The 111,745-nt window shown below is 33.4% G+C and overlaps 9 protein-coding genes across 16 annotated transcripts; 5 read left to right on the forward strand and 4 right to left on the reverse strand.

The window, feature by feature from the left end:
* Positions 1-11,029: 11,029 nt before the first annotated feature.
* On the forward strand, positions 11,030-13,944 carry LOC137830519 (ATP synthase subunit d, mitochondrial). The gene is made up of 5 exons (XM_068637925.1): positions 11,030-11,286; positions 11,728-11,809; positions 13,208-13,272; positions 13,405-13,491; positions 13,564-13,944. Exons 1-5 carry the CDS (start codon positions 11,116-11,118, stop codon positions 13,663-13,665), a joined length of 507 nt encoding a protein of 168 aa, XP_068494026.1. The 5' UTR covers positions 11,030-11,115; the 3' UTR covers positions 13,666-13,944.
* Positions 13,945-18,031: 4,087 nt separating this feature from the next.
* LOC137827962 (uncharacterized) lies at positions 18,032-23,992 on the reverse strand. Its single transcript, XM_068634348.1, has 7 exons — positions 22,441-23,992; positions 20,701-21,118; positions 20,061-20,205; positions 19,841-19,956; positions 19,601-19,679; positions 18,772-19,005; positions 18,032-18,595 (listed from the first exon to the last, which is right to left on the reverse strand). Exons 1-7 carry the CDS (start codon positions 23,561-23,563, stop codon positions 18,272-18,274), a joined length of 2,439 nt encoding a protein of 812 aa, XP_068490449.1. The 5' UTR covers positions 23,564-23,992; the 3' UTR covers positions 18,032-18,271.
* A 2,095-nt stretch (positions 23,993-26,087) lies between these two features.
* On the reverse strand, positions 26,088-29,761 carry LOC137828400 (protein IQ-DOMAIN 3). 5 transcript variants are annotated; one of them, XM_068634959.1, is made up of 6 exons: positions 29,487-29,761; positions 28,765-28,845; positions 28,340-28,675; positions 27,908-28,138; positions 27,492-27,614; positions 26,088-27,261 (listed from the first exon to the last, which is right to left on the reverse strand). In XM_068634959.1, the coding sequence occupies exons 2-6, from the start codon at positions 28,828-28,830 to the stop codon at positions 26,536-26,538; spliced, it is 1,482 nt and encodes a 493-aa protein (XP_068491060.1). In that variant the 5' UTR covers positions 28,831-28,845; positions 29,487-29,761; the 3' UTR covers positions 26,088-26,535. The 5 variants fall into 5 exon arrangements, with proteins under 5 accessions (XP_068491060.1, XP_068491059.1, XP_068491061.1 ...); XM_068634958.1 differs by having other exon boundaries at positions 29,442-29,577; XM_068634960.1 differs by having other exon boundaries at positions 29,418-29,490.
* A 4,619-nt stretch (positions 29,762-34,380) lies between these two features.
* LOC137828153 (uncharacterized) lies at positions 34,381-35,381 on the reverse strand. Its single transcript, XM_068634605.1, has one exon. It carries the CDS (start codon positions 35,278-35,280, stop codon positions 34,585-34,587), a length of 696 nt encoding a protein of 231 aa, XP_068490706.1. The 5' UTR covers positions 35,281-35,381; the 3' UTR covers positions 34,381-34,584.
* Positions 35,382-46,424: 11,043 nt separating this feature from the next.
* Positions 46,425-47,528, reverse strand: LOC137829013 (uncharacterized). The gene is made up of 2 exons (XM_068635809.1): positions 47,145-47,528; positions 46,425-46,988 (listed from the first exon to the last, which is right to left on the reverse strand). Exons 1-2 carry the CDS (start codon positions 47,526-47,528, stop codon positions 46,425-46,427), a joined length of 948 nt encoding a protein of 315 aa, XP_068491910.1.
* Positions 47,529-53,747: 6,219 nt separating this feature from the next.
* On the forward strand, positions 53,748-56,358 carry LOC137829652 (elongation factor 1-alpha-like). Its single transcript, XM_068636504.1, has 3 exons — positions 53,748-53,818; positions 54,064-54,537; positions 55,284-56,358. Exons 2-3 carry the CDS (start codon positions 54,076-54,078, stop codon positions 56,166-56,168), a joined length of 1,347 nt encoding a protein of 448 aa, XP_068492605.1. The 5' UTR covers positions 53,748-53,818; positions 54,064-54,075; the 3' UTR covers positions 56,169-56,358.
* A 702-nt stretch (positions 56,359-57,060) lies between these two features.
* On the forward strand, positions 57,061-72,385 carry LOC137827781 (uncharacterized). Of its 2 annotated transcripts, none has more exons than XM_068634098.1 (13): positions 57,061-57,302; positions 57,903-58,118; positions 58,190-58,345; positions 59,275-59,363; positions 60,470-60,575; positions 61,075-61,142; positions 67,287-67,364; positions 68,191-68,255; positions 70,118-70,184; positions 70,282-70,464; positions 71,195-71,251; positions 71,372-71,467; positions 72,034-72,385. In XM_068634098.1, the coding sequence occupies exons 2-13, from the start codon at positions 57,908-57,910 to the stop codon at positions 72,166-72,168; spliced, it is 1,311 nt and encodes a 436-aa protein (XP_068490199.1). In that variant the 5' UTR covers positions 57,061-57,302; positions 57,903-57,907; the 3' UTR covers positions 72,169-72,385. The 2 variants fall into 2 exon arrangements, with proteins under 2 accessions (XP_068490199.1, XP_068490200.1); XM_068634099.1 differs by having other exon boundaries at positions 57,092-57,526.
* A 1,190-nt stretch (positions 72,386-73,575) lies between these two features.
* Positions 73,576-77,514, forward strand: LOC137828235 (uncharacterized). The gene is made up of 5 exons (XM_068634717.1): positions 73,576-74,177; positions 74,315-74,456; positions 76,292-76,377; positions 76,505-76,667; positions 77,188-77,514. Exons 1-4 carry the CDS (start codon positions 73,914-73,916, stop codon positions 76,655-76,657), a joined length of 645 nt encoding a protein of 214 aa, XP_068490818.1. The 5' UTR covers positions 73,576-73,913; the 3' UTR covers positions 76,658-76,667; positions 77,188-77,514.
* Positions 77,515-85,207: 7,693 nt separating this feature from the next.
* On the forward strand, positions 85,208-88,188 carry LOC137829751 (uncharacterized). 3 transcript variants are annotated; one of them, XM_068636649.1, is made up of 4 exons: positions 85,208-85,520; positions 86,353-86,492; positions 86,885-87,163; positions 87,443-88,188. In XM_068636649.1, exons 2-4 carry the CDS (start codon positions 86,376-86,378, stop codon positions 88,058-88,060), a joined length of 1,014 nt encoding a protein of 337 aa, XP_068492750.1. In that variant the 5' UTR covers positions 85,208-85,520; positions 86,353-86,375; the 3' UTR covers positions 88,061-88,188. The 3 variants fall into 3 exon arrangements, with proteins under 3 accessions (XP_068492750.1, XP_068492752.1, XP_068492751.1); XM_068636651.1 differs by lacking the exon at positions 85,208-85,520 and adding an exon at positions 85,554-85,634; XM_068636650.1 differs by lacking the exon at positions 85,208-85,520 and adding an exon at positions 85,574-85,729.
* The last annotated feature ends 23,557 nt before the right edge of the window (positions 88,189-111,745 follow it).

A 111,745-nucleotide genomic window follows, 5' to 3' on the forward strand; every position in this document is an offset into this window, starting at 1 on the left:
ATTTTTTCTTTTTCCTTTTCTTAATTCAAAAATAAAATGAGCTTTTCGTGTCACACCAACCGTGGACAATGTGAAAGTGCCTTTTCTACCTATCTAATAACGTCCAATCTACACTCTTTCTCCTTATTTATTTATTTATTTATTATAATATATATTATAAAAGGACAAATTAACTTCCATTGCCACTGTTAATTAAAAATAGAAATTCTAATTCTAATTAGAGTATAATACTAATAGAATTTAAGGATTATGCATAATAAATTCGGTTTTATAAAAATGAATTAGAATTAAATTACATCAATACACGAAATGTACTACTACATTGTCTTAGAGATCTCACATTAATATAAGTGGAAAATACCCACCTAGTAAAACAAATTATAATACTTATCCAAACTAATATTTTTTAATTAATTACATATTATGTTAAAACTTTAATTTTGATACCCAAGACACCTTAATTATTAAAGCAATGACAATATTTTAAGGTATTTTGTTTTAAGTTAATATTTTAGGTTTAAGTATATGAAGTAACACGTTGGTCTAAATAATCCAATTAATTAATGAATTAGATGTTCAATGATGTATGAAAATAATACGTGCATATATGTTGAAGATTTATAAGATTAAAGGATCAAGCATTTTTGGTTCAATGGTGTCTCCTTAACCAATGTTAGGCTTAGTATGTAACTTTTTTATGCGTTTCGCTTTAAACTTATCATGTTTATTTGGTTTTTCTTGTATTAGGGTACTCTTTGTATCTTTTTATTAATTTTATGATTTTTTACTGATTAAAAAAAGATAATAGGTGCATAATGGCAAATAAAACATCTAAAGTGTTCAATATAAAGTCTGGACTCAACTCTTTCTTATATTAATTTAAGTTTCAAAATCTTTATATCTTTAACATCTTCTTTTGAATTTGAAGCATAGGTAAATTTTACACAACAATGCTGAATTAAATGAAAAATTGTTTATTTTTCGTTATATGAGTGTTGAATACTAATTTGAACATTTTCAATAGTTAATCTTATTAAGATTTTCAAAGTATAACAATATGTTTATTTTGTAATGTTAACTTAGCCTCACCAATATTGAATGTTGGGGATGATCAATGTAATTTTCCTTTTGTAAAAGCAAGATGCAAAAATTCACCAAATTATTATAATGCATTTGTTTAGTAAATGACTCAGAGTGATATTATTTGGTATGGTAGAATTTTAATGAAATGCTTACAAAATTGAGTAATTAGTGGTTTGGGAAAAAAATCTGTGAGAATGAAAAACGATTTATTGCGGGACACGTAGCGTAAAATTTCGTATTACTTTAATTTTTCTGTTATTTATCTTCTGTATTTTCTCTTTGCTATTTTTATTACTTTTATATTTTTTACTACAAAATATAAAAGTAACAGGAGAGAGAGTGAACAGTAATTTTTTTAAAAAAATTTGGAGAGCTTAAAAATGATTTGGTAGATGGAACATTTCAATGATTCCGTTAAGTTAAAACCGCGTTATTTTTAATCTTTTATTTTCATCCTAAACCTTTCATGATTTTTCTCGTTGCCCAAAAAAACGCGTTTGGAATCTCATTGCGTCGTTGTATCTCACCTTCTGTCATCTCACGTGCAATACTCATTCATCCATCACTTCTCAAAAATCAAATACTTACACTCCGTTTGGACTGAGAACAGATTTGTGAGGATAGGAGAGAGAGATTTGTAGAGGATGTTTGAAAGAGAGTAATTTAATAGTTGGGAAGAAATTTATAAATTTTTTAAAATATATAAAATGTAAGTTTACTTATTTATTTTTATTATTAAAAAATATTTAAATAATGAGTTATGATATATATATATATTTTTAGGGTTGAAGTACTATTAAATATTTTCTTTTTAAATTTCAATTACACAACTCCAACCACTTAAGATCTAACTTGAAAAAACAAGAGAAAATATAAATACAATTTTTTTAAAATTAAAAAAAAACAACAAAAAAGAAACACACAAAAACACAGTAAGAGAATAGATTCTATATGCATTCAAATGCAAGGAGCATCGATTCTCCATGGCAGCAAAGAGAGCAAAATCGATTGTGGGTGTTTTACAAAGCCATAAGAATCGATTGTCTTGAGTTATGCTTGAACCAAAATTGATTTCAAGGTTAAAGTTAACTAGGTATTTGTGTAAAATTGTTATATCTACATGGATGTCACCTCTCATCTTTACAAATCTGAGAGGAATGAAAAATTTTCCATCTCGCTCGTTCGTTTGTACACTCGCCTCTGAAAACCTTGATGCAAACAGAAAAAGGCGTCTTCTCGTCCATCCACACATCAGGTGCATGACTAGAAACAAACACTTCGTTAAGGTCAATTTTGATAAGTTTTTTAATAAAAAAATTAAAATTCATTTTTTGTAATTCAATTAATTTATAAAAAATTATATAGGTTTTAAAATTATAACAATTTTCTATAAAGTTTATGAAGAAATTGAGTCATGTATTATAATCTCTTGTTTACATTTTACGCCAAAAAGGAATATATTGTTTTGACACCCATGTGCCAATTGAGGGTACTCCCATCTCATCACATTTCCACCAAACAAAGTGATATTGAAATTGAAAGCTCCATATAGTCAAACCCTAAAAATATTCATGCACATTTCACCATTATCACTTATTTTCTATTTACTACCTAGGTACATTCATTGTATTCATTACTGTTCTAAATAAAATAAATAAATTGAAAACTAATTTAAGAAGTGAAGAAAGTATGTTGAAGAAAGAATAACACGAAGAAAGATAAGAAAAGTAGGTTAGAGGAATCCACTTTTATTATATAATTGAAGGGATAATGAAATGAAAGATATAAAGTCAATTATTGATTATATAAATTCTCCATGTAAAGAAAAAAAAAGTGTATATATATATATAGAAAATTAAAATGACGTATCAACGTGTCATATACGAACATAGTGAGATCTAAATTGCTATTAGGTCATCTCCACAACATCTTTTTTACTTCTGTACTAATTAAGATTTCAGATACACGAGAATGAAGAGAGACTTTTTTATAAGCATTGGTTACTTAACTAGCCATGGTGCTTGTATTTATATAAGAATAAAAATTATTTATTTATTTATAGTTTAAAATATAAAATAAATGCTGTATAATATTTTTTTTATTAAATGTTATAAAATTTTCCATTGAAAATGGCCTTCTCTAGATGTCTAGGACGGAGTCAAGTAATGGGGATGAGTTTCTTACTTTTAATTCAAATTCTTTTAAATTGACCATAAACCCAATAAACTAGGTCAAATGTTAATATTCTCATTAATTAATTGAAGTCATATGTCATCTTTAGGAATTTCATGATTTTTATTATTCCTAAACTTAAAAAAAAAATGCTAGGAGCTAGGAAAGGAAATAATCAACTTTATTTCTGTCCCGTTATATAAAAAAAAATAATTAAGTTTATTTACATAAATATTATAAATCGAATTTATTTAGTAAACTTATTTATTGACTAATACAATTAAGAGTGTATATTAACACTCCAATATAGCATATTACATTAATAATATGATATACCAAATATAGAGGGAACACCTTTTTAGTGGGTATGTCGTACTTGCTTTCTTTTTTCCAAATTTGATTTTTTTATAAAATATTTTCTTAAAAATAATGAAAAGTTAGTTTGAAAAAAACATTAAGCAATATATAAGATGCTTTTTTAACTTAAATATATTTTTAGTTTTTTAAATATAAAATTAATACATTTTAATTAGATCCAAAAAATAAAAAATCATTAAATAGTAACTAAATTTGGAGACAAAAAATAATTAATTATTATATTAATTAAATTAAATACTAATTTAAAGACTAAAAATTGTTTGATATATAATGTGGCACTAAAAAAAATCATGAAATAGAAACCAATTTGTAGAAACCAAAATAATTAGTTGCAATAGTAACTAAATTAGAGACCATTTTAGAAACTAAAAAGAAATTTGGTTTCTAAATTAGTTTCTATTATTTTCTATTACTGTTAAATAGTTTCTAAATTGGTATCTAATTAGCAACCAAGGTTTTTGCTACCAAATTTAAAAACTAAATAATTGGTAGTTAAAACCTTAGTTGATAATTAGATACCAATTTAAAAACTATTTAACAATAATAGAAAATAGTAGAAACTAATTTAAAAACCAATTTTTTTTTTAGTTTCTAAAAATGGTCTCTATTTTAGTTCCTATTGTAACTAATTATTTTTGTCTCTAAAAATTGGTTTCTATTTCATGATTTTCTTGTATTGTGGTTTTTATTATTAATAAAATATTATAAAATGGTTTCTAAATTGGTATCTAAATTAGCTACCAAAGTTTTAGCTATTAATATTTTAGATTCTAAATTAGTCTTTAAAAGACTAATAGAGATTAATTTATAACATAAGTAATTAGTGGTTAAAACCTTGGTAGTTAATAATTATATACTAATTTAGAAACTGTTTTATAAATTTGTATTAATAATAGAAATAATGGTAGATACCAATAATTTTTTAGTTTATAAAATGGTCTCTAATCTAGTCGATATAGTGATGAATTATTTTGGTCTCTAAAATTAGTTTTTATTTAATGATTTTCTTACAGTGTAGGTGAAACATTTGTCTTAACTAATCTGGAAAAATTAGGTTTATGATTTTTCACATTTTTCGTGAAGAAAATGCATGAGCCAACAAGCCTCCTAACTTAGGGTTTATTGATAGAGAACAACTTCATTGGTATAATAGGCTTCCATACCACTTTTGTTAGATTTTTTTATATTTGAGTTTTAGTCTAGTTTCCTCATATTTGTTTGTATTTTTTTTAATAATATTATTTTTCACGTGATAACAAATGATTGTTGTTACTGAAGTTATGAGATGTGAAGTTTCATAATGATATCTAATACGAGAATTTTCATAATTTTTTTTTTACATATTTTAATTTTTTGTTAAAGGGGCATGTATTTAAATAAATTGTTGTGTAAGTAAGTTGTAATATGTTAATATAAATGAAATATTAAATGGCAATGAAAGAGAAAAGTAAAAGCATTATTGTTTTGAAATAATGAAACTGAGAAGAGATATTTATCGGAGGAGAGACTAAGACCAAAGAAACCAGACAGACCGCTACCCCTACTCCGGTGACCTCCTTCTGGAGAAACGCTGTTACCTAAATTGTTTTCTTCCAAAACTTACTATAACTCCAAATTTTAGATCATATAATTCAAAGTCAAGATATAGACATTAATTAGTTCAACTACAGTGTATGTATGCTATTCATATTGGTATTCTACCCTAATTACGCTGTTTCTTATACTTTTCAAAAACTGGACTCAACCAGTCATCGCACTCCTACGCCACCACAACTTAATTTTGTTAGTTCTTTCCTTTTCTTCTTATTGTAGTTTCACTTACTTCCACTTCCCATGGCTCATTCAAGTACTTTTTCTATCCACTAATTGTTTCCTTTCACTACGTTCGACTTTGTTCCTATATCATATTTGTTTTACAACATTTTAAGGGTTTTTTAATCCAATTAGGATAATCTTATAAGTTGATTATTAAAATAGATAACATTCTAAAAGATTATCAAAATAAATAATCAGATTTTAATTAATATTAAAGTCGTTAAATCTAATTACATTAAAATTGTGTTATTTTATCACGATTTCAGTTTAAATATGTTGAAATTGAATCACTCTCACATAATTTTAATAAAAATATTTTAACATATTGGGTCAATTTTGTATAATTTATCCATTTCAATAATTTTTTAAAATTTTATTAATTTTGATAATTAATCTATAAAATTATCCCATTTTTATATAAAAAAAAGTCATTAAAATAAGATTATTTTTCAACATATTAAAATTAAGTTGTTTTAAAACATATTATTTAAATCACATTTCAGAAAATCAATAAAATTGAATCACTGTTCTGCATACTCGGAAGTTTTTTTTTGAAAAAAGTAAATAATTACAATATTATAAGAAAAACTATTCAAAACTCGTATTTTACTATATAATTTTATGTATAATGTATCATTTGTCACCATGTCGTCATTTTAGAAGTTAGAAAAATATAAATACGCTGATATGTAAATCACAAACACAATATATATATATATATATATATATATATATTAATAATTATCTTGATGACACATTAAATAACTTTTGTAGAAACTTTTATACTCTGTTAAACTCTACTAAAACTACTATCACAATGGATAATTGAATCCCACGTCTAGTTTTATTCACTTTTTAGCTTCACTTTTGTCATTAAACTTTTTAATAATGATTTATTGATAAGAATGGTATGTTTTCATTTCTTTTTATTGTTATTTAAAGTCATGCATCATACCATTTTTATGCATAAAGAATGTGTGTCCCTATGGATGATGAATGGGTTATGTGCAAAACTTGTGGCAATGAGAATGCGTGAGAATGAAAGAGTTTGTCGTGGGTTGTCATGTTAGTGTGTTGCAGTGCATGAACATGAAGAAGAGTGGATCATACTTAAAGAAGAGTGCATGAAAAGAGAAATATGCTTTATGGGTTAAAGATAGAGTCATCAAATAATCTTCTTTTCAATAACTTCCTATTTTTTCTATATCAATCTATAATTCTTAGTTATTGAGGTTGATTATATTAATCTTAACAAATAAATATTACCCTTTGTTTTACTTATCAAACAAATAAAAATGATAAAAAAAATCTATTTAAACTTGTGTTAGGCTTAATTGTCATTACTTTGGCTGAATTAATTTTAATTACACATTTACAATTAAATGATCACGATGAGTTCACAATTTTTTTACATGTACAGGAATTAAATACATATACACGATGTTCAAATAATTGAATTAAATCATTATCTTAATTTTATATATTATTGGCAATAATATATATCTGTACATATAGTATTTCTTATAAGATTAATTAATTTTTTAGAGCCTTACCTATTCGTGTCAATAATTTTTCTATAAAAAGGTAAAAAATAATTAATTTTCATTCTATCATTTAATATAAATTTTTATGTGATAAAATATTAAATTTTATAATAACTACTTAAAATTTTTTCTACAACTCATATCGATACTGTAAACGTTTTTACCTAAAATGTATACACCAAAATTAAATTATTATTCTTATGGAGCAATGAAACGTATAAAGTAAAAAAGATATTGCTATTTTAAAGTGGATTAAATTTATGAAATATTTATGTAAATAACAGTGAGTAATTCGAATCTTGAATTTCATATATTTTTTTAATTTAAAATATAAAATCAAATATATTATATTCTTAATCTTTATATTTTTTTCCAACACTCATGATAGTGTTACCCGGACAAGATAAATTTACACGTAAAAATTTAATCTTATCTTCCTAAAAAAGAACCAAAGCTTTTTCTTCTATTTTCGTCATTATGAATGACTTGCATAAAAAAAACAACTCTATGTTTATATATATATATAATTATAGTAATTCTCAAATCTGTTAAAAAAGTATGATATATTGTTATTTTAAAACTTGAAACTATAAGAGTTTTATTCTTAAAAATATGGAATTGAAAGAAAACATTATATATAAATTATCATTAATCTCTATTTAACGATATCAAAATATTAGATGTATCAGCATAATATATATATATATATATATATATATATTTATTTATTTATTTATTTATTTATTGTAAAATTGAAATCAAAGTCTCAAGTATAGTCAACATGGTCGCTCCGAGCATACATTTCCTAAGTAGAATTAATGAACCAAGATGATATGTTTTTCTAGACATTCCATATCTCGAATAATCGTACATTAACATGCGTTTATGAAGATAATTGCAGTTAATGATGATTAATTAGGTTCCTGTCCCAACTGCATGGTATAGAATAAAGTATATATTCATATATTTCAGTGGATGAACTAATCAGAATACATATATATATATATAGCATATTGTGAGACCCCACTAGTATTGTTAATTAAACCTATATTATTAGTGTCGTACGATGATCATTTACGTAATCTATCTTGGTAATCTCTATTTTGTTGTTATAACTATTTCACATCTTCTTGTCCAAGTCCATACATTTACATACTAATTTGAGTATTTGTTGGTCCTGTGCTTCCCCCTTATCACGGCAGCATGAACCCCCATCGTCAAATCTACATTTATAGAAACTAAAAACATGAATTGACCACTCATCTTAGCAAAACTTGACCTGCAACAATGCTTATGCCGTTAATTAGCAGCCTTCATCATGACCTTCTCCTCTTACTTTCTTTCTCCATCTTTATCTCTAATTAACATCTATGCAAATTTGTGCGTGTGAAACACTTGAATTTGGGAGAAAGTTTAGTGTATTATTATTTATTTATTATTAAAACCGTTGGAGATCTCACATCGACTAGAGAGGAGGACAATTCATTATATATAAGTGGGTGCAAACCTCATCCTCATGAGCCAGTTTTATGGGATTGAGTTAGGCTTAAAGTCCACTTCGTAATATGGTATCAGAGTCATTTCAAGCATATCCTAGCGAGTGTTTGTGTTGGGCCTATCGTGCCACCCGCTAGATGAGGACAATTTATTGTATATAAGTGGGTGCAAACCTCACCCTCATGAGCTGGTTTTATGGGGTTGAGTTAGGCTTAAAGTCCACTTCGTAATAAAGACGTGAATGGTAAGTCGGGTGATTTGATAAATCCAACAATAACGATAGGTGACCTCATAAATCTAATAATAACTTTGATTTTATACTCATAAACTATGAGGCCCAGACACTTTTTTTAAATGGTGTATCCGTGTCGGACACACGTATCTGTGTCGACACTTATCGGTGAAGTGTTCAATTAAAAAAGTATTTGTTGGATTTTTTAAAATTCTAGCACGGTTCTAACACAATTTTAAAAGGTATAAATACAATAATTTTCTTAAAAACTCAAATTTATTGTATAAATTTTTATTATGATTATAAAAATAAGGAACAAATTCTTTTGAACCAGTCATGAAAAATATCTTCCAGCTCCCAAAAGAATCTGAAACATACATTTACACATAAATATTTATTTTCAATTTATACAATTCAAAATTATATAATATATAAATTTGTGTCCTTGTGTTCTACATTTTAGAGATTATACGTATCTCTGTGTCCGTATCCGTGTCATGTCAGTGTACGTATCCGTATCTGTACTACATAAATGAACTTTAAATTTAACTCAACTTCATAAAATCAGTTAACTTATAAGACGAGATTTACACCCACTTTTATGAAATGTATTAATCTTTTGATCGATGGAATCTCTAAAATTTATATATTAACTTTGGGATATATTAATATTGAGTTAAGGTGACATGGTATGACCAATGGTCTCAAGGCTCATGATTTCAGTTATATTATCTTTGTGTTAGTTATATCTCCACTACTTCTCATTGGTTATGTATATTTAGGAGCACTACTTGTCGTTGTCTACCCCGTCAAGAAAAGTATGACTAGTACCGTTGTTCAAGTTGGTAACTTACACATGGAGTCAAGAGTACATTAAAAGAATTAATAATTAATGTTATGTGAGTGGAGAATAAAAGTTAATGATATCCACGTAACATTTAATTGAATCTTCTTAATTTTTTTATTATAAATCCAATATTATGAATTTTTTATAACATCCCATTAGTTAAAACTGTAAATGAATAGTTTAGGAGTCCATGGCATAAGGCGACAAAAGCTCATAACTCGAAATAACCTTCTCAACGAACTCATATTTTGAATGAGCAATGTAGGGGTTATTGACTTTTTAAGGTGGGTGTGAGAAGACAGAGATAATAATTAAACCTTGTTGTTGTATTTGTTTTGTTATTGGTCGGAAGTAGGGCCTTGTAAAAGCAATAAAGAGAAAAAGAAGCAAAGGCAGAACTAGGCCCAATTGAGGGATACAAGAATGTAGAAGGAAAAGACACCCAAAATGCACATGCTTGCTTAAGTTGCTTTACAAAGAAAATCTAAAGGCAAATTCTTCCTTCACTTCAATATCTTCCCACTCACAACCATATTAATTATGAAAATTTAATTTTAATTTATTTTAAAAATTTAAATAACTTTAAATGAAACACAATCTCAAATATTTTCTAATGTAAAGATTTTATTTTTTTTAGTTTTGTACTATTTTTGTTTCTCGCTTTTTTTTTCCTTTCTGAGTTTGGATGTTTTCAAAAAAAATTGAAAAAAATAATAAAAAAAACACAATTAATACCAATAAAAATACCATAAAACTTACTTCAATTATTAACGTTTATCATCAGTTATTATAAACAAGATCACCACTTAAAAATAAAAAATAAGACTATATTTTTCACCATACTAAAAATTATTATTAAAATTTAAAGAATATAAAAGTACATATATAATATATGGAGGTAGAGAGAGAATTTGTCAAGAAACCACTCTCGCACGCCATTTGTCTGGATATGTTTTATTGCTTTATCATTGGTTTGGGCCTTTCAACACTTAGTCTGCTCCTACCTTCTTTTCACACCCTTCTTCGCTAATTTTACATTTTTATCCTTATCTTACATTACTGTCATGAATGTTTCACCTAGTTTGTGAACACTCACTGATTTTACTGCATGACAAATTAGGATTGAAAGTTCAATAGTAAATAAGGTTTAAAAATAATTTAATCAAAATAATTAGTTATTAAAAGGTTAAATTTAATACACCAGGAAAAAAGGGGAAAAAAAGGATAAGAAGTTCAGCTGCAACGCGGATTGATGCAACAAAGTGAAATCGAGGTTGAGTAGGTCATAAGACAGTAGAATAGGGGTTAATTTAGTCATTTTAAAAAGTTAAAAAAGAGGGAATGAACTTAGTAGTAAGTGGGTGAGAATAAGAGGACTGACAAGTTTATTTGGATGACATAATGGGCCGGCCCGATAGAACCCGGCCCATACGAGGAAGCCAGGTAATGAATGATAGGAGAAGGGTGTGAAAGGGAGCACAGAGCACAATAGCGAACAGAGGAATTGGAATCGCGTTTTTGGGAGAAGAGAACATCGCAGGGGAAAAATGAGCGGAACGGTGAAGAAAGTTACCGATGTGGCGTTCAAGGTGGGAAGGAACATTGATTGGGATGGAATGGCGAAGCTTCTCGTCTCCGACGAGGCTCGCAGGGAGTTCTCGAATCTCCGTCGCGCTTTCGACGAGGTTAACTCCCAACTCGAAACAAAGTTCAGTCAGGTGGCCTCTCTCTCCGATCTCTCTCTCTTTCGTTCTCTTTACATTATGCACTGGATTTAGGATGGGAATTTCCGTATTAATTCTTAAGATGTTAGATCGATTGGATAATTAGGGCTCATAATTGATTTGCAGCGTTTCTGTTTCATTTCTCTTTCTGTTTGTAATATAAACGCTTTTTAATCAGATAAGCAAATCCAGATACACATATACTGTGTCTTCCAAATAGTTGTAGAAATGGTTTTTGGATTATTTTTATAAACATTAAGGTCCCTGTTATGTGAATGTTTTGTCGAGCGCCTCTGCGTCATGTTTTGAACGAGTGTTATGCGATTCGAAGTGATCATGTGATTAATTAGTTAGATTCTTATTATAATTGTTGTTTTTTTGTTTTTTAAGTTATTATTTTCAGGCATTGCTAAGTTGTTTTTTTACATTCTGCAGGAACCTGAGCCCATCGACTGGGATTATTACAGGAAAGGCATTGGCACTCGTTTGGTGGACATGTACAAGGAGCATTACGAGAGTATGTTTATGAATTCCATAGCCAATGCTATTAATCTGTATATATTTAGATTTCTTAACGATACCAGTACCGGGTACTGTGCTTGACTAACTCTTTGTGGCGATGATAAATCATTTTGTAAATTTAGTTTTTTTGTCATGCACTTACTCTCCTCTACGAGCAAACACTCTAGAGTCTTGGTCAACCCCCATGAAACAGTTTTTACTTCTCCATTTCCTCCTTTGTGATATGTGCAAACCACTTTCGATCATGGGTTGAAAAAGTGTTCCTTGTTCTACTGATTTACATTTTGATTTGCAAGTCAGTGCATATTTTAAAAAATATTCTACTCACTACTCTTCTTACTCATCTTATTCAGTCTCTCTCTCTCTGTGTTTTTCAATTTATTTCTTAGTTGTAAAAGGAATGATTGTATAAGCTCATTATTTGATCAAATTTTCACGAGTAATATTGGATAGAAATTAGGAGAAATACAAATAGGTAGTTGAGTAGTCATCCTCCGCACTTCCATAACATTGTTTTGTTTACCAATTTCTTCATGTTGTAATATACTTCCCCTTGCGTGTTAAAACCTATATTCTAATGATACATAGAATCTAGTGTTCATAGTTTAGTATACAGATTATGGAACTGTTTATTTGTTTGTTAATTGATTGAATCCCAATTTTTAAGAGGAAAAGCGTAAGAAAAAATCTGGTACCCAGCTGTCACAATATTTTACTTTTGGAAAATAGATGCAGTTTGATTTTTATATGAAATCTCAGATCAATTTCTAATTCTAGTAGCCACAATTCAAAACACGCATAAGCCTTGCCCTGTAGATTCCTTATATTGTAGAATGAGTCATGCATTTGATTTTTTTTAATTGAAATATTACTGAATTTCTCTATATACAAGGAGTCTATCAGGTGAGAGTGTTTGAGAGATGAATGTACTTGTTCTAGAGTCCATTTCGACTAAAGATAAGATCAAATTATAATATATAGGTCCATCAAAATCACTCAGAGTCTATTCTAATCAAGCTTGTTAGACGGATCGGGTTCCTCCTTAGTCCCACGTTTGAGATGTCTGGTCCTTGGTATCAAGTGGTATATTGAAGAGCTTACGCCGAATAGATAAAATCAAATCATAGAATATAAGTTGGTGCAAACATTATCTTATAAATTGATTGATTCTGGTGCAAACATCATTTTATAAACCGATTTTGTGAGGTTGAGTTAGGTTTAAATTTTCCTTTATTAAGAGTAATCATGGCTATTCTACCTTGCATTTTATGGTCTAAATCAATTTGATATGCCCCCATATATGCGTGAGTACAACCAATATGTCATTTTATAAATTTACTGTTTTTCCTACCATCAATTCAACATTTAATGTTGTGTGATGCCCTATTTGCAGGCATTGAGGTCCCCAAGTTTGTTGACACAGTAACCCCTCAGTATAAGGCTAAATTTGACTCCCTGGTAAGAACTTAGTCAAATCGATGGTTATTATTTTGTTTAAAGCTCTTACGTCCCACAAAACTCTTTTACTCGTACATTACAATTAAAATTATAATTGTCCTAATTTTTTATGTTTGCATTGTTTGGCTGCAGTTGATTGAGCTTAAAGAAGCAGAAGAGAAATCTTTGCTGGAGTCTGAACGTTTGGAGAAGGAAGTTGCTGAAGTACAAGAGTTGAAGGTAATAGATATCGCCTCATAGATTTTACAGTTTTATACTATTTAAAAAAAATCTCACTCTTTTTTTTCACAGAAAAAGCTTAGTACCATGACGGCAGATGAGTACTTCGAAAAGCATCCTGAGCTTAAGAAGAAGTTTGATGATGAGATCAGGAATGATAACTGGGGCTATTGATTATCAATTAGCAAAACGTCAGAAGTTGATGTTTTCCTTGCTGGTTTAATAAAAACAACTTCATTGATTTCTTTGTAACTCGGTTCTCTTTTTCTGTTAAAAGTTTTTATATACAGTGTCGAATTTTTTGTGGTACTGTAGTTAATCACTTAATATTTCACCTCAAAGTGCAGCTGGGGTTGTCCAAAGAAACTGATGTCTTGTATCCGTTCGGAGACAATGTCAAGAAAATGCGGTTTTGCTATTGTCTTAATAAATTATGTCTGGCCGTTGAAGTAATATTCTGATTTTTGTTAAAAGTTTGATGGCTGCATCAAATCAAGCAAGACACTACAACTAGCTGTTCTATAGACTGACAGATTCGGTCGGGTTAAAATGTTATACGGGGTTTGTAATAAAATGGCATAGTTTGGTAATGGTGACAAGTCGATAATCTTACCTAATGACTAGCAGAATATAGTTTGTTCTCTTATGATTTAAAACGATACTGATCATTGATTGTGAAAAAAAGAGAGAAAACATTCGCCCCAAATTAAATTTTAAAAGTAACTCTAGGTCTTTATGATTACAAATTAGATGTTGTTAAAATTAGTTTATATTTTTTTTTTCCGGTTTTTAAATGCTGGGTATCTCAATGCGGGCTCACCCGTTCTATATAGGCCTGTTCTATGTTTGATTCGCAAAATACATGTTCTCAAAATACATGTTCTATGTTTGATTCCCAAAATACATTTTAGGTTGGGTTGGTTTGTGTAATAAATGTGGGTTAATTTTTTTTATCCTGCTCTTTTTGCGGGTCTATGAGTCCGTCCTCCATGTACAGTTTTTATTATAGAAATTGTTAGTAAAAAATTGAGGACATGGTAGTATATTCTTCCTCCATAACTATTTCAGAATATCTCTATGTTTTAAATGTATTCAAATACGGGGGAAAGAAATGATGGTTCAATTAGTTGAATCGTTCAGAGTGATGGTTCAACTAGTTCAATCGTTTAGTCCAATTTAAGTTTGTTTTTCTTATCAAAATCTTATGCAGACCAATTCGTCCCACCCGCTGTTACTCTACGCAGACTGTAGATTATGCAGGACAGACTTAAACAGATTAGCAAGTTGAATTACTGAGTCTGTCACACACTTTTTGTTAGAGGGCTGCGGGTTAGCCACACGATCCGTTTCGCATTGTCATTCTTAGCCAAAAGATAATGTTGAGTTTGTTTTTTTTTTAAGTTTCACCTTTTTATAATAATATCAAACTAATGTTATTATATCCTAATTTTCTTTTCACATGTTTATCTTTAAAACATTTGAAGTGCTTAATAAGTTCTGAATTTTATTTTAGAAGAAAATTCACGACACTTATTTCTACAACAAAACAAGTTTCTAAATAATAGCGTTGGAAAAAATACAACACTATTTGAATTGGTTAAAGTGAGTCTCACGTAACACAAAAAATTAATATTTAACAAAATTTAAAAACATAAAATTATTTTTAAATGTCAGAACATCATTGAATACTCATTGAATACAAAGGTGAAATATAAAGATAGAGAGAGTTATCATGAATGTTACGTTTCCTTTCTCTCTGGTAATATCACATATCAAATATGCTAAATTTTATAATAATTGTTCATCAAATAAGTGTTACCGATAACAACATAAGATTAAAACAATTATATAATATTACACAATTAATTAAAATAAAATAATTATTATTGATGACACAGGTGTTTAGAGTAAAAATATATATTCAACCAAAAGTAAAATGATAATGTGGATTGACCCGTTCCGCATAGACTCGTCCTAAATTGGGCTTGTAAAATACGGGTTGGATTGGTCCATCCCACATAAGAGTCAGTTGTGTACAGTGTTTATTTTAGAAGTTTAATAAAAATGCTTGTTATTGAAAAATTTAATATAAAGAAATTTAATCAAAATATTTTCCATTTTTTGCATTTGAAAAATTGAGGTATATTAGTATATTCCTCATCCCTCGCTACATATTGTTTTCTTCCTTCATTTCAAACTCACAAAAAGGAAGGGATGTTAATACATTTCTCATCCATTCCAATCAAAAAACAAAAATATTATTGATTTTTTTCTCTTTCTATATTTTGACATAAGTAATCCACAATTAATTTATTCTCAATTGTACTACCAAGTCCTCTGTTCTAAATTAAAATTAAAATTAATGGTTTAATCAATAAATTCATCGTACAAAGTAGATGGTCCTCATATAAAATAAAATATAATCCTACTCCTAAATAAACCAGGAGAAAGAAATGATGGTTCTTCAGTCAAATTTGAAAAAAAACGGTCTATTTCTCTTTTTATATTTTGAATGTATTCAAAAATAGGTGTTTGACATAACTACTCCACAATTAATTTATTGTTAACTATTGTACTACCAAAATCTTCTGCATCATATTCCAATAAAATTTTGTTTTAGGGGTGGGTTAGCGGATCAGCCCACTCCATCCCAATATTGATCCGCGCAGGCTGCGAGTTATACAAAGCAGGTTTAAACGGATCAGCGGGTTAAATTAGTGAGTCTTTCTGCCCCACATTGTCATCCTATGTCAAATATTTAAAGAAAAAATCTTAAAATTTAAGTTTTTTTTTATAAAAAAATTGTATTAATATTTTTCCAGCTCTCAAAAGATACTGTACTTTCTAATATGTAATAAAAAAAGCTCCACGTTCTTGACAGAACACGGGAGAATAAAATTCACAAAAAGAATAGGAAGAAAAATTCAGAGAAAAGAATAAAAAACAAACACAGTACATAAAAAAGAAACAAAAACAATTGTGCAATTTTGATTCTATAACATCAATTCATTAAACATACAAGGGAGGTGAATGGTAGTTTAAAATTTAGTTTTAGTATCATTTGAAAATTCTTAAAAAAATAGTAAAGGTAATTTGTTTTAAAAGAAAAAAAATTTTAAACAAAGCAATGATAAATGAGTATTAATTATTTTTAACATTTTATATCTCCTTTTTTATCTTATCACATTATCTATAATATTTATATATTTTTGTTTCTAACTCATTAGTATTTTGGTAGAAAAGATAGAATTAATATAGGGTGTCCGCCAAGAGAGAAGGACAACATAAATAATTTTAAAAAAATATATAGAATTTACTGTTTTTATTTTGACTATATTTCTTATTTATTCCCCGTTTATCCGAAGCATATTTGGACGAGTTTCCCTATAAGAACATTCTTATAGAGAAAAAAAAATAAGAAAAACAAAAACTTTAATTTGTCCATAAACTAGAAATATTAATTTTATGAAGAAAAAAAACTGGTTAGTCGTTAATTATTTCATGAATTAATTTGCAAGACTAAATGACTCTTTCTTCTTACACCTCCCATACCTTTTCTGCTACCCATACTAAATGTGAAAATACTGTTTTATCCTTTTTTTTTCACCCCATACATAATCTGGAAGGAAGTGTTCTTTAGATTTATAAAATCTGAATTTTTTTTTTATTTGAAATAAGCCTATAACCCATACATAATCCGGAAGTGTTCTTTAGATTTATAAAATCTGAAACTTTTTTTTTATTGGAACACTTCAGATTTATAAAATCTGAATTTTTTTTTTATTTGAAATAAACCTATAAATTATGTAATCCAGATCCAAAAAACATAAGCTGAATTTAGGGTTTAGGATCAATCACACATGAAAAAAAAATTTCCGGATTACATAATCCATAAGCTAATCTTATGTATAGAAAAGACTTTCAAATTATGTAATCCAAAAACTAATCATAAAAGGATTCCGGATTACATAATCCGAAAACTAATTTTGGATCTAGAAAAAGACTTCTGAATTATGTTATCCAGAATATTAAAAAAGGGTATTTTTTTAATACAAAAACTTATGGGGGTGGTAGAAGAAGGTATGGAGGTGCAGGAAGAAGGAGCCGACTAAATCAGAACAATTTTGTAGAGATAAGGGCCCAATATACGTTTGGACTTGTACTATAAAGCACACAACTTTCGGACTTCTTTCCTTTCCAGAGACTAAATTGGGTTATAAATATTTTCTCTTTCAAAAATAAAACTTGGGTATCTATACAAAATTTAAACAAAATTCATCAGTAATGTCTAAGTTTGAAATTCTTAGACTTTGCTTAACAGTTACTTGCATGAAGAACTAATCTCATAACCATGTCTAATAAAAAACAACTTTTTATTGTATAATCAGTCATGTGAGCTTAGGGTATGCACCAATTAAGCTCCAGTCTCAACGGCCAAATACAAGATTTTAGCCAAATCAAATATAAAATTGTGGTGACAACTGATCCAACTAAACAATAAAAAAATGAGAGCTGAAGAAAGATACAAAGAACTAATATCTGTACAATAGATGAAGAAATAAAATTGAACCTTTTTAGTTTGCAAATATACGAAGAATATACCTTTTGATTCTGCTGCTACAAAGGGAATCTTACAAAAGTAGAAAATGAACAAAGGAAACAAAATGTGTATTTGAGAGCGGCATCAATGACCTTATTCCATTGATTGCTGCAGTAAACTCAAAAATTCCACCAGACATTTGGTTGCTGAAACACAAAATCTCAGGTAACTCTCAAGATGTTACTCTGAACTGCCTGCCTTGCCCTCCTCATTTTTATTCATAGCCTTCTTTGCCAACTCATAACCTGCAAAGTTCATAGCACCTAAAGGTGCAATCCAAAAGAACCTGGGAACTGCTCCTTTGAACAAGCCAAGGGGTCCTTCATGTTTTAGTATAGAGAAGGCTATCAAGGTCATTGACACAGACCGGCCCTGCGCAGTCATCATTCTAGTTTTCATGACATCAAAGGGTGTTGTGACAACAGCTGCCAAACCACCAGATAGAGCTCCAACAGCAATTGTTTCCAGGGCACTAAGTTCCCGCTCTAGTAGACGTTCAACAACCTAAAATCAAATGCCAACAGCACCACACTCAGTAACCATTGTGTGGAAACAAAGGTGGATTCACTGGTGGCCAAGCAAATATAATATGGAAAGCCTACATGCAATTTACTTTTGAAAATACTATTGACGAACACAAGAACATTGACCAAGCATGCTGAATCATGGAAGTTACAAACCTTTTTAGATTCAGCATAAAGCCCCATTCCAGCGACATAAAATGGAACCTCACGGCACAGGGTAGCTCCGGTTCCACGAAAGAAGCCCCTAAGACCATCCTGCTCCCAAGTTGCAACGAAAGCCTGACCCACATTGTCAAAAAGACCAGCCTGTAACCTTTGCTTCAACACCTCACAGGGGATCCGCACAGCTGTTCCTAAAACTGTGCTACAGAATGATGCTACAGATTGTACCTGCAAAAGGGTTCGTACATGAAACATTTGAATTTAGTTAAGTGACAACAAACAGCCTACTTAACAACATAATGAACTTATTATCAACCCCCTAATATAAAATTTCACTTCTAAAGGCCAATTAAAGTGCACAGGACAAACCTTTTAAAGTACTAAAAAGAATTAAATAGAATTTGAAAAACATTGATCTATTAGGCGTGAACATCTCAGTTTAAAGCATTTGCCTCACTAACGACCCTTTTAATTAGACAATTAGCTTATTACAGAGTGACAGATTTTTCATGCTATATTTTATGGTAAGTTGGAAAGCAAGAAAATTTACCACATAACCATTTTAATTCACAAAGCAACAGCTTTTAAAGTACTAAAAAGAATTTGAAAAACATTGATCTATTAGGCATGAACATCTCAGTTTAAAGCATTTGCCTCACTAACGACCCTTTTTCATGCTTTATTTTATGGTAAGTTGGAAAGCAAGAAAAATTTACCACAGAACCATTTTAATTCACAAAGCAACAGCTTTAACTAATACAAGGAAGACATATTCAGCAGTAGCCCAGGCTATAAATAACATCATATAAGCTTTACAAATTACCTGGAGTTCTGGCAGTGTTGGAGCAAAATTTATCAACACCAATTTACTTGCTTCAAATATCCCAGTTCGCAAGCCATGGCTGCAAATTATCAAAGGTGGCATAAGCTTGGGAAAAAAATTACTCTTTGTTGTTAAAGGAAGGCCTTAATGAAGCATGAAACAACAATTTCTTTTCAGCTTATTTGTTTTAAAATAAAGGAAAATGAGAGGGAAGCATTGAAAAGAGATCAAATAAACAACCTTGAAAACTGTCCAAGAATTGCAGGGATTGAACCCCGGTATAAACCTCGCCTTCCAATCTCTGGCAGCTTAGAAATAATTTCGGCAAAGGACATGCTTGATGCTTGTACTCGAGTCTAATATACCAAACAAGACAACGATGAGACCTCTAAAAGGAGCCAAAACAATCAAATGGCTACGAGAGCAATATGGAATTGTTCATCAAAGTTCAAGAACATGCCTTAATTGTATCAACTGGATGCAGTAAGGCACAAGACAGGGCACAGGAAAGGCCACCTGCCAATGCAGATCTTAGAACACTTCCGGCACGAATTTCAACAGCTGGTGGGACAGCAACTACAGTTGCAGCTTCAAACCAAATACTCCTGGAAGTACGACCAAAAATAGTCATTAATATAGAGGATCAATTTTAATCATTGACTACTGGTAGTAGTTGAACATTGACCTAACACAGTCCTCCTATTTTACAAAATCCTGGGAGTGGGCATGAGACCATAGGCCTGACAATCAACAATGAATAACACAATGTTATTTGACCAGGTTAAAAGCCAAAGTTTCAGAAATACTTGACCAGGTTATTTTCCATGGTTTTGTTACCTCGGTTGCTTATAGTTCCCCTTTTTATTAAATTCTATTTTGAAAAATATCTTATTTTCCATTTTTCTCTATGTATTTATTTTTTCTATCATTAGAAAATATCCTCGTAAGCCAGGCATTTTAACAGTATAGTAATGGCACTTATCCACCCTCCTCCTACCTCCAGAAATATATAAAGAATTAGTGATGGACTTTATGTCTAATGCTTAGAATGGGGAAATATAAAAAAAAAAAAATCAATTAATTGATCATATTTCACTCACCTTGGATCCTCTTGAAGACGATCAGAGGGAAGCAGAAGCATGAAATTGCGGAAATGTCCATATGAAATAGATTCTTCTGTATCTGCCTTCAGAAATCGCATCATAGCAACAGCATTGTCTTCATTTGCAGGGAGTCCTGCGTTCTTTAGTGATTCCAATATTTCACTCTTCTTCAGTGTCCCTGACTTGCTTAGACAAAGAGTAGTATATGCACGAAGAATTGTTGGCTCCTTCTGTTCCATTAATGATAAGAACTGCTTCAAACCAAAAGACCTGGAAAACAGGTGACTTCTGGCACGGCTCATAAATTCTTTAGCATATCTTCGTGGCAGCTTTCGTTTTCTCATTGCTACTTCTAGATCTTCGATAGTTACTTGGCCATCACCATCTCTATCCAACTCCTCAAAGAACCTCCTCCCTATACGATAATGAAAGTAAAAAGTCAATTTTTTTCATTCCAGAAAATACCACAAAGAAATCAGCATACACAATAAATAAATAAAGTACCCAGTCTCTACATAGTCTAGTATCTGGTGATGTAACTACCCTATCTTCTCTATCTGTTAACCAACATAGTCTAGCACTGAGTCAAGGCCTGATACTATATGTAACGGTTTTTTAATTGGGACCATTAGCTTCCTCTATAGAAAAAAACTCATAACAATATATACTAATTGAAAAATAAATTAATAACAAAATAGATCTCAAGTTCTCTTTTTCTATGCCTAAGATCCTTTCTAACAATGAACAACAAATAAACAGGAAATCTTAACTAAATATTTCAAGCAAAGATGTCAGAAACAGATTAGCTGCATATCGTACAAAAAGGCTAAAATATCACAACTGATTGGATTCAGAGCCCTGTACCCATTTGTAATAAAGTTATTTATTGCATGAAATATATTCGTTGATTGTATAGTCGTACTTGATTTCTTATTGCAATTTTGATCATACAGAGATTTATTGCCGCAATTCCCAAACACTAGTCCAGAATAAAAAATGTTCCTGCTTGGTTGTGGTTTTAGCTTTTTGTTTTATAAAGTTGTTTTGTAATATAATGTTTAAAAACTGTTAAGGGGGTAAAACAAGGAATGAAAATGCTGATGATAAAATTTTTTAAACATTTTTTAAAATGTTCGCAAGGTCTTCTCTACTGACATTCACAGTATTGCTTGTCTCGTCTATGAATTTTAAGCCAACATTTCATCTATAGCATTCACATATTTCATTCCTATGGTTCCTAATCAGCCTAGTTAATCTTCACTCCTTCACATTTAAATCAAATCTATAAAAAACAAATTGATCTCAGATAATCAAAGCCCTGCATTTGAAAGCCATAAGCAGATTTATTAAACTAACTCACATTACTGTTTACTCAAATTATATTATACCCCTCAATGATATTACATCCCTACCATACCTCGGAAGAGATAGTATAAGCTAATTGGCTATACTTTACATGAATCAGAGAATTCATATCAGTTCCTTTAACAGTTAAAAATATACCTAACCTATACTCTCATCTTTGCTGAAACGGATTTCTCATATATTCTTCCCCTGTCTATGCATACCAGCATGTTCTATCCTATTCCTAAGTACCTGTATATGCTAATAAATGACTCCAAACGACTCCATGTTTTAACAATCGATAACTGCAATTATTAAGAAGATTTTGCTGGTATCTTATGCAAGCAAATTTGGAAAATAAAAAAAATCCACATCCCATGTAATATGACACACCTTCAGACTCTGTGTATCTAAAAAAATCTTGCACCGAGATTAGTTTCTTCTTATCAGGATGGTCTTTAGCAGTTTTTCCCAGTTGTGGTAGCAGTTCAGCCAATTCTGCCAATGAAACTGTGGAAAGTGTGGACTTTAGACGCTCCACATTTGAGAGAGGAATACTGAATATGTTGTTGGCAACCTTCTGTGGCGAATTTCCTCCGCTTTCATCCTTGTTTTCATTATTACCACTACCATTACCATTATTACTATTATTATTGCTTTTATCTCCCTCCCCGTTTGTCGAAGGGCTTTCTTCTCCACCTACGGTTGATGGCACACCACCCACTTTTGCAAACCTCAAATTCCCCAAGAAACCATTGACATATACTTTGTGCTCCTCCAAGAAACCTGTAAGAGCATTCACATTACCAAAATGAGGAAAAGAAGGTTGGGGCAGACAAGTTTTCGCAGAGTCAAGGTCATCTTTATTTTCTTGCACCCCATGATCAAGACTCTGAATAGTCTGAGATAACTGATCCAAGATAAAACCTATAACGCACTCAAGTGAAACATGCTTTCCATCATTCCTCTTAACACCCTTCTCCCAAACTACTCTACCAAACTGAACCCCCTTGGATTCATCCTGCTTCACCTCACATGATGAAACAGTGGGCTTCATGGAAGAACACAGCGTATCTTCATCGCACACTTTGTGGCATTTCTTCTTTCCAGATTTGAAAGGAAGTGGCAGAGACTGAAGGAACCCATTAACCAACAAAGACCAAGTCACAGCAAACTGCAAACAATTGGTGCAAGAAGGCCCATCTTCTTTACCAACTTGAGCTCTATTACTACCACCACCATTCCCTGAATTCTGTGAAAACATGCCCCAGAAAGCCTTCAAAGGAACCTTCATTGACAACCCCTTCTTCTTCTTCACATCGCAGATCTGAAATTCACTACCTTCCCTCAGTGGGGCAATCAAACAAACACCATTGACCTTGTTCTTTGGCCCTGCCAAACAATGCTCAAGATCCTTCGCCGCCTTCCGAAAACCCACTTCCAGTGGCGACAGCGATTCCTTAACAACCTGAACGGAATTGAAAAAAGACTCAACTGGGTCGCTCCCTGACACCATTTCTAATCAACCCTTTGAAAAAGTCGCAGCCTTTTTCTACCCCCTTATCAGAAAGAAAAACTCGAAAGTGCAAAAAATTAACAAAAACGAATCAAAATCAACAGAGAAATATCAAACTGTTACGAAAACGGGATTAAAACGGATAACCCAACCGAGCATATAGATTGAAAAGAATCCACTCTTAAGACGGGACCAGTAAACATTGCACATTTCGGTTCAAGATTAGACCCATTTTCATACAGAAAAGTAAGATGATGCGGTGAAGAAAGGAAAGAGTGAAAAGAATTGAAGGGTAGAATTTGGATAAGATTGACAAGAGACAAAGACCATCAAGCGGTGGTTTAGGACATAGTTTGCGCAAGAAACTGATATGGGTGGCAGAGGAAGAAGAGCATTAAGTTGCAAGAAGCACAATGAGAATCAAAGAACAGAAACTGAGAAGCTTTATTTACCTTTTTTTTGTTTTTTGTTTTTAAAAAAAATAAACATTTAATGCAAGAAAAATAGAAATAAATAAATGCATAATTTATGTGCACTTCTTGTTTATAAACAAGTCCTTTATTATTGTTATTATTATTATTATTTTCTGCAATGAAATCCATTCAGAATTATAAAATTTTGGAGTCTTCTTTTTTTATTTAATAAATATTATTTATAACTTTCAATAAATAGAAGAAAGTGTGTTTTCTTATATACATGGTATTCCTTATATTATTGTGGAGGTTTATGCAAAATGGGTTAGTAACATTTATTTTTTGTTGTTTGTGTATACAACACTCCATCAGCACTACTCTACTATAAATATTGTAGTTAAAATATTAAAAAAAAATCATATGAATAAAAGGGAATGTCTTATGGGCATGTATGACCTAATTAAATATTTATCCTTTCTTGAAAAAAAAAACAAGGAAACATCTCTGTTAAGGTTGTACTAACACCTGGGCTGAAAATTCAAAGGTTTTTTTTATTGTGTGTTTGGATAATGAATAATGAATGCTGATGAATGGATAATAGGTGACGCAAGGCCATGTAGGAGTGAGAATTAGGGACACCAATGAAGGGTTGTTACCCTTCTTGTGATTGACGATGGCATTGTGAGATATAACTTGTGTTTATGAAAAGAAATTTGAAGTGAAATGGTTCATCTCAAAGCTTGTTTTTTCATGGCAGAGTGAACAGTAATTGCAGGTGTTGAAAAAGTGGAAAACAACAAAGCAAAAGACACATACACACATACACAACAAAATTAAGCACAACTATTATATTTATTATTATTATTATAAATGATACGTTGTTGTGTTGAGAAAGTTTTTTAATGGTCAGGTTCATGCCAAGTGGTTTTGTCTTTGCCAATAGCCATCATCACACACTCAAGTTTTTATTGGACAATTGGAACATTTTTTAGGCTTTATCTCTTCTGCAGTTAACCACACATTATAACCCACCACAGTTTCTTTCAATGGTTGCATATACATGCCAATTTTCAAAATTCTAACAATTTAAAACACAAATAATGAAACTAATTGGGTTCAATGAAACTTCTTTTCCTTAAAATTTATTCTTTTGTGGCTCAAGATGGTTAGCAATCATCCTTTTTTTTCGTGGCTTGTGTATTGAAATATTATATTTATTTAGCCGAATATTGTTTATATAAATTGTTCATAAAACATTGAACCATTTCGAGAAAATCAAATCATCAACAATCATATAATTTTTTAAAAAATATGGGTGGAATTGAATCAATTTTTTTCTAAACATATTAATTAATCGTAGTTGAACTTGACAAGAGAAATGATATATTTTTGGTAATATTGAGCTTATATTTGTTTTACTTTTTAAGTGAATTTTAATTAAATATTTTTACTTTACTTAATTTTAAATATTAATTTAATATAAGAAAGTATTTTAACTTCAAATGCGTTGAAATGGGATTATTATAGTCAATTATTCTATCTATAAATATCTATTTTGAAACTTGAAATTTCATCACAATTTATTTTTAAAAAAGATTGAATAATTAGAAAAGAAAAGTATCTATAAATTATAATTGACATTGAGAAATGAAAGACTATAACAAAAATTAAAAGTAGTGAAAATGACTGATGGCATGGTGATGGAGAATATATGAAAATGCAATTTTGTTGAGAGAATTAATATTCTGAAAAGTTATGTCAAAAGGACCTTTAACCTAAAACCTGTAACCGCCATCACCGTTGGTTAGAAGTCCTGAAACCGCCATTACCAATCCAATGGGTTCAGACATCTTCTAACCACACACCCATTGTCAACGTGTAGTCTTCACACTATCTCATTATTTCACCATTAATTTCAATTCAAAATTTTAAATTTAGTTCATTCTTTACTTTTTCAGCTTAATAAAAATGTTATTATAAAAAAAAGTTCTATATTATCATTTTAGTGAGTTGTATGGTATTATTTTTTGTCAATTCAAAATAAATTCTCTTCTCAAAACATAACATGGAATGGAGAGTAGATATAGCATGATCCATCACAGCCAGAAGCATGGTCTAGAAAACAATTTCCCTTGAATAATTGAATAATTGATGAGTACTTTACAAAGGGGATAAATAATGTAGAACATGTTTACATAAAAAAGTATATATTGCGATAAAACTAGTGTGTGTGTGTGTATATATGTATATTGCCCCCAAAAGCAATAATCCTGTTACATATATAACATCAGAAATAGCACTACTACAGTGAGTTAAAGTAAAAGAAAAAGTTATCTGCATTGGTTATGCAGACAACTGTGGGGATCAAATGAATACTTGATCAGTCAAATTTGATTGCATTTCCTCCCATTGCACCAACAGCGTGGCTTGTGAAGAAAAGGTTGATATGATATGATATGATATGAAAGATATTGGTGCCAGCTTTTGTAATTTGACCATGTGATTAATCTTGGTTCATGTTTCTATTCTAAGTACACCAATGGCATGCATGATGCATCTCTACCTTCTCACTCTCATTTTCTCCTCAGGGATGGGAGCATTAGCAGCACTCTTGTTGGAAGACACAATTCCCGGCCTGGTTGAAACAGAATACCTGCTTGAACCAGATGGAGAAGCAGGGAAAGAGAGTCTCTTCTTCAGAGGAGCAGGAGCTGTTTTTTCGGGGGTTCCATTTCTTTGTGCAGCAAATGATGCACTTCTCCCTTTGGATGATGGCTTCGCCTTTGCAACCTTGGTGGGTGCTGTTGTGTGAGTTGGGAAAGCAGGTGAAGAGCAGTTGTGTGAATGGATCTCGTCATCATCTCCCATTGGTGACACTCCAATGCTGTGCCTGCGATGGGCTTTGCTGAACATGGATTTTGAATCACCATCACCACCCCATGAACCACCTGCCTTTGGCTTTGCTCCATTGGCTAGTGGGGCCCTTGAGGCTCTTCTTGGAGGGGAATCGTTGCTGCGAGGACGAGTTGGGTTTTGGTTTGCTGGGGAGGTTCTGACATCATTGTTCTGGTCACGGAGAGAATATAATTTTGTGATTTCACCAATTGACATGGTGGTTGTTGCACCACTCTTGGCAGATGCATGACCAATGTGGTAGGTAGTGTTTTGACCCTCCCATGGCCTAGTAGCCATCCATCGCTCTAGCCAGTTCCACCCCCAGTGGGGATTGTTTGGATCCATAAATGTAGCATTTGTTGCAGATTTTGAAGAGTTCCTCCATGTTTGCTGTTGGAGAGAGAGAAAGTGGTTATCCATAGGAGGAAATAGTTTATATTCTACTAGTCTAAACATACATTTTTAGCCTATTTTCTGGTTTTCATTTTGAACAAAATTCTACATTGATTTAATTGACCTGGTAACACAACTTGAACCAATTGACTAGTGTAGGGAAATCAAAATGGACTCCTTCGTGCATGGGGTTAGATAGTAGAATCTATAAGGCAGTCTCTTCTTACCTGATGTGTAGATGCATAAGCCATAGCCTTCTCTCTTCTCATAGCTGCTATTTGCCTGTTCAACAACTTTGCCTCAACTTCCTCCTTTGATTTCGAGCTATCATCCCATTTTTCTCCAATTTGCTGAAAAAGTATTTGCCTCTTTAGAACAAAAATTTAAGGGGTGGTAACCCATTAGCATGACAATAATTTGTTAAAAGTTTTGAAGGGGGTAATGAACAAAAAAGGGGAAACACTTAACAATTTGTCATAAGATAAATCAGAACACATACAAGAAGAAACACACACATTCACTAGTAATAAAACAGAAGCATTATTGCATAAGCCACATTCTCTGAGACAAAGATACATCTCAAGTGTATTTGCATAACTCATTGATGTCCTCCCTATAACATAACATACAAATTATTACTTACATTATTAGCTTGCATCCTGTCGAATTCCCTTTCACGTTTCTGCTGCAGTTGCCGGTTAAGAGCCTGATTCTCCTCAGACATTCTGACCTTCCTTGCACGAACCTGAGACTGCAACCGTGAAAGAGTTTGCATGCATTGCAAGGTAGTAGCTGCTTGCCTTTGAACAGATTGCCCCTGCACCAATGTTCTCAACCTCGCCAAACCTCTCAAGCCTCGCAAGGATCTTCTTGCCTGAAACCCACATAACATAGAACATTATTACACGTAAAAGTCTCTCACAGTTCAATGTTCTAGCAGCACAGATACAAATTCTCCCCATAACAAAGCAAACTGAATGATTTTTTAAATGACACGAACCTTCCATGTTATTGGTTATTTCATTTGTGTAAGCAATGTTTGTTCCAAATAAATAGGATTGATAAAATTCCATACCAAATATCCACGGTAGGCTGTTTGAATTGTGGTAGCAGCCTTTTCTTGATTAGCTTTTCCATTTTGACGAGGCGTGTTTGAGAGACGAGAAACATCTGCAGCAGCAGCAACAGCAGCTCCTGCAGCCACAGCCGTGGCCAAAACCAAAGAAAAGGCTTGGTTGTTCTGTTCATTCTCTGGCACACTTCTTGGTGTGGTTTCTTTTCTAGGTGGAAGTGAGGGAACAATAGCAATTGGTGCTCCTTCTAGATCATCGGGGTGATAAGCCCCAAAACATCCTAACTTTGACTTATGATGATGATGTGGTTGTTGTTGTTGATGATGAGGAGGATGTTTCTGTTTTTTATGAGCAAACAAAATTGTTTTGCATGAGAATGTTATCCAATTTCATGTCAGAGGTAATGTAACAGGGGCTATCCACATACCTGTTCCTTTTTCGAATCAGAAAAGAAAACTTTTTTCACTGAAGAAAACCACCCTTTCCTCCCCATGTGCAATTCCTTTATCTGGCAGAGAAATGGATTTTGAATTAATAACATAAAATGATCAAACTTCATTCAAAACACGAAAAAAATATAGGAAAAAAAGTTGTGAAGAAGTAAGTAAATTCAATGTTTCAATTTAATACATGTTGAATTCAGACTGAATTGTAAAAGAAGATAGAACTTCATTCTGAAAGCAAATTTTAACTGATGTATTATATAAAAGTCTTTCCAACCCAATTAATGAAAAGGACAAGAAACCGAAACATAATAGAAAAAAAAAACTGTTTTTCCTAACATAAAGCAATGAGTTTCTTTGGATTCATTTGTGCAATGGAATGATCAAACGAGGATGAAGCCAAAAGCATCATTCAATAAGCCATCAGAAGTTCAAAATCAAAGTCAAAAGCACCATTTGTGAACACCCGGTTTCATTGGAAACTAACAGAACAGAGAAATGAAACATACAAAATGGAGATTGGGGAGAACCCAGATAGCACAATTGAAAAACCATCAAAGCCATAACATAGAATGATTCAAAAAGGTACAAGAATAAGGATCGGAAGGGACAAAAATCACTATTAAGATGACAAAACCTAAATGTTCCACATTCCAAACACCTTAGCATAAGAATCACAAATCTCTCTGCAGATTAAGGTACATACATGCCCTGTGAAGAGGACGAAGGGACAAAAAGGAGGAAAAGGAGAAAACTTCAACGATGAATTGATCAATTACAGCAAGGATTGGGTGTCAGGATAAGTGGGGCCCTACACGGAATGAGAAATTCCTAATTTTAACGTTCATAATTATAAATAACAGCGTACCCAAACAAAAAAAACAACCAAAATCTATCTAACAAATAACGAACTCTCGCTGTCTTTTTTTTTTCAGTTTTTCACGGGCTTGGATTTTTGGTCTTACTTTTCCAAAGAGAAACATCAAGAAAATTCAACTCACATTCATTTTATATCTTCCTATTTTCCTGAATAATAAACAGTTACTTTTATGACCTATTAACCAATATCAGTAATCTGGTGGTCATATATTAAAATAATGAAAAAGATTTATTTTTTTCCTATGTGGTGAAAATGGTCAAATTTCTAGATTAAAGTGTACATATAAATTTCAAAAGAAACAGATTTTTATCGAAAATTATTCAAACATGGAACTAAATGAAAAGAAACAGTTGAAGAGTTTTGGATTTGGAGCCAAGTGTTCTCCAACCATATTAGTTCGTTTGGTCCACCTTTCATAGAGTATATTCCCAGTATCCTTGGACTGAGTTAAATGTTATTACTATATTACAGATACTGAGTTAAATATTATTATTATATTACAGATTAACCATGATACATTTATAATTTTTTTTCTTTTACATCTAATCTATAATTATTTTAATTATTTATCACATCATTTAATTATAAATTTATTTTTTATTATATATATTATTTTAAATTGTATACATGTATCTGGATTGTGTATAATTTTTCATTAACTCAATGCAATTTTTTTTCTTTATTTTATTACAACAATTATTTCCATGACATATTTTAAAAAATACGTTATGTTTTTAGTATTCAACTATCCACCGTTATAAAACAAATTTGAGCCATATATTTAAAAATAAAATAATCCCTATGTCTATCGTGTATATACATATCTTTCTTCTTTTATTTCTTTTCCATTGACTAATTTTTAAACATTTTATTTTTATATAACAGTCATTTTCAAAGTTCAAAATAATATTAATTATTTTTTATCATTTACTCCATTTTAATTAGTTTATATGTGTATTTCTTGATATATAGAAGTTAAAGGATTAAAATTAAATATTTAACAAATATTTATTATTATTACTATCGGGAACATAGGTACTTAGATGCCTATGTATCCGCATTTTTTTATTTTTATAATTTATATATAATTATATTTAATATTAAAATTAAATAAACGATATTATTCACTCACTTATATTATCAGTATAAATCTATAATTTATTTTAATAAATATGAATACAGGTAAGAAGATATATATATGGTAAATTTATTATTATTCAATTTAGTTTTATTTTAATTAAATATCAATTTTAATCAAATTAAATAAATTTTTATAATGCAAATTGTCACGAATAAAAATAAAACATAGTATGGAGCACTAATAATAAATATGGAGCTCATAACTGAAATGTCAAGTTGTATAATAATTTCTAATATGAAAGTTTTTATTTTAAAAAAAAACAAATATGAAATTGTAATTCCATGTTTTTTTGCATAACATATATATATATATATCCGTATTTTCTAATTTTATCATTCACTTATATGTATCTAAATTTTTAATATATATATTAATAAGGAAAATATTTAAATAAATATTTTTTTTGTGATAAATTTTTTATAAAACAATTATTTACGTCATAAAATTATTATCCAAAAGGTTAACAATACAACACACATAATGGCTAAAAAAATTGTTTTCGATGTATCACATATTTTTCATAAACATGTAAATAGGAACAAAATTACACACTTTTCCAATTTATTTATCAAAAGAGACAATTTTAAAATATATTAAAAAAATATTTGTTTTCAACTAAACCATTGAAAGAAAAAACTACTTATGCTTAATATTTTTAAAAAACAACACTAAAAATATAATAAAATTAAAAAAAAAACATAACATAACATTTTATAAGATTATTAGAGTATTTAAATGCAGTGTAATTAACTTAATATAGTATTATCTTTTATTTTGAATATGGAAAGCAATATTTTATATTCAATATTTTAGTAAAGGATGATTATAGTTTCAACACATTTTTGTTAGGATTCTCATTTTCACAATTAATAATATTATTATTTTATTAATAATTAAATGTAATATTTTATTATTTATGAGAGTTGTAAAAGTAAAAGTGAAAAAAAAAATAGATGCAAACAATTATCAGTGTATAGTATTTATTCTTATACATTTAGCACAAACATCATTCACCCTCTCCTTCAACATTACATTTTTAATTTTATTACTTTCATTCTCATTAGTAACATGAACCAAAGTTTCGGAATGAAGTTCCCTTGAATCAAAAGTCTGGTCTTCTCACCTCCTCCATTGTTTCCAATAGATAGATGCACACTCATCATCATCATCACGTGAATACAAAATAATATGAACGCACATTTCTCACTTCCCCATTATTTACTGTTTTTCTCCTATGCTTTTTTTTAAAATATATCCTTATAAACTGATTTTTATTAATTAAATTTATTTTCGAAATCATTTTAAATTACAAAATTTGTCAACATAATTCAAATAGATTTATAAGACTGTGGTTAAAAATCATGGTAATTGTAAAAAAAATAACTATATGGTTTAAAAAAACCTTTGGGTTTCACTTATCTCTTTTCCTTCTTATTATCTTTAATATTTTGTTTCCATTTGAATTGGAAGATGTTTTTGTGTACCATTCTCTCATATCACCGAGAGCTTCTGTTTTCCGTTGTGATTTTTGTCTCACAGCATGCTATTCATCATCAATTTAGGTCATCCATCGTACTCAATTTTCTAAGTAATTTTCCTTTTTCACAAAGCCTAGAAACTTGGTTTAAAATGAATAACACTTGAAGTTGTAATTATAATTTAAAATCAATGAAAAATAACTTAAATTATAGTCTTTCAGAATAACTTTTTGTATATACAAATGTGGAACTGATTTTGGTTTTGAGTACTTTTAAATATAAAAAAAAAACAAATTAAACTTACATACAATTACATCCGAATATATCTGTATATATAAATTTATCATAATTACATAAAAATATATATGTAATTTAGATACTAATTTTGAATTTGTATGTTATAGTTATCTATAACAGTTATACAAATTTATTGTGATATATACGTATTTGGGTTGTATGTATAATATCAACTTGTAGTCATGTAAAGATTTAAGATGATATAAAAATTGAAATGTTTAATGATAGTTAGAAAATTATAAAACAAATTGAATTTTTAAAATTTTATAGGATTAGTTGAATTACATAAAGTTATATAGTTTAAAATTTTATTAAAAATATGATTTTTTTTATTGATCTAAGTTTATTCTGGTAATTTTGCACTTGGTCTAAGATAGACATATCATCTTAACATCATGTTTTGATTGAATTTCTTGAATGTTTCTTTTAAATAGAAGTTGACCATGCTTTTTTACCGCATTCTTGATATTATTTTATTATTGATGTATGTTAGTACTACTTCCCAACACATGCTAATTTATCAACATCAATGTTTGTGGTTATTTTTTTCTTAGTGTGTGCAAGCTTTTTTTTCTACTTATTTAAATTCAAAATTTTACAGAAGTTAAAAATATTTTGTAGATGCCAATTTTTATAAAAAAAAATACATTTCTATAAAAATCAAGTACATAATTTAACTTATAAGAAAAATCAACTTTAAATGTTTGTAAATAAATTTATTTCAAAATTGCTTAATAACCTAGGCGTTGTTTGTTCAAATAGAAACTGGAGATTATCCAAATGAAAAAAACAAATTAAAAATTATAGTCAGATGCAAATTGAGTCCATCAAAACCTGTGAAATTCACTGTTGAAGATTAATGTTGGTTGCTTTTCTTTAGAAATGAAGAATTCTTTAAAAACTGTACTGTAAAATGTTTTAGTTTTATCTTTAACAAACTAATATTTTTTTTATAACGGAAAAAGTAATAAACAAAAAACATTTTTAATTGATGTAAACATATTTTCTATATAATCTACTAATCTCTCTTCACTTTTTTTTTCATCCAAAAAAAAAAAACTTTAACATTGCATTCTGACTGAGAGTTAAAAAAAAAATTGTTTTTTAATTTAAAATATTATTATATTATTATAAAGAGTTGTGAAACCTTGCATTATCGATTTGCGCGTGTTTTGACTTTTGAGTTAATGGTGTGAGACCAAAAGGAAAAATCATAAAAGTCTTCATGAAAAAAAAAAAAGACAAAGAATCTTCCTTCTTTTTTTCTTTCGGTGATGGCTAAAATCAAGGTTACCCACTAACACAATTAAATATCTTATTATTTTATTTCAAAACTTTTATTTATATTTATTATTTTTTATCTTTATAAAATATTTTACTAGAAATAATTATTGTACCGTGTTAATTGGACGGTGTCATGAGTTCACCTATAAAATAAATTTTCAACTTAAGTTGGATTTCAATAAATGTGACAGTTAACAATCCAACTCATACCATTGATTAACCTTATTATAAAGTTTAAGGTATAAGTTAGTTATGAAGAAAATTATGAAAATAAATTCAATAAAAGAGACCGTTAAACTCACTAATATAAATTATTCCATTCTTGTTTACTTTAAACAAGAATGTTAGTCATTATTATGTAACTTGATATCTCATTTATGCTGACACCTCAAATAATAACAATTAACTGTTATTATATATGAAAAAAATATTATTAAAAAAAAATACAAAAATATCTTTAAAAATCATATCATGCTATTGTTTAAGAAGTTATATGACAGTAAAAAAATATCTAGAAAAATTTATGAACTGCATCTTTGAGTTTAATTCATATGCACAAATATTCTTACACAAATAACACCATAAATAAAACTATATTTTGCCACACATTTCTATTTATATAATGAGAAAAAAATAAAATCTCATTAAATATATAATAATGGTATATGAATTAAACTCAAGAAGCAAGTGCATTTTGTAGAGGCGGGTGTGTGATGTTGAAAATTCACACCAAAGCAGCCTTTACGACGTCGTTTGCAAGCTTACTACTGCGACAACCTAAGACCATGGTGATTGACTTCAAAATCTTCCACATCCCCTTGCATCCTCTCTTCTTCCCCTTCACGGCGTCTTCTTCAGCCGCCGGAAACATCGCCGCCGGTCCCCTCCGGCTCTGTCTGTTTCTGATATCTTTCAGCTCCATCTCAGTAGTGCTAGACAACTTGGACATCCCAAACATAAACAAAAACCACCGAGACTTGGTGGTGCACCTCACCAGCGATACCTTCCCATCCGACGTGTAGTCACATGCAAAGCTCTTTGAACCGTTCGAACCGCGTTTTGCAATACCCTTTTGCACGTTCCTTCGTGCAGTGCTGTTGCATTCATCAACACGCGGAGGAATATCCTTGAAGGGAATGAGTTTGCCGCAGAAGATTATGTTCTCTGCGGCTGCACTGTTACTTGAAGAGGTGAATTCTTCACTGAAGAACTCGAACAGATTATCATCATCACCATCATCACCATCATCACCAAATCTTTTTCCATCTTCACCACCCCATGTATCTGACATATAGCCACTGTAAATAGGAAGGTCACAAAGAGAGAGGGTTTCTTCTTCCTCTTCATATGGGTCTACCTGCAGTAGGTTGCTTTCTTCATTCCCTACTTCTTGATCCGAGTGAAACTCTTTAACCGCCATCGATATTCTGTGTGAGAAAGAAACAAAAGGGAATATATGAACACAGAGAGAGTGAAGAATATTTTTGTTTGCTGCTTATAAGTGTCTTGATCTGTTCAATCTTCTGAATATATATGGAATAGTTTTAGAGAGGAGAGAGAGAAGCTAAAGGTAATGATGCAGACATAAAGTCGATATCATCTAGATGAAAAGAAATAAAAAAACAAAAATAAAAGGTACTCGAATTTAACAGATCATTGATTAACCATCTAGAAGAGCAGGCTAAAAAGAAGGTGCTATAATATTAATTATTATTATTATTATTATTCAGAGTGCTTCTAGATGAAACTGTACATATGCATGGAGATATAACAATTCTCGAAACCAGAACTTTGTTATTAGTTTAATGGAGGCTGCTTTAAGTTGTGTCCACATGTCTGAGTTAAGTTTGTGTTTGGCTACTTGTGTGTGGAAGTCAATACCAAGGTCCCAGATGCACTTAATTTATGTGTGTTTGGCACTGTTCATGTTTGTGGAGCCGGCATGTTCAGCAAACCAGTTTATACACTCTTCTGCCTTTTTTGCTTACACTCCATCTTGTGCATTGAAATAGACTTGTTTTTTTGTTGTTTTCTGGGGACAAACACTGCTTTTGATTTCATCTATGACTAATTGCTATCTATATGTGACTACCTATATGTATTTTTATATACATATGGCCTTAATATTTGCGATTTTAAACTTAAGCAAAACATGCCAGAGAATTGGGAGTGCTGTTTGCTTTTCCAGTGCAATAATTAATAACTTAGTTTGAAACTTGTGAGACATGTTGGGATATTTAACTCATAAACAAATTTGAGAGTACCCTTGTGTTTGGGTTTTCTATCTTAGTTTATTGTTAATTACTTGATAATCTAGTGGATTATAGTTAAATGAGCATTATTGTGTAGCAAAGAAAAGCCTGAAACATTTAATGATGCATTCATCTTCATTGGGTATGAGCGAATTTGGTTAAGAAGATGTAATTAATTCAGACAGGAAAAAAACACACACACACACATATATATATATATATATATATATATATATATATATATATATATACACACCCTTCTAGAAGTCATTTTTTTTTATTTCTTTTCAAACCGTGTCCAATTAATTTATCAGAACGTTCCTAAGTCAAAGGACTTGTTGATTATGAACAGTGATGATTTTTAAATATGTATATAAAAGTTAGTTACGTTTTGACTTTTTATGGTGAAATTATATTTTCATGAAAATTTCTTCTCAGCTTTTATGCTAAATATTAAAGGAAACTTCACCTGGTACGTGTATTTATTACAAAACATTGGTTCTCTTTCACACACTAAAATTTAAATCTCTCTCTTGAAAAATTATAGAGCAGAGAAAAGAAAGTATCAGAAAAAAAACCAATTTTTAGAGAAAAAAATAATTAGTTGTTATAGTGATTAAATTAAAGACTATTTTAGAAACTAAAAAGAATTGATTTCCAAATTAGTTTCTATTATTTTTAAATGATTTCTTTATTGATATCTAATTAACAACCAAATTTTTTTACCAAATTTAGAAACTAAATAATTGGTAGTTAAAACTTTTATATCTAATTAGATATCAATTAGAAACCATTTAACAATAATAGAAACTAATTTAGAAACATTTTTTTTAGTTTCTAAAATAGTCTCTAATTTAGTTATTTTAACAACTAATTATTTTTAGTATCTAAAATTGATTTCTATTTTATGTTTTTTTCTTGTAGTGTATATATGTACACTCTAGTTAACTAGTTAAATAATAAATAATTATGTATTGTAAATTTACAGACTTTTACAGTAATTATTTTAAAACTTATACTAATGTTTTTATTATCAGTTTAGTTATTAGCAAACATCCACTAAAATCTTTATAAAATGACTAACAAGTATTTAGTGTTGTTATATAGAATTTTCATAAAAGTTGTACGAATCTGTAAAAACTTTTGTAACATACAAAAAAAATATATTTTAAGTAGTGTATCAATAATAAAAACATAAATGATAAACATATTAAATTTTAAATTCTAATAAAAATTAGTTTAAATAATAATAAAATGATATTTTAATAATGTTATTGTAAGTTTCTTGTTATACTCAATGTTGAATAAAAACTTAAGTATTTGTTACAAATTATAGGAAATTAAAATTATCATTTGATTGGATAATTAATAAAATAGAAAATTAAAAATTTAGTCTTATTTATAATTTTGTAAGACAGTGCGTGATGAGAAAGACATACGTAATTGGCTGAATGAAGTAAGATCTCTTATAACAAAATAGACTTTTAATTTTGTAGTGAATCCTACAATTTTTAGAAAAAAATCACAATTTTAAGAGTACTTGATTGGTTATACACTAATGCATAAATTCGAATTTTAACTCAACCGACACCATAAAATACAAAGTTGACGGTGTATGAAGTTGCATGTATTTAAAAATATGAAAATTAATAGAGCATATTTGAATATATATTTTTTATAATGTTTATAAAAAATTAAATAAAAATAACTTTTGTATATACTAGTAAAGAGTTACCATATTCATAGTAAAGAGTTACAATATTCATAAAAGATTCACAACACACACATAAAATGATTATAATATGAACATATATACAATGTATGTTAGGATGTATATATTATACAAGTACATACATATCATGATCATGATAAATAATATACACATATCTTTTATCACATATGCATGTCATCAATCGTCACATCTCGAACAAACTTTTATCTCTTGAACAACTAGTCATATCAACTCCAAATGAAAGGCTTGAACGTCGTCTCGTTACTTGAGTGATCTTTTTCATGGCAAAAATATTTGATGTGATTTTTTTTGTTTAAAAGTTCACTCATCACTTAAGCTATGTTACTTGTTGTATAATAGAAATAAGTTTCATAAACACCATATATTATCTCTTTAATGCTTATACTTCTAAAATCATATGTACCCTCTTACTTCTTATGATTTGGGTCATATCACTTGTTTTAAATGAAAGAGGATTTTTTTTGACATTTCTTTTGCTCAAACCTCAAACCACAAAGTTTATATCTACTACAATATATAAATTACACTTAACAATTTACATACAAAAAATTACACAATATTGTTACTTTTAAAATTATATTTTAAACTTCCAACTCGTATACACATGCTTCTATAGTCACATTTATTCAATATGCACGTCCATAAAAATACATTTTCACATCCTTATTTCAATATCCAAATTAAAGTAAATACTAAAATGAATTCTCCCTATATGGAAGTAACATCCTTACTAGCAAAATTAATTGCCAAAATTTTAGAGAAATGAAGAAAGAATAATTGAATTCATATTAGTAGACTAAACACTTACCTGATAAAAAAAATCTTATTAACTATCTTCATCTACTAACTATTACCTTCTTAAATTCTAGAGAAAATTTAGAGATAATGGAATTTTTAGAGATATAATTTCTAATAAAATAACAAATTCATGTTTATTAAATATTTATAATTTGTTTATTTTTTGATCTATTTTAAATTTATCTAAAAAAACTTAACATTCTATAAATTTGTCTTTTTTATTCTTTTAAAAACATAAAATTATACTAACCTTTTTTTTTATCTCTTTTATCAACTCCTCATTTGGTGAAATATTAACCAAATTTATCAATATTATATGTATTTTAGGAGATAATCATGATGAAATACGAATTTTAAAACTGGATGTATAGTTTTTATAACATCTAAATGTACATGTTTTACCATTATTTCAACTAATAAAATCATATGTTAATTTAGTTTAATCACATTATTTGAAATTGATGACTTTTTATTTTCTCATTATTTATTATAAACATTTTTTTAATTCATGTGGAACTTGTGAAATTGACCCTATCCAACCCACTATTTCATTCCGCCCGTCTATGACTAACGGAAACGTGTCCAAATTTTTGTCATACTAAAATAATATAATTTTGAAAAATAGATAATATTGTATGAATAATTATGTGAAAAAAGAGAAATATTTAATATTATTAAAAAAAAAGTCTACTTCTTGATCATTTGACATTACTTTTGGTTGGAAAACTTATTCAATTAAGTAAAGGAGATTTTACATTTACCAATTTATATTAATATCAAATAATAATAAAATCATTTTTAATCAATAAAAAATAGAATAGTCTAATATAAAAATGTATTCTTTTACGGTGTACACAAAAGGATTTTTTTTTCACGCGTTTTTATTTCGCTTTCCTATGGTTGTTCCCAATGAATTCATGGTTTAAAAGGTAAAAAATGAAATAATTATACTGTTGATCCACCTCCTTGATACACAATTGTTGTCATGGCATCAACAGTTAACTAATTCTTCAAGTTCTTCCTTTTTCATGTGTGCGCGCTCGTTCGGTCGGTGGAATATCTGCGATTGCACCCTGACGTTTAAATTAGTGCTAGTGTTTAGTCTAGTCTCTCAGGATATCATAGTACCTTTTCTCCCTTTCAGAAGTCCCTTTAATAGATTGACTTGGGTTTTGGTTCGTGTGGATCAGGTAACCGGTTGTCAAAGACATGCGTAGTTGTTTTTGGGTCATGTGTAGTGACTTCTTGATATTAAGGAAGTGTTTCTCAAAGTGTAATTGACCCACTCAACTTTAGTTGTAACTAGTTTCTTGCTACATATTTATTACATTGTATTAACTTAATGCGTCGGGCCGACCGGTACATTATATGTTTTTAACCAGAAAAAAAATAAGTTAATATTTTAATTTTCTTAAATTTTTTTTTTCAACTTACCATTAAATAAATATAAAGTTAAGGAGGGTAGCGTAGCGGGACAGTGTAACATAGTGTTTCCCTAAGGAATTAGAAAGCTACGTAGGACTAAGAAATAAGATTTGAGATAAAGTTTTGGGATATTTAATTGTAATATTTACTTTAACAATGGGTAATTATGTTCTGTTGCGAACTTATAAATTTAATCAGTACTATTTTTTTCAGCAGTTTCTTTATCATTAACTTATATTATTTTAAAATTCAATACTCACTTTAAATTATTTAGTTAAGATTGTTAAAATATTTAATATAAATTTTAGTTAAATAATACCACATTTATAAGTATTAAATCATACTTACTGAAAAATTGAAATATGTATATTTTGTACAAAGAAGAAATGTTGTTAACTTCTCTGAACTATATCATTGTATAAAATTATTTCTGACTTTACCAAATTAACTTTTTCTTATCAAAGAATTTGTCTTATATAAAATGAATTCTTTATTTTCAATGTTAGTTTCATATTTCTCTTAAACTTACCAAGTTTTACATATATCACTATAAAAAAATTTAAAAAAAAAACTAATTTTATATATTAAAATAATTAGTTATTATTTGATTAAATTAGTATAAACTAAAAAAATTATTAATATTTAAAGTAGTTTTTATTTTAATAAAAATGTGTAAAATTAGTATTTAACCATTAACTACTAAAATTTTAGCTACTTATTTTTAAATTTTAAAATAATTTTAATTAGTCTTTTAAAAACTAATTTATATATTAGTAGCTAAAACTTGTAGTCAATTTAGATATTAATCTATAAACCATTTTATAACTTTATATTAAAAAAAACAAATCATTAATATATCAATAATTTTTTAATTTCTAAAATAATATATAATTTATTCTTGTAGTGTATGGATAAATTTTAATTTATTTAGTAATTTTTGACAAGCAATTCAATATATAATTTATTAAATAAAAAATCATATAAAACATATCTTATATAAATGTCATGTTTACTTTCTAACTTGGTTAGATATCCCTTTTAATTTTCCATTAACAAAAATAAATTTAATATAAAAGCGTTATATAGTGTTACTTGAATATAACAAGTAAACAAACTTTACAAATTTAAAACTATTTATAGTAAATATAATACCTATATTTTAAAATAATATTAAATTATCTTGCCATTATTTTAATATAGGTGTAACTATTGTAAAAGATCTAGTTTTGCAAAAGAATTGTCTTTAGGATTTCTTTTGTTTTCTGATGTGGAGTTTAAGTTTATTATTTTTTTCTATTGCATCTTAAATTGAACACTAAATTAAATACTTCAAAATAAGAACCCATCTTTCATGAGAATCAAATGAAAGCATATTTGACAGTGTGTGATGTATAAACAAAAATGATGTCATAAAAAAATATAAACCTATTAAAAAATCAGATTCAAAGGTTGCTTCAAATATAAAACCAATTAAAAGATTGCATTTTTCATAACTAAGTTTCTCCTTCTTCCTGTTTCGATTTTTTTTTAAGTGTTAGTTTATGTCTTTTTTTTATCAACAAGAAAAAATAAATAAATATGAATCATTTTAGGAGTGACTTAACTGTTATATATAACCATAACCCAACATGTCTTCAAATCCCTTCTAACCAACATAGTCCTTATAAATTTAAAATAACAAACACCCTAGTCAAAGGAAAAAACCTTGCAAAAACTCACTTAATTGAAAACATACCAGCCACATGATCAATGCACCACTCAGAATAAGTAAAACAAGCATAATCAAATTTAGATGTTACCCAATACCAAACCTTTAATTGAGCCAATGTGAACATTTCTGAATGGTCGATCACTCCACCTTAAAAAATATGTTTATTCCTATGCTTCCAAATTTCATTTACTACTGCAATCCAAACGCTACTCCAAACAATGTTAACCTGGCAGAAGCATTTAACAAATTAAACTGCAAGAAGTGAGAAACTGGATCAACATGATCAACCGACGTAATCCCCATCCATGTAAAACGCTCTTTCCAGACAAGTCAAGCAATCATGCATTCCAAAAATAGATGATTTATCGACTCCACTTCCATCCTGCAAAAACTACAGAGGTTGCTATCAACCGAAACCCCACACCTTTCCAAGTTAACTTTTGTAGCAACCAAATTAATTAACACCCTTCAAGCAGTAAACTAGGCAGAAGGCAAAGCATAAGTCTTCCAAAGGAAGACAAACAAACTATCTCCCTCGTAGGGGCCTCTTAATTTAGCAGAAAACCCACTATCATTACCTACCTTCCAAACCCGACTATCTTCAATACTTAAGACCGGGGCCTTTCCATGCACCTCTTGTAACAACTGGACTTCCTGACTATTTTCCCAATCAAACAGACCTCTCCTCCAGACTAACTTCCACTCCTAACTATCGTTAACCCACTTCCCGCAAGACTCTAAATTACCTTCTTTATTACCATATAAAGAATACAGTCTTGGAAATTTACTTTTCAAATATTCGTTGCCCACCCAAACATCTTTCCAGAACAAGACATATTTCCCGTTTCCCAATCTCCACTCACAACAATTCTCAAAGGTTCTACCCCATTCCTTCATTCCCCAAATCCCCTTCAAATCTCTCCTCCAATTGGAATCCTTAGCATTACTCCTTTGTTCTTGCAAGATTCTCCAACCTCCATATTTAGAATCGATAATTTCCATCCACAAACCACCCTTCTCAATCTCCAGACGCCAAATCCACTTTCCCAACAGAGTCACATTGAAAAGTGAAAAAATATTTTATTCAATCTGCTCTTTCATCTATAGCAATGATACATATATACAACCACAGCAGTAGAACCGTACAGATTCTTTCCTAACCTAACATTCTGTAATTAAGTCTACTTATAGACCCATTAATACTGATTATATTCCTGTAATTAAGTCTAATTATAGACCCATTAATAGTGATTATATCCCATTTATTCTTTGTAGCACACATTGATTATGTTCGTTAATACCCCCTTAAGTTGGAGCATGTAAGTCTTGAATGCCCAACTTGACCAAGATGACCCTAAACTTTTTAGCACCGAGAGCTTTGGCGAAAAGGTCAGCTAGTTGTGTATGTGTGGGCACATAGGATGGAAGAAGGCACTTGTGAATGATTTCATCTCGAACAAGGTGGTAGTCGACTTCAATGTGTTTGGTGCGTTCGTGGAAGACCGGGTTTTTAGCAATGTGAAGTGCTGCTTGACTATCACAATAAAGACGAATTGGGTCAAGATGAGGAACATGTAGAGAAGCGAGAATGTCTATAATCCACTTTAATTCTCGGGTGGTCTTAGCCATTGATCGATATTCAGCCTCAGCAGAGGAGGCAGAAACCGTTTGTTGTTTCTGGGTTTTCCAAGAGATTGGGGAAGTGCCGAGTTGAATAAACCATCCGGTGAGAGATTTCCGTGTTAGTGGACATTTTGCCCAATCAGAATCACACCACCCAAAGAGTTGTAAGTTGTTCTCTCGATGTAGGAGTATTCCTTGTCCAGGATGCCCCTTTAAATATCGAACAACACGAAGAGCAACTTGCCAATGCTCGGAGCGTGGATTTTGCATAAATTGAGATAAAACTTGGACACTGTAGGCAAGGTCAGGTCGAGTGAAACACAAATAAATTAACCTCCCAACAAGTCTACAATAAGTAACCGGGTCAGAAAGAAAAGAACCAGTAGCAAAGCTCAATTTGTGATTTTCTTCACATGGTGTAGTGGCGGGCTTCGCACCCAACAATCCGACTTCAGTAATGATATCTAAGGCATATTTCCTCTGACAAAGGAAGATTCCGTTGGGGGAGCGAGCAACTTCAACCCCCAGGAAGTACTTGAGGCGGCCTAAATCTTTCATATAAAAGCATTGATTTAAGTAGCCTTTAAAACATTGGATGGTAGTACCATTATTCCCTGCAATCACAAGATCATCAATGTAGACTAGCACAAGCAACTGTATGTCATTATTATTGAGAGTAAACAGGGAATGATCCTTCGGGGATTGTTGGAAGCCGTAACGAGTTAGAGAAGAAGATAGTTTAGCAAACCAACACCTGGGGGCCTGTCGGAGGCCATAGAGAGACTTTTGAAGCTTGCACACTGCCCCTGGTTGAGATTCTTGGAAGCCAGGAGGGAGTTTCATATAAACCTCATCATCAAGATCACCATGGAGAAACACATTGTGAACGTCCATCTGATGAAGCTCCCAATCTTTTGCGGCTGCTACTGCTAGAGTTGTGCGAATGGTTACCGTCTTTGCGACAGGAGAAAACGTCTCGTTGTAATCCAAACCCTCCACTTGATGATTGCCAAGAATTACCAATCGAGCCTTGAATCTTTCAATTGTTCCATCCGAGTTGTATTTGATTTTGTAGATCCATTTACACCCAAGTGCCTTCTTTCCAGGAGGGAGAGCGGTGAGTTTTCAGGTGTCATTGAGTTCGTGAGCATGAATCTCCTGTGCCATAGCGTCACGCCACCGGGGTTCTCGGACCGCTTGAGAAAAGAACAAGGGTTCCTGCTCGGTGTGCAAAGAGGCAAGAAAACTTTGATGATGTTTAGAAAATGAATCACAATTCACAAAATCATGTATAGGATACGAAACACCTGAGGATTCTGTTGAAGGAGGTGACGGAACAGAGGGGCTCGACGGTATCGTGGTGGCTGCGACAAAATCGTGTAACCGTACGGAAGGCAGCTTCGCGCGATGCCCTCGCCCAAGGGGAACCGCGACCGTCAACGGTGGTGAAGAAACCGACGGTGCCGTCTCCGTCGGACGCGACGGTGAATCTGTGGGTAGCGTCGAGGCTTCTATGCACGGATCGGAGTTGTTGATCGTGTGGTTGAAGTCATCTGTGAGGGTAGCATCCCCCTTGGCTGGGATGGGAGATGCAATGGGTTGGTTGACGATGCATTCATCTAGGTTTGAGGAGGCAGCTTCATGAAGAAGATGTGGGTCCGTTCCAGAGTCTAAAGGGTCGGCAATAATTGGGTTTTGCAATGGTTGTGCAGTGTCCATCTTTTGGGCTTCAAAATATGGGAATTTATTTTCGACAAAATGTACATCACGAGAGACAAAGAAAATTTCTGTTTCCAAATCAAATAATTTCCATCATTTTTGGCCAAATGGATACCCGACAAACACACATTTTCGGCTATGACTATCAAATTTATCCCGCTGTCTATTTTGATTATGAGCATAACATAATGAACCAAATACTCGTAAGTGCGCGTAACTGGGTACACATCCATGGATCACTTCATAAGGGGTTTTTTTTCTTTTAGAATGGAGGATGGCGTGAGATTGATTAAGTAGCCTGCAGTCAAAACCCATTCCCCCCAAAATTTAATGGGAAGATTGCCTTGAAACAGTAATGACCGAGCAACATTCAGAATATGCCGATACTTGCGTTCGACGCGTCCATTTTGTTGCGGGGTCCCGACGCAGGAAGTTTGTTGAATGAAATATTGTTTTAGACACATGAATTCGGTTCCATTGTCAGAGCGAACCATTTTAACACAATTGTTGTATTGCCTCTCAATGAGTGTGAATTTTTTTTTCAAAGTCACTGATACCTCTGTTTTTTCTTTTAACAAATAGATCCAAACTGCCCGTGAACAATCATCCACAATTGTCAAAAAATATGAAGCACCACAGGATGAAGGAGTTTTATAAGGATCCCATAAGTCACAGTGAATTAAATAAAAAATATTCAAAGCTTGATGCGCACTTAAGAAAAACTTATCTCTCGTTTGTTTCGATTTTTCACAGATTTCACAAACTTCACAAACTTTATTCAACTCATCACGAGTACATTTCCCACTTATATCAGGAAGCATTTGCACAATCTTAAATGACAGATGTCCTAATCTTTGATGCCAAAGTGCTAGTTGATTTTCCATCTTGACATGACATGCTTGAGTCTTCCGTACCCCACGATACCAATAAAGCCCATCTTTTCGTTCACCTGCTCCAATCAGCGTCCTCGAAGTGCGATCCTGTATAATACACAATTTATCAGTGAATGTTACAACACAATTTTCTTCATCCGTCAATTGAGGTACTGAAAGTAAATTGCATTTTAATTTGGGAACATAAAGGACATTTTTCAATTCAAGTTCTTCTTCAAGAGTCACCGTTCCTTGTTTGCAAGCTAGAACACGTTCACCATCGGGTAACCCCACGGGGCACCCTTGTATAGTTTCCTTTTCACTCAAATTTTCCAGTGATCCGGTCATATGGTTTGATGCCCCACTGTCAATAATCCACAAATCCCAAATGCTCTTACCAGTCATTTTCTCTTATTCATTTGATTTTTGTTTGCTGATCATATCAACCAGTACCTTCCATTGTTCATTGGTCAGACCTGCCATCTCAAGTTTCTTGTCGTCATTGTTGGCTTGACTATTGCTTCCACTAGCGTGTGCCACATTTGCACGTGCCGGGTTACCTTTGTTTCGCATCCCTTGACGTCCCCTGCCGTTCCATTTGCCTTCACTTTTTGGTCTGTCACCCCACCATTCGGGATATCCAATCAATTGGAAGCATCCCTTCATGTCGTGACCATTTTTACCGCAATGACTGCACGTCATTGATTTTTCTACCACATCTCCACGCCCTTTTTCTTTGTAGTTGGCCTGCATCGCGAGACCCACGACCAACCCCCTTTCTTCCGTTGATTTGGCCATCATTCTCACTTTTTCTTCTTGTACCAACATTGCATATACGCGGTTCAGTGACGACAATGGGTTTGAGGCCAGAATGTTTGATCTTACTGTCTCGTAGCTTGCGTCATCCAACCCCATAAGGAGTTGATGAACCTTCTCCTCCTCCCTTCGTTTTTCCAACTGAGCACCAATCCCGCACTTGCATCCACCACACGTACAAGATGGAATTTTGTCACTGTTAGCAAGCTCATCACAAAGGACCTTCAATTTTCCAAAGTAAGTTGCCACCACCATTCCCTCCTGCTTGCATCTTGACAAGTCCGACCTTAGTTGCTGAATTCTAGGTCCATTCACAGCCGAGAATCTTTCTTTAATGTCTTCCCAAAAGTTATGTGCAGTCTCAGCATATGCTACTGTGGATCGTAAGCTTGGTTCAATGGTGTTTAGAATCCAAGAGATGATCATGGACTGCACGGTCCACCAATCTTCAAGGTCAGGTGCCTCATCCTCTGGTTGGATATGTGTTCCATCAATGAAGCCCCATTTTCTCCGAGCACGAAGCGAGATCTTTACTGCTCTTGCCCATTCGTCGTAATTTTCGCCGCGCAATTGGACTTGCGTGATTATGTTTCCGGGATTGTCACTCGCGTTGAGATCATATGGCAAGTAGGTCTTCTTAGCACCTCCTCCTTCGTGCTCTGCTTTGTTGGCATTATTCTTTTCTGGTGCAGCTGCCATGGTTGTGCACCGTTGCCTTTGCTTTGTGTTTGTCTGGTATTAGAGTTTTGTGCTCTGATACCATGAAAAAATATTTTATTCAATATGCTCTTTCATCTATAGCAATGATACATATATACAACCATAGCAGTAGAACCGTACATATTCTTTCCTAACCTAACATCCTGTAATTAAGTCTAATTATAGACCCATTAATAGTGATTATATTCCTATAATTAAGTCTAATTATAGACCCATTAATAGTGATTATATTCCTGTAATTAAGTCTAATTATAGACCCATTAATAGTGATTATATTCCATTTATTCTCTGTAGTACACATTGATTATGTTTGTTAATAAAAAGCTTTAAGTTCAAAATACCAAGACCGTCAACTTCTCTAGGCTCGTAAGCCTTTTTCCAAGAAACTCACACTATTTTCCTTCCTTTTGAATCCTAACCCCACAAAACTTTCTCTGGATTTTTTCAATCTCCTTTAGCACAACAGAAGACAACTTATACATAGATATATAGAAAAGCGAGATAGAAGAAAGAACCGACTTAATGAGACAAACTCTCATGGCCAACGAAAGAAATCTACCTTTCCATCTTCCCAACCTACTCTTAACTCTTTCTATCACTCCGTCCCAAAATGAGACTCTCTTGTGGCTCCCCCCCCCACACACAAGCAACCCTAAATATTTGAAAGGAGTTTTCATCACTTTGCAATTAAGGATTGGAGCAAACTGCTGAATCACAGTGTGGTCAACCCCCACCTATCCAATTCTACTCTTTGAAAAATTGACCTTCAAACCAGAGGCTAATTCAAAATAGTGCAGAATGAATTTCAAATTGCAAACAAATTTAAAGTTAGCTTCACAAAGTCATCCACATTGAAGCATGTTTACCTTAACCTTTTGTACCCAACCTCTAGACTCTCCACCAGATTCTTCTCTACAGTTTTCCTTCCAACACCTGCTAATCCTTCTGCCACAATAAGAAACAGAAAAGGCGCAAGAGGGTCACCTTGACGTAAACCGCTCTTTGAGTAAAACTCTGAAGTAGAACTCCCATTTACAAACACCGACACAAAGGAAAACTCCAAACAAGATTTAATCCATCTGATCCATTTTTTTGCAGAAGCCTAACCTTCCAAGCATGTAGTATAAAAACTCCCAACTTACAAAGTCATATGCCTTTTCGTAATCAACTTTAAAGTAGACACAACTCTTTTTCCTCCACTTCACCTCCTCTAAAACCTCATTGGTCACGAGAACACTATCCAATAAGCCCCTTCCCTCCAAGAAAGCAGATTGCCTAGTATCAATAAACTTACTTATAACCTTCTTCAGCCTAAGAGACAAAACCTTTGAAACGATTTTGTATAAACAACCTACTAGAGAGATAGGTCTGAAGTCACTTAGCTGCTGCGGGTTGTCAATCTTGGGAACCAAACAGATGAAAGACGCATTTGACCCCCTGGACCAACTGCCTCTATCTGCAAACTCGTTCACAATCTTCAAAACATCCTCTTTTAAAATCTCTCAACAGAACTTTAAAAAGTCAAAGTTAAAACCGTCGGGACCAGGACTCTTCGAGCTTTCACAACTCCATACTGCAAATTTAACTTCTTCTTTAGATATATCTTCGACCAACGTTCTATTCTCCTCCCCAAAAACTGAGTTAAACTGAACATTATCCAACCTGACAGGAACCCCATCAACTCCATCAAACCGAGATTTAAACAAACTCCTAACCTTATCCTCTACCACCTCTTTATCATCACACCATAGCCCGTCCATGAAAACTTCATTTAAACCATTCCTCGCCCTCCTCCACTTGACAACCGAATGGAAAAATCCTGTATTAAGGTCTCCATGTTCCACCCACTGATGTCTGGCTTCTTGCTTAAAGGGAAGCCGACTATGTTCTACCAGCAGCAACCACCTCTCCTCTCTTCCTTGCTCATCGAGATCACTTTCATCGTCTCTTTCATCCAACTCTTGTAATTTCTTGAACATTTTGTCCCCTGCAAGGTTCACAAAACCAAAAACCTTCCTATTCCAGATTTTTAAGTCAACCTTCAACTTCTTCAATTTTTCTTTAAAAACAAACATACCTCCCCCTGCACCTCGTAGTTATGCCACTTACTCTTTACAAAATCTTTAAACCTACTATCACTTTGCCACGCATCCAAGCTTCTAAACGGTTTCGGAACCCAATCCACTATCGAGTCCTTAAACACTAAGGCACAATGATAAAAAACAGTTCTACTTAAGACGAATTGTTTACAAGCCAGCCACACATCCAGCCATTCCCTGGTCACCAAGACCCTGTCTATTATGCTTTTAATTGACCTGTTCCGCTTGTACACCAAAAACCTTCCTATTCCAGATTTTTAAGTCAACCTTCAACTTCTTCAATTTTTCTTTAAAAACAAACATACCTCCCCCTGCACCTCGTAGCTATGCCACTTACTCTTTACAAAATCTTTAAACCTACTATCACTTTGCCACGCATCCAAGCTTCTAAACGGTTTCGGAACCCAATCCACTATCGAGTCCTTAAACACTAAGGCACAATGATCAGAAACAGTTCTACTTAAGACGAATGGTTTACAATCCAGCCACACATCCACCCATTCCCTGGACACCAAGATCCTGTCTATTATGCTTTTAACTGACCTGTTCCACTATCGAGTCCTTAAACACTAAGGCACAATGATCAGAAACAATTCTACTTAAGACGAATTGTTTACAATCCAGCCACACATCCAACCATTCCCTGGACACCAAGACCCTGTCTATTATGCTTTTAACTGATCTGTTCTGCTTGTACCAAGTAAACTTTCTACCTACCATCGGTACATCTAAAAGTTTGGACTTTTCAGTAAAATCATTAAACCCTATGATATCTCTGCTGTAGTCAAACACTGAGAATAGACTCCTTCTCTCTTCCTGTCTTCGAATTAAAGTCTTCAAGTACATCCCACACCCTATTGTTCTAACACCGTCTGAACTCACTAATTTCTTCCCAAATGATCTTTTTTTCCCTCAACGAACTAGGACTGTAGACATTAACTATCATAATCTGAACCCCTCCACCGCCCTTCCACACCCCTTCAACAGCAGAAAAACGGTTGCCTCTAAAAGAGTTGACGAGTTGAAACCGACTATTTCTCCACATAGTAATGATCCCTCTTGCGTTATTACTAGCACCAACCTCAATCCAACCAATATCATTAGATCCCCACAACAGGAAACCATTCTCCTTACTAATCTTAGAACATTTAGTCTCTTGTAAGCAAATCATGTTGACCTGTTCTTTGCTAATAAAGTCTCTAATACATTTTTGTTTAATACTCCCTCCTAATCCCCTTGTGTTCAAACTAACAATCTTCATCATCTGAAACACTATTTTCCCTCCTAACAACCTTCTGCTTGCCACTGTCTCGATTTTCCAAAGACTTTAACTTGCTGATAACAATTTCCTCCTCTCCATTAAAGGAAAACCCAAGTTCCTTTCCTATGCTCCAAATTCTAATAGCTTCTAAGTTTTCATTTTTCAACCAATTAAGCCTATAGCCATTTTTATCAACACTGTTGGCGCTTCGACTAAGAGGGACAATGGTCTCACGGCTAGCTTTAGCATTCAATTTCGAAAACAGGGTTCGAGAAACCTTCCCTATTACCAATTTTTCGTCAGCTTGTGAACCTGTTCCTCCAAAGCTGACCAAGGGAGCACGGTTAAACGTGCAGCTTGCGTGTCTACCATCCACCTCATGGACACCATCGCTGTTTGACAAATCAAGACCGAATTGATGCTCCCACTTAAACTCCTCCGACCATCCACCACCGCACCACTCTTATGCAAAACCACTGCATCTTACTTCCCATTCTGCAGAAACCACTCTATCTTCCCTCCCATTAACCAGCCTCGTACCCTCGCAAACACTCTCATCGCCGCTCCACCCTGAACTACCATCACCAGCAGTGGCAACGACACCCAGCGCGGAGGGCGACATGGATATAAGTTCGCAACCTGTTGCCGCAGTCAAGTCCACGAATAAGACTCCGCCACTGGTTATTGCCGCTCCAAAAACGCCTTTGGAAGACGACGAGAACCCACCGCTTTGATGAGCAGACCAGTCGCCGCAGACCATCGCTTGCCGCGTCGCCTCTTCACCTGCGACCTCCCTTGAGAAGACGCACATGGCAGCCGCCGCCGCCCCTGGTGATGTCCCAACCCTATTCGCGTCTCTTTCTTGTGCCAGAATAGGCCCAACACAAATTAGGTCATGAGACCACTCCTGAGCAATTAATGCGTCTTTAAGACCCAAATGCCTTTTTGCACAACAACCTGATTAGGCCCCACTACTTTTATTGTTGTCCTCTAACTTTTTAAATAAAATTGTTGAATTACTAGAGTAGGAAAAATCTGCCCCCAGGCTGAACAATTTTACCCCACAATTATTAGAGTTGCATGCGACTCCTACTCCACCTAAACTAGGCTGATTTTTACCGCAATGATTATTTTTGCATGCGCCACCTTCACCACCTAATAGACTACCCTTCACCTTCGCAGGAAACTGAACCGTTTTTTCTTTGCCTTCCTTTGGTTCAAACCCTCCACCAAGCTCCGAGCAGAAAGAGTTAACAGACCCAACTCCTCCAAATTCGACCAAGCTTGCCGGAATCCTCCTCACGAACCACTCCCTAATGATGATCATAGTAACAAAACCTCAATCTCTTCTTCAAAAGAGACGGTGCATAAAGTACCATTAATTTGCACTTGCTTCACCACCTTTGCATCTCTTCCTACCGGGATTCTAACGTGCAGTCGAGCGAACTCAACAACCTCCCTTGTTATCGTGGCGTTGTCAACCTCAACTAACGAACCGACAAGAGACCTAATAAATTCGAAACACTGGCTACTCCACAACGCCAACGGGATACCTCTACAGCGCACTGGCCACTCCACAACGCCAACGAGATATCTCTACAGCGAACCCAAACAAATTTTTCACCTACCACAAAGCTATCGTCCCAAGGGACAAGAGACTCGAATATCCCATCTAACCATTCTTTATTTTTGACAACTAACTTCTCTAAGAATCCCACTTCATCACAGGATAACAACACAAACTTCTCCCCTAGAGACCTCAACTTCACAGAATTAACTCCACTCAAAATAAAACTTTCCTTAATAGACTGCACATTTTTTAACTCAATAAGTCTCCCTACAAAGCAATCCTCTAGCCACTTTGTAGAATCCACCACGACTTGAAAGCAGACCGTGCTGGCGTCCAAGACCTTCTTAGAAGCAGACTCGTGACCGTCCCTAACCACTTGAGCAAAGGATCTTTGTTGAGCCTTCTGCCTCCAAGCCTTCCTTACATGTTCATGTTTCCTTACTTCATCCAACTCGGGTCTGTGTGGTTCCTTCCTGCTAAACTTAGGTATATTTACCCGCAGCTTCCAAAGACCTATCCAATTAGCGTCTAGTTTCCTTTATAAAACGTGAGCATCCAACACCCCTTGAAATCTCACGAACCCAAAGCGTCGTTTACCAGAATCTAACCTTCTTGATATGAATACGTCGATAACCCTTCCCCACCTCTAAAAAATCTTCCACATGTCCCTCTCCATGTACTCATGAGGAAAGTTTGTGAAGAATAACTTCACTTCTGCCATTCTTTTGGCAACGTCTCTCTCTTACAACCCTAAACCCCAAATATTCAGCATAGAACAGAATGCTGAGCATCTGTTAGTTTATGTCTATGTAATAGGTTGTTTTCTTTTTATAATAAGTTTTTAATATGTATTTTTTTTTCTATCTCCTTCTTCTTTTCTTCTTTTTTGTTGCACATTTTTTTGCTCTGTTTTTTATAGCTTATGATTGCAAAAAAGATAAGTTCAATAAAACCATAATGGATGACAAATTATCCATGCAAAATTAGATAGAAAATTAGCAACAATTTTAACGCGTGTTTGGGTTTAACGAACTTGTTTTGAAAAGTTAATACTCCAAATTTGTTAGTGTGTTGACATTAATTGTTTTAATAACTATTTTGTGATGAAAAATGTGGAAGGAAGACTTCTCTACGGTGTTACTTGCCACCCAAGGCTAGATATTGTTTATGACTTTTTTCTAAAAAAAGAATGGTCTTCTATTATGTACATAACTTGCTACCCAAGGCCAGATATTGTTTATAAACAAACCCCTCTTAAACAACCACTTAATATCTCTGCTACACCTACACTCTTTCTCTTTGAGGCTAACCACTGTTCAGTGCAGTTTCTTTAACCAAGGTTTTTATCTCAATTGTGTCTTATGTATGAATAATTAACATATTACTGATTCGTAAACTTAGTGTATAAAATTGACTATGATGGTGTGTAACCAGTTATCTTTTGTCTTTTGACTTATGACTTATGATTTATGATGGTGTGTAACTTGATGTGACTTATGACTTATATGTGCCTGCTACAAACTCGGATCGTGAGAAACAATTGTTTAGATTGTATGCAATAGAAATGATGAATGTTGATTTTAGGTTGGAGAAGTAATGGGTAAAGAGAAGGTTCACATTAGCATAGTGGTGATTGGCCATGTGGACTCAGGGAAGTCAACTACCACTGGTCACCTCATCTACAAGCTGGGAGGTATTGACAAGCGTGTGATAGAGAGATTCGAGAAGGAGGCTGCTGAGATGAACAAGAGGTCTTTCAAGTATGCTTGGGTTCTTGACAAGCTGAAGGCTGAGCGTGAAAGAGGAATCACCATTGACATTGCTCTCTGGAAGTTTGAGACCACCAAGTACTACTGCACAGTCATTGATGCCCCCGGACACAGGGATTTCATCAAAAATATGATCACTGGGACATCCCAAGCTGACTGTGCTGTTCTTATTATTGATTCCACCACTGGTGGTTTTGAAGCTGGTATTTCTAAGGATGGACAGACCCGTGAACATGCTCTCCTTGCTTTCACTCTCGGTGTGAGGCAGATGATTTGCTGCTGTAACAAGGTATATATATAGTAAACTTCTACACCTTCATTGTTGAGAATTCTTTTCTTCAGAATCCCTACTTAATTAATTTAGTGAGAGACTATGACCAATGAATATTGATAACTGATTCATTGAATAGATTCAGTGATGATCATAAAAGTCTTGAAATTATAACTCTTTTTTCAAAATGCGGTGAACTTTAATTGTTCACTATTTCTTTAGGTAATAAACCTTCCTCTCATTCTCTATATAAAAGAAACTTGTGAGGAAGAAAAAAGTAAACAAAAGAGAAGAGATAGAGAGTAAACGAGAGAATAGATAACCATGGTGAGATTAAAAATCCTAATGAAATGCTGGAGACACTTGTATATTCCATCATTTTTGGATGAAATGAAGTGTTACCGTCTTAAAGTGAGAAAAACAAATATTGTAATGATACTTTTATAATAAAGACATTTTTTAATTAGGTCTCGTGACTTTTACTTTTCAAAAAGTTTTTAAGATTAAAATTTATCGGTGTCATTATTTTATTTTACTCTATTTTCTATTATCTGTTTGCAACTTTTTTTCAGATTAAAATTTATCAGTGTCATTATTTTATTTTACTCTATTTTCTATTATCCGTTTGCAACTTGTGTAAGTGTACATTTTATATAAACTAAGAAGAATTAGTTTTGATTTTCACGATCTGATGATCTGATGTATGCAAACACTTGCACACGTACTTATTGTTAACCTATGATTTTATGTACTCTATTGAGTAGATGGATGCCACTACACCTAACTACTCCAAGGCGAGATATGATGAAATTGTGAAGGAAGTGTCTTCTTACATGAAGAAGGTTGGTTACAACCCTGAGAAGATCCCTTTTGTTCCCATATCTGGTTTTGAGGGAGATAACATGATTGAGAGGTCTACCAACCTTGACTGGTACAAGGGTCCTACCCTTCTTGAGGCGCTTGATCAGATCAATGAGCCCAAGAGGCCATCAGATAAGCCTCTTCGATTACCCCTTCAGGATGTGTACAAGATTGGAGGAATTGGAACTGTACCTGTTGGACGTGTGGAAACTGGTGTCTTGAAACCTGGAATGCTTGTTACTTTTGCACCAACTGGACTCACAACTGAAGTTAAGTCTGTGGAGATGCACCACGAAGCTCTCACTGAGGCTCTTCCTGGTGACAATGTGGGATTCAACGTGAAGAATGTTGCTGTCAAGGATCTGAAACGTGGTTTCGTTGCGTCAAACTCCAAGGACGACCCTGCCAAGGAGGCTGCCAACTTCACGTCGCAGGTTATCATCATGAATCACCCTGGACAGATTGGAAAGGGTTATGCACCAGTTCTTGATTGCCACACCTCCCACATTGCCGTGAAGTTTGCCGAACTTGTGACCAAGATTGACAGACGGTCTGGTAAAGAGCTTGAGAAGGAGCCCAAGTTCCTGAAGAACGGAGATGCTGGTTTTGTGAAGATGATTCCCTCTAAGCCCATGGTGGTTGAAACCTTCTCCGAATATCCTCCACTTGGTCGTTTTGCTGTTAGAGACATGCGTCAAACTGTGGCTGTGGGAGTCATCAAGAGCGTGGAGAAGAAGGACCCTGCTGGAGCTAAGGTCACCAAGGCTGCACAGAAGAAGGGCAAGTGAATCGTGCAGGATGGTCTATTAAGAAATCCCTATTACATGACTATGATGAATGTTGTCTTGTTTGCAGTAGTACTTTTTTTCATGTTCTTGTTTATCAGTTTATGTCTCAGTGTCAGGTTTTTTTGTTATATAAATAAAGTTTGTTTTATATTATATTATAATAAAATAATCATTTATTTAAGTGTGAAAATGAATGTAAAAGATGTGTTGCATGAACTAATTAGGATGAATGAGGTGTTGAAGGATAAAAGAGTGTTCATCTGTAAACCATGTTCATCTTTGAAAGAAAACATTCTTATCTGCATAAACAATATGATATAACACGATTCCATTGTTAAAAATAAGATGACTATAATAGTTAAAAGATTTCATTTAGTGTTTTTTTTTTCTTTTTACACATTATTCATCTTTTAAACTCATGAATAAACAATTGTTTGAATGAGAAGAGTGTGACTCTAGATACTAATAATGACTATGACTACCACTCATGCAGTTAAAAAAGGAAATATAGCCAATTTTTTTTTCAAAGTATTAATAAAGCTAATGCATACAAAGTAATTTGCAAGTACATATCATTTTCTTTTAAACAATAATTATTTGTAGTAGTTAATAATTTATCAAATTATTAATTTGCTGTGATTCAAGATGGTGCCACGTGAACACCATATAAATCAATTAACAATTTTTACAAGATCTTTAATACATATGTTTTAGTAAGTGATAAATTCAGATCCACATTTTATAAAAAAATAATGAAAATATAATATGATGAGAGCCTTAAAATTAAAAAAAAATAGGATCTTGTATAATATCTTAAATTTCAAAGAAAAAAATAAAATTTATAATTTCTTGTGTATCCAAAGATTTAAATGTGTCATTTTGAAATTTTAATATATTTAAAGCATAGACAGTGAAAAAAGAGAGTGGCTTAGTAGTTATACCTAGGTAGCAAATTTATTGAAGAAGAAGGAAAAGCGAAATTTGGTGTGAGAAAGAGAAGAGCAGGTGGATTGAAAGTGTTCGCTGGAGCTCCACTACCACACCCACACCCACTGTTGGATCCTTCCTCAGCTCCTCAGACAATACATTTTCTCCCTTCGTTTTTTTCCACTTCCATTTTCTGCCTCCTGCTAGGTACTCCCTTCGATTTCCCCTTTCCCTATTCCATTTCTTCTTTTAAAGTTTTCATTTTTACTCTAATTCTTAATCACCCACATAATTCATTCTTCCACATGAGCTATTTGCCCTACATGCGCCCACTTTCTTCAATCTTCAATTTGTTGGTTCAAACGACGATGAGCGTGTTTTGTTCGGTGTCGTAGCGGAAAATGTTTTCGTTATTTCAGAAAAAAAATGACGTGGGTGAAGTTATTCCTCTCCTCATTTTTAAATATGTTTTTCGGCAACTTTTTTGGGTTAGTTTTGTGTCGTGGGTCTGTTAAGGGCGTTTCTTTGTTTGATATATATATTAAGGGATTCGATTTGAGATTCATGCAATATTGTTTTTTACTTGTTAGAATTTTATTGAAGATTTAGTTTAGGTGGTTCTGACAGACAATGTCTTTGCTTGTTATAATTATAATAAGAATACAAAAGAATTCTGCAATGTGATTGTAGATGCTAGTAGAATTTTAAAAACTATTGCGACTGTGATTTACCTGTCCTCCCAGTATTTTTGTAAACAATTTAACATTTAATTGTAGTTAAATAATTCTAAGGGTGCTTGAGGTGTAGGTGAAATGCAGAATCCAGATGCAAATCAGCTTCCTGAAGTTGATTCGTTGCCAGATGGGTTTGTTGAGAGTACTACCGAGCCTCTTGCTCCTGCAACTCCAACTCCTGAACAAGAGAAGCCTCTGAATAGTTACAAGGATGATGGTTCATCCGACCTTATTCATTCTAATGAACTATCAAATGACATGGGAGCAAAAGAATTTCAAACCAATGATGGTAAGCAAGATCAGTGATCAATTTTTTTTTTCATGTTCCACTATCTAATGCACTCAGTTTTGATGCCTTAGACTGCTCGGTGGAGATTTCCTCTAGTAGCTGTGCGCAGCAAAATGAAGGTGTACAGAGTACACCTCCTGTTGCTGTTTCTGTTTCTAAGTCTCCACCATCCAGATGCTGTGAGGTAAAGGAGACACATCAAGGAGAATGTCAAAGTTCAGATGGATGTAATTATACTAAGCCTTTTTGCGTCCCTTTTTGTAGATTTTCTAACTAGTAGCTACATGCTAATATTTGTTTAGTTTCATGGAATTACATGAGTAACGGATTGATCTTGACTAAAGTAAAGACAGGTTTCTTTTTTGGACTCCTTACTATTGAGTATAACTCTTTCATTCGCTTATAGATACTATCTGTACATGTCCTGTGCAAAATTTTCTTCTTTGCATATGTATTTTCCTTTAAATGGAACTAACAGTCCCTGGTTGCCTAATGATTTCTAAAATGCCTCTGTATTCGATGGTGCAACTTGCCATCATGTATACACAAATTTCAAAACTGGAGGCTTCCTTATTGGCCTTTGTGTGTGTATGCTGAATGTGACTGGAAAACCTTGTAATCCTTCTTTGTCTTTAGTTTTCTAGTTCAAACTTTGAACAGTCTCCATATTATGTGGAACTGGGTATTCTCTTTGTTATGGCCTCCAAAGTTTATATTGACCATATTAAAATTGAGAACAGACGGGGCATAACTTGATTGTAAAAGCTAGATCATAGGAGGATTGCCCATATCATTTTAAGTAGGACTTTGATCATATTCCTACCCATCGTGGGATGTAACACTTCCCTTATACTCAAGATTGGACACCTGAAGTGTGAAATTTGCAGTATTGGACACTTCTGATTTTGGGTGACTGTAATATTAGGATTGGGATAGAACCTAATACCATAATATATTAGAATTAAGAGCAGATGAGGTTTACGTCATCTTAAAATCTGTCTCAGGGGGTTGGGGTCAACTTGCCCTACTTATTATTATAAGGATTATTTTGATCATATACTATATTTTAGATCTCTATGTTGAATTACTGTTGTCTTCTAGTTTTTTCTTTGAGTATTTGACATGGTGTTTGTGTTGTTGCTAATTGCTTTTGCAGCAACTGGTGTACCTTTGGAGACAAAAGCATTGCCTGTAAAGAATGTGTGTTCATCAGAGACTGTTGATTCTTCAAAAAACAAAAAATCAGTCAGTCAATTATCTCTGTTAATTTCTATATACGCTAATGAATTATTGCATATCTTTTCTGCCATATATTTCTCAGTCTGTGTGTGTTTCCTCTGGCTCATAAATTTTGCTATTTATTTTGAACAGTTGATTAAAAATGTCCTTGACTGTTCAACTGACATAACTTATTTGACCCACAACTAGCCTTTTGGGCATTGGGTCTGGTAGGAATTAGCTTGGACTGGCAAGGTTTACTGAAAATAAGCAGAGCAATACTGTTTGCTTTATGATAAAAAAATTGAACATTTTTTAAATTGTTAGGGTCTGACTTTACAAGTATAATGTACTTTCTCCCCCTTAAAGAATGGTAATGAGGCTGTGCAGATTAATTCTGGAGTTGTTAGGTTAGGTTATCTTTGTGAGAATGGTATAGACAAGTTTGTGGAGGATTTGGAAGAATGTTTTAAACAAGTGTTAGGTTATCCTTGTTAGGTCAACACATTATAGCTTAGACTTCATAAACAATATCCATTGTAATTTCTGAATGATAGGACATTTTGTAATGCTTTAGCTCTTTAGTTTGTTTATAGCAGTGTATTTGTAAAGGAGGTAAGTTAATATACTCTGATTGTACATATAGATCGGACTAGTTGCTAGATTAGGTTCTATTGAATTGAATAGAGAATTTGGATGGAGCATCACAATTGTTCCACATCAAACAATTTAGGTCACGTTGAGTTCAGTGAGTACATCAAAATCAGACAAAAACATCCGTTGTGGTACTGCTAGTTTTGCGCAATCACTGGTTGAATACAGAGTCTAATATACTTTTGATGTATACATTATGCTTGGTCAATATCCAGAAAGCTTTGTAGAAAACCCTCTTTTTTCTCATTATAAAATGAGCAGAGTCATTAATGTGATTACCTCATTCGTTTCAGTGTCTCAGTAAGTATAAAGGATTGTTTTGCATATTGTATTTGAATTAAAAATGTGATAGAATGAACTATATTTATCTCCTTTTTATCAACATGAGCCAATTTGTCTTCTTTCTTTTGTCATGTCACAATGAGTATATGAAACTACATCTAGGAGAGACTGAATAGTTGAGCTTCTTAATTTGTCAGGAAACTGGTGAAAAGCGAAAAAGTGCAAAGCGTACTCTTAAATCAGAGAAGGAGCTTTTAGAATTTACACTCAATTATCAACAAGTGTTAGCAGAAAGAGATGCAGGTATGTTGCAATGAATATGACCACTGCTGTTTTATAAAGTTTTGGATGGAAAGCATCTGTGAAAATTCTAATCAAATTTTTGGAGTTCTTATTTATGCCAGTGTAAAGTAATACCTTGGCATTTAGGGAATATTCACTCTATTAATCAATTAGCTCTGTAATTGAGCAATCAAATAATATCTTCTATTGGTATTGTGTTTTTCTCTATTGGCTTTCCTTTTATTTTACGTGCACCATTTCTCTTGTACTAGTAAGTGTACTCCTCAAGTTGTTTCACTAAAATGACCATTTAAACATACAAGTTTTCCTTTTGATGGTGTGGGTTAGGTTGCTGGAGGTTTGGGTAGACTTTTGAGTTGTTTTGACACTTTTTATTGAAATAGTATCAATTAAAACACTATATCTAAGACTCTTTTTGGAATCTTTAAATGGCAGCATCTAATCTGTAGCCACATTGATGCTAGTACTTGTTCATCAACATTTGCCTTTCTTTTTGCAGCTCTTGCGATCCGAGATAAGCTTGAGTCATTGTGTAGAGAATTACAACGTCAAAATAAAATGCTGATGGTATTTTTCTATTGGACTGTTACCTCTTAAACTGATTTTATAATATATAACTACTCCTAGATGTGGAAGTTATATACCTCAATTTTGTTTCTTTCTTATATGCAATTGAGGTCTGCTGATTTTTGCAAATGTTGCTGGGAAGTTAAACTCCCTGATTGGAACTAGTTTTTCAATAAAAGAAGTTCTATCTATTCGAGACGGTAGTGAAAAATTTAGTCTGGAGGATAGCAAATTCCTTTGTATACAGAAAGAGTTGAGAATTTTAGATTTTGGAAAATCATTGTGTTGTCTTGCTCCCCAGTGATGTATATTTATATATGCAAAGTTTGAATAATTGAAAGTACAACTCTGAGAAATCAACAATAAAGGCTACAGCCTGACATACTTGATATAACAAAAGCAACTCTATAAAAGCTATATAATAGAAGATACTCATTATTCAACACTCCTCCCCTTTGTTAGAAGTGCTTAACTTATGTGAAGGGGTTGATTTGTTGCAATAGGTTAACTCATCTTTTATATTACCTATCTGACACTTATCTGCAGATCATCAAATCTTTTTTAGAATTTTACTGATGCAAGATCCCATATAAATGAGTGGATCAGCTAAGAGATAATTAAGATCTCTTAGACATTTTTTCATATTTCCATCCTTAAGTCCCCTCAAGCTAGGGCATATAAATTCTATGCATCAGGCTTTGAATTTATAAACTAAATTCGAGGTCCTCTAAAGTATTTAGCAGTGTTATCACTTATCGGCCATGGCGTCGCCATGGCGGATTTCGGTGGCGGTTTTCCTGACCACCGCCACAACAAGGCGGTGGCGAATCGGATTTTGCATGGTGGCCCATGGCGGCCACTATGGCCATGTCGGAGTGCTAACGGATATCGGAAATATCCAAAATATCGGAAAAATATGGTGGCAGCGGCGGCGGCGACGGCGGCTCCGCACGCTGTGACGACACGGAGAAGGGTTGCGGCTGCTGAAGAAGGGCTGCGGAAGACCTAAACCTAGTTTTAGGAAACAGAAATTTGGGCCAAAGGCCCATTTCAGCTTTAACGTAATAAAAACCCTAAAATTTAAATACTGAGTGTAGTGGGTAGGTGGTGTGCAGCTGGGAAACCCTAATTTAAACATGCCAGCTTAATTAACTTTAGGCTTATGGGCCTATTTTAGGCCCATGTAAAACATATATAACTATTCTCAACAGCATATCATTTTATCTATGCCACCCTAAACCCTAATTATTCAAATAAAATTTGAATGTGCTGCAGGTGCATCAACTATTAAACCTAATTAAGAGTTCAAAACCTACTTAAATCAAGTTTGGGCCTTTGGCCCATTCCAACATGAGCTGTTAAACCTAATTAAGAGTTCAAAACCTACTTAAAATTAGTTTTTTTGGCCCTAATTTTGGCCATTTAAAACATTATACTTGTTGCAATCCATAATATATTTTTTTTATCTCCGCCACAACACCTTCCGCCATAACCCGTTATGCTTTCCGTTATAACTTTATAAAGGATTTATGGGGTCTCCGTTATGATCCGTTATCCGATATCGATAACACTGGTATTTAGTCAAAATATCTGCAAGTTGATCACCAAAGTTGATAAATTCAGTTCTTATCTCCTTGGATAACAACTTTTCTTGAATAAAATGACAATCAATTTCAATGTGTTTAGTTTTTTCATGAAACACTGGATTGGAGACTATATGAAGGGCTTCCGGATTATCACAATATTATTTCATCGGTTCGACTTCACCAAATTTCAAGTCTTGTAAAACTTGTTTCATCCACACAAGTTTTCATGTAGGTAAAGCCATAGTTTGGGCACTTCATGGGCAACAACATTTTGTTTCTTATCCTCTAAGAAATAAGATTTTCTCCAATGGATACATAATACTCTATAGGACAACTTGCCCAATTAGCATCACAATACCTAAAAACTTGACTATTTCTGTTATTCTCATACAACAACCTTAGGGTGTTCAAAACCGAACTGATAAAAGAAACCGAAAACTAATCCAAATAATCGATACCCAGAAAAAACCTGAATTTTTTTGGATTGTTTTGGGTTTTTTTTTCTAAGAACCGAGTGGTTAGGTTTGTGGTTTGAATTTTCAGCCGACCCAAACCAAACCGAACCACAATATACCTTCAATATATATTTTTATTATAATAATAATAGTAAGTTATACATTTCAACCTAAATCTCCTTGCAAAGTTACATGGTTCGCATCACACATTTGATTTGTGAGTTTCTTTATTTCTTTTCAGTGTTGATGTTCTCAATTCCCCATGAGGGTGGCACCATCAACTCCACAATTTTGCTTGAACTTTTGTTGTAGTTTTATGTTCCTTAAGTTGATATTAAAATTTTGCTTCATATTCTTTGGTATTAGACTACAAGAATAGATGATTTTAGCTTTTAATGATATTAAATATTCAATCTTATGATTTTATTAGTTTTTTTTGCAAAGAAATACAAAGAAAACTCCTTAGAACAACCTAAGTAAAACGATACATAGGGAGTTTATACCTATTGTGGAAAGAACCTAAAGAAATGCTAGATGACATACAGTTATACCAAACATACTCAAGCCTATTACTCAAGATGTCTGGAAGAAAAAGCAAGGTAGAATCACTCTCCAGCCACAAACGCATGTAACCAGTCTCTTTCGCATGCTCCATAGCAATGATATCTCCCATAAACTCTACAAAGAGGGAAGATTGGATCCCAAGGAAAGAAGTAAAACCACCAACAAACTTCCCATACTCTCTCTAAAGATACCAACACAAGCAGTTGCTAGGGGAACCTCTAGTAGGACTATCAATGTTGACTTTAATTCAGCCAACAAGAGGAAAACTCCATAAAACTTGGGTAGGCTTGGAGACTTTTCCAGGCCTAGTACTGATACCAAAGAACTTCAAGATAGAGTCAGATATATCATTATACATATATTTATTTGAAGATTTATGTAACATTCTAATGTAGCTCTTAATAGAATCAATGGCGAAATGAGTATTGATCTCTTGCTGAAACCTGGAATAATTTCTCCTCATCCAAACTGAAAAACAAAATAGCAGCAAGTCTAATATGTTTCACAAGAGGGCTCCCGACATACTTAATAAAAGATATAAGGTCTGTAGAAGAAGAAAAAGGCATCCTAAGGAAAACTTGTTGGAGCCAAGTCCAAACATACACACCATTAGAGCATTCAAAAAAGAGATGAGAAATAAACTCCTCATTAGATTTACATAAAGAGCACAAGGAGCATAAAACCACCTATCTATGCTGAGTGTGAAGATCAATAGGCAACCTATTGTGAAGGAGTTTCCATGAAACCAAGGATTTAGCTGGGGAATGGAAGAGGACCAAATAATATTACCCCAATCACAGATGTTTCCAGAAGGGGAGAAAAAAAGGCGAGCAAACTTCTGATTCAAAATGCCAGAATCCTCAGCCATCCAATTAGGAACATCCTTAACCTAAGAAATAATAATATTCTTCAATCTCGAAAACTAAGGTATATCAAACAAAGGCGAGGGAAGAGACCAAGAACTCCCATTCCAAGCCTCAGAGACTTTAGAAGAAAGCTCTAACCTATCAAAATAAGGAACACCTATAATCAAGGATAAACATCTAGGAGAGCACCAGAGGTCATTCTAGAAATTAACATTATTCCTTGGGCCCACGGTCCAAGAAGTATTTTCAAGGACCAAATCATATAAATCTTTAATACTTGGCCATATGGAGAAGGTCTAAAAATAACAATCTTCTAATTAGTAACCTGGAAACCACTATTTGTTTTAGGAGAACAAACCTTAACTCAATTCACAATGACATAACCTTGCTTTAAAGTATCTCTACTCCAAGTGAAGTTTCTGACCCACTGATCAATTTGTTTAAGCAAACTAAGAGGCCATTTTCAGACATGGAAGCTATAGGAGAGAAATCTAGTAATAACAGTATTAACCAACTGAATTCTACCCATCATACTCAAAGCTTTACCTTTCCAAGAGGCAAAATTTTGACTCTATCTGCAAGCGGCAAAAAGAATCGGGTTTTAGGAGCACCCACAAAAATATGGACACCAAGATAAACAAAAGGTTAGGCCCATGATGTTGTTAAACTCGAGGATCGGAAATGAGATAAAAATCATAACTTGACTCGTAACAATTACTACACAACTAAAAATAGATTCATAATTCATAAAATATTAATATATAAAATAATTAATAAATTCAGAAATGTTTAATACACTTAATTATCCAAGGAAATCCTTTTCTTGCACCCTCACTGCTTGCTCCCATTATAAAACAAGGCTACCAGGAAGCAGTAGAAGGGAAAAGAAGAATGTAACAAAGAAGAGTGAGTGACCAGCGGCGACGACCTGGCGAGTAGAGGATCGAGAAGCTCTGTCGATCTCCGATTCTGATCCGCCGTCCGAGTCACCTCGGCTTGGCCTCCAAACTCGCTGAATCGTGCGAGTATGCTACTGTAGTCGTGATTTTAACAACACTCTACACTTAAGAATAGACTTAACTCTTCTAACAAAGCTAACATAATCACCTGCAACGAAAAAAATGTTTTTAGCATAGTTAATGTATTGACTCGAAGATGTACCATAAGAATGTAAGAACATCATAAGATCAGTTACAGTCCTATAGTCAGCCCTGCAGAAAAGAAGAATATCATCGGCATAAAGAACATGAGAAAGAAACTCAATCTTTTGGACCGGCCATGGGAAGCATCTTTTTGCAGGATATAAGGTGAGAGATCCCTTTACTCAGGACTTCTTCAACAAGACAAAAAAGCAAAAGGGAGAGAGGGTCTCCATGACGGACACCTCTACCACAAGGAAAAAACCTAGCCATATTACCATTTATTTATTCTAATAGATAGCATAACTGAAGAAAGAATAACCTGGATCCATTTAGAGAAGGTTTCATGCAAACCAAACTGCTTTAGAACCAATTGCAAGAAATCCTAGTTAAGCGTATCAAAGGCTTTATGAATATCAATCTTAAAAGCAATGCTCCCCCCTTTACTTTCTTAGACAACATATTTATAGCTTCAGAGGTAACACAAATGCTGTCCTAAATATGTTTGTCTTGCACAAACTATACTGATTGGAAGAGATGATCTTAAAAGCAATAACAGCCAACCTGTCAGCCAGAATTTTGGAAATGATTTTAAAGTGAAAATTGGCCACAACAATAGATCTGAAATTCTGAATAAAATCAACTCCAGGAATTTTAGGAATCAGGGAAACAACATTACAATTCATTCCTGGCCAAATCCAACTGTATATGAAGAATTACTTGACAGTGTTACAAACATCAGTGCCAATAATATCCCAGCAAGCATGATAAAAAGAACCACCAAAACCATCTGGCCCAGAGAACTGTTAACATTAATGTTAAACATCACATGCTTAATTTCCTCAAAATCAGGACATTTAATCAGCATAAAATTTTATTCTCCCAATACCAAAGAAGGAATATATTAGTAATTGACCTGTTCTGCTCATCATAAGAGGAATTAGCAGTGTTAGAATAAAAAGTTTTGTAAAAGGAGAGATCTCTAGGGATTGACATTTAGTGTGTCCTTCCTCTTTGGGGCAGTTCATGTTGATTTGTCATTAAGGTTTTTGTAACAATGTTAAAGCTCTATTTCATGGCATTATGAAGTGAATTTAGTACTTTCATTTACCTGATTGACGTGGAGCAGAATGGTTGCATCTTTCAGAATGTCTCTTTTCCTCTGAACTTTATGGTCCTCAGTATTGTTGTTCATGCTGCTTCATGACTGTTACACGTATTTGCTATTTCTGCAATGTGGAGAGACTAGGCAGTCTTGTTGCATGCTTGAGTAGTTCATTATTTGAAACCCTGCCCTAGTTGTACCTACCCCTTCTTCTTCATAATAATATATAATTTTCTATCCTGGAAAAAAGTCATCTCATTAGAAAATGGCTACATGTGATTTTTTTCTCCGGTTTATTATATTTTATTTTTTAATCTGTTTCTAATTATCATCATGAAATACTATGGCTGGGTTCTGATTCATCTTACTTTAAAATCTACATCATGATGCTTTTTAACAAAATGATCAAGATTTTTCTATCATTTTCAGGAAGAATGCAAGCGTGTATCAACTGAGGGGCAAAACTTAAGGCTGGATTTGTCAGCCAAGTTTCAAGATGCAATCAAGGTTTGAACATTGTCTTGTTTAGAAATAAGAATGTATGATATTATGATCAGTGTGCAGTGGGTATCCTTTCATTATTGAAATTTTATTGGTGGAATGTGGTTTTAAGTGATTATGAAAACTGTCATGTTATTTCTAATTAATTGTATTGTATTAGTACTCAACAAAATAGGCTGAAACTTGGTTGGAATAAAATCTTTTATTTTGAAGGAGGATTTCATGTTTCTAGATTTGCCATGTAATATGGTTCTTTTCTTGCTATCTCTTTGGTGCTGTGTGGGTGATTTCCTTAGATCAGTATCTCTTGAAAGATATGCAGAGGCGGTTGCACATGGATATAAAACATTAGCTGTCTTTTCTTTGTATAGTACTTAGTTATGGAGGATACCTTATCTGCCCCTTTTTGGTACCCTTTGTTCATGTTTATTATAATCTCTTTGACTTAATTATGGCTAAGTTATATGGAAAAGCAAGTGATACTGTGGGCACTTATCCGTAAATCTAAATGTCTGCATTAAGGTTGGAAATTGATGAATTTTATCTCAGAATACAAGAAGAAATATCTCTTCTAGCTGGTCCATGGTTATAGCATTGTCTATCAAATCTTTCTTAAATGAACTTAAAATCGCCATAAATTACTGTATCTGTTATGTTTTTCCTTCTATAATCAGTTGACTTATGCTTCAGGTTGGTAGAATATATGTTTCAGTGTTTATTATAACCTCAGAAAATTATGCTTGTTTTCTTCTAAGATGATTTTGGTGATTGCATCATATGCTTCAATTTTCCTGCTTTTCATTCCATTAAGGTTAGTTTCCCTCTGCTACAGGATGTTAGCAATAAACTTGAAGAACGAAAAGATGAATGCCTTTCTCAGCTTAAAGAGAATGACATGTAAGACCCTGACAAGTTGTGAAAGTAAAATTTATAGTTTTCCATAATGTATCAGAAAATATATATGTTTCAGCTATACATATAACACATATGTTGATGCTTCAGTATTTTATTTTGCCATATGGTATTATTTTCTGGGCCTATAGGTTATCAATTTCTCTGCAATGCTTGTCTAGAATGCCAATCCTATTATTTTGGTTATTAATTTGTTCGGGTTGCATTATTTTTCCCATCTGTGCTATTGCTTTCCTTCTTGCTATTTTTCAATAAACTTTGTGTTGACTTCATATGTTTTATTGCCTGCTACCTCTTGCATAAGGTAATCTTTAAGACAATTTATTGACTGCCTTTTCCTTACTAAGCTAAATCTTCATTTCCATTTGTGTTTGGTTTGATGTTTTTGGTTCATCACTATAGATGGTAATGTCACTGTAGACTTTTTCTTTGGTACTCTTAAATGCTATTTTCACAACATAATTTTGTTGGCCACCAATGAGAATATAAACATGTACTCTTAGTGTCTTTTTGAAAGAAAAACTTGGATATCAAACTCTGTAATTTAGGGCCAAACTGCTAACTAGTAAGTTGTTATTACATAATTACATTTGTGTTTGCAACCCGTGGGAAATCTAAAAAAAGGCTACCTGCAAATTTCTTGCTAATATCTTGGAACCTGAAATATTGTTATACATTGTGTCAACGGTATCAAACTTTTATGTATTAAAGCAATTTATGTTCATATAATACTCTACAGTAATTATATATTGCTTTTGTCTACACCTGCTTCATCTGACCTCCCCTGTCCCGTAGTTGCCCATGTTCTTGATTTATCAATTATTGGGTTTTGCTGTGCTGGGTAACAATAATTTGATTAGATTGCTTTAGTGTTAGAAGCACTCAGCAGTACCTATTATTTATAATAATTTCAGATTGATTTACATTAATGGGGAATTAAAATATTTAGCTCCCAAAACTCCCAAGAATAGCTACTATACATTTGATCTGCAATGTTTGTTTATAGAAGGATCCTCTAAGGTCAAAAATCAAATTACACTGAAGTAACTCTTCCTAAATATTACCCCATCATTAATATATAAAAAGTGAATTTTACTAACCTTTAAATTATATTTTCATATCATGACTATCCATTTCAAATTTGTAAAATTAAACAGCAATAACAAGATTATCAAATGAATCATAATTTAGCATATTTTGAATAGTATACATTACATTGATTTATATATAAACGATACAACAAATAATTTTATATTAATATATAATTCTGTATCTATGATCTATGTGAAAGGAACTTTTAGTCTAAACTAAAAATATGTAACTCCCATAGTAGCCATTAGACATTTGCTCTGTTTAAAACAATAAGCAATGCGGGCAATGTTTATAGATGGATTCTCTAATGGTAGAGATCAAATATTGCATTAATGTAACTTTTAGTAAATATTACACTTTCAATAACTTTATATAAAAATAATTTTTCCTATCCAACCTTTAAATTATATTTTCACATCATCATGATTACCATTTCATTTTTTGTTAAAAAAGAACAACAATAACAATGTGATAAAGTGATTCATATTTTATTATATTTTAAATAGTATACATTGTGTCGATTTTTATCTATATAAAGGAGATATTAAATAATTGTAGTAATATAAATTTTGTATCTATAATCTTTGCAAAAGGAATTTTCAATCTAATGGTGAATCTTGAAAAAACATTATCCGATAGAAAATATTAATCGGTGTTAAATTTGGTAATAATTGTATCGGGTGTGATTTGATCCCTCTCCGTCCTCTAATTGTTTGTGATGAACACAAAATAAGTTGCTTTAAATTTCAATACAGGTTAAGAAACAAGCTAAAGCAGCTTGCTGAACAATATGACCTCTCTGAGCAACAATATGCACAGAAGGTGATGGTTTTTCTTTTCTTGTGGTTGACATTGATGATATAGTTGTGTTTATAAACTCTTGGAACTTATTCACTTTAATGTTGTATTTCTTCAACAGTTGAAGCAAAAGTCTTTGGAACTACAGCTTTCTGATTTAAAAATGAAGCAACACGAAGAAAAATTGATTCAGGAACAATCACAGATAAAATTATATGCAGAACAAGTATCTCAGTTATTAGCAACTGAAAAGAGTTTACGATTGCAGCTGACAACTGATGGAGAAAAATTCCAACAATTTCAGGTTTTATTTTTATTCTCATTTTTTTATTTGTCATAATTTAAATGTATAGCCTCTTTTGCTACAACGTGCTCATTGTTTGCATTAAGGTCCTGGTTTGCTAAATATTTGTAATTTGTAACAATTTGTGGTTGGATTCATAAATGTCTTGCTCTAATCGTGACTTTGGTTTCACATCCTTTCTTTATTTTTATGACAATTGACACAAATGAAGATCGTATATTTGTAGTTATTTGTGCTTGGTTTTGTTTTCCCAGATATTAATAATTTTTAAAAACTTACACAAACTCTGTATCTTCTGATTCTCTTTCAGTCAACTGGTGCAAGACAAAGATCATTCTTGTTTCCGCACATGCTATTTTCTGGTCTTTATTTGACTGACTTGACCCTCCTTTCAACTGTTTGCTTTTAGGCATGTCATTGATAACTTTGTTTCCTGAGTACATCTGGGCTGTTTGGATAACAAGCTTAAAAGATCATTTAGCTGAAAAGCTGATTTAACTTGTTATAAACTAATTTTAGCTTACAGGATAAGCTTAATTTATTTTCTTCTTTTGTAAGTGCTTATAAAAATGTTTAACTAAACTGTAAAACTTGGCTTCTCTTTTTGGTTTCTTTTTCTGGCTTTGGCTTTGCTTCTTGCTCAAGGCCTCTTTTAGAATGTCCTGAGGCCGATCTCCCCATTCATACACTATTCTGATCACACGTGCTTGACACATGCATTGAATTTCAGGAAGCCTTGTCAAAGAGCAATGAGATTTTTGAAACATTCAAACAAGAGATTGAGAAGGTAAACATAATTTCTCTTGCATATTTTACTTGTTCAAGACTAGTAATTTTTTCTTAATCATATATCGGATGACTGTAATTCTAAAGTCCTATCTTTTCCTTTATTGTGGTTAACAACCAGATGGCAAAATCAATCAAGGAACTCAAGAAGGAGAATCAATTCTTGAAGAGTAAATCTGAGAAGTCTGATGTTATACTTATAGAGTTAGTTGATGAGGTATATGGTTTATGTTTCCTGTTCTTGAGCATTTACCATTTTAACATGTTATAAGAATTAAGAAAGAGAGACAAAGATAAAGAGATTAATTGGCCTCAATTGTGTTATACACACTAACATATGCATGTACCCGGAGAAATTATAAGATACCCAAGATGCTCATGTACCCTAGCATGTTTCAAACATCTATTACATGCCATTTTCTGTAGCACTCTCCTTTAAGCGGATGCATAGATATGAATCATGCTCTGTTTGTTAACGCACAATTTTTTAGTTCCCTGCTAAGGCTTCACTGAGTGAATTTGTAATCCACCTCTAAGCCCTTTGTTTTTCACAGGATGAAAGCTTCCAACATTTCATGTATTGAAATGTTAGAAAAATTGCTGCACAAAATGTTTCTTGGTTAAGCTTTTTTTTTTTATAATGCTGTATATATTTTATTTATATTTCATTAAGCTTCGGACACTGATTTTTTTGGCATTTTCATTGCTCATAGTATTAATGTTTTTTCATAAAATAACTTATCTACAACATCTATGAAATTTACGAAATTATTGTCTGAGCAGCGTGAGCGCTTGAAGAAACAATTGGAGAAAACAAAAAATCAGAAAGAAAAACTTGAATCATTATGCCGGTCTCTGCAAGCAGAAAGGAAACAAAGTTCTTCAGAGAACAAGAGCAATATTTCAGTTCAAACATGAAGAAGAGCTGGTTCCTACTTCCTGACATCTATAGATAGATAATAACTTCTGGAAGGAAATGTATTTTCTAATACTACGTTTGACAGTGAGATGGCTTTGGTTTGACAGGGAATTTGCTTGCAGTTACATGAATGTGATTTTTTTTGCTATGTTATTATTTCTTATGCATTTCAAGATTTGAAAAAGGGTGAAATGTCTTTGTTGATCTTGTCATTCATTCTTGCTTTTATGGTGCACTTACTCCTATGCTCAACATTTGTCTCTCAACTGATACTGTTTCTTAAATGAAAACTTCTGCTAAAACCCAAAATAATTATATTTACCGCAATTGTTTAGCTAATACTGATAAGAGTTAATTCCATTGTTTCTTATTTAATTTTGGGATAGATCGGTGAATACTTTTCTTTTTGGATTACAATATTTTAAATATACATTTAGCTTGTTTTTTATTTGTGATATATTATTCAATCACAATATGAATCATATCGGGATTTAATGTTTTTTTTTTCAAAATATTAAGTGATTATAAAAGTATTCATCTAATTTTATTCAATCACATTTTGTTTATCAATTATTAATTATAAATATTTCATTATGTTCATTAGCTTTTTATTTGATTTCATGTATATTTATAAACTAACATTTTGTAGGCAGATTTTACCCAAACTTTCTTTCTTTTATAAGATAAGATTTTGGAATATGAACATATCTAAACGTAATTAGACTTCTAATTATAACAAAATTTATACTATATGAAAGTTTGTAATTAAATAAATAAACTTGTCAATGGATATTTTATTTGTTGAGTTGTCAAGTGAGACAAATCCACGGCCAAATCTGCCCACCTACTAAAATAGTAAAATTTGGCAATGGATCAAAGTTTTGCCTGATGATTGAATGACATTATTTTTTAACCTCATAATTTTCAGTCCTTCAATAAATATATTTTTTTTTCTCTTTTTCCTTGTGGTTTATAAAAATGACTTCTGATTATGCATCGCAATTTTTTTTTCATAAAAAAAAAACTTATATAATTTAAAATTCAATCTTTTATTTTTGGATAATTTTAAAACTTTTTTTATTTTCGAAATTGTGTAATTCAAAAGCTTTATTTAATTCTAGATTATGAAATTTGAAAATTATTATTTTTTGTATGATTTTTTTTTAAATTGTACATTTGGGACTTTCTTCTAGATTAAACAATCGAAAAGTTTTTTTTATGACAAAATATTATAAAACTTTTGAACTATGCAATATGAAATACTTTCTTATTTTAATCTCTATGACAAAACCCAAACAAAGGGGTTGGTGACAGCAAGGGGGGTGACAACGGCAAGGGGACTGTTTGGTCTTTTTATCACTCCTATGGAGGTACATATGGAAAATATGGAGTGTGCAGAAAGAAATGGCCTGACTGAATCCGTGATGGACACGATAGTCCACTAACGTCTTTTTACTAAGCACAATCCCCGCATCTCTCTCCGCACCCCATTTTAGACCCAGCCCAACCCAATTGTCCAGCCCCACCCATCTCATCTCGACTCAGATTCCGTTTCCCAATTCTCTCCCACTCAACTCACACGGAACCATAACCTCACCGCCACCCACCGGCACGCACCCTCTCCGCGACCAAATTTCTAGCTCTGCGTCACCGGTGTACTTTTTGAACTTAGGTTTGTTGGTTGTAAGAGAGTATATAACTGGCGAATGGCGTGCGGGAGACAGTGGTAGCAGAGAATCCAGCAATGGGTACCGACAAGTCAAACCGGGTCGGGTTAGTTATATCCACCACATCCTCGATTCGGGTTTTTCTCTCCGGTGCGTCGAAAGACTCTACTCTTTCCGATGAACTTCGCCAAACATCCTCCGACCTGCTCCTCCAATCGGAGGTGCCCTACGCCCCACTTCGCGCTGTTTGGATGGCTTCTGATCCATCATCCAGACCAGACTTGACCCGACTCTTTTCGGGCACTCGTTTCGTCTTCTGCAGCCCTAAGCCCAGAGAGAAGGTTAGTTTTCTATCCCTACTCTCTGTTTCAAGTTCCCAATTTCCAATTCCATTAGATCATGATTACCTCATGTTTCTTTGGCTCCAAAATTTGTTGGTCGATTCAATTTTATGTTTACTATTGTTATTGGTGTGAAGAGTGAAGAATTGAAAGCGAGGCTGAAAAAGCTGGAAGATTTAGCGGAGCGGAAAGCGTATCAAGAACTTGTGAAGGATATTGCACCGCCTAGGGATGATGATCCGGAACCATTCTCTTCTTACAAGGATCAATTGGGGTTTGGTAAATTCTTCTTCACTTCTGTCCCCTACAAGAACTATGCCGAGCTCTAGTTTACCATATACATATACGAAATGAGTTTTAATTACAATGCGCTAATTACTATCGATGTTTAGATATTGACTTTCATCATAATTACACTGCACTAATCACTCTTGATGTCAAGATATTGATTTTTATCATAACAAATTTACAAATTATATCTAGAGCGGTTTCTAATTTGTTAACAATGTAAAAAACTTAGCATTTAAAATGTATCAAATCAAAAATTAAAAATGTATCAAATCAAAAATTAAACTAACAAGCTCTGATGCTTAATTTGCTCATTTAGTTTGAACACCTTTGGCTAGATTCGGTAGGTTGTTTTGCTTTACAGTCTCATTTCGCAGTACCAGGTTTTGTTGCAGAACCAAGTAATATCAAACACTATAATGCAGATTGGCTTCGGAATTTCTTATAATTTTTACTAGTAATTAGTTGTTGTTTTTTTTCATTAAGGATTCAAAAGTGATTTGTATTGCTGCAAAAATGTAATTTGAGTGCAGTCTAATGTTGTGTTTAATTGTTTGTTTTATGTACATCGATGGTAACATATTTACATTTTTATGTTTCTAAATTGAACTGGACAGTGACTGTGTAAAACGTAATGTTTGTATGAAAGTAGTAAAGAAAAACGCATAGGTAAGTAAAAAGGAGATATTACATTTTATTGACTTTCATCTTTTGTTACACATTGAATATCCGATACTTCATGCATAGATATGGCCTCTAGCCTTTCTTTTCCAATGCTTGTTAGTGTTAACTACATGTGAAGAAATATTCTTCTGGCATTGATACTGAGATCTTCTCTGTCTGTTTTCCTGTCTTCAGTGGAATTGATTTCTGTTTGGGATAGGCTATTATTGATGGTATGGTACTGATGGATTAATGATTACGTTAGTTATCTGTGGCCAATAACATATTACAGACTACAGCACTTATTATATACATAGTCACAAGATATTCATATTTGAGTTTGTTAAATATAGGGGAGAGACATTAAGCTGAAACAGTGTGTTTTTTAGACAACATGGATGCTTTATTTATATTGGGAAAAAGGAATAAATACAATTAATAGAGGAGATTTAATATCCTCTAATAAAAAATGATACCGAAATAAATATAAACATTGCTATTAGTACATATATAATTTATATTTTCTTGATTATATTGGATCTGCTCCTTATTTGTATGATTATAACAGAATTTAATTTCAAGCTTTTGTCAGTATAAAGAAATTTATATTGTCATCCAATTAGAAATTACACTGAATATGATTTCTTTTGTCATTTCAAAAGCGATTTTTTTTATAATTGCATAACAAATGTTAAAAACCTAGAGTTTTGATGGTTGAAAACTGAAAAGCTGTGCAGATATAAGATTATAGTCAAACTTTTGAGTATCATTTAAATTAGCAACTTCAATTATGCTTTAGTTAGTTCATTTTTATGTTTACCTTTCCCAAGGTAACTTGTAATCCTTATGAAAACATATACTGACTTTGCCGCTGGTGACGGTCAGTCAATAAATCAAGACCTGCAATTTTCTTATGCTGGAAGACTTTCTTTGGTGATTATTGGAGTAGTGATGTTAATTAAAAGTTAGCCCTTTAGTTCCCTTCTCTTACAAAGAAATAAGTTCAGTTTAGATGACAGAAATCTTTAGTCTGTTTTTCTCCTCTATTTTCTAGGGATGTCATTTGCCACATTTGGTATCTCTTATGTTATGTCACATATTTATATAATGTTTGTTCTCTGAAGTAGAGCTCTATTTGATATTTTTTTCTTTAACTTTTCCAGGTTTGCATGTTGTGGTTACCATGTTTACTGGCTATCTTATTGGATATGCTGCATTTAGAGCCTTGTTTAATCACAGTCCTGCCATGGTACTGTCTAAAATATGTTTTTCATTATTATTCATTTATCCTTGATTAGTTTTTTAGTTTTGAGCTCTCATCTCCTCTTCATTTCATTTCTTTTCTTCCTTCCTTCCTGTCTTGTCTCTATTTCCAGAATGCTGCTGGAGGAATTCTGGGGTTGGTTGGTGCCATGTTTGTTGAAACTTTCCTTTTCATTATTAGAAGTTCAAATGCAGATACCAACAAAACAAAAAAAATCAGATCAAGATCATCCTTTTCAACACCCAGTTCTAAGAAAAATCAGTAGAAATTATCAGGTTGGTTATTTCTCTGTTCTAAAAAAATATCATTGTTCTGAGTTACAGATATTTTAGAAGTGTGTGCTACTTGATAAGTCATGGCAAGCCCTTTGTCTTTTATGCAAACAACGTGAATATTGTTGCCTAGCCATAGTGTCTCAGAACTATGTTAGATTAGATGTCTTTATATCAGATATTGAATAAACACTTCGATGCTTGTAATTGTAATTTTATATTTTTATACTTTTATTTTTTTAAACTTCATATAATACTATTTTGAATACCATAGTAATTAAATGTTTTGTATTTAATCATGTTTATAATGACTTGTGCTTATTTTTAAAACATGAATATTCTCTTGTGTTTTTATTTTATTTTATTTTATATTAATATTAGATTAATTTCATGAAATATATTCTGACTGTGTTGAGTTCTATAACTTTTAAAATTTGCCATATTGCTGTATCCATGACCTTGCACTCCAAAGGTTTCGGACCTATCTGGATCCTCATAAGTACTATGTTAATATTATGCTCAGATCTCAATCTGGACTGACATGAGCACCTTGCCATCCCTCTGCATCTCTGAAGCAAGAAGTTGGAATTCTTTGTGGTTGTGAAAATTGTGCATGGATTTTTTTTTTTCTCATCATCATCTACTTTTATTATTATTGGAATATAATCAGGAAAGAGGTACAGATATGCATCCCTATGGTTTTTTTTAATGTACAATGAGAACAACAAGGAGGGTATCATTCTGCACCGCATATAATTTGAAATTTCACTTTTACCTTATGAAATTTGTATTCTGGAATGTACAGGGAATATATTTTCTTTTATGTATTTCATATTGTACATTTTAAATACATCATTTTTTAATTATTTTTTGTAAGTTGCCTAATACAAAATTAATTTTTTAATTATAACAATATTTATATAAAATAAGCACACAATACGTTTGTCACAAACTATCATAATATAGAATTTTATTTTATTTTTTGTAAATCGCCTAGTACAAAATTATTTTTTTAATTATAACAATATTCATATAAAATAAGCGCATAATACTTTTGTCACAATCTAGCATAATATCTCATTAAGAATTAAAAGTTATTGTACAATATATTTTTTTTAATTTTAAAATACAAAAGCCTGTTCCATTCGACATTTGGTGTAAACAATCCTTTCATTTATGATGTCAGGGCTAATTAGAATGCATTATGTTGTTGGAGTACACATCTCTATAGTCAATCATGTATTGTATGATATCGGAGATCCTCCTCAATATCATGCATTCATTGAAATGATATTAGTTATTTAAATTATTAAATAAAATAACAAAGTCATTAGTTATTTAAATTATTAAATAAAATAACAAAGTCATTAGTTATTTAAATTATTAAATAAAATAACAAAGTCATGAAACAAGAATAAGGTTGTTCCTTATATGATGTTAGTCATGTCTTGTCATCGTCCAGATTATGTGGACAATGATGCGGCAATACATATTCTATCGATTCCTAGAAAGTATATACATGTGACACTGATTTGAATTAGGATATGTATTTGATTGTGCATGCTGATGATGTCAAACTAGTAACAAGGTGTTTGACAAAGTGCAAACATCGATCATCAATAACAATGACTACACCTCCTTCAAATGGTGGAGGAGACTTTCTATTCAAATTGTTGCAATACAATTTCTAGCAAATGGTAATGTGAGTACATTTGAGTTGAATATATCCTAAAAATATGAATATCATCTCAAATGACTTATTAGAACGATGATTGTCATAAGAAGTCTAAATCATCTTAATATGGATGACAAGATGTGTTTATATAATATTGAATCACATAATGTGATACTTGAGGGAGAAGCTCCTAATAAGTGAGATTCATATCTCTACTTATTTAAAAAGTAATTATATATCCATGTTCATTTAAAGCAAAATATTATTTATATAAAATAAATCTAAATTATTTATTTATATATATTATTTATTTGTAAAAATGTGACATAACCTCTTAACTATTTTTTTTTTTCAAAACAAATACCCTTAACTAACATGTGAAACAAATTGAAAAAAAATAAAAAATAATGTATTGTAGAATACTCTTGTGTTCCAGAATTCAAATCTCAAGGTAAAATTTTAACTTTAATTTATATGGGGTGTACTTTCACGAGTACATAATAGAATGGCCTAATGGGTGTTTCATTAAGAAGTCTTAATAAGAAATATCCTATCATTGTCTACTTTTTTTTATTCTGGGAATCCTTACTTTCTTATATTAGTATTTAACCATGTAAATAAATTATAAAATACTCACATGTGGCATTCACCATACAGCATAATGAGGAATATAATTTATATATTGAGTATAAAAATATTAAAAAAAACAATTTTAACTGACTTTTTATTACTGTTATTACATGCTAAAATGGTTAAATATACCATATTGAACATTGCACTTATATTTCAATATGATTGTCACTTTGACATGAATTTGATAAAAATAACTAGGTTATTTGACAAATGTGTCTCCAAAAATTAAAAAATGTTGTTACGAAAGTGGACTTTAAGCCTAACTCAATCCCATAAAACCGGTTCAATGGGGTAAGGTTTGCACCCACTTATATATTATGAAAGGCTCTCATCTCTAGTCGATGTGGGATCTCCAACACACCCCTCACGCCGAGAGTGATAGATAGAAGCTCGTGCGTGAGACTATATATTTTGGGTTAGTTTATTAAATAAGTTAAATTATAAATAATTAATTTAAAAACAAAATATTTAGATAAAATAATAATTACAAATATGGTTTAAACATTTTACTGCTCGTGTTTGTCTTAAAAAATGAGTTAAACAATGCATAAAACCTAAGAAAACTCATACAATTATGTAGCTTATTATATTATATATAAATGTCATATGATAATATAGTAGAAGAAATAAAATAATAGTAACTGAGATATGGATGATAATATTGTCTTAAAAATAAATTCCTAGATTCAGTTGTGAATTAAAAAGAAATTCTTAAAGTTTTATATAATTTTATAAATGTGTGTATATAAATAAAAGAGTTGTTTTAGAAATGTGACGATTTCCACGAGGCAGATCTCTTTTTGAGTGGTTGGAAACAGCTGTTATTCTTACTTTCTTTATTTGTTCATACAAACTGTCATTAGCCACTTTTCTATTTTTATATTATAGTTAGTTGAACGGGTAACTTATCAATCAAATTTAAATAAAAACTAAATACATGTGGAACATTAGATGATATTAACGTAAAATATTCAATGAAAAAAGATACCAATATAATAATAATACATTTTAAGTAATCTTTTATATGATTGACTATATATGTATTGGTATTTAAATTAGTGTTTAGTATAAAAATTTCAACCTCATAAATTTAAAAAGGAATCATTAGAATATTTATTTATGAAGTTATTCAAAATGATTTTATACATCTTTTAAGAAACATTAATCTTATAGAACTTGAAAACAAATAATTAATTAAAATAAAATTAATGTTAATTATTTAAAGTTATCTTTCATTTAGATTTATAACATATAATAGGATTTTCCATTTTAATGTAGACATTTTATATTCTTTGTTTTACCTTAACTGTATTTAAAATTATAGAAAGTTTACACATTTCATATAAAGTGATTTTCATAGTATGTATTTTATATTTTTATTTTATCTTCAATTATATTTCAAAATTAAAGAAATTGAAACAATTTATTTAAATACTAAAAGTATCTACACACATTTCAATCAAGTAATCACCCATTATTTTCTTTTACGTAATTAATGTTATTAATTTTTTTTGTTAAAATATAAATAAGCATAGAGTGTCATTTTCCTATTTGCAATAAATAATAGAATTGTCGATTTTAATGTACATATTCTATTTTATTATAGATTATATTTTAAACTTATAAAAATAAATATAGATTACTTATACGCTAAAAATAACTGGACATTACAAATAGTTTTTTATTAGTTTTGTGAAAGTACTATTATTTTTTTATTTTAATAAATAATATAAAAGCAGGTCGCATTAATAATATATAAAAAAATATTTAAATTATTGTCGAGTATTAACCTATATAACATAGACACTAATACGGATATGGATGTGGATACGGATATGCAGGACACAAATTTATATATTATATAATTATGAATTATATAAATTGACAATAAAAATTTATGTGTATAAGTATGTTTCAATTTTTTTAGCAGAAATATGTTTTTCATAGCTGGTTCAAAAATATTTGTTCTTTATTTTTATAATTATACTAAAAAATTTATACAATATTGCGAACTTTATTGGTGTTCTCTGTCCAACACGAACACGATATTTAAGAGGAGTGTCTGTGTAACAACGTGCCTTTTTTTTTAAACCAACAGAAACATTCTTCCCACCGTACCATTTTTCTTCTTTCTCTCTTTCTCTTCATATTCTCTTCTCTCCCTCTCTCCTAATTTTCTCTCCCAAACTTCATCTATTTTAGAATTTGATCATACCACGCTGTAGCTGAGAAGTTAGGAAACATTTCTGCCCTATCAGATTTTTAAACAGAGTAAGTTCATTTTTACTCTAAATATCCTTTGTTCTGTGTTTTTTCTTAGGATTTAATCATCAATCTTGGTGGGGTCAGTTGAGAAGTTTAATCCTCTCAACTTATTCTATTATACACTGAATTTTTGTTCTGTTTGGATAATTTGCATTAGGCCCGTAAATCTTGAAGCTTTTCCAAACGGTGGGGAATAAAATTCTACAAGTTGCTTGGAAAGCAAACAATTGAGATAAGGGAAGCTAAATTTAATTTTTAAAGCACCCTAGGATAGAAGATCTGAATGCAGAAGGGACGTGGTCCCAATATTCAATTTTTTCTTGCAGTGATGTTGTGTGTTATATATATTGGGTTGTTTGTTTATATATTATTTAAATTTGTGGAAATATTAGGTTTTGATGATTTAGTATTAAAGTGTTATTTTTTTATGTCAAATAGACTTTTGAATATTGTGGATAACTTTTTGAAATGATATTGTATGACGGAATGGTATGGAATTGAATTCATACATTTGGGATAATGTATGGACTGATGTTTGCTGTGTATTAAGTATTGATGCCTATGTGGTAACAGAGTATTGATCTAAGTCACATAGACTAATATATCAGGTGATGAGAAGCTGATGGGGGAGTTCATGCACACCGTAACATATGAGATGCACAGCTTGGATTGTATTGAACTTACCCTGATCCTTTCGGTTGGATTCGCTGGTAATCTTTGGATCAGGTGTTAGTCTCTGGTAGGACTTACTTAATACGGGTCTTCCGGAAGACGTTGTTTGTTGAATATTCTGGATGTGTAGATCCATGTGAGATCTATGTGATTGTTTATTGTTGAGATTTGAAGAAATTTGAATAATTTGATAAATTGATCATGTAATTTGGTTTTCTCTTTTGATTTAATTGTGTATATTATAAAATTCTATTTTCACTAGCTTACCCTTGCTTTTCTTGCTGTGTTTGAACTGCGATGACTGTACTATGTACACGAGCATATGACCATACAGGTGCAGGAGAGCTTTAGAGGTTTAAGAGTCCTATTTTGAGTTGTGGATATGTAAATATTTGTATTTTTATAAATCCTAATAATGTATTAGGAATGTTTTGAAAAACTCCAAATTTGTATAGAGACTGGTAGAACTTTTATTGTAATAGTTATACGTAAATTATGAGGTTACAGTCTAAACTTTATTGGTGTTAAATATATAACTAAACTAAATTATAGGGGAGATCTTTTCATTTATAATGCTGATATATGACTCAAACAATATTATTTTCGTGAAAATATAAGTAGTCTTTTCCATAATTTAATCATAAATATTTAATTTATTATATTACAATAGAAGTAATTTAAAATTACAACTTAAAAAATATATTTATAAAATATTTTTTAATTTCTATAATTTTTTCTGCTAGCACTGATAAAAAAAACATGATATGAAGTTATTGAATAATAGGGTTAAAATATTTTTTTTAGTAAATATATTTAGTAATTAGATTTAATTTAGTTTTTAGAATAACCATTTCAATCCCATAATTTAAATATTATTCAAATGAATATTTATTTGTGAAGTTATTTAAAGTTATTTTTTCACAATATTTAAAATATAATTGATTTTACATAATTTTTAAAAAAATGTCCAATTCACCACAACACAATTAGTTTTAATTATACAAACTTATTATTCATCTTATATAATGTATTAAGAATTTAAAAATATTTTTTAATATTGTCATTTTGAAGTTTTAACAAAATAGGTATAAATTGTTAGAAATTCATCTTTAATTAATATATCTCTCTTGAATACTATGAAATTTAATATAAAAAATTGAAGATAGTATTTTCAAGGTATATTGGAAATTGTGACAAATATTAATTATTCATTATCTCTATTAAAAAACTTTTTCTCTCATTCTCTATATAAAAGAAACTTGTGAGGAGGAGAAAAACAAACAAGTGAAAAAAAAATAACATATAAATGAGAGAATAAATATCTATCCTAAAGTGAGATTAAATTTTTTAATAAGAGATTAAAAAAAATTTGTATTCTATCATTATGATTATGGATATTTCATCATTATTAGATAAAATCATATATTTTCCTCATAAGTTTCATATGCTGAAAAGTTTAGCTAATCAATTTGTAAACGACTAAGAAAGATTATTTTTCTTCTTGAAGGCATTTTGAGGAAAATTTTGGATATTATGTTATAACTGAATAATGAAAGTTTCAACAAAATTTGTGAAAGTTTCAACAGAATTTGAGTTTAGTTAAAGATAATTATTTTTTACAGCAATAAACAGAGTTACTTTATATTTATTACAATATAAAGTAACAACATTCAAATCCTTACCTCACCAATAAAAAAGTGTCAAAATTTGTGCCAGAATAAATGTTTAAATTTAGAGTCCTAAGATGTGGTGAAAAATAATTGCTTTAAAAAAAAATAATACTAGTAGAACAAGGTGCAAACTAATAGAATTTAACAAGAAAAATTAGTGTTTTTATCCTTTTTGAAATAACAAATGAATTAAAGAAATGTTTTAAAACTGATGCATTTTAAAATTGAAAAAAAAAATTATACATTCTAAAATTGATGAGCAAGTCGTTTTATTATATTATTAACAATAGGAAGAGATACTATTCTTTTAACTACCTTTTGTCTCATTTATTATACTATTTTATCTAATTAAAATAATTTTTTATCCAATAAAATTTACAATCTCTCAGTCTAAAAATATATTCTCATTCCTTAATCCAAGAATAACTATATAATCTTCCATTTTTATATTTACAACATTATTTATTTTTTATATATTTAAAAACATTAATAGAAATATGGACACGTGTGCGCAAATAAAATATGTTTCCGCTAATTATTTATATAAGAAATAACTTCTAAAATCGGAAACAAACACCATAAAAAGTGTATTAGTAAAACCCACAATTCCATATTTAAATGAAAAACCTGTCAAAATATAATTGAAAAAAATAGAATGATTGTGACATATGAACAGAGTTAAACTACTTTTCTATGTGCTTATGCGTCCAACCAAACAAATAAATTGAAATAGGAAAAAAAATGTAAAGTGAAGAGAATATATAATTAAATATTATTTTTTGATGAAATCACATAAGTGTGTCCAACCAAAACCACAATACCAAGTCCAACCTTAACCAACCCTTAATCATGGTTAGAGAATTCACCAAACCAAACCAAATTTATTAACCAGTCAATGCATTGAATGATAAGTTCAAGTTTCTATACAAGAAATATTTTTTCAAAAAAATACAATGGATAGTGAATCATATAAATTATGATATAGAGTTATTTTTAATTTATTGATGTTTTTTTTAAAGATATTAAAATTTAATTTAGAGATAGAAATAAGATATTGTGTATTAAAAATAACAGGTGTTTAAGAAGATGAGAGATTGAAACAGTTGAGAGATTTTTTAATTAGTTGCACGAGTAATGCCTAAAATACAAATTATATAAAAAAAAAATTCAACAATGAAAGAAGAAAAATATTAAATATTAAAATATACCAGGGAAGGTTAAAATCCCACTCTTGAATTAGTAATAATATCATAATTTAAATCTGAATCATATTTTATTCTGGAAGATATTCTCTCAACCTTATTTTATTTTTCTCTTTTTGAAATATTTTTCTTAAGAAATAAATTAATGGTAAGCAGTTAATAGGATGATGATAATTTATATAAGACTAGTTGATGATAAAGATATTTGGTATCATAAATTATTTATTATTTATTAATATATATTACCTACAACAAGTAAATTATGCTCAATATGATTTAATCTATATATGCAAAATTTCCCTTACCAGCACTATGAATGATAAAAAGATAGGTTGTTGAATAAATAAATATATTAAAATCTGAAATATTAAAATATATTTTCCACCTAATTAAAAATTTAAAAGCAAAGGAAAAAACGATGTATGCATGCATAAAAATTCAACTTTGGTAGTTTCTATTGTGATGGCGTGTGGACACCACAGCCATAATTGACTCAATTTATTTAATGCATACTCTCTTCTCTTAATCTTATTGTTATTATTCTGCAGACATCAAATTGCAATAATAATTTTTGGAAGAGGAGAAGAAGAGAGAGAAACAAAACTAGTTCTTCTTTTATTTTTCCTTGTGCACTATTGGGCATTAACATTTTCAATCTCTTTCACCTAACTCCTTCTTTCCATTCTTTTCTTCCTTTCTCCATTCTGAATTGGCGTGTGTCTCTTGCAATCCCCCAAAGGTATTATTCCCATAATTGATGCTTTAGGTTTTTTCTCCTTTTTTTATCTTTAATTTTTATTTTATTTTATTTTGTGTTGCTGCTGCTGCTGCTCATTCTTTCTGAGTTTCTGGGGTGAGGAAATTTGGATCAAAATTTTCATCTTTGATTTGGGGGATTCGGACCCTACTTTTTTTCCCCTCTTTATATTGTTTTTTTGTTGTTGTGAGGTACGATTGTCGGAAAGTTTCGATTTTTCATCTTTTTTCTGAATAATCAGGCGACTTTTTCTATGGGTTTGAGTTATCATGCTCGGGTTTTTGTTTGTTTGAGCAATTTTTTAAGATGGATTGTGGTGAGGAGGTTGAATCATAGAACTTCATTGGATTTGCCTTGAGTTGACTTTTGGGGATGCTAAAGATGTCGGATAAATCTGATGCACTGGGGTTGTGAATCAATGCAAGCTGGGGAGTGGGAATCCTCAACTTGCTTAAATATGTAGTAGTTGATATTTAATGTAGATTTTCTCTTTACCTGGACTGCAAAAATCATGAGAAGAAGATTGAAATCATTTGTTGTTTCTCCATGGTATCATAAGGATTTAGTGTTGTGTTAGGTTTTCAATCCTGATGTTAACTTTGAGGGTGTGTGGACATATCATTGGTTTCCTTTGGTGGATATTTCAGAAGTTTAGTGTGATTTTGAAGGTTTTAACCTTTTTTGTAGTCTCCAGGGTTCATTTAATTTTGTGTTTCAGAATTCTTAGGATCGAACTCACTGAATCCTCCCATTTTGTGACTCTTAGTCATTAATACACAAAGTATTCTTATGTATGTCTTCTCTCATTTTGCAGGTATTTAGATTTGAAGCAGGAGAATGGACTTCTTTTCTAGAGACATAAATGAGGACTCTATGCTTAGATGTCCATTCTTGAGGAACATCAATGAGCCTACTAACTTCTCATTCTCTACACCTTTGGCTTTACCAATGCCTGTAAGTTTTCCTCCATAGTTGACATAATTCTCATATTGTCTTTTACTTTATCCTGCATGTATGGGTTTTGCTGTCCTATACCATGTTTTATTGAGAATGATGCCTATTATATTACTTCTTAGATCCATTGAGCAGATCTGACCTTGTTTACTGGGAATGCTTAAGATTCCTGTCATAACTTGCTCTTCTTAGATCTATCTGCTGAATCAGGCCAAAAGATTTGGGTTTGAACAAAAGTTTATGTTTCTTTGCCGGGTGTCTGTTCCTTATAAATTAAAATATTATAATGCAATATTGAATGCTAGGTCTTGATCTTTCAAGCACACCATTTACCTATTCTGTTGTTATTGTTAGAAACCTTCACACTTACAAAATTCCCACCTCTTACTCAGGTTCGTGGAGCTAAAGGTCCAATTTTTGAAGATGGCCCCAATTTTGATTTGGCATTTAGGCTTTTCCACGGGAGTGATGGTGTAGTACCTTTATCGGACAGATCTTTTCGTCATTCAGAGAAGAAAGTACAGTCAGAGCCTCCCAAATCCCAATTCAATCCTTTAGCTGCTAAGGCAGCAACTATTAGTTTGTCATCATTTGGATTTGGTGGGCCTTTCAGTTTTGATTCATTTTCTGAGAAGTGGAACAACCAGAAAAGAAAATCCAAATCTTCAAAGGTATACATTACATTCAATCAGCTGTCATATTTACTAGAAAGACAATTTCCTTAAAGAATTTTTAGTCAGGGTTTTGCAGTCATGAATCACAAGTTTTGGCTCCTAACTTCATATTTTCATTTTCCATTTCCTGAAACGGGATGGGGAGGGTTACAAAATCCTGTGGTTGAAGAGAATAACCGTGATATTTGTTTTGAAATATTTAAAAATAGTACAAATTTGAGTCACAAATTAGATTACTTTTTCAATGTCTCTGATGTGCATTTTAACTGATTTCAGGATGGTTCAAAGCATGAGGCAGGCAACGATTGGTTGCAAAATGGGAACTGCCCAATTGCAAAGTCATATCGTGCAGTTAGTAACGTCCTTCCACTTGTTGCAAAGGTTATTCAGCCTCCTCCAGGCATGAAATACAAGTGCCCACCAGCCGTAGTTGCAGCCCGGGCAGCCATAGCACGCACCGCATTTGCTAAGAACCTCCGCCCTCAGTCCCTGCCTACAAAGGTTCTTGTGATTGGAATGCTGGGCATGGCGGCTAATGTTCCCTTGGGTATATGGAGAGAACATACTAAGAAATTTTCACCAGCATGGTTTACTGCAGTCCATGCAGCTGTTCCATTCATAGCACTGCTGAGGAAGTCTGTCTTGATGCCTAAATCAGCTATGGCATTTACTATTGCAGCATCAGTGTTAGGCCAAGTAATTGGTTCAAGGGCAGAGAGATACAGGCTCAAGGCAGTTGCTGCTGGAAAGGTGTCTATAACAGAAACCTCTGGTGTTGGTCCACTCCATCTACCAGTTTCCAAAACAAAAGACAAGCACTGCGGTGATGCTGTGGACTGGAATGCACTTTCTCTGCAGCTGGCACCAACTTCATCAACGGATGTATTCGGCTGATGATTTATTTGTTGTGTGTGTAATCTGTCTCTCTTCTCAGTGTGTGTAATTTCTTACAACTTATTTGGTGCTCCCATATCACTCTGAATGCCTCAGTTGGCAATAATAAAAGTATTGATGTTTTCTCATCTGGATTTTCCTCAACTAAGCTCAAACATAAAGACAATAAAATCTGTTATAAAGTATTCATGTTTGGTGTATGAACGAGTTTCTGTGTAACGAGTATAATAACACAATTCTTCTCCTTTACTTGGTCTGTGAACATGGAACTTTGCAATGTTTGTCTCTTTAATGATATTTAGTGAACCCGATATGCATGTTCGGTGTACACTGTCAGAATTATTTGTTAAATATGTATGTATTTACATTTGCAGAGTTTGAAATGAATTTTCAAAATCAACTTCATATTTTTATTGTTGCACGAAATTATATTTTCATTCTCTCAGAACTAGTATTTATTTTCCAGAGATTTTTGCATCTCTTAAATGATATTACTCTAGTAGAATATTTGCGGACTTAAGCATTTTCAATATCTCTTGTATATAGTTTGTATCAAACGTTCATACAAACCCACAATAATTTGGGTTAATAGTTAATTCGGATAGGTTATTATTCTTAAGTTCGACTCAACACCTCCATCGTGATAGAGTTACCGTACATGAAAAATTAATTATTTTTTTAAATCATAATTTAAACTTAAATTAAGTACTTTTTTTTTAAAAAAATCACTAATTTAAGAGGTAGATAGATTTTGTTTCTTAAAAAACAAAAAGGGTACTTATTTTTAACATTAACAGACTAAACAAACACACACAAAAAAAATCTCCGTATATTATTAAAACACTTAAAATAAAATACAGGGTCCCAGGACAGACATTTATAGGCATTTCAACCACAAGTTTAATAGTTTTTTCATTTCACCAAAAATAATTGTTTTTTCAAACTGAATTTGTTAGCAACACATAAAAATTTTAATGATCCAAAAAATTAGATTAATAAAAAAATTCATGCATATTTTAAGTATGAAATCATTATGCAATCGTGTATAATTAATCCATTTTTTTGTTATCTAATATCTTTAAGTAGTCGTTAATGAATTAAAATATACTCTTTTATTTAAAATTGTAATATTTAATATAACTAATACATTTTATTGTATTTTCCCCCCTAATAATCGATAGGGCAAAGGCTAAACAACCGAATTAATGAGTCATTGTGGAAAATATAAAAAAGTTATGAGTAATTTCTTTTTGGTTCTCCCAAGAGAGGAGAGATGTTTCTCAAAATTCGTGTTTCTTAATAACATCTATATTTACTAATGTACTAAAACAATGAAACAATGTTTTCCTCTCTCTCTCTCTCAAAGTCTCACTTTTCTAACAATTTTTTGTCCTACCTATTATCTTCTTCTTTTATATTTATGAGATTTATGTTCTCCTCACATTCAATTATATTTTCTCAGCTACCGAAATAAAAGAAATAAAGAGACATTTCAATTTTGTCTTTTCTCTCTCTTTTTAATTGTATTTTCATGTGAGGACAATTTTGATAATTGATCCTGCCTGTTGACCAGAACGTTGGAACTTACCTCGTCAAACTTGGATCGACGTGTGCACCGTTTCTACCTCCGTCCTTCGTCGCGATCCACCTCAAGAACCTGCAAAAGAACAGAGCGGCACCGCTGCGGCCGATCGCACTCCAACGCCCAAGTCAGTGACCGAACCACCAAATACTAAGAGCAAGAACACTCAAGAACTCTCAAGGAACCGTGCAATGTTCTCTCTCACAGTATGCTCAAGAACTCGCAAGCGTAAAATGTATAATCTGAACGTGCGTACCTCAGAAGTTCGTTGAGAACTCTTATATACCTGGTCACTTTCTCTCTCCTGGCAGTTACAGACCTGGACACGTGGTTCGCATCCAGTCGTACATGTGCCATCATCTGGAGCCTCCTTGACTTGGGCGCTGCTTCTGACTCTCTTTTTGGCTAAGTTACTTATGCATGGTACTGCCCAGTGCATAGCCAACTTGGGAGCGCGATCTCTACTAGAACTGGCGAGTTAGGGTGCCTCCGTACACCTTCCCTGTGGTCTCGCCGGCCGCCTTCATAATCTACACCACCTTCATCTTCGGCGATGTGCTTGCTTTGGCGATCTCCAATCACTTGGTCGCCTGAATTTACATCTGGCGACTTCATCTTCAACTGGGCAGATCGTCGGTCCTGGTATGCTGGAGATCGGAGCACGCCAACTTAATAACTGGCGACTACACGAACCCCCCGACTTCCTTCCCTTCTGCAAATCTGGCGCCTTGTCGACACGCCTACACTGTACCTTGATGCCACGTCATCACTTCCGACTACCAGGGTGGTACACAAGCCCCCCAGTCTTAAGCGAAGACTTGTCCAGCGAAAAGACTGAAAGAGTCACGTCAACACCGATCTACGTGGCACTGACGCTGAATTCCAAGCGGTTGTACTCTCTGTTTCTCTGACGCTCCACCAAACCCCTCACCCATCGCTCGACACGTGGCTTCATCAACGGTTACCTTCAGTTAACGTTTGCGCTTCCCAAACCCATTTCGAAAAACCCTTAAACCCATTTTCGCTCCACTGTTCCATCACTTTTCTTCGTATTCTCAAACGCTCCAACTTTCTTCTGCAAAAAAGCTCTCAGCGTTCTTCAACATCCCGAATCACCAACATTCTTCATCGCCTTCCTGATCATAAAAAGGTACTTCCTTTCCTTCTTCTGCTGGTTTTTCCTGCATTTTAACCGATTCGCATCATCCTGTAACTGTCTGGTGCATACGTTGTGGGTTGTCTTTTCCATTTCTCCTTTCTCGTAACTTAGGGCTTCGTAAATCGTTGCAACGAACCTACGTTCGTTCGTTTTTCACCCTTCTCCCATGATCGAGTCAACCTCTGCGAACCCTGATCATTTTTCCTTTTCTTCTTCCTTTGCAGCTTCAACAATGACTCGCTCAAAGATCACCCAAAATCCTCCTCTTTCATCACGAAACCCCTCCTCACAAGCACACGACCCACCGCGAGCACGCGGCGCTTCGTCTTCTCAGGCTGAGAGGCCTGCACCTTCCCGCCCCAACCTGGCCCAGGCTACTCCGCCTGTCACCGGAGGAGCCTCCGTCCCCCCACCAGACTTCAGAAAACTATATCCCTGGGCCAACTCGACCCTGTTGGGGGAAACATCTTCTGTGAACACTGCTGGGGCAGTTCTGCGATTGACGAAGGGGGATGAGCCTCACCAATCATTCCACAAGGAGCACGATGAGAAGATGACAGTGCTACCTTGCCCCCCTGGCCTGCCAGTTTGTGCTGACGACAAGGCAAACAACGGTGGACCTTTCTGTTTCGTCTACACAACCTTGTTCAAGAAGGTGAAACTCAGGTTTCCCTTCACTCGCTTTGAGAGGGAGCTTCTCACCGAGCTCAACATCGCCGCCGCCCAGCTTCATCCCAACAGTTGGGCGTTTGTGCGGGCATTCCAAGTCATGTGCGACCACCCGGGGTTGCCAGCATCTGTGGATGTCTTCTTGTTTCTATTTGAAGCCAAGCACCCAGGAGACCGCCTGTGGGTAAGCTTGAATGGGATTGCTGGGAGGTCAATCCTCTCCATCTTCCAGCAATCCTATAAAGACTGGAAGGGCAAGTTTGTCCAGATACGCCCCAACGACAAGGACGCTTCCTTGCTCGACAGTTTCCCCTTGTACTGGGTAAACAAGGGGAACAAAGAGTCCAAAAGCAGCTTCAGGAGACCCAGAAGCCCTGATAGCATGGGCGCTTCGGACAGAGATCTCTGTTTTTTCTGGAAGAGTGTGGCGGACGCCAACATCACCTTCCTCACCACCACGCTTATCTGCTTCGAGTTCTTCGAGGACCAACTCGAAGTTCGAATAGGTTAGAACGTTTTAAGTTCTTGTTCTAATACCACTTCTGTTAGCTGTTTCTGGGCGTCTTGTGCGTTGCGCACAAGACTTTGGTTTTATTTTTCTGCACCATTTATCTGCTTTGCTGCATACTGCCTTATGCATTTATTTTCTCTCTGAACTAATCCATGCATTTTTGCTCTATGCAGATAATATGTTGGGCCAGGGCAAGCTCGCTGAACTGAGGGCGCTCGCCCGAACCCACGGGTTGGCATCGAGTTCACAAACCGTGCCAAACTCGGTGGTGGAGATCGCCACCCAAGGGCCCCTTGCCTCCCGATGTCCAACCCGCCACTCAACGCAAGAAGCTTGTCCTCAGAAAACCCAAGAGGAAAGCTCCCCAAGTAGTCCACGAGGAGGAGGAGGAAGACGACGAGGCCACTGAAGATGGCCTTGTTACGAAGAGGAAGAGGGTGACACCTTCTTCACCACCTGCTCCACCCCCTCTTCAACCATCAACACCGGCATCCACGCCTGCTCCACCTCCAACATTGCCTCCTCCGCCAGCTCCTGCCTCACCAGTCCAAGCAATTCCACTGGCAACTGCGCCATCTACGGTTGAGGCCCCCGAGCCAAACTTCATGGAGGACCCCCCAAGCGCCTCCACGCCTTGTGCAACAGCTGGAGGGGGTCCTCCTTCAAATGCCTCAGCCGCAGACGTTGCTCCAATCGGGGATGAGGTTGCCCATACCTCTCCAATTCTGATTACTGAATCCCCGACGTCGCCACCGCGCCAAGAAGCACCTGCTAAACAACCAACTAAAGAAGGTGGCGGCGAGAGCCAACAACAGGCCCACCCGGTGCCTCCAACAGCAAGCCTCTCTCTCGAGGTCACAAGGATGTGGGAGCCTTTCTCGGCCAAACTAAAGATGATGGCAGAGGACTTCCCCACCATTATAACTAGAGCTGTGGAGAGCTCCACCAGGAAGCTCCAGGACGACCTCTTCAACCTTCGAACTGAGAATAGCACTATGAGGGTTGAGGTGGAGAAGTTGTCCTTCAATCTGACACTCGCGGAGATTGAACACTCCCGAGTAGAAGATGCGATGAGCACCGAGCTCCGGTTGGCGCGCAAGGAGGCCACCGATCTACGCCATAAGGTGCAGCTTCTGGCTCAAGAGAAGATTGAGCTGGAAAGCAAGATTGTACCTTATCGCGTTAGGGTGGCTGACTTAGAGGCCTTAATAAAAACTGACGCCGCCAAGGTGAAGAAACTGGAGCAGAGGTCAGTTGATCGGGAGATCTTCCTGGGAAAGGTGGAAAAGGCGAGGGACGACGCCATGGCTGAGCTTGCCGAAGCCAACAAAGAGAAGGGGAAGATCGCTGCTGAATTGGGCCAAGTGCAAGCAGAATCCAAGAAGGTTGCTGAAGACCTTCTTCAAGCTCAAGGAACCATTGAACAACTCAAGAAGCAAGCTGAAGAGCTGGAGCAGCAGAACAAGGGGCTGAAGGAACAAACTGAAGAACTCAAGAAACAGATTGAAGAGCTTAATCTGAGTTCTGCCCAAATTCTGGCTGCTGGATTCGAGGCTGCACGGGAACAGTTCGCCTGCTTATTCCCCGATCTGGATCTCAGCATGGTGTCCCTTAACAATGAGGTGGTGGATGGGAAAGTGGTTCCTGCTGAAGACTGATCAATTTCCCCTCATCCACCACCTTCATGCTTTTTCTTTGTATGTAATTTGTAATAAACTTTTTCCCTCTTTCTGTATATGTGCCCGAACTGGTATTTACTTAATGAAATTACCTTGGTATTTCTTCCTGTAACTTCTTTGTCTGCTTTTAACTTTCCTTGCGTGATTTACTTCAAAGAAATGACTTAGCGAATTCGTAGGCACGATCATACACTTAACTGCTTCGAGCCACTTCAACTTCAAACAATAATCACTTTAACAACTCGTAATCTTAAGGCAATTAACCTTAGCGTAAAATTACTCTTCAAGCAACGAACTTTAACTCAACTGCTGGCTTAAAACATTGCTTCACCCGATCTGCTTCATCAAAACGGGTCTTTAACTTTCTCGCCATTGTTTGAACTTTTCCTGGTCGCCAAAGACTCTTGGCGATATCAGCTTCTTTCTGGCTTCATACCTTGGCCATTGTTCTTTTATCTGGGGGTAGAGGCGCCTTTCGGATCCTTCTCTACCTTCCTGAACTTCAGAACAAAAGACCGGGTGGCTAGGCGCTCTCTTCGAACCTACCTTAGCCACCTTCTAAACTTCGTCCACCCTTAACACCATACCTGAACTCGTTCGAGACGAGAAGGATTTTATCTTGCCTGAACTCGCTCATAGGCGAGAAGGTCTTTACTCGCCTGAACTCGCTCATAGGCGAGAAGGTCTTTAAATCGGGCCTCTACATTGCTCCAGGGGTTACATCTCCTCCCCCCCCAGAAACACTGAGGACTTTTCACTGGTGCCTCTACATTGCCCCCAGGGGTTACATCTTCTCGCCCCCAGAAACACTGAGGACTTTTTACTGGTGCCTCTACATTGCCCCAGGGGTTACATCTTCTCGCCCCCAGAAACACTGAGGACTTTTCACTCCTCCTCGCCTGCGCTCGCTCGACGGCGAGGAGGTCTTTATCTTGCCTCAAAACGCGCGAGGGCGTTGAGGTCTTTTAACTGGTGCCTCCGATCGCCGAAAGACGATGAGGACTTAAAACCTTTAACTGGTGCCTCCGATCGCCGAAAAACGATGAAGACTTTAACTGATGCCTCCGATCGCCGAAAGACGATGAGGACTTAAAACTTTTTTAGAAAGCATGCAATATATCTTTAACTTGCCTTAAGTCACATATAAGTGACAAGGTCTTTCTTCAAAACTTTCTGAAAACAACAGGCACGCAATCTAAAACAACTTGTACTTTGAAAACTTCTCTTTATTGGGTGACCTCATTAAAAACCCTCCTTAGGGAAAAAAGAGTGCCCCCTTCAAACTGTTTTAACAGAGACATTGCAATATAACTTTGTGTTTGTCTTTACTTACAAAGCTTCTTAACTGTAATACAACTTTAGGTGCGTGGCGTTCCAAGTGCGAGGAATCGCCCCTCCTTCCAATGTCTCTAAGCGGTAGGCGCCGTTCTCGAGCGCCTCGGTTATTCTGAACGGTCCAGTTCACTTGGGCGACAGTTTATTCTCCATCTCGTACTGGTGGGCTTTCCTCATCACCAGGTCGCCTTCTCTAAACTGTCTCGGCATCACCTTCGAGTTATATCTTCGTTCAATCCTTCTCTTCACCGCTTCAGCCTTCAATCTCGCCTCTTCCCTGACCTCATCCAGTAGATCCAGGTTCAGCCTTCTCTCTTCATTCGAGTCTTCCTCTACAAAGTTCTGGAATCTCGGCGAGCTTTCCTGGATCTCTACTGGAATCATTGCATCACACCCATAGACCAAGCTGAACGGGGTCTCATGGGTTCCTGACTGCTCGGTGGTGTGGTACGCCTAGACTATACGGGGTACCTCCTCAGCCCAGCTTCCTTTGGCTTTCTCTAGCCTTCTCTTCAAACCTCTCAGCAACACCCGATTAGCCGACTCCACCTGGCCATTTGTCTGAGGGTGCTCGACGGATGCAAACACTTGTTGAATTCCCACCCCTTCGCAAAGCTTCTTCAACAGGTGGCTTGCAAACTGAGTCCCATTGTCCGACACCAGGCGCTTGGGCACTCCAAACCGGCACACAATGTTCTTCCACACGAAACCTTCGATCTTGTGTGCGGTGATCTGGGCCACTGGTTCTGCTTCGATCCACTTGGTGAAATACTCAATCGCCACCACCAAGTACTTCATCTGCCTGATCGCCAGCGGGAAGGGTCCCAGGATGTCGATTCCCCAAGTATGAAACGGCCAAGGGCTGTAGATCGACTTCAACTCCTCGGGAGGGGCCTTGTGCCAATCGGCATGCTGTTGGCATTGTTTGCAACACTGGGCATACTTCTTGCAATCTTCTCTCATCGATGGCCAGTAGTAACCTGCACGGAGAGTCCTCGCGGCCAGAGCTCGACCCCCGACGTGGCTTCCGCATATCCCTTCGTGGAGCTCTGCCATGATTCTCGTGCACTTCTCGCCATGTACGCATTCCAGGAGTGGGTGAGCGAACCCAAACCTGTACAGATCGCCATCAATCAATGTGTACTTGCTAGAATTTTTCTTTACCTTCCTAGCTTCTGTCGGATCCAGTGGGAGAAGGCCATCTGCCAGGCACCGCTTGTACTGTGTTATCCAGGTGTCTGGCTCATGGATAGCGCAGACCTGCGTCATGTTCACCTTCTCTCCTCGACATGCTCTAATTCTCGGCGATCTCAAAGTTTCTTGCGTCAGGGACTTATGACTTCTCGCTGCTTTCTCCGTCGACTTGCTTATCTGAAGAACTAGGTGATCTGCCACAAATGCTCTCGGCGTCTTCAGAGTTTCTTGAATCACTGTCCTCTGCCTACCCCCCTTGCCTGAACTGGCGAGCTTAGCCAGCAAGTAAGCTCGGGCATTCTGCTCTCTGGGCACATGCACTACTTCGAAGGAGGCAAAGGAACTATTCAATTCCTGCACATACTCCAGGTAAGCCGCCATTTGTGGATCTTTAGCCTGGAACTCGCCTGTTACTTGCCCTGTGACTAGCAGCGAGTCACTCTTAGCCATTAACACCCTGGCTCCCATCTCTTTGGCCAGCAAAATCCCGGCGATCAGCGCCTCATACTTTGCTTGATTGTTACTGGCTTTGAAGGCAAATCTCAAAGATTGTTCGATCAGCACGCCGTTGGGTCCTTCCAAAATGACTCCAGCACCGCTACCCTGCTGGTTCGACGATCCATCCACCGAGAGTACCCAACGGAAGTCGTCCCTTTCAACTCGTGTCGCCTCAGATGAGAGCTCGACCACGAAATCCGCAAAGATTTGCCCCTTGATCGGGCCTCGGGGCTCATATTTAATATCAAACTCTGACAATTCTACTGCCCACTTCACCATCCTTCCCGCAACGTCAGGCTTCTTCAAGACCTTCTGGATGGGTAGGTCAGTCATCACCAGTATGGTGAAGCTATGGAAATAGTGGCGCAACCTCCTCACCGAAAATACCACAACCAGCGCAGCCTTTTCCAGGGCCTGATATCTCGTTTCGGGGCCCTGCAACACCTTACTAACAAAATAAATAGGCTTCTGAGCCTGATCTTGATCCTGGGCGAGCACCGCACTCACCGCCCTCTCAGTTACAGCAAAATACAACCTGAGAGGGGTTCCCACCAGCGGTTTGCACAAAACCGGCGGGCTCGCCAGATACTCCTTCAGCTTGACGAAGGCTTCCTCACACTCCTTCGTCCAAGCAAACTTGTTATTGCGCCTCAAGCACTGAAAATAGGGATGGCCCTTTTCTCCGCTAGCTGACACGAAGCGAGACAGGGCTGTCATCCGACCTGTTAGTTGTTGAACTTCCTTCACCGTAGCTGGGCTCCTCATCGCCAAGATGGCGACACACTTATCAGAGTTGGCCTCTATGCCTCTTTCAGTCAAGAGGAAACCCAAAAACTTTCCAGCCTCCACGCCGAAAATGCATTTCTCTGGATTCAGCTTCAGTCTGAACTTGGCGATCGTCGTGAATAATTCTTCCAAGTCTGCAACGTGCTTGCTTTTTTCTGGCGAGGTCACGACCATGTCATCGACGTACGCTTGCACGTTCCTTCCCAGCATCGGTGCAAGTACTCAATCCATCAACCTCTGGTACGTGGCCCCCGCGTTCTTCAGCCCAAACGGCATCACCTTGTAGCAGTAGCACGATCTCTCCGTCATGAAGGCTGTCTTCTCTTCATCCATGGGATGCATCTTGATCTGATTATACCCCGAGAAGGCATCCAGGAAGCTCAACAACTTACACCCTGCAGCACTATCTACCAGGGCGTCTATGCTTGGTAAAGGATATGAATCCTTTGGGCAAGCCTTGTTCAGATCAGTGAAATCGACGCACATGCGCCATTTCCCATTGCTCTTCTTCACCAGCACGACATTTGCCAGCCATTCAGGGTACTGGACCTCCCTGATGTGGCCTGCAGCGAGGAGTTTCTGTGTTTCGTCCCTGATCGCCTGCCTCCTCTCCTCGTTGAACTTCCTTCTTCTTTGTCGCACTGGTCTCACCAAGTTGTCCATCGCCAGATGATGGCACAAGAAGTCGGGATCGATCTCGGGCATGTCTGAAGCAGACCATGCAAACGCGTCCAGATGCCGCTCAATCACCTTGGCGATCTAGTCCTGGAGCTCAACCTCCAGGGATCTTCCCAGCTTGAAGATCTTTCCCCCGATTTCTCTCTCGAGCCACTGCTCGACGGGTTTTGGTCTGGTTTCTCTGGCGATCACCGCCCTGGCGATTCCCAGTTCTCTCGCTTCCTCAGGGCGATTCCTTGCCTCTTCCTCCTCCAGACCGGCGTTCCCCTCCCCCAGCTCAGCGTCCACCATCTCCACGTCTCTTCCGGCGGTCTCTTCTGTTACCGTCGATCTGCGCTTCACACCAGGAGGCGGGGTGGTTGTTATGTAACTCACCGATCTCTTATTTTTCAGGCTATTCTCATAGCACTTCTTCGCTTCCTTCTGATCGGATTTGATGGTGATAACCACCCCCTCCATGGACGGCAACTTCACCTTCATGTGCCGGGTCGACGGTATGACACCTATCCTGTTGAGCGTGGGTCTTCCCAACAGGATGTTGTATGCTGAAGGAGCGTTTACAACAAGATATTTGATTTTTTTCGTTCTTGAACTCGCCACATCTGTAAACGTTGTCCTTAATTCTATGTACCCACTGACCTCCACCTGGTCACCAGCGAAACCGTACAAACACCCTCCATAGGGCCTCAGCTGGTCAAGGGGCAGCTCCAACTGCGTGAAAGTCGGCCAGAACATCACGTCTGCCGAGCTTCCTTGGTCCACCAGTACCCTGTGGACCTTTCTTCCTGCTGTTATCAACGAAATTACTATGGGATCGTTGTCATGAGGCACAACATCCCGGAGATCTTGCTTGGTGAATGTAATATCCACTTCCGGCGAGTGGTCTTCAAACATATCCACCGTCATCACAGACCTCACGTACCTCTTCCTCTGTGATGCGGTGCATCCACCTCCTGAGAAACCCCCTGCAATGGTGTGGATTTCTCCGTGCGTAGGCATCTCGTGCTGCTGAGCTTCAGCACCTGCTGGTTGGGAGCTCGACGCGCCCCCCGTCCTTCTATCCAGCAAATAGTCATTTAGGAACCCGCTCTTAACCAGATCGTCGAGCTGGTATCCTAATGCTAAGCACGAGTCCACTGTATGGCCAAAGCCCTGGTGAAACTCACACCAGGCGTCTGGCTTTGGTCCCAGCACCTTGTCGCCCACCTTTTCTGGCGCTTTCAACCTGGCGGATATGTTAGGAATGGCGATCAGGTCCGCCAGTCCCATGACAAACTTGTGCTTAGGCGGGCGATTGTATTCCCGGCGTGCTGGTTGCTGGCGTCCTTGGCCCCTGCCCTTGTTCTTCCTTGGATCATAAGGATGGCGAGTCCTCTGATCCCTTCTGGCCGCCGCTGTCTCCAGCACCCTCTGTGGCTGGATCTTGGTCTGGGCGCGTGGCCTAGTGGGGGCCACGCTTCCTCTCTTCTCGGCGACCTCGCTCTCGTCAGCGATGTGGGCCACCGCAAGTCGCCTAACCTCAGCAAACGTGGCGGGGTGTGCCCTGATCAATGCCTCGCAGAATGGTCCCGGCAGCACGCCCTTCTTAAATGCATAGACTAGCATTTCTTCATCTTTGACCGGCGATCTGACCATCTGCGCCCCAAAGCGATTTAGGTAGTCCCTGAGGTACATGTTTTGAAATAAGTGTTGTTAAAGAAAATACAATAAAGATATAAATATATAGATATGAGAATAACATAAAGATTAAATTAGTTTTAACTAATATATATATATATATATATATAATACTATTTAATATTTTCTTAAATTTATGAATTCTCACTGAAAAAATAAAAAATCTTTAGTAAGGTTTTGAAAATAAGTCATCAATATGCATAGTTAAAAAATAAAAAATAGTGTAATAACTCTATATTCAAGATGTCGACAAGTGATTTGATAATCAATTTTAATAAGTTTTGTGAGTTCATCAAGACAAAGTTAAGAGTAATTTGAATATCACTATACATAAGATCTAGAGTATAAAAAATAAATCATCACAACCAAACTATCTCAATAATGGTTAGAGTCATACCACAATATTCAACTTTAGTAGAGAAACAAGAAACGATATGTTGTTTCTTACTTTTTCAAAAGATAAGAAAGTCTCGTAGATAAATATAGAATGTATTAGACTTGGATCAATAAGGTCATCAACCCAAATAAACACGCAACTCCAAGAAAGGTGACGAGGGAAAGAGAAGGCGGAGAACAATTGCCTAATGCATTGTAGGAGAAACAACAAACTGATTCATAACAAAAACAATATTAGAATGAGAAATGGTAATATATACAAGATTGCCAACAATAGTGTTAGAATATATAACTGAAACAAAAGGAGAGTGAATTGTTTTTGCAAGGTTTTCGCAAAGACTGGAGTTTGATTGAAAATATCAATTAAATCAATCAATTGATTTACCTGTTCAACTAGTTATTTAATAGATTTACAGTTTTGTGAAAAATATAAACTTGTTGATTTTACAAATCAACTAATTGTTTTATGCAGAACACACAGAACAAATATGAAATAGTTTATCAGAATAAGGAAGAGAGAATCACACAGAGAAATTTATAATGGTTCACTCTTAACCAAGAGCTACATTCAGTCCTCAGCACACCAGTGAGAATTCACTAAGTAATCAAAATCAAATTACAAAATAGTCAAGAGTGTTGAGTTCATTTATCGAAATAACTGACTAATTTTGCTTCACAGAAAAGACAAAAGAAAATAAATAATTTTTAAATCCTTTTAAAACATTAAGTGTTACTTAATCAGTTGTCGTGATAAATAAACCTATTGAAAAACTTGTTGTAGTCACCAGACTTGAACAAAAGCTTTTTCAACTGATTCAAAACACGAAACAACTAATTAAAATTAACATAGATATGAAAAACAAAACTTTCAAAAGTGATTTCAAATTATATGAACTTGGATCATAACTAAGTACAAATTAACAACTCAAAACCTACCTAACTATAAACACACAACGACAGATTCTTCAATCTGGATTTGGAAATCATCAAAGCCATGTTCAAAAAATAGTACAATACATAGTCGTATTAGATAGAAGGACACCACTAGAAAGAGTATATTTCACATTGAGTTCAATAAAAGTACGAGTGGTTCTCATCTTAGCAACAAAGGCAATGGTTTTTGCATAATTTACACTATATTCTTGAGAAAATCCTTTAGTGAATAACTGAGCTTTGTGATGTTCCACAAATCTATCTGACTTTGTTTTAATAATGTAGACTCACGAAGAGTCAATGACTTTTTATTTTGGAAGAAGAGATACCAAGTCCCAATTATATATCTTATATAAAGCCAAAAGTTCCTCTTGCCTAGTTTATTGCCCAAGTGGATCAATAATAACCTTTTTCAACAAAAAAATCCTTAAAAAACTTGAATGGTGGTTGAGAAGGAAGAAGAATAAAAAGAATAAACAAAATCTAGTGATTGAGTTGACTTACAAACACATGGAGGATCATAAGGAGGCAGAGGATCAGTTATCACATGAAGTATTTGGTAGTTGAAAGGAAATCTTGATCTATAATAGTACCAATATCATTCATGAGATTCTCAGTTTCAAAATTATTTACAACTCATCATCATTTTTGCAAAAAAATGATCAATACAAATGAGATGAGATCTTTTAACGTTGCGGGAGTAAGAAGAAAGTGAATATAATTAAATGAGCTCAAGGAAAATAACATGACAAGAAACATAGAGTTTGTGGTTGGTAGGATCATAATAACGATAACCCTTTTGACAATCACCATAACCAAGAAAAACACACATTGTAGAATAAGAGAAAAATTTACTATGTTCTACATGTGGACAAAGAACAAAGCAAATAGAACAAAAAAAAATCAAGAAAGAGTAATTAGAAACACAACCATACAACTTTTGAAAATGATACATACTTAAGATAACAAATGATAGAATTTAGTTAATAACAATGTACAGTAGTAAGAATAAATTCACCCTAAAATTCATCGGGAACTAAAGCAAACAATAAAAGATAACGAATAATTTCAAGAATGTAGCGATGTTTTTCAAAATGATTTGTTCCTTATTTTTATAATTATATGTCGTACGAGTGTCAGTGTCCGACACATGTGTCGGACACGGAAACACCATTTAAAAGGCGTGTCCGACCCTCGTATTTAAGCACTTAGTTTTTTATTTTACTTTTCACTCATGGATTTTGTGTTTTGACACGCAACATTTGCAATAATTTTTATTGAGTTATGAATTATTGATTTATGCTTTCATATGATACTGTTAATTTGGTTGTTGTCTAGTAAATGGCATATACGCAAGTTGCTTAATTGAGAAAAATAACAAAAAACATTTTTTTAAAAAAAGAATTAGGATACAATTACAGTTTTGTATAAACACATTATTGAATGTGCTTGACTTGATGACAATTTCAACGATCATAAAAACCTCTATTTTCAATGACAATTCGATCAATGAAGGGTTGGAAACTGTCATCAAAATTTTTGAATCGTTGTTAAAGACATCTTTTATGGTAGTGGAACGATGTTTTCATAAGATAAACCCAACAATAATAAGTATGATAGTTAGATACATTTGTCTCCAAAAAGGGAGTTAAATGGAGCCTTAGAATTTTTGTCTAGTAGACCATCATATTGGTGTCTAAAAAGTAGAAGAAAGTAAACAAGGCATGAGCAACAACAAGAATAATGAGATATCAACACAATAATTTATCATGATTCATCCAAAGTCGGGCTACATTTGGTCTCCTTAAGCAACTACTTAAGAGTTTTCACTAATTAACACACTTGGTTACAATGAATATTCAAAAACTCTCCAAAGTAACAACAGGTACTCTCACCTCTTCAGGTTAAAGCAAGTACTCTCACATCTCCTTGTTACACCTTATTATCCTCCCACTAAGAATAATAACTCTCAAGAAAATAAAGCACACTCTCAAAGATAGAACAAAGAAAGTTCACAAGAGTATAAATTCACAGTGTGAAGAATTACAATTGTTTGACACATAACTCAAAAGACTAGAATCTTTAACAGCTTGATTACATACTCACTATAACTCTTGTAATTTTAATAAGATCACTTGAACAAATTGAATTACTTGGCTGCCCCTTTCTTTTTTTTGTTCTTCACCTTCAACTCCTTTATATAACTTTTTAAATATGTCCTTTGATACTGGAATTGGTTAATTTTGGATATTGTAATATATTCATATCTTCACCTTTTTCTTTGCTAGATGCTCAAAATAGAAAGCTTGGATTTGCAATCTTTTAATTATTTTTTTGCTTTGAATTTGGTTAAGAAACTAATTCAAAAGTATTTGAAATATGAGTGATAAGTGCCAATATGTAGTTTTTATGATTGAGAAAATTGAACACTTTGGAACTTAATTGTTGCTTAATGTAAGAAAACTATCCTAATCTGAGAATTATTGAGTCTGATTATATATTTTGAACCAAGAAACAAATGAAGAAATTTAATCTCAATTTTTGTGTAAATTGTAGAAGAATATGAAGCGTTGAAAGAAAGAAAGCGAAAACTTAATTGGATCACAAGAATATTTAGTTCAAGCTAGAAGATTTAGTTCAAGCCAGAAGGTTTAACTCAAGCTAGAGGATTTAGCTCAAGCTAAAACTATCCACAGTTGATTAAAGGTGCAATACTGATCTAGCCTAGGCTAGAATTGCTAGCTCAAGCTAAAAATGCACCGAAAGATCTAGCTTAAGTTAAATTGGCTAGCTTGAGCTAAAGTTCATTATATAAATTTTGAAACACAACTCAAAAGGAAGCGGTGGAAACAAGAAGTGATTTTTAGAGAGAATCTAGTGAGAGAAAGAGAAGAAAACCTCTGTTCTTAGGAGAAGAACTTGCTCAGATAAACTCTTCTTATGCAATCCAGATCAAGAATGAAGATTGGAGGAGCTGTCATGAGTGGCTAAGTGCTTTCTAACTTGGGATTGAATGTAATCTACTTTGTTCAAATGTATTCTTGGTGATATATATATATATATATATATATATATATAATATTTTATTTTCTACTTGTTCTTGGTATTTTCGTTTCATGCTTATTACTTGATTCTATTTGATCAATGGAGTTCTGATTTTGATCCTTAAATTTAACTGGAAAGTAATTTTAAGGATCTGAAATAGACGAAAATATTTGATAACTTGTAATGCTAGGAATAAATTTCAAGTTATTGATTGCATTATAATTATGTTTCTAAAGCTGGATGATTGTTTAAATATATGGGGAATCAATGTTTGAGAAATTAGCTTATGAATTTCATCTGTGAGGAATCAAGGTGAATGACTTTAAATTAAGCATCAAGAATAAGTAGTTTTGAGTATTATATATTTTATTATTCCAAAATACAGATGATTGAGATAGACTCAATTCAATCCCAAGTATCTTTATCTATATTTGATAAGTTAGTTTTGTTACATCTTGAATCAAATCTTAAACCTTTGAGTACTTCTTGTAAAATCTTTAATTTGGTTATGAACATATTTTCAAAATTATTTTCTATACTTAATGAGTCTTATAACAAAACATCTTAATTAGAATTGTTCTCTGTGGGTTCAACATTCGTACTTTAAAGAGTACTATATTACAGTTGATTTGGTACACTTGCCGAGAAGAATTAACAATGAGTTAGTAAAAATAAATTAAACATAATTAAAAAATCTTTTCATTCCAAATCTCTAAGAACAGAGTATATGAGATTTTTATTTATTCAATTCATTTTCATTTTTTTAAAACTTAAAGATATTCACAAAAAATATTTGTAAGATATAATTTTAACAAATCTATTTAGGAACAAATAGGTTTAAATATATACGAAAAACAAGGTCAAACAAAGTTAGTTTAATCTTCCACAAAACACATAATTTGAAATTCTTTGTTTTAATATAATATTTCTTTAATTGAACACCCTTTTAGTATATACATTTTTACAAGGTTTTGTTTAGCTATTTTAAAAAAAAATTGTTACACATTTAACACATTCATCAAATTGTCTATCAAGAATGACATAAATAGAGACTATATGATGTAAAATTCAAATAAAGAGATGATAAATCAATAGTGGAGGTTGCAACAACTAGAACCTTTACCTCATCAAACATATAAAGTTCCCATGTTTACGACATATCCCAATTAACCTTCCAAATTGATGATTCAAATAACATTTAAAGAAGAAAACAAAGCTACTAGAGTCACACAATTTACCAATAAAGACAAGATTCAAAGTGAGATTAAAATAATATTAAATATCTAAAAAAGACAAAGTAAGTGTGGAGACAAATCTAGTACATGCTAATGGCATTGACGAGCCATCAACGGTCATACCAAATATAGTTAGGACAAAATTTAATGACACAAAAAGACTTTAGATCATATAACATGTGATGTGAGAAACAACAATCAATGTTTCATATAACAGATATAGTTGGGATATAATTTAATGATACAAAAAGACTTTGGATGATATGACATGTAATGCGAGGCACAAAAATCAAAGATCCATAAGGGGAAACATACCTTTTAAGGACGGGTAGACATGACATGTGATTGAGTAGTAATAAACTTTTGAAATTATTCTACAAGATCAACTACTTGAGAAGTGGCACTAGAAGTGGGAGAATGCTGAATAGGAGAAGTAACAACAACATGTGAGGACAAACCTTTAGAGAATTTCTGATTTAGTTTAATATCACCATTGAGGTTGTTGTTGTGACTTCAATAATTTTGGACATTGTGCTTTCCAATTACCCTTTTGCTTACAATAATTGTGTTCATCACGACTAACCTTTCCTTGAAAATTACCTTTGTTATTTGGATAAGCAAAGACTAAGGGAGGAGTTGAGAAAATTCCTTTATTTGAAGCAGGATTGAAAATGCATATTTCTTTAGCCAACAACTCATTAACAACAACATCAACACTAGGAAGATCATGATGTATGATCATCCCACAAATTCCTTCAGAATCATCTTGGAGGGTTATAAAAAACTAAACCAAATGTTGCTTCTCTTAAAAAAAAAATATGCACTTTGAGAGCTTGCAATTCAACAAGTTCATTAAGAGTGAATTGATCCCGAAAAATAGACATTTCATAATGAAATTCTTGAATATGTTAAAAGCTTGAATATTGATTTCCAATTGATATTGCTTGGCAAAAATTAGAATGAATATACAATTTTTTTTAAGTGATCTCAAACATTCTTAGCCAAATCTTACTTTACAAGCTACATCCCTACTAAAATTATTAATAAGTAATGGCTTTGGAGTTATTTACCCTTGGGTTTCCAACTCATGTGTTTCATCAACATAACTCCACATTCTCTTACCTCTAAAAAAAATAAAAAATTACATAACTCTAATAAAATATTTTTTACCAATGAAATGTAGGGACTCCTCTTTTTCACCTGTTATATTTAATTACACAAGTGGATATAAAAGAACTAACAAAATAAAAAATAACATAATAAACTAAAAATAAGAATTCAAGTTATATTTGTAGGTTATTAGTTTTTTTAAGAATTTTTAATAAAAATGGAGAGTATAAATATAATGAACCTTGCTAAACATCTTTCTAGGTTATTAGTTTTTTTAAGAATTGTTGATAAAATAGAGAGTATAAATATAATGAACCTTGCTAAACAAACATAGATTGTAGTTATGTGCTCATAAAATATATTAACATATTTTTTTACATAATTTTAAAATATATTAATACTACTTTATGTTTATGTGTGATAGGAAAAAGCGCACGTGGAAACAACACACATAATCACAAATCAACTGCAGAAAAATAAACAACACAAGATTTAACGTGGTTCGGTCGCCAACTGCAACCTACATCCACACGGGCAACTATTAGGTTTACATTATATACTGTTGCACACAAATTACAAGTACAATGATCTCTTTAAATAGAGATAAATAGAGATAATAAAGGGACACAATGATTAAGCCCACTCACTCAAACATGGTGTCTACTCAGCCCAACCCAACTGGTCCTGACTTCATACCCAACAATCTCCCACTTGAAGTCACGGAACAATGTTCACATGCGCTTCAACTGTGTACATGGTGTCTTGTCAGTCCAACCCAATTGGTCTTGACTTCATACCTAACAATCTCTCACTTGAAGTCACGGAACAATGTTCACCTCCTGCGCTTCAACTGTGTACATGTACTTCTGTAATCTGTCGACGGAACTCAATGTTCCACCTCTAGTTGTCACCAGCCTTCTTAATCATTTTGAAGACTTCGTTAAAACTCCCTTGAGTTTCAACACGTCAGTCACTGACCCGTTCTCTGTTCCTACCGACTCCCACTTACAGGAACTACCGGATCGTGGAACAACCTGAGAACAAACACTCTCCATATTCCCGTTCTCTGTTCCTACTGACTCCCACTATCTCTAATATTTTTCTTACCTCTGATGACATATAGCGATTCACTAGATGATTCCCCAGAACTTGTTCTTCGGACATCCTCTCCAAGAATGAGATCATGAATGCTCTCAAAAGTGAATCCATCGGATCCCGCTGAACTGTTAACTGCTGTAACCGTTCCGGACCAACTGTCAGGCAAAGACAATAACAGTAGTAAAGCTTGAACTTCATCATCGAACTTAATGCCCACTGACATAAGTCTGGCTAAGATCGAATATTGATGTGCTCAGTAACTGAACTCGCAAATCCTCAATTTTCATTTTCCACCAACTGAAATTTGTACCATCGAATTTTCAATTCGGAACTTCCCTTCTTCTACCATCTCAAATGACTAGTCGAGATACTCGGTACAACTAATTTCAGATCTTGGCAATCCCCCCTTTTTTTTTTTTTAAATCAAGATCACAAAAATTGCACCACCCAAAATCACTCACCAACAGACCTGGTCGCAGTCCCCAGTGCACTGGCGCTCCGCACCACCACCGTCGCTGGTCACCGCTGTTGTGAAGCAAATCTGGGAAACCCTAAGCCTTAGGACGCTATTGCAGCCTCTGCAAAACCGTAGCTTTGGGATGTTGCTGCCGCCTCTGCGAAACCCTAACTTTGGGACACTGTTGCCGCCTCTGCGAAACCCTAACTCTGGGACGTTACTGCAACTGCAATTTTCACATCTCGTCGATTAATTTCTGCTGATCGGATCTCTAGTGTGTAAACGAACCAAGGCTCTGATACCACTTGATAGGAAAAAGCGCACGCGAAAACAACACACATAATCACAAATCAACTGCAGAAAAATAAACAACACAAGATTTAACGTGGTTCGGTCGCCAACTGCAACCTACATCCACACGGGCAACTATTAGGTTTACATTATATACTGTTGCACACAAATTACAAGTACAATGATCTCTCTTTAAATAGAGATAATAAAGGGACACAATGATTAAGCCCACTCACTGAAACATGGTGTCTACTCGGCCCAACCTAATTGGTCCTGACTTCATACCCAACAATGTGGTGTGCTTATCTTTCATTTTTTTTAAAATATTTTTAAATCATTGTTAGACATGTTGAACTTATAATATTAATTTTAAAATAATTAAAGTTTGTTTATATCGGTTTAAGATTAATATTATTATTCATTAATTATATTTTATTTTACAAAAGAGCTTTTAATCTCTTCTCTTCCCTCTGTGCCAACATTATTGTAATACTCCTAAAAAAAATCAAGCACTAAACATATTATTCTATTTTGTTTTCAATTTTCTAGGCTAGTAGAAGAAACTTAACAAAATAATAAAATTTTCAAGTGCTATGAGATGATGGTAATAAAAGAAAATAAACAGGTTATTTAAATAAATAAAAAAACTACCAATTTTAGATAGTTTTGTATCTCTTTGTTAATCAATTACATAACATTGCTATTATTCATTCTTAATAAAAAAAAAAACTTTTCTTATAAACTTACATGCTTGACAAATACTATGTTAAAACATTATTTAGTTATATATATAGATCAACTCATTGTCATTTTAACAAATTAATTGACTACAATTTTAAAAAATTTAAGTAAGTTTAATAAATTAAATAATAATTCAATTGTTTCAACACCTCTTACACCATCAATCTTCAAACTTTATAAAATAATAATATAAATTTGACAAATTTAGTTCAAATATCTAAAATATATCAATAATGTAGTTTAAATTTAATTTAAATACAATTTTTTCTATTGATATTAAAATTTGTATTTTATAAAATAAATTAACAACAATGACTATATATTATTATTTTTTAAATCCTATTTTTTTTTAAAAATACATAATAATTAAAGTCTAAACTTAAATGTTGAATACAAAAATTGTTTGGACAAGAGTGAACTAGGGGACTTATCTATTTATTCCATTGGCAACCTAACTAATTGTCAAGCTAAACAAACCAACACAGACTGATGGTTTTTTCTAAGATTGTTTGGTGGGAAACACATGGAAATAAATATAAAATTAATTAATTATTAGTCTTTTTGTTAACATTTTATGTTTTTATTTATTATTATTTGTTTTAATCAATACAATATTTATTTATTTTTATTAAAATACTAAATCTTAAAATAAACAATAAGAATCTCTTATTATTAATTGTCAATATTAAATGTTTTAATAAAATAACTCAATATTTAATAGAATTAAGTAAAATTGTCATTATTTAACAAGAATTAAAGATGGGAAAATATTGAAATTACAAGTATCCAAAAGTAGTTTTTCTATAAAATAAAATAAAAATATATAATTCTTTTTCTCATTTTTTTTTATAAAAAACTTTCATGTTAGACATCATTATGCTACTTGACATATCAGCTAGGCTGACACCTTAAGTAACATTAATCATTTGTCATCACATTAAAAAGTATTATTAGACCAAAACTCATATGTTAACAAAAAGATACATAGATAGATTATACCCATTAATAAAGAATTCTAAGAACAAACTAGATGGAAGTCTATTATACCAATGAAAGGATTCTCTATGAATAAATCCTAAATTAACCAACTTATCTGCACACACATTCCCTTCACGAAAAATATGAGTAACCCTAAACCTGATTTTTCCACAGTAATTAAGACAAGTATTCTATCGATTACGAAACATCCAAGGAACATTTGTCCTAACAGTAAACGCAGCACAAACCAAGACAGAGTCACATTCCAGTCAGACATTAGTAAGACCCAACTTTTGAGCTTCCTCCAAAGCATATATAACTCCATAAAATTCAGCAACCAAAGCAGTCTGAACATCAAGAAATACAGAAAAAGCTCCAATAAACTCCCTCATACTCCCACAGAAAATACTTCCACAAGCGGCAAGACCTGGATAACTCCTAGCAGCCCCATCAGTGTTAGTTTTAACCCAGCCTGGTGAAGGAAACTCCCATCTAACAGGAAGAGGACGGGACGTAGAACTTTACCAGTACGAGTGTTAATACCAAAAAACTTGAGCACATTGAAATCAAACATATCATTCTTCATTGAAGCTTTAGTCAAATTACCCACTAGACAAGTCAAATATTTAATAACCAAAATAGCCCTAGAAACCTCAATCTTATCCTTAAAACGAGCATAATTTCTCATACGCCATATCATCCAAATAGAAAAAGTTATCACAGTTAGCTTAACCAATTTAACCAATGGACTACCATCACTCTTAATATAATCCTTATTAGAGAAATCATAAGTAGGAAAAATGTATCGAACTCAATTCCAAATACGCAAATTCTTTTTCTCATACCACTATAAAATAAACCGTTAAATAAAAATAATTTTAAAAATAAAAATAATTAATTAATTTATTAATGAAATGAAATAATATTTTATAGACTTAAAAAATATAAATTAATTTATAAATTAAATCCAATTAACTATAATTAGCTTAGGGTTTATATGGTTTATTATTTACTTTAAATTTTAAAATTAATAATTAAAATATTAGTATCTAATTAAATATCAATTTAAAATTAATACTTAAAATATTAATATCTAATTAAATATCAATTTATAAATTAATTTATAAATTTTATTATTAATATAAATTATTTTAAATATTAATAGTTGTGTGTCATAGTGAAGTTACACTTTTCTGACAATACCTTTATTTTTTAAATAAACAATAATATTTTATGACATTACTGATTATCATGTATTAATAATAACGTGATTTTACTCAATAAATAATATTTTTTATACATCCTATAATATTATATACATGATTGGTATTGATTTTTTTACAGAATATACATTGGTATTGATTACGATCGATATATTCTGTAAATATTTTTTTTTTACTTTTATTTTTTGACTAAAATAAAATTTAAAATTATCTGGTTAAAGTTTATGATACTAATAACGTTATCGTATCTCATAAATAAAATGATCAAATCAATAATAATATCATAAAACAGTATATAAAGAAATAGAGTTATCAACGACTAAACTGAAAAAAAATAGTATATTTACAGAAATGAAGATAAAGAAAATAACATATTTGTAGGAGTTAAAAATATTTTTGTAGACTAAACA

Source organism: Phaseolus vulgaris, chromosome 7, assembly GCF_000499845.2.
Source record: "Phaseolus vulgaris cultivar G19833 chromosome 7, P. vulgaris v2.0, whole genome shotgun sequence".
NCBI classification, from domain to species: Eukaryota; Viridiplantae; Streptophyta; class Magnoliopsida; order Fabales; family Fabaceae; genus Phaseolus; species Phaseolus vulgaris.

What these genes read in the sequence shown, in the direction of transcription:
- LOC137829751 (XM_068636649.1), top strand. Translation starts at nt 86,376, where the DNA reads ATGGACTTCTTTTCTAGAGACATAAATGAGGACTCTATGCTTAGATGT. An exon ending in CTTTGGCTTTACCAATGCCT is followed by an intron (nt 86,493 to 86,884) that starts GTAAGTTTTCCT and finishes CCTCTTACTCAG; the next exon opens with GTTCGTGGAGCTAAAGGTCC. An exon ending in GAAAATCCAAATCTTCAAAG is followed by an intron (nt 87,164 to 87,442) that starts GTATACATTACA and finishes AACTGATTTCAG; the next exon opens with GATGGTTCAAAGCATGAGGC.
- LOC137828235 (XM_068634717.1), top strand. Translation starts at nt 73,914, where the DNA reads ATGGGTACCGACAAGTCAAACCGGGTCGGGTTAGTTATATCCACCACA. An exon ending in GCCCTAAGCCCAGAGAGAAG is followed by an intron (nt 74,178 to 74,314) that starts GTTAGTTTTCTA and finishes ATTGGTGTGAAG; the next exon opens with AGTGAAGAATTGAAAGCGAG. An exon ending in TTAATCACAGTCCTGCCATG is followed by an intron (nt 76,378 to 76,504) that starts GTACTGTCTAAA and finishes CTCTATTTCCAG; the next exon opens with AATGCTGCTGGAGGAATTCT.
- LOC137829013 (XM_068635809.1), bottom strand. Translation starts at nt 47,528, where the DNA reads ATGGCAGCTGCACCAGAAAAGAATAATGCCAACAAAGCAGAGCACGAA. An exon ending in TTAAAGAAAGATTCTCGGCT is followed by an intron (nt 46,989 to 47,144) that starts GTGAATGGACCT and finishes GGTGGATGCAAG; the next exon opens with TGCGGGATTGGTGCTCAGTT.
- LOC137829652 (XM_068636504.1), top strand. Translation starts at nt 54,076, where the DNA reads ATGGGTAAAGAGAAGGTTCACATTAGCATAGTGGTGATTGGCCATGTG. An exon ending in TGATTTGCTGCTGTAACAAG is followed by an intron (nt 54,538 to 55,283) that starts GTATATATATAG and finishes TCTATTGAGTAG; the next exon opens with ATGGATGCCACTACACCTAA.
- LOC137828400 (XM_068634957.1), bottom strand. Translation starts at nt 28,896, where the DNA reads ATGAAGTTTGATCATTTTATGTTATTAATTCAAAATCCATTTCTCTGC. An exon ending in CAGCCTACCGTGGATATTTG is followed by an intron (nt 28,139 to 28,339) that starts GTATGGAATTTT and finishes TGTGGGTTTCAG; the next exon opens with GCAAGAAGATCCTTGCGAGG. An exon ending in CTTATGCATCTACACATCAG is followed by an intron (nt 27,262 to 27,491) that starts GTAAGAAGAGAC and finishes TCTCTCCAACAG; the next exon opens with CAAACATGGAGGAACTCTTC.
- LOC137827962 (XM_068634348.1), bottom strand. Translation starts at nt 23,563, where the DNA reads ATGGTGTCAGGGAGCGACCCAGTTGAGTCTTTTTTCAATTCCGTTCAG. An exon ending in TAGATACACAGAGTCTGAAG is followed by an intron (nt 21,119 to 22,440) that starts GTGTGTCATATT and finishes ATTATCGTATAG; the next exon opens with GGAGGAGGTTCTTTGAGGAG. An exon ending in ATTCTTGGACAGTTTTCAAG is followed by an intron (nt 19,680 to 19,840) that starts GTTGTTTATTTG and finishes GATAATTTGCAG; the next exon opens with CCATGGCTTGCGAACTGGGA.
- LOC137828153 (XM_068634605.1), bottom strand. Translation starts at nt 35,280, where the DNA reads ATGGCGGTTAAAGAGTTTCACTCGGATCAAGAAGTAGGGAATGAAGAA.
- LOC137830519 (XM_068637925.1), top strand. Translation starts at nt 11,116, where the DNA reads ATGAGCGGAACGGTGAAGAAAGTTACCGATGTGGCGTTCAAGGTGGGA. An exon ending in GTACAAGGAGCATTACGAGA is followed by an intron (nt 11,810 to 13,207) that starts GTATGTTTATGA and finishes CCCTATTTGCAG; the next exon opens with GCATTGAGGTCCCCAAGTTT. An exon ending in CTGAAGTACAAGAGTTGAAG is followed by an intron (nt 13,492 to 13,563) that starts GTAATAGATATC and finishes TTTTTTTCACAG; the next exon opens with AAAAAGCTTAGTACCATGAC.
- LOC137827781 (XM_068634098.1), top strand. Translation starts at nt 57,908, where the DNA reads ATGCAGAATCCAGATGCAAATCAGCTTCCTGAAGTTGATTCGTTGCCA. An exon ending in AGAATTTCAAACCAATGATG is followed by an intron (nt 58,119 to 58,189) that starts GTAAGCAAGATC and finishes TTGATGCCTTAG; the next exon opens with ACTGCTCGGTGGAGATTTCC. An exon ending in CTTCAAAAAACAAAAAATCA is followed by an intron (nt 59,364 to 60,469) that starts GTCAGTCAATTA and finishes TTAATTTGTCAG; the next exon opens with GAAACTGGTGAAAAGCGAAA.